At 43.4% G+C, this 144179-nt stretch overlaps 1 protein-coding gene across 8 annotated transcripts; it reads right to left on the reverse strand.

The window, feature by feature from the left end:
- Nucleotides 1-45739: 45739 nt before the first annotated feature.
- LOC125895410 (ephrin type-B receptor 3-like) lies at nucleotides 45740-107603 on the reverse strand. Of its 8 annotated transcripts, none has more exons than XM_049587201.1 (16): nucleotides 106807-107603; nucleotides 75571-75635; nucleotides 69833-70505; nucleotides 66214-66369; nucleotides 64895-65230; nucleotides 62436-62560; nucleotides 61596-61758; nucleotides 60927-61035; nucleotides 59284-59336; nucleotides 58900-59034; nucleotides 56462-56709; nucleotides 55687-55902; nucleotides 54109-54258; nucleotides 53482-53681; nucleotides 49763-49918; nucleotides 45740-47622 (listed from the first exon to the last, which is right to left on the reverse strand). In XM_049587201.1, the coding sequence occupies exons 1-16, from the start codon at nucleotides 106868-106870 to the stop codon at nucleotides 47514-47516; spliced, it is 2958 nt and encodes a 985-aa protein (XP_049443158.1). In that variant the 5' UTR covers nucleotides 106871-107603; the 3' UTR covers nucleotides 45740-47513. The 8 variants fall into 8 exon arrangements, with proteins under 8 accessions (XP_049443158.1, XP_049443155.1, XP_049443159.1 ...); XM_049587198.1 differs by having other exon boundaries at nucleotides 58816-59034; XM_049587202.1 differs by having other exon boundaries at nucleotides 58900-59022; nucleotides 62424-62560.
- Between the last annotated feature and the right edge of the window lie 36576 nt (nucleotides 107604-144179).

Below are 144179 nucleotides of genomic sequence, written 5' to 3' on the forward strand. Positions count from 1 at the left end.
GAAGAGGAATGCCTCTGTTGCAAGGAATGGGACCGGTTGCAGCCTTATTTTCAAGGTCTGGATGTGACCGAGGACGAGACACCTCCACCTGTAGTAGTATCCAGCTGGGCTTTATCTAGAGCTTGTGAGATTTCAGGCACGGTATGAGATCGCTGCTTGTTCTCGCGATATTTCGGTCGCGCTTTGGGAAGCAGAACTAAATGGTTTAAAGTGTGCCCTACACTGAGAATCGTTTCAGTGCTTTACCTTGCTATAAGACAGCCCTTTTCTTTGGCACTACATTTTCACAAGAATAAAACTTCCATATTCCTAGGCTTAAGCAGCCCATTCAGTCTCCGTCTGCAAAATATATTCTTATGTTTACTCTGGTTCATAAAGGTATCCTCTTGCCTCCGCAGACAGCTGCATTTCATCTCTGAATCTCAGAATCAGACATTTTTGTCTTCTTGCATTTGTCTCTTCTAATAAAGCTGCTGAAAGTCTGACCCAGACAGTTGATCTGTGGCACAATACAGTGTGCTTACAGTGCACAGTTGCACTTATGTGAAGGAATATGAAAGTTCTACGGTCGAGAAGATGTTGTGCCAAAGGAAAGGGCTGTCTGCAGCAAAATAAACCAGTCGAAAAATATGCTCAATACAGGCTGCTTATTTATGTTGCTAAAGTATATCTTGCTGCTGCCTCCGTCCACAGTAGTACATTACTTTGCTTTTGTGTTGGCGCTCTTGTCTGCTTCTCCGACTGCCATCTACTGTTGCTAACACACCGACTATGGATAAGTATCTCATAAAACCCCACTTCAAAGAATCCCAACCATCCCTTTAAGTGTACTGCCATAATCAAAGGCCTACGCTGGATATAAAATCCAGGGAGAAAGGTAAGCCATCTGAGTGTAGTGGCACACTCGAGTTGACTCCCTGAACTAGTTCACAGGCTTCATTTCTGCACATTCATAATTAAAAGCAGTTCGGAAACCTTCCTCTACTGGTCGCTGAATAACATTTCTACTGAAGCTTTTAAAGGAAATTAGCTTCACTCAAAAACCCTATGAACGAGGTTATCGAATGAAAGGAGAGCTCTTGATTTTACCATGTAACAGAAGAATTCAATATGGAGACTTCAGGTTACAATGACACTTGAGGCTACTGCCATTAATGTGTAACTCTGTAAAGGAAATAAACAAAACTAATCATTGAAATATTCGTTCTTTTTTATTGCATTGTCATTTTAAGTTTCCTCTCTCATTTCTAGAGAGACTTCAATTTACTACCAAATGTTGATAAAATGTCATTTTGAAGTTAAGCTTGCTGAACTGAAGTGAGAAGAGCTCAAAGGTGCACAATCAGGAGGAAAAGAGTTTGAGTAGGGGGATGGGAAGGATTTTATAGAGTTTGTTCTGGCAGTCAAAGAGACAGTTTAGATTAGAGTAAAACCTCAGGCGAGGATCCAGAAGCATATTCCAACATGAGGGTAGACCTGCTGTACGGCAGGTAATGACAGCCCAGCGTAGTTCTCCTTCTCACTAATGAGAGTTCATCTTAAATTTGGCCTCTCTGATCTGAGAGACAGCAGCTTGTTAAAGCTAACCCTGCACACTTCACCCCGCATGAGCTTTCCCTATACTTTTAAACTTTTAAAACTGTCTAGAAACAGGAAGTGCAATTACCATATTTTTGTTCAGGGGGCACAGGTCTGGTTTTAAACTTCAGGTGGGATAAGGAGTTGTGAGTAGGAGGGTTCAAGGTTGCCACTACATAGTTCCTGATATTAATGTACTGGAAAAGATGACATAACAATATCTTTGCTCCACACCCATGTGCCCCTTATGCAACAACAAAGATAAAGGAACCTATGTGCATACAATGTTGCATTGCCCAGAAGTGGTCTCAAGTGGCCTCTCCAATGGGATATACAATTGGAATCGACATACCCTGTGCTCCGACAATTTTACTCCTAAAGGATGCTTCTTCATCATCTCTTGAACTCAGAGAGGACTGTTGCTTTTAGGTTTGACAGCTGCAAAGAAAATGCTAATACAAAGGTGGAGGCCCCCACATACGAGTGGTGACTGAGCCTAACCCAGAAAAGGGGTAGCTAGGCAAAGGGTAGCTAGGCATCATGATTAACCACGTTCATGTTTCAGACTCTTTTTGTTTTAGATTTGCGGATTCTTGAAGTGAGTAGTTGTCGGTGATTTCTTGAAAATTGTGGTGTGATCAAATATCTTCATCTCAAAGGAATGTCACCATCTGAAATCCACCAAGATATACTCAGTACTTTACATGACAATGCCCCTTCATATGCCACAATCAAACACTGGGTACAAGAATTCAAGTGTGGCAGGGAGAGAGTTGAAGATGGGTCTTAGGGTCCCAACCTGAAGAGTTCTTTTCCATTGGGATAAAGGCGCCTCAGCACTGCTGGAGCAAGTGTGTTGCCCTTGAGGGGGATTATCGTGAAAATTAAAAGCACTGAAAAATCTGTATCTTTTTTTGTTTCCTTGAGGCTCAAAACTTTTCAGTCACCCCTTGTCCACTCCATATTACTCAGTTTTCTATCTATCTATCTATCTATCTATCTATCTATCTACCTAGCCAGCTGAGGTGGGGAGGGGAGGGAAGTGTTAGACATAGGTCCGTTTTTCTTGCTGGAGTTTCAACAACCGCAAAGTTCGTAAACATATGGACACATATGGATGAGATGCAGCCATGTATATATGATTTATTATTAATACTAATACTGCAAAGAAACTAAAGAAAAATGTAATCACAAAAAATCCAAATCTAATCCATCATTTATGACTACATTTGCATTCTCTCTTCTCTAACCTTAAAGTCTGAATATAACTTACACCAGAATCACAAATCATTACAAAGATAAATTAGATGTTGTCTCAATGTGTATCAACCAGATATTTCACTGTTTACACGATCATTGTTTCATTATCTCAGGACATCTGTTGGGTAAGAAATGGTTTCCCAGTCTTGACATAGACCAGTATTTAGTATTTCAACACACAGTGTAAGGACGAAAAAAATTAGACAGTAACACAAGGAGAAACAATGTGTTAATTACCTCCAAGTCAGTTAGAAATAATTGCCCATTACAACATACTTTTGTTGACCAATTAGCAGGGCAATGGTTTTGGCACCTGAATATTTCCACACAGGAAAACATAACATTTGACTGCTGTGTGGATTAAATATGCTGTGTTATGCTGGCCAAAGAGGTAGACAAGATAGAAGAAGATAGACAAGATAAGAACGATTCAATAAAGGGGATACATAAGCACCACTTTATAGTCTTGACGGCAGACAAGATCAAAACAAATATACCCTTTACATTTATTATATTTATATTGAAACACTAATGAATACAGACCGCCACACAGCTTAGACCAAAGCAGCAGTAGAAAAAAAAATCAATCAAAATCGATATGTACTGTGAAAGCCAAACAATGGTTGAGACTGAGAACTGAATTTAAAAAAATGTTTGTGCTCATACACAATATCAGAATTTAGATTTAGCTGCTGTAACTGCTGTATCATCCAATTCTGTCTTTATTCATGAAGGATATGAGGCGGTTGTTACTATCATAAGAACGCTTGAGTGTTTGCTTACAAACTCCATGTTCCTCTGGGTAAGAAGCAATGTTAACACATATTTTGACCCCTCAGATTGTCAGTACAGTTTGCTTCTAACAATCCCAGCTCTACCAAGCAGCTGCATGCCTTGGATTACATTCTTTTCTCCACTTTGCTGCATTGTCTAGTTTGGTACACTGTAGTGTTTGGCTGTGGGCTGCCACTGTCAGAACCAACTTGATTGTGTTTGTGTGTGTTTCAGGCTTCCTAGCAGACTGTACCTCCCAAGGTTGTGCCTATGGGGAAAACACTAGGAGAAGATGATCTCACTGAGACTGCTGTGAAGACAAACACTTGGCAGTGTTACAACTGTCTTGCTCCTCCGAACGTACTCTGGTAGTGAATGTGCAAGAGGAGAAAGATGCCAAAGGAACTGCAATCACGGTTCTTGATAGGAGCAACTTTTTAAGACTTTGCAACAAATGCAGAAGGAAAGAAATGATCTATAATAACAAGGACAGGTCGTGGCAATGAGCACAGATTGAAATCGAAGGAAAAACAAAGACAGGGAAGGTAGTAAATGGCCCTGAGGTTTTATGATCCCGGAGGGCCAAATTTGCTAAATGGAAGTTCTTGTAGCAGAACACGGTGTCTGTGAAATTGCTTCCCTTGAGACGTGATGCCTGTATATGTCACTGTCCTCACGGGGCTCACGTCTTCACATGGCACGAAGGACCTGCCTTTGGCTCGGGGTCAGGCCTCTGAGGAGATGACCTGTCTGTGTCCTGCCTCTGCTTGTTCATGCCTTCCCTCTGCGACTGTCTCTTGCTTTGTCCTCTTTCTGTATCTCATGTTCCTCTCCGTCTATAATACTCTGCCTCTTCCCCTCCTGCTTCTCTCTTGCTCACTCCTTCCTTTTATACTTACTTCTCACTCTGCCCTTCTTTGTCCTTGTTACCATGGCTACTGCCTTCTTCGAATGAGGTGGGAAGGCAAGAGGACTGATGGAAGATACAGGGGCCTATGATACTCTTGCCATTCATCATTGTCCTTCTCTCTCTCCTCTTAAATCTTTATCTCTTTCAAGTCTTCAATTAACCGCTGCCAGAGGAAAGTCATGCTGAACGAGTGCCAGATCCGTGCCTTTTTGCTGTCCTGTTTGTCCAGTAATTGTTTACCTCAGATCAAAGACTCAGAAAAAGTCAGTGGTGTTAAGTCGGTGGTGTTAATTTAGACAGGCTTTCAAAGAGCATATGAGGATTATTTTGAATTCTAATTTGGTTTCAAACCTTTGTTTGGAAGACATAATGAGCAAGAAAATACCAGATGATTTTGGTTGGCTAAAGTATGCAAGTGAGGATGTGTACATATGAGGAAACATAAGGAAGTAAGCAATGGAATAAACCCAGAGGATCTATGGTATATGCTCACAAGATGCATGGGAGAGGAAGACAGATGAGCAGCAACGGAGGAACAAGAAAGGGGAACGGGATGTGCAAGTCTGTGATGCAGATCAAAGTCTAGGTGATACCCAGGGAGGGAAGGAGGAAAGAAAGGAGGAGAAAACACACACACACACAGACAGTGTTTGTGTGTGTGTATAGCCACAGAAGGAGTGAGGCCTGTGAAAAGAAAGGGCAGTGATCAAAGAAGAGATGAAGCAATGGAGGAGGCAAGGGGAAGACACAGGGAAGAGTGGGAGGTACAGTCAGAGCCACAAGGCCTGTATGCACACAGCAACTTTATTGTTTCGTGCACTATCTTTATGGGAATGTTTTTCTTTCATGATCTCTTCCCTCTTTTTTGCTGGCAGATGCACACACACACACCCACCCACACACAAACAAACTGCCATCACCTTTTATACCAACTTTGCATCTGCCAGGCAGGGGGAAGCTCCGTGGCCATAAAAGATGTGGTCACACTGCGCATCACAGCTTCGCCTTGTTATCATGACCATAGAATGCCCACATTCAAAAAACTGGCAACTGATGTTGCAGATGTCACACCGCCTTCCCGCATGACCTCATTTGCCGGGCTTGCCTAACTAATGGACGGGCACCAGTGGAGGCCGAAACAAGGAAACAGCAGGAAAGTTTAAATACACGTGGCTGCCGCGCAGCAGCAAAGGAGGATATTTACATAATGCCTCCCTGATTACCCATCTCCCTGCCTGCTTGCACTTTTATGTGTTGGTCTCGTGGATGAGGTGAGAACGAAAGAAAAAAGTAACATGGGCTTGATTGGGATTTCCTGTGTAGTGGTGTGATGGCTAATGAGATATTAATTTGCAACCTTGACTTTCATGGCCTTGGTGTGCACAGATCAAAGGGAAAGGATTTGTTTTCTTGATGTGGGAGGTGTGGAAAGAGTCTTATTTCCCTCCATTTAAGGTTACACCAGGTTTTTTTTTAAAAATTCTGTTCTTTATATTGTACAAATGTCTATGCAGATCAGAGGTGCTGGGATGCGCGAGTCACGGCAGTAAAGAGTATAGCCCACACATTTTTGTTGACAATGCTACATTAAACAGTACGTGCACAGATCAGTACTGTTAGGACTGTACAGTTACAGTCATATTTGAGTTAAGCTGTTGACTTTGATATTAGAGCGCAGCTCGGGCTGCATTTTCCTGACTTAACCCGACCCGATTCCGAGACAGTTATAACCAAGCCCGGCCGAACCCCGACAGACTTAATGATTTTTAAGTCCGAAACCCGACCCAAGCTCAACACAGTTTGTTACCTGACTTAGTTATTGTTATCATGTTTACAGCCTACAGTCTGTTTACCGCGATCACACATGGACAGTGTGTAAATGACCATCAAAAGGCTGCTGTTACGCACAGTCAAACACGCCGCACACACAGCAATTGGAGCATTACCACCTGCATTGACGACTAAATCAAAATGCCTCCATACCGCCGATTTCCCTGCATGGTTTTTGTGATAGCGAGTTTTGTCTAGCGTCCTCCATTTTCATTATTTCAGTCTGAATATTTACCTCCTCCTGCCTGATATGTAACGTTTGGCCTGTGTTGCGTTCAGGCGTTGTCATGTAAATAACAAATTTCAGCACTTGAATAGGCCATAGGACAACACAGCAGCATGTCAAGTGGACCGAGCCTGAATCTAACTTGAGCTAAATTTCTGATTTGTTATCGGAACCCAGCCAACCCATCGGATTCTGACGGATCCCGTCGGGCTTGGGTCGGATATCAACACTCTATTTGATATCCTGCAATTTATTCTCAACAAACTTGTTATCAAAGTATACCGATCTACCTGTATCCTGTCAATAGACTAAAATAGTAAAAAAAACCACAAGATATTTCCTACCCAGTTTGACTACTTCTAATGCAGGGGAAATAACTGCTTATCCAAACAGAAACACACTTCTTACTGTCTTTGTACTTTTTCCCCCAACATCAAAATGTACAGCATCGCCCTGAGGAAAACATGGCTGTCAAAAAGCTTTGCTCTAAATAAAAATCATGTATTCCTTGCAACCAGGTTACAAGTGTACAGTAGACATTCATTTCATAAAATATTTTCTGAATTTGCTGCGCTAGCATCTCTCCAATGCTGGTGAGTGTGTGTCTTGTATCCAAATGTATGCACAATGCTGTGTGAGTCAGAGGTTGACCTGACAGCACACAGAAAGTTAAAGCAATGAATTATTTATATATTTTTTTTAAAGAGACAGACATTATATAAAAGTTCACAAAAAACAGCTGGTAGAAATAGCTTATTAGAATCTGCTCTCTGCCACTCAAAGCTGCAAAATAATTTCAGAAAAGCTCAGCAGAAATGTTATGACAGGGTTGCTCAAAACAATCCAGACTTTGTTGTGAGTAGTTTCATTTGTTTTCTGCCAAGGTGGCCTCACCAAATTGTGTTAGTGGTCATGGATGAGCAAATGTTTCTGACGACCGTGAATTGGATGTAAAAACACAAGTTTGTAGATGTTTGTGGGATTTTATTTACAGAAACTAAACAATGCTGCTGCAGTTGTTCACCAAGAACCACTGCATCATATCTTAACTGTACACACTGTTTACAATCATCTCCATGTTGACAGCAGCACAACTGTTATCCATAGCCGCTTTTTCCTTCTGCAAACTCGCGGGTGTTGTTTTATTGTATTCAGTTTGACATGACCCTTTAGTTGTGTTTCTAATGGTTAAACCATGGACCGCGTTGTAACCAAGTTATGACATTTACAGTACACACAACGCTCTTGGTTACTTGAGCAACTCAGTTAAGAAGGGAATTTTCTGCGGCTATAAATAGAGCAAGTGTTAAAATAGACAGTAATTCACATCATCTACGTCACATGAGACGATCCTCGAACCCCGCTCCAATCTGAGTCACTCCATACTCTTCTGCGGGTCAAACCCCGTTCACCCAGATGACAGTTTTACCCGGCAACTGAACACCTTGTTACGTCTGCAGACAGGCAGGAGAGAACATAACTCACAAAGGGCACTGGGGGGCCAGCCTTGGCCTGGAGGTTAGATGGCCCCAGAGCTGCTGAGCTTCTCTTTACACTCCTTATGAATGATGCATGGCTGGCTGGATTTTGGTGTGGTGTGGGGGGAAAGAGACGGAGTGAGAGACAGCAGCCGTAGAGGCAAATGAGCATTGATCAAGGGCGATACAATTACACTGACCTCAGCTAGTTCCTTCCAGTTGGTGCCCCCAGGAGCGGAGGAAATGGCCTTAGACAGATGAAAAGATCTTGCTGCGTGCGTGTGTGTGTGTTTGTCTTTTGTGGGAATCTTGTAACTGTAGTTATCTTGCTTGGACTATAAGTGCAGAACAAGATTCTTAAGTCTTGGACCCTTAAAACCTGAAACAAGGTGGAAAGGAAAGACCTACTTAATTCCTAAAAAACATTTAGCGCACTAACATTTTCTTGTCCAGCAGTGTATGGTAATGCCTTAAATGGGACTGTGAGTAGGTGACAGGGATGGAGTAGGATAAGAGGGGGTGAGGGGGTGCAGGGGGGGCTTGGTGTGAGAGAGAGCGAGGTGTGAGATAAAAGGGAAGGATGGGAGGAATGCAAGAGGGAAGAGGAAAGGTGATACGGTGGGCTGGGGAGTCGACAGATTGATGGATGGCTTCGCTGCAGATGGATACTGAGCAGAAACAGAGCTGCAAAAACACACTTTAGCACACACACCTAAATGCATCCAATACACACACTCGCACACACACATTAAGGCTACCATGATGAAAAAACTCACAAATTGGTGTGCGCCATACATACACATGTGAAAACAATCACACTGGCACTTAAGCAGTCAGGCATGCTAATCAGAAGGTGGCATTCAGGTGCAGACATTTAACCCATAACACTTCATCTCTCTCCTCCACTAACGCGCGCACACCCATTATTAATGTGTGTCATGCAGCACGGGGTAGTGCGCTGACTAATAACTGTAAACAAGTATCACCATGGGGCCTATCACGCAGCCCAGTAATGGTTATTACCATCATCACTCTTCCTATGATTATCTAAGCCCGTCGTTAGCTAGAACATCGTTCTCAGCCAAATGTACCACTGCTATTGCAGAAATATACGAACCCCCTCTCCATTTTGCTCATTTACATTATGAGCACATCTGCTCGCAAGGTGTCACCGCCGCTGCATTAAAGGTTTCAAGCTGATCTACTGTCAAAGACAACAAAAAAAAGAGAAAGAAAAATAATAACGCTTGGTTTGATGTATCGGCAACAAGCAACAACTTACTCGACAAGACTGGAATGCTCCCATCTGTTGATGTGTTGTAGCGCACGGTGGTGGCAAACTGTGCAAGCTGAGTGTACAATAACCACATGGGGAGCGAGGGCTTGTGGGTTGTAAATGCCAGAGAAGTCTTGTATACTAACAAAACAAAAAACAACTGTGAAACCCTGCGTGCAGCCTGATGTATCTTATTTTGGGATTGAACAAGAGCCGGAATGTATCTGAGATGAGGAGGCGCAGTCCGTGTCTGGGTGGTGTTTGTGTGTATATGGGTCTGGGCGCACATTTGGGATTAGATCTCCTTTTAAGTGTTGCATGTCTTTATCTGCCAATATGAAAACAGTCTTTTTTAGGTCTTCAAAGAATGTGTCAGCAGCTTTTCACTTTACAGTCCTTCAAATTTGGGAAGCTGCAGGTCAGAGGGAGGAGAAAAACATGATTTATCTTTTATATCCTCTCACTTCTCTTTTTCTAAATATGCCATCCTGGCAATCAGAGACCTTCTATCAGAGCTTCTTTTCAGTTTGTTTTGTCCTTGGACTTGGAGAGTCCGTTTTATTCCCTTTATTACTCAGCACAGTAATGTTCCTCCCCAACTTGGCCTGATCAATAACTATGCTGTTTGATGATGTGCTAAACAGGCTACTTGAGTGCACATGTATATTGGTGAGTGATCAGGATCCTTACCGTGAACGTTGTGCTATCAAACATGTTCATAATGTCTAAATTTATCTTTGAAACACACGTATAAAGCCACACTGTGAGGGTTGTGATGTACAGGACGTCCTGCAATTATATGAGACATTTATTACTTTCAAAATGCAATCAATGTGATTGATGGCCACCATTACACTGTTTACATGGGTGCTAACAAAAATAATCAGATAAGATGTCCACTTTAAATGTGCAATTATATTGGCACTTTTGTTGGACTACCACTGTGATTTTGTACTCGAGGCACAGTTTTATCAGCGTACTAATGGAGTTATTGACGCACTTTATATAGTTCATCAAGTTGCTCAAATTATTTATGTGAAATTACTCAAGGTGACTCCTGATATAATGACACTTGTGCCAGGCAGATCCCTGTTTATTTTTAGGAATTCAAAAGCTTTTTAATGCTTGTTGAAGGTCATTCTTGACAATATTGAGGTTTATTGTGTGTGACTGGGGTATATATGTTAAATATTGTGTCACCTTGGAATTGTAAGGTTCTATCCCTGACATAACCCTGACATTTCCGTCACAAGTGAGTTATTCATATATTCCTATTCTGTGACACTGATTAACATTATGCAAGATATTTCTTTCATTTATGTGCATTTTTTTGACTTTTTATTGAGAAAACAAAAAGGTTCTATCTCTAAAATCAAGCTCTAACTTGCTTCTTTAAGGTTCTCTTTGTGAGCCAATCAGCACTTTGAAAGCACACACGAGTACCAATGACATTATATTATAATTATCTAGCTTTCAGCTTTTGTAGAATGGCACGTTCCGCTTCTTTGTTGTTTGCTGTTGGGATGAAGTACTAATGCAATTGCAAATGAGCGGTGCCGCTGGCTAGATCCCACCTGACCCGGCTGGTCCACTTTGCAGAGGCTAACGTTAGCTAACCAGGTGAGAATGGAGGGATGGCAGTGGGCACTAAGTTAATGGCGCCAGCTGTCTGTCTGTCAGCAAGCCAACAGAAAATAAAATAGAAGGCAATATATTTACGGTTCTTCACAAAACATTCAAATTTCACCCCCTCTAAATGGATGGTGCTTTGAAATGCAGTTCTAAAGCTCACTGAGTCAGTGGGGTGCTGGACCAAAATAAAATGCTTCTTGTATTTAACATCATTTTGCATTTTGTGTTTGTGTATTTGTTTTTTTTTTGGTACGTTACTGGTAAATGGGTTCCAGGCTTCCAAAAGCAAAAGTAACCGAAGCAGACATCTCTAGTACAGAGAATATCTAGAATATCATTACACTGTACCTGTCCCACTATCCCCCCATTGTATTACAATATCTGCTTGCTGTCTAACTCTAAGAAAACATAAGAAAACTTAAATGAATGGCTCCACGAATAATGTGTTTAGAAATTAGTAAAAAAAAAAAAAAAAAAAAAAAAAATTGAGAGCATGAAAATTATTTTTTAAAAGAAGAAAGAGAGAAAAAGAAAGTTAAAAACAAACCAACAAGGAATGATTTTTTTGAAAATTATAATAATTATGTACCATTTTAAATATGTAATAATATAATAAAAATAGTTTTCCCCACAGTTTTTTTTTTAAATATTTTTCTCAATCTATTATTGCCTGCCTTTTTTCCTAATGTTTTTGAAAGAAATCAAGCCAATTTGCTCATGGTCAAAGGTGAAATACTTGTGAAAGGTGTATGAAAGCAGCACAAGAAAAGTTAAGTCCCTCCAAAGGGTTTAAAGGGTTAATAATTAACCATATTCCTACCTAAAACTGACCTGTACACTTGACAAAATATTTAGCACTGACCTTTACTTAACCTGCAATGCTTTTTCGAATAAGAAAAATAAGATTTGTCCAGGAACAAGAAATACATGTAGGAAAAATGCCTAAAGCCCCTTTTACACTGCCAGATTTTCCACGAATGTTGGGCCGTTTTGCCGGCAAGCCGCGGGCGTTTAGACACACAGAGCCAGATTGGTGAGCTGACCTCGTAGGGTAGTCATATTGGCAGAACCCTTTTAGTTTAAACAGACCGAGGCGGCCTTCTGCAACAGGAGGGGCTGCTGAAGACTTGTGGGAGGAGCTGTTGATGATGCTGTACGTGCGACCCACTGGCGGTGGATAAACAGGAAGCAGCTGATAGCAGGAATTAGCGAGCAGCTAGTAGCAAGAGGGAAACGCAAACCTGACAGACACTGTAAAGATGAGCAACTGGGGAGACAAGGAACTGCGTGCCCTCCTTGTCCTTGCAAACAAAGAGAGGCCATTAATCGTCAGATGACGGGGACGGTGAAGAACAGGTCGATTTACGAGAGAATCGCCGAAGGACTAACTAAATGTGGCTTCCCTCACATGTCACTGTTTACATCACACTCCAAGCTACACGTTTTGTTACTTGCTCACGCCCCCCATTGCCCCGAAAAAGGCTTAAACAAAAGTAGGTAGGTAGGTAGGTAGGTAGGTAATTCCTATCTAAAAAGGGCTTTAGATAGCACTTTGTCATACATGTAGACACTATGTTACAACACCGATTTTATGTTTTATAACAAACAATACTTAAACTGTTTGTATTCCATGAAAATCATTGCTTCATTTCATGTTTTGCAAGATAGAATCTCGTATATTATCAAGCAGAAAGTGAGTTCTTAGGATTAGAAGGTTTTATCTGCATCTGACCTGTTCCTGAACACCCCATTTACAAAACTGACAGGATTTTAATATTGTACATTTAGAATAACTTTAGAGTGTCTCTCATTTTCAAGTACAAAAGAGACTTGTTCCACATTTCAGATAACGCAGATAAAACCTTAAAATCACAAGGTGGCAATTGGTATTGCGCCAAGTCCAGAGTTCGTTTCTTCAAATTTCGGAAAAGTCACCTCATTGTTTGAGTATGTGAAACCGAAAGAAGCAGAAGCACTCAACAAGCTCTCTGTCGCTGGATAAATGCTTTAAAAGCTGTGTTTCAATAAAGTCTTCAGTTAAAAATAGAGCACACACAGTGGGCTTAAACAGGAGACCAAGTGAAAAGCCTCTTGTATCAGGGTACTTTGATATTGGGTGTTCATGGAGTAATAAAGACAACACAGTCTGCAGTCTACAATTTAAGGTCAGGTATAATGGAGTCACAAGTAGTCAGACACTTGTGATGTTTCCATGAACACTCAATATGAAGCCCAAAGCCGTCCTCATGGTTTGTCCTATGATGGGTGTAACCATCGCTGGGCCCCTTTTAAGCTTTGCTGAAACACGATCTTCTTTGTTGCAGCTTGGGACCATGTTTTTTTGCTTTAATCAGGAAATGAATGGCCCTTAGTCACAGAGGCCCAGATAATAAACTCATTCACTATAAATTAATTAACAAACACAACAGTAGATAGTTAGAGGGAATTATGGAAATTGCGGCATGCATACATAATGTCACGTATATAGTATGCTAATGCTGCATATTTTAGTGTGATATCTAATGTTATCCAGTGAGACAAACAAACCTTCAAAACAACACAAGGCCTTTATATGACCCATGTGCATTTGTTTTAGTACAAGTAGAATGTATTGATGCTCTCTGTTGATCTGAGGCGAACATTTTGCTTCTGCAGAGATGTCAGGGTCAGCCACAGAAAAGTTACCATGCTGGGAGAATTTCTTGCTCACGGACACTTCAGCAGAGCCAGTGCCTGGAAAAACTTTTGGCTTTCATGTGGTTCTTCATTTTCTGCTTCCTCCGAAGAAGTTAGTGGCAAGCAGCAGAAGACACGGTAGAGCCCATGGAAACACAACAACGGCTATAAGCTGGACTAGATCCCACAACAAACCCACGCTAATAACTCCTACTCACTGAGCCTTTCTCTGCCACAAAATTATTACCATTAAAATGCAAGTCATCCATATTTTCCTGGACACTGTCTTGTTCCCTCTGAGGTACCGTGGACAGAGAGCTGCATGCAAGTGATTATGCTTCAGAAATTTCCTCCCACAGAGTGATTATGATGGGCAAGGACATATTTAATATTCAATAATCATTGCTTTCAAAATTGTGGCAAGAGACACATTTTTGTACATGACATTCTCATTACTCAGTGCAGTGTCTATCTGTTTCCACATACTTGTACACACCTTTTTAAAGTGGCTTGCTAAGTTTGAAACACCTGATGAAATTCTACAAATGTACTGTACGTACACAGGCACTACGGCTTTCCCTTTCCTTCGCTTCTATCCTCTCTACAGTCATTGCAGGCTCACTTTGTAATGAATTGAAACAGCAAGTGGACCAGAAGCTACACTTCCTCAAGATGATGAATAACAATACTTTCTACTTGACATAAATACACTAGATAAAATTAATTGCTTATATGAACAAGCTCCCGAGAGGCAGAGAAACACCAAAAACCCATTACTGGACCACAGTGGCAACATGAAACACGTGGTTAGTTTGTGTCTGCTTAGTGTACCGAAAGACGTATACGCACACAGATGGATGTAATGTACAGGCACACGTAATTACTATGCAGAAGATGCATGCACTATGATGTGCAAACTGATACTTAGAGTTTGATTTTTTTAAGGTTGAGCTGATGATTTTTGTTATATTTACCTTTAACCAATGACCCACACTGTTTAGTAAACAATCAGCTGGAACTGAGCAGCAACGAGGATTCTGCTGAAACAGCTAATTCCCTGCACAACTCTCCAGTTGTGGATTGTAAGTACATTTAGTCAAGTATTGTACTTAAGTACAATTTTGAGGTACTTGTACTTAACTTGAGTATTTCCATTTTCATTTATTCATTCATTTTCCATAACCTTTTATCCTGTTGGAGGTGGGTACCCCCTAGTACCCCTTTCAGTACTGTTGACTAAAATCACATGTTCATTTATGCGAGAGTTGCAGTGGTGGGCAAAGTATTCTGATCTCACACTGTAGAAATACTCTGTTACAAGTCCTGCATTCAAAGCAAAGGTACAAAAATATTGGCATCAAAATATATTTAAACTACCAAAACTAAAAGTATTCATAATGCAGAATGCCCCATTTCAGAATAATATAAAACTCATTCATTTTCTGTAACCGCTTATCCTATTGGGGATAGCCTATCCCAGCTGTCATTGGGCGAGAGGCAGGGTACGCCCTGGACAGGTTACCAGACTATCACAGGGCTGACACATAGAGACAGACAACCATTCACACTCACATTCACACCAACAACCAATCTAAAGTCACCAATTAACCTGCATGTCTTTGGACTGTAGGAGGAAGACGGAGTACCCGTAAAAATCCCACACTGACACATGGAGAACATGCAAACTCCACACAGAGTTCGGAGGGCTTGAACCAGGATCCCTCTATGAGGCGACAATGATAACCACTGCACCACCGTGCCGTCCATTTTATCTTACTTTATACTTATACTTCACTACTTCGAAGGCAACTATTGTACTTTTTAAGACACTACATTAATTTGATAACTTTAGCTACTAATTACTTAGTTTATTTATATTGTGTATCAATAATATAATTTGCAAATAGGTTGTAATATATTATCACTGGTTAAGCCACCCAGCAGTATGTAGAGTAATCAAACTTAACTTCACCTTTGAGGGTGGCAGCATTAAAGTGATGACCACATTAATCCATCAGTATGTATGATCAAATAATATACATTATTGTTATCACTAATATAACAATAATATACATTATTGTTATATTAGTGATATTGTTAAATTATTTGTGGCATGGTGTTGCAGTGGATAGCCCTGTTGCCTCACAGCAAGGGGGTTCAAACCCCAGGGTGGAGGAGCCCCTCTGTATGGAGTTTGCATATTCTCCTCGTGTCAGCATGGGTTTTCTCAGGGTACTCCAGTTTCCTCCCACAGTCCAAAGACATGCAGGTTAATTGGTGACTCTAAATTGCCCATAGGTGTGAATGTGAGTGTGAATGGTTGTCTGTCTGTATGTGTCAGCCCTATGATAGTCTGACGACCTGTCCTGGGCGTACCCTGCCTCTTGCCCAGTGTCAGCTGGGATAGGCTCCAGCCCCCCCGTGACCCACAACAGGATAAGCGGTTACAGAAATTTAAGTTATATTATTCTGAAATGAGTCATTCAGCATAATGATTAGTTTAACTTTTGGTAGTTTAAGCATATTTCGATGCTAATACTTTTGCTATTTTACTTAAGTAGGACTTTGGATGCAGAATTTTTACTTGTAGCAGAGTATTTCTACAGTGTCAAGTTAAAGATGAGGATACTTTGCCCAACACTGCAACTCTCACATACATGACCATGTGATTTTAGTCATCAGTTCCAAACGCTACTAGCTGCTGGGGTAGTGGAGTTCAGGCATGAGGTTATTAGTAGGGTGCTAAAAACTCAAGGTCACAAAAGTCATCCTTTACACCTGTCAGCTGGTAGAAGGAACAGCCGTTTGAGCCACTGATGATGACGCACACATGAAACAGCCTGCGGCTGATGCAACGTCCCTGCTTTACCTGAACTTATACACTGCTCCATGTGTTTTCTATAAATAAAAATAGAAGTAATAAACACAGAAAGCTGTGATAAGAACCATCTGTGGGATTAGCAATCTTTCTGGATGCTAAATAAGAATCCCTATTCCATTAGGGAGGCTGACTGAAAATACACGTTCACTCTCCTCCTGCCAGCTCAGGTCGTAAAACCCAGACACACTCCAGACTCTTTCCTCACAAAAATCTCAATGCTCATTATGTTGAGAAATAATATCAAATATGCCAGATATGTCTTTAATAATGGGACCCGTCACTGTCGCGGTTTCTTCCAAACCCAAGTTCTCAACTATATTGACCTACCTGCTGTTAAAATAAGAGTGTGACAAGCCTGGAACCTCAATAGGCCAAAAAGTGCCTTCTTGGCAACCTCTACAAACCACCTCTCACTGCACACTGTTGTGTCTATCCATCATATTCTGTGAATGGGCCTTCGAAAGCTCTTTTTCAATAAATGGCAGGATTTCCACCTCTTTGGGCAGTAGAATCTATAAACAAGCGACGCACTGTCAGTCACGGCTTCAGTCACTGATCACACTGGTACAGAGCACGTGTGAATAATAAAACAAACAGAGGTTGTTCTGACTATTCTGTGAGTGAAAGTGTTTTATTGTCTTTGAATTACCTGGAACTGAAGACCAGAAGTGGTTCATTAATGCCTGGGAGAAGATCTCTGTTTGCTACATTACTTTATCTGTGATCAGACACGTATGATAAGTGACTCCTTGTTAGTAAAGCTAGCTTATCAAAACAGTTTGACAGGCAATACCTGTACTGGTCAAATTGCATTTTCAGACTTGTATGTAGCAGCTGTTGGACTCAGCTGCCTTTCACACCACCTGCAACCATTCAGAAAAGAGAAACACATGAAGCCTTTAGTCACGGCGCATACAGGCAGTAAAGAAGCACTCACTGCTTTTGTGAAAGTGTATATGTGAGTGTATTTGTGTATGTACATTCCATTGTCTTCAATACTGCAGTGTGAACAGATCTGTGTGTGTGTGTGTGTGTGTATGTGTGCACTTCTTTATCTGTTTGTTTGATTGATTATCCAGCCACCTCTCAGCACCGTTATACTTTCCTATCTATCACTCTCTTTACTCTTTACACCCATACACATATGTACACAAGCCATATAGGGGGTGAAGGAGACCCAGCTAACGGCATATTAGCCACCTGTGGGCAAGCCAAGTGCTGTGTAAATACCCAGGGGAGGGAGGGGATGAGCCGTGGCGCCCTGTCAGGCCTAATCTAGGAAGACACCTAATCTCCACAATCCCCTGCGGAGCCTTTTCCATCACTCCCAGATGTATAGGAATAGTTCCTAAAGGAACGCCCTGTGGAGTTTTCCAGAAAATAATGTGGGCCGCAACAGGCCACACTGGCCAGATCTGAAGATTAATTAAGAACTTCTATCAGTGTGTATTCTTAGACTGTGATGTCTCATCTTTTAGAGAGCAACATTAATAAGTAATGTTGAAGGTCTACACATTCGTCTGTAAAGAAAGTTCTTTTCTTGTTTCCTGAAAGGAGTAAATAATTTTCTCTGTGTAATTAACCAAATTAACCATTGTCATATTTTTATCTTTATCACACCGTGGTGACTAAGATCAAGCACTTCATACACTTAAGCAAATTACAATTTTCACCGGCTGCATTGAGGTGAGAAAAGATATTCTATTGTTATAATAGGATATTGCAGTATTTCCATTATAAGTGCTTTGTATGATTTGACAGCCAATTTACAGTGATACAGTTAATTCTCGGGCTTATGCTTTTTCATGGTAACCCTTGTGGGACAACTGTTATCATAGGTGTAATGGTATGAGATGATAGGGATACATGTCATCCCCATTAGTTTCATAGAATTCATTTGTCACTCTCAAGTGTCTTCAGCAATCTCAGCCTCAAATGTCTGAGTTGTCAGTGCCATATTTGAATTTGAAATAAAAGCACCTTTTCCAGCAAACACTTTAGGTATAGTACCTTTGGTAACCCTTCAGAAATGGCACCTAGCATTTCCACTGCAAATAGTCTTAAATGTGGGTTGTTGTCACTTACTGTTCCGTCCAGCACTTGCTGTATTTCCTCATTACTGGTGACACAGATGGAAGTCTGCACCTCGTTTATCGTCTACAGAATGAGGTTGCACGCCGACATTTTCAGAACAAAATAAAACAGGCTGCAGTGAGAGTCTCTCTCCATGGGATATTTAAAAACAGCAGGTTTGTGCATTTAGTCCTTATTAGGCAAGCTCAGGGGTTTAGTGTTGCTGTAGCCCACAGGAACAACGCTCCACAATGGGGTTTTTTTCCCTCCCAATGAGGATTGGAATATATGCTGTTCACATAATCCAGTCGAAATTAATATGTATATATTTAAATGCTTGAACATCCACTCATTAATAAAAGTGCATGTCATCAAAGAGAGACAATAAAAACTAATGAAATGGTCAAAGTTGTCAGATTGAAATTTAAGGTCTGCTGATGGATTCACATTGTCAACTCAATTTTTTCTGCAAGAGGCAGCAAAACGTCCTTTCATTTTATATTTATAGTTTACAAATATATCTAAGACTTGCCACAGTATGAATAGAGGTAACATGAGAGTGGCGCCTTGCTAATGACCAATCAACGGACTGCAGGGTTTCTAGCTCCAACTAAGATCTGTGCACTAGGTACCCCAACAGAGGGATGACCAAAAAATGGGGATGATACGGAATGGTTCCATGGGTACCATCCCCAACTTTTATCATTGGAAACAGAAAAAAAGCGTACCGAACTGAACTGTACCGTACCAGACTCCTTGGTGGAATTGGTCATTAGCTTAAAATAGAGTCTGGTCACTTGCTGGCATTGTTTATTGATGTATTTATTTTCATTAATGAAGCAAAACCCAATTGTACCAGGAATAGTGTTTGGAAAAGAAGTCTTTAGGAGTCTTTTCTGGTTTTAATGTTTTATGATCCATCAGATTTTCATATCTGACTTCCATGTCTGTGTGAGGGCTAATGCAGCTCGCCCAAAAAACCCATTTAGTTAAGAAGCAGGTTTTGCAACAGACACATTCTTGGGTCAAATCCTGTTTTCAAATATGTGTTTTTTTTTCTATCATACAAAAGTGTTTTTAATGCACCAAGAAACATGGAACTTGTATGTTCTCATGTGACCCTGGCAAGCAGCTTTGCAACCACTGGAAAGTATTCACTTTAATTTTATGGATTATTTTTATTTCCATTCATTTATTTTTAACAGCTGCTGTTCAAATCATGACTTTCATGCTATTTCTCACCACACTTTTCTGGTCAGGATGTCATTTTAGGTGCCAAAGAGTTCTACATATATATTTAAATGCTATATATAATACAGATGAGTAGTATCCCATTAAGAACACACTGCTGTCTTTGGTGAAGAGGCTTGAACAGCTTGCAGTCAATGTCTCCTCCAAAGATGGAAATGACGTCCTTGACTCTTATTCATGTATTTCAGCAAAGGTCTGGGTTGGAGAATGAGCAGGAGGTGGTGTTAGAGACAATGAATAATAAATTCCTCCAAATCTGAACCTTGTACAGTCACACCTCCAACACTTAGAATCAGATATGGTCTGCAAGGATGGACGTTTAATAATTCAATTAGCTGCTAGCGAAGGACATTTAAACACATGTGGTTTGAGCAATCCGTTGAAATGACTGGCCAGAGACAGGTAGCGGAGAACTCTGGTTTTTACTGGAACAAGCACTTTCCTGTGGAAGTGGGTCTAAGCTGAACCTCCACCCTAATCCAGTTACTCACACCCAAATGTTACTAATAGTGCAGCTGCACTTCAAATATCACTTGAAAGGTGATTGGGAGAGGGGAGAAAAAACAACAACCAATTTGCATTTTTCAAGCACCGCTCTGGCAGGTGGAGTGCTAATGAACAATTCTATGATCCATTAATCGGGATCTCGTTTGTACATGGCCGTCATCACAAAGTGGCACTTGAGTTTGCGTGGCTCCATCAGAAGGGTTAATGGAGACAATGGTACTAATCAGTCCAAAGCAAACAGCTCTCCTCCAGTTTAAATTCGCCAGACAGCCAATCATGGAGGTAATGGTCTGTTGGGGTGTCTAGATTAAATGTATCACTGTGCATCAGTGTCATAAAATTGGCCTCGTGTGAAATGCTAAGCATGCACAAGGGCATGAAAAGTGTGAGGTAGTCTGGTATATGCCTACAGGACAAATGCCACTAACCTATGTAAGCAATAAGATAGTGTATTACTAGAGCAGGCATTTAGGGAGCTTTGATGGCCTGTTATGAGGCTTAAAATCAGTGAATAAACTTGCATAATGCTGTGTGGTTATAGTTGTGATCGTTCCAAGGGATGACATCCAAACCACCTCAGGGAGAATTCTGCAATTAAATCCCACAAAGCCAAAAAAAAAAAAAGGCGTGCTTTTAAGATTAATTTTTTGGTCTTTACTTTATCAAAGCAAACCAGATCTTTCCAAAGCTTCGTGTTCACAGTGTCACCGTATACTGTCAAACCACAGTGCGTAGCTATTACCTCTGCTGTCCCCATCCATCATATGTAAACCAATGCCGCACATTACATTCCACCTATCTTACATAATCTACCAGTTCCTCGGCGCCCTCCCTCTCCTCTCTTCTACGGTGACAATTAGACCAAACAATGTCTATTCTCTGCCTGCTATGTAGGCCACCTTTTAACCGGTATTGAGGATTGAGGTGTCAGGGAGGATTACAAGGTGAGCTAACAATGGCACATACAAAGCAGGAGACACACACCTAGGTGTCTTGTTGCTAAGCATAAAAAGAGAGTGCGGAGACACGCTGGCCCAGCCTTGACCTTATAAGTTAACCGCCGATCAAGAGCCAGATGACAAGAGGGTGGAAAAGAAGGCGACTGTTGAAAAAGAGGTGGACTAGTGATGCGGAACAAAAGAAAGTGTTGGAAGTTCTTTGCTCTGTGCCAAATCAAATAAGTGGAAATGACATCTCAATCATAACAGTAATACCCTCCTGTGTAGCCTCCACATAATCTAAATTAAAGTGTCATGGGAGGAAGTTCCATCTGTGAAGAATATATATATACATAAGTGATATTTTAATGATTAATCCAGGGCTTGTAGGTACCTTGTAGGTCATAACACATCAGCTGCGTCATGACTTACTTCCATAAGAACACTATCACATATTCTGTGGCAACCATTTACAGCCCCAGACACTTGAAGTGACATCAAAAAGCTGGTGGTGATGTAGGTTGACTGTGTCACCTCATGTCGCCTGTGTCTCGGCAAAAAACTTGCTATTGAATAGACTGCATGCAGGAAAAGCACTCTATACCAGCAGATGGCTGTCGTTCGTATTCATCATTCAAAAATGGAAACCAGTAGATCGACAGGTCTGCTTTAAGATGCTAGTTAGCCGCTTAGCACATTTACAGCTCAACCCTATGCTGAAAGAACAAAGGATATTTACTGTGTATTAGTGACAATACAACAAACGATAACAAGCCCTTTCCAATGGTTAGAAAAATATTGATTCATTCATTTTCATTCATTTTCCCTAACCGCTTAACCCATTGGGGGTTGCAGGGGTTGCAGCTGACATTGGGCAAGAGGCGGGGTACACCCTGGACAGGCCGCAGGATTGAAACATAAGCCCCTTTTACACTGCCAGATTTTCCGCGAACGTTGGGCCGTTTTGCCGGCAAGCTGCGAGCGTTTAGACACAGAGAGCGGGATTGGCGAGTTGATCCGAGGTGCCCAATTTTCCGCCTCGTAGGGTAGACATATTGGTGGAACCTTTTTGGTTTAAAAAGAACGAGGCGCCCTTCTGCCACAGGAGGAGCTGTTGATGACTTGTGGGAGGAGCTGTTCATGACACTGCACGTGCGAGCCACTGGTGGTAGATAAACAGGAAACAGCTGATAGCAGGAATTGGGCGCCATCCTTGTCCTCGCAAATGAAGAGGCCATTAACCATCAAATGACGGGGACGGAGAAGGACAGGCCAACTTATGAGAGAATTGCTGAAGGACTGACCAGCCGCGGCTTTCCTTGGAGCAAGGTTGTTTACGTCACACGCTGAGCTACACGTTTTGTTACTTGCTCACGCCCCCCATTGCCCCGAAAAAGGCACATTCTGTATAAACAAAAGTAGGCAGGTGGCATTTTGCTGCACTCCCCGATTTTGTTTTTATACTGCCAATGCTGAAAGAAGACTGATTGGGCTTTCCTGCAAATTTGCACAATTCCTGTTTAAAAAGGGCTATAGACGGGCAACCATTCATAGTCACATTCACAATTCCAGTCAATTTAGAGTCACCAATTAACCTGACTTGTATGTCTTTGGATTGTCGCAGAAAGCTGGAGAACCCAGAGAAACCCCACACTGACACAGGGAGACCAAACTTCGCACGGAGCATCAGCGTTCAGCATGCTGAATTGTCCAAAAAAAAAAAGGTGACAAGCAAGACACACCACAAAAACTGGGACAACAGATAGCACCGACAGCCTGACATTGACTAGCCAACCGCTGGCTTGGTGTCAGACACATACGTGAAGCTACTCTCCACAATAAACACTGAATATGATCAAACACTGGAAACACCTGTTTCATTAGTAGTTGACCTTTGCTCTGTCATAAACAGCATCCAGGTTCATATGTTACTGGAATGAATATTGAAATAATTTGACATGGTTGTAGGACAAAACAGAGAAAAATCAATACAACTGCTGAAAAACCGAGAGGTGTTGATTATAACAGGATGACATAAAAAGCCATTCAGCTTTACAAATCATATCACTGCAATTGCACCACAGTCATTGTGCACCCCATGCATTTCCACCTCATACAGTGAACCATACATTTATGTCAGGGCCATAATATAAACACTTGACAGGGGGTGAGCCTTAATGAGTCAACATGGAGAGCTGTTAACTGTGCAGTCCTGAATGATTTATAACCATAGTGAAGGCTGTGGCCAGTTAAGTTGAAATATTACTCAAGACACATAGCAATTCATCTCAGTTCATCATTTTGTTGCTTTGTCCTATTATATCTTTTTGTCTCATCTGGTCAGCCTTTATTTCCTCTTTCCTCTCTGCATGTGTCCGTTCTCATCACTTGTACGTGCAGTACATTATCACAGAAAAATTATACACAGTTAAAGATCATCGCCAACAAATATATATTGATTATGACACTACAGAGAAGGTGCACAGACATGGCAGGCAACCGGTACTCGTCAAATTTACCCATTTGGGAATTAAAACAGCATCCATTGTGAAGAGACTAGATTTTCCGGTTCACCATCCCTCCTCTTTGCTCGGCTGTAAATACTTGAATGAGGTCCCAGTTTTCGTCATGTGTCCCCTCCAACCAGTGCGTAGTGATATGCAAAATGGCAACGATCTACTCTGGAGACAAAAAGGAAACAAAGCAAACGTCAAACTGTGTTCCCCTGAGCTGGGGCTGAGACTGTGGGTGCAGGGGTGGGGGCATGTTGGTGTCATGCGGAGGCTATGCTAAATTTGTGTGTGTGGGTCTGTGTGCGGGCAAGGGCTTAAGCGTGCAAGCAGATGTGCCCTAACGCATGTGTGCTTGTGCGCATGTGTGTTTGTGTATGCAATTATCAGCTTCATGAGACATTACCTTGTCACAACTATCTCCCCTTGTCACCCAACACACACACACACAAATCTCACAAAGCTTGATACTTAATGCATGGGGGAAGGAGGGTGTCTGGTGTTACTGTGGGGCCCTAAGCCGTTTAATGACGCCGGGCACCAGAAGCCCCACAGATGGCTAATCTAACCATTGTCTTCCCCACCCAGCCCCTTTGAGCAAACTCCCATCCCATTGGCCCCCCATGCAGCATGCTACTGTTTACCCCTATTCTAACCAATTCTAATCCTGTTTAGCAACATTCTCAGAACTCTGAATGGCCTTTCCCCTGAACCCTCTCCCCTCTCCTTTCTCTCCCCGCTCTCCCTTTTGTTTTTTCAGATGATAAAACGGGACGGCCGGGTGAAGAAGGGCCGCGGTTATCCTCACTTATGTAAAAGGAGCGATAGGGCCACTGGGGAAGGGGGGTGGGGGGTGGGGGGGGTAGAATGAAAGCATGAGGGAGGGTGGGAAGACCTTGGAATGTTCAGGGTTTCTTTCAAGGCGAGTTCATGCCCCAGCTAATTAACGATTATGCTTCATAGTTCTAGCATTCACTAATATGCGGAGATGATGGATATGGTGCTGACATCCTCAGCCCCCTGATGCTGCTCCCGGAGCCTCCGTCTCTCTTTTCTCGCATAGTCTGTCAGTCTAAGTCTGCTGCGTCGATCTGAGGCCCCTGTCTGGCTGACTGATATTCCCAGAATTCGTCTCCCTCTATCTGGAGGGAGGTGTCTGTGTGTGAGGATGGCATTGTATGTGGCACATAAAAAGGCCTCAGTTTTAAATCTCATTGCTCCTAAGCGCACATATGCATAACTAGACACTCACGTACACACACACACACACATACACACACTGGCTGTCTGTAACCTCTACCAAAGTGGGAATGTCACAAAGCAGCCTAGAGAGGATCAGTGGATTGGGCCTGTGTGTTCACGTTGCCCTCTCTGCTAGTCTTTTCACTTTTGTTTCCATACATATCAAAGCATTTTTCTGTTCTTTTGCTCAGCCTGCTAATATGACACATTGCCGTTTATACTGATTTGAATAAGTGGATAAGGGGCACAAAGGCCCACACAGAATAGGGAATGACTTGAAACTCTTTCATCGCCCGCTGAAAGGGACATTGTTACTGTCCGACCTCACCGCCGAGTTCCAGAGGCGTTTCAACAGCGCGGGGAGATTACAGGCGACGAAAGAATCCACTTAACACGTTTTGTTTTGTATTTCTATCTTTTCCTCTCCTCCTATTTGTTCAGCAGTGGACTTATGAAAAGGAGGAATTATACGCAAATGGGATTGCTGTCTATCTGTTGCGCCCAGGTATTGGCACACTATGACTTCAAAGGCCACTGGAGTGCTTTGAAGTGCGGCTTGAAGAGAGACACCTGTTTTTTTGTGTTGTAATAATTGTTCAACACACTGATACTTAACACCCCACTGAATGACAGGCTGGATTCTGTGAACATGACAATCGGTCTGGGTCACAAAATCCTCAGATCCAATGACGTGGCAGAAGAAAGAACACCAGGGACACTAAATGATACCTTACAGAGGCAACTCCCCAAGCACTGGTCAACAGATACTTACCAAGACATGTATTCAGCTACAAACTGCAATCTATTATTTCAGCTGATCTGATTCACTGGCACCTAGTTGTTCCATTTTTTTAATGTGCTGATGCAGCATCATCAGCCACCTTCTGCTACTGAGAGCTATCATTTTCCCTTTAAAAGCTTTATGAGAAGCAGCTCAGGTAATTAAGAAAACCCACTATCGGCCTACATGGCTGCTGTCTGTGCATGTATATTTTTTATCACTCTTAAATATTCAAGATGTCCTAAGGCAACCTTGTCGTTAAAGGGTTTTCCATGTCAAGATGACGGGGAAGGTCTTGACTATGGGGAGGACCCAGTAGAGCAGCAGGTTTGCCTCAGCTGATCTGTAGCCATGCCTGTGACTTCTCAGTCGCGCCTGTGAGGATGAAAATAAAAAAGGTATTATTTTCTGACCTCAAGCCAAGCAAATGTGCACACTCTCAAAGTATTTCTCACATTCTATCACCTTGCCTCATCTTCTTTTCATATGGCGTACGCTTTTATCCAAAGGACCTTACAGTACTAAGAGTGCATGCATTTTTAGTATGGGTGGCACGTGTTCAAATTGAAACCCCGCAGCAATAAAACCTCGTCTTCTCATCTTTCCATCTCTCTCTTTTTTCTTTTTTCTTTTTTTTTTTTACTAAACCCTACGACAACCCTAAATCCAAGAGACCCTGCCTCATAAAACGGGTAGGTTAGTGTTGGGCTTACTTACCTTAACCTTATGTCAGCATATTGTGGTAGAATATTTTATTATCAAGTAGTCATGGCAATTGCACCTGCAAACAGTTTTCTGTTTTCAAATCCAGCAGACACAAAGCAACATTAGCATTCAGTTGGTGTCATGGTCACCTGGTGCATTGAAGTCCAACATTCATTCTGCTGGGACTCAACCATACAGTTAATAAGCAGACACTTAGACAGAAACAGTGTGCTTGGGTGTTATCTGATGACTGAGTAATGCAAGTTCAGTCCTGACTAATTATTAAAATGTTATTTTAATGCATTGCAAAATCAGTATTTAAACAGGAAAAAATGCCTTCTGTTGTTGCTGCAGAACAAAAAATTCAGCTGCAGTGGCTCAATGAGATTCCATTATCATACTGTTTAATGCTGGCTCTGCACAACATTTCACATATGTGGTATAAAATGATTATAATACATTTTACGAGAGGAGGAGCAGTGCTCTATGCACGCATGCAGAATATAGAAGATGAGTGGGTGCCGGTAGATAAAACAAAGTCTGCTAATTGTTTTGTTATCAGGTTTTCTTCATCTCCTTGAGGCACTGACTTGGGGTCACATTCTGATGACACGAGATTAAATAATGATTTTATTAATGGCAAGATTTTGATCAACTCTGTGATGGAAAATGCGCTTTGCATATGCTTAAAGTAATGCAGTCAGAGTCAAGTATGAATGTACACAACCATCCTCCATCCTTACCTTTATACCTCAGTATCAGGGTATTCTCATTCTGCCTCACCTCCTACAGCAGGTTTTTTGTAATGCAGATGTAAAATGTATTTTTCTCATTTTTTCGAGCCCAGGGCACATTATTTACAATTTAAGACATTCTGCTCATTCTGAAATTTCATTTCAGACCAATTACACAGGTATCCCATCCGGAGACCTGTAAAAGAGAATGGCAGGCCAGCAGCATCAGCAGCATGAATCTACAATGTGGTTTCCAAGCTGAGCAATAGGAAGGGTCCAGCACAAAGAGAAGCTCTGTTCCCCCACTGATGAGCCAGCACAAACTGCCAGTCCCCTCACTGAATCATTCCCCTAGTAAATGTCCTTCACCATCGGCTTTTATGCAGCACAGCTCCCTCGCCCAGACTTCAGGCACTGTAAACGGCAAGCAGGGTCAGAGTAATTGAAATCATTAATCGTGTTTTATTCCACTTTGGGGCAAAGTAAGCTTGAATTGGAAAGAGGTAGGTAATGGCTTTGGATAATGTACCAGTCTTTGAGGGAAGCGAATGAAACAATATTGAGTTGTATAGACTATTGAGTTTCAAAGGTGGGATAGTTGTAGATCATGGACTATTATGCTGTCGTAATAAAATCGTTGATTTATCTTTTGGAATTAATCTCGTACTGTATTGATTTATCGCATTAAATTTGAGCCACAAAGACAAAAGAACACAGAAAACCTCTCACACACATCTTGGTATCTCATGTTTTCCTGTCAGTAAAAATGTAAAGCAAAACAATAGTTAAATTTATTAGGTAGGGTAGCGACAAGGGAAATATGTCAAAGCTTCATGTGTTTTCATTTTTTAGAACATAAAAACATCAATAGTTCCTTGACAGTGTTTCAAAAAGACTGAATTTTATACCCAAAAAAAGCCAAATTATAAAAACTGAATTAACACATTAATTAATAAAGACACTACAAATGTTTCTCTCTCATTAGGTAATCTAATCACATCAAACCTTGTGTCACTTCCAAGAGGCCAGGGTGGTAACTACTATCATATGTGTCCGGACCAGACGGGGCTTAAGGTGACTGTCTACTTGATTGCATGTCCATTACACAAAGCACCCTGGGGTGCAAGGGCACAACATGTCCTGTACCCCCATGGGAGCCGAACAGCAGGCTGACCTCTGGCGCCATGCTCTCAGCTTGGCTGTGACCTCGTGATGTTCCCCCCACTGGTTCAAATAGGCCAACAATGTCAGCTTGTGTCTGACCTGTCTCCACCTCACCCTGCTCGAGTTTCAACATCGATAGACACACTGGGTGAGGACGCTAAATATGGCGGCCCCTTTGTTCCCACGAAAGCTGCTCACTATGCACAAAAAAGTTTGCTCTGTCCCGGACTGTAGCACAGGCTCGTTATCATCTTTCTCTGCCCTTGCCTGGCCTTTCCACACATCACTTCACTTCACATATATATACTTAAATATTATATTGTTTTTATATATTGGTTTATAATAATAGTAAATAAGTATATAAAAAATCTAATAATTTATTATTTAATTATTCTTACATAGAAATATCAACAATATAAGTTGTTGAGGGTGCTTTAGAAGGACTGCTACCTGAAACAATGAAACCCCCCTCTGAACTCCAACCAACATGGCGCAGTCTGGGTTCACCCTGCTATAAAGCCCATTGGATGCTCTCACTTCCTGTTTGGCAGTTTGAACCCAGCAGGTAAGCTAATATGGATGAGAACTCATGCAAACAAACATTTTGCCACCTGAAACTGAACATAACGTTAATTTGGAGTGAATATATTAATGTTTGACAAATGTGTGTATTACAAATAAATGTGTAGTTATTTCATTGGCTATACGCATACTGAAATAACCAGAAATGACTGTTGTTAGCATGCTAGCTAAACTCCATGTGCTCACTATGCTAAACCTCATGCTTTAAGCTACATTATGCAAACAAGAGTGGTGCAATGATGGTTTGCAGTCCTACACCACTACAACTAAATCTCTGTGTTGCTGTTGGATTAAATAAAGTCTAGTATTGCTGGGACCAGTGTGTAGTTTGGCAGTGTGCAACCCACTCATAGAGGGCACGGGTTAGCACAGTGACAGCTCCCACTTCTGCTTCAGTTCTGGTTTGCTGCCCTCTTCACTGACCTGGAAGATTTCATCAGCCTTCTTTGCTGCAGCCAGGCAATCTGCTATACGGACTGGCTCATCCTCTTACTGGGCAGGTGTTGAAAGATTCTGAAATCAGGATTTCGAGGACTCAACAAAATGGTGGGCAATCCGAGTTACCAGAACTGAGCAGATTCTGCCACCTTACCACATGCTATGTGTGAAGAGCTGACTTATTGCCAGCTGTATTATATACTTGACCGGCCATCCTGGATCAGTTGCATGGTTGTGTGAAGTAAATAGATTGAACGATGAGCTGAGGTTCATTCCAGTGCAGATTGATGCTACTACTATTGCTTTCTTGTTTTCCTTTGAACTCCTGGTTTTCTAGATTACAGCAAGGCTGTGTCCAGCTCTTTTTTGTTGTACCTGAAATAAGCAGAGGACTGTTAAGCCCTCAGCACCAACTCAGGAGTCATTCAGATGACATATCTCTTTTATTTCAACTTGTTTTGTGTACTCTCACTTGTTCACTCGTTCCAGGGCAAAGCCTGTGTGAAATGTTGTTTAAGCAACCCCTCCTCTATGTGACTGTGCTGCTAAACAAGTCTGTGACTCCCTCGATGCTTGAGTAACCACAATCCGAAAACCACTGGGGTAATATTACAATACATCCTTTTTTGATATCCATACCTGCAGTGATTTAATCTTTGATTTAAGCTGAATAATTACATAATGCTTGTTACACTTATATTTAATAGGTCTGCGGTGAGGTTGGGTGTGTTTTGATTACTGGCTGGAGGCACAGAGAGGATGTGGCTGCATCCTCCTGTTCCAAAGCAGGTTGATCGCCTCGGGACAAGGCCAAGCATGCCTGCACACTGACACTGTGTGGCATGGCTGGGCAAGCTTTAAGTGCTAACTGGAGATGGAGTGGGACTGTTTTCCCTCCCGTCATGCCAGCTGGCACACCTGTCGTTATCAGGTTAACTGGCTTGGGATAGGTTAAATTGTGCTCATCTACTGATACACAGGGATGACTAAACGCGAAGGTGATAACGACAGTGACAGTTGACTCCGGAGTTTACTTTTTTGGTTTGTTTTGTGTGTTTGCCAGGTAGCCTTCTTCATCAGTAGCATGGGTATTTTGCAACATTTATCTATACTACATAATGACGAAAACTCTTGTCAGTGGGTGTATCTGTCTGTGTGTCTGTTCCATGTTTTTTTGCCTCACTGACTTGATCAATTCATGTGAAATTTGGCACAGTGGTAGAGGGTCATGGGAGGATGCGAATGAAGCAATACTACATCAGTTGGCCAAAGGGGTGCGCTATATCAACTGATTGAAATGGCAGACTTTGAATGGGTATATCTCATGCCTCGTATGTCGTAGAGACATGAAACTTTGCACAGAGATGCCTCTCCTCATGAGGAACAATTTTTCCTCAAGAACCCATAACTTGCGATTAAATTGATTTTCTGCCATTTTGAATTTTTTGAAAAACACTTCAAATCGATCTCTTCCTAGGAAGTTTGACCGATCTGCATGAAACTCGGTGAACATAATCTAGGGAGCAATATCTAAAGTTCCCTCTTGGCAAAAGATGGAAAACTGAGCTTCTATAAGGCAATGACTTTAACTATCTGCCTTTCAACGTGCTACCTCAACTACTAATGTACAGTTTTAGCCCACTAACTATCCCACTGTTGGCAATGGTACTACTGTACTTTCAATAAAGCAATCGGACTATCAAATTCACAATTACTCTGTCTGAATACATTGCTCTTCTTAATGGGTTCAGTTGACTATTTAATCTGCAATTTCATATGACCTGTATCTCAAACACACACCATGTGAAACTGTACGCGGGCAACTGTGCACTCAATGGGTATGGACTAGTTGACAGTTTAATAAGCAATCAAACTACTGCAAAACAATAGCAACCAAGACCAGGGAAACACAAAGCTCTCTTGTTTATCTAGTTTATGTTACACCCATTCTCAGGCTAGCATCCAAATCTTACACCCTTAGACAGCACTGGCAGGAGCGTGGGAGCTCAGCCTGTGCTAAGGTGCAGTGTCTCTTTTAGGTAGTTATTTCTGCAGCCTTGCTGTATTGCACTTGCTAGACATCCACAAGATCACTCATCAGTAATCTTTGTGGGTGGTATCAACATTTTGAATTTTCTGTCGATGGAGTTTGAGTTTGTGTTGTCCTTAGGCATTAAGGAGTGCAGTCATCTGATAATGAAAGCCTCATAAGATTGGCATTTCATGCTAAGTAAGCTAAACCAGCTGTGTCATTAAGAAAGATGATGCATCATATTGAAATGCATACTTTGCCAAATTGCTCACAATGTGCTGCTCACTGGTGTTTGTCTTTAATCCACAGTTTGCCGGTTAAAAGTGTAGCAATCATTAATAAAGGATAACAACTTTACCACAATGGTGTAATAAAATTAATGGAACTGTAATTTTATTTCTGCTTGATTAAATTCTTCAGATTGATGACACGCGTTCTTACCGCCAGGTCTCCAGTCTGCAAAGTACTTCCTAACCTCGACAACTTTCAAACTTGAAACAAATTAACTTTAACTTTCACTGATCTTAGGTGAATACAGATTATCTTAAAAATGTGTTTAAAAAGACATTTCATCTTTCACAAGGTTAAATGTTTTTTTTTTTTTTTTATGCTTACCACTGATGAACCCCGTCAGATGGTAATGAATTTCCTACAAAGTAATCCGAATAGCCTTTCTTCTCAATAGCAATTATATGACTAAACCCCTTCCAAGAGGTGTGTGAACCCATTTTGTGCCCTGATTGAAAGCTATTCATCACAGTTGGCAGTCTCCTCACTTCTTGCCCGTGCACGTACGCGCGCCACATCTTGGTCCTCCGCAAAAAATCTTCTTACTTTTCAGGAGAAAGCATAATAGTCAGTGCCTGTATTTACTGCTCAAGGCAAGTTAAAGGCCTTTTAACTTTCCTCTGGTAAACACTCAGCACTCAGGGAATAAATACAAACTACATTAAGTTATTGTGGATGTGTCAGCGGTGACACTGGAAACCTTCTTTTGTACCTCTCTGTTTGATCATACGTACTTGACTTTGAGTTGCAGTCTTCACTGTATGTATGCAATGTGGCGTGGTTGAAGAACATGTTAAAATCAAACACCTGGACGTTATTTTGTACTGTGTTCAACAAGCCAGCTAAATAGAAGTTGATATGCTTCACTGGTGGTAAGCACAAAAATACAGAGAATGTGCATATGAGATAGTTTATATGCATATATACATCACGCTTCACTAGGCAACAATATGACAGAAAATGTAGGCTGCATTCAGGTGAGCATGCTGTGTCACATTGAATTGAAATGTTGGATGGGAAGACAGTGGTAGGGATTTACAGCATGTGCAGTGTGTGTCCTATAGGCTACACTGGTAGCACGCACACTTAATTTCCTCAGTCATGCGTCTGTGTCCACACAGAGGACAACGGAGGAGAGAGTCAGTGGAGGAAGGCAAACATGGTCGAAGAAAGGGATGGCTTTATAATAAACCTACAGTGCGTCATGATTTCTCACCAGAGCTGAACTCTATTTTAGTAAACATGACCGCTTTTTGACCCTCGGAGCAGGGGGCAGATGGTGATGGGGATTAAACCGAAGGCAACGGGCGAGGGAGGGGGGCGAAGGCGTGGGGGAGGCAACAAAAGAGGAGAGTGTAGTGAGAAATTAGCGTCCCTTTAGAGCTCAGCTGTGTTTTTTCCCTTCTTTTCTATATGCCATAACAAAGACATATTACCATAATCACTGCTTCTCCACTATCATCAAATCGATTCAATTCCCCTCCACTGTTCTCAAAGTCCTCTGGGAGAAACATCAGTATCTTTGTGTTCAAGGTGAACCGTGTGCGCTCCTGTGTGCAGGAATGCATGTTTTGTGCCTGCCTGTACTGTGTATGTGTGTGTCTGTGTGAAGGCTGCACCTCTGAGAGCGCTGTTTGTGTGAGCATGTCGAGAACGTTCCCTGGCAGAGGCGATAAAATCTGGCAATAATCACCGGTCCAGTGAGAGGGTGTGTGTCCTAAGGAAAAAAAAAATCGGCTCAGCCGGTAACCACGGCCACATTATCTCAACTACACACAGCGGTGAGTTAACAGCGAGAGAACGGCGCTCGTGACCAGAGGGTCGGCAGTTCAAACCGATTTGGAATGTCTAAACAGGAAGGTGTATGAGATGTAGTGTTTGCCTCTCAAACTCACCCTGTCATTACTATTTTTCTGCCCTTGAGCAAGCAGACGTGACCCTCTAAGTGCTATAAGTGGAGCGATTTAGCAGCCAGTGGCACAAAAATAATGCACGTGGGTCAGCTTTTATGTGTGTATGGCATTCAGTGCTAATAGCAAACTCTCACCCAGTCACTCTTTGGAGCAATTAAAAACAAAAGACTGCAATTCTGGCATTCCTGAAGCTTGTTATGTGGTATTGTCCCTGCACTTAACTGCAATTAATGAATTGTTGGAAGACTTTTGTGTGTATTACACATACCTAATCGCAAATGTTCATGACATGAGGGCAGTGGCTGATCTTCCTACAGGCAACACAGGTCCTGCGCTGCCTGTCGACTGCACTCATTAGTCGGAATTTATACGTCTGCGTTGGATCGACGCCATAGCTGTCAGTGAATCTTGTGAGTTGTAAAGGAGCCACATTATGTAGCCCTACATTGACATTTTTTCATGATTTCTGACGACATGCTACATTATGACTTTTTCTCATAATTTTTGAAGACATGCTATACTATGACTTTTTTTCATGGTTTTGGACGACATGCTATACTGACTTTTTTTCATGTTTTCTGACAACATGCTATACTATGACTTTTTTTCATTATTTCTGATGACATGCTTAATACTATGACTTTTTTCATAATTATGGACGACATGCTATACTATGACTTTTTTTCAAGATTTTGGACGACATGCTATACTATGACTTTTTTTCAAGATTTTGGACGACATGCTATGCCATGACTTTTTCTCATAATTTTTGAAGACATACTATGGCCTACTGTTACCTTTGTTAAATATTGCTGTTGTCCCTGGTTTTATACAAGAGGAAAACATCGCCAGCTGCTAGGGTAATGTATACAATGTAAAATGCCTTATGCTTGTGCTAATAAGCATCTTATATTTGTTCAGAAAACTTGTTTAGTATGACAGCTGTTTTGTCAGTGAACCTTGTGAGTGGTTATGGAGCCAAATTATGTACTGTTTCCTTTGTTAAATGTTGCTGTTGTCCCTGGTTTTATATGAGAAGAGTAATACAATGTAAAATGCCATTGGCTTGTGCTTGCATTAGCATGTTGGAGCGGGTTTGAAGCTCACAGTAGGCGGTTCTGGTAATCACCATCTTGGCAGTGCCTGACTCGCCCAACTCCCGGCCAATCAAGAATGGGCAAAGAGACGGGCACGCCCACCTCGCTCGAAGCTGCTAAGTTAGCTAAGGCTAACAAGCTAGGTTAACAAGCTACACTGCTTTGGCTAGCCCCGTGGTGCTGGCTGCTCCTGCTCATGCTGCCACTTGGTGCCACCTCCCTCACGAAACAAAATATCCAAAAGGCACAAACACAGCTGAGAAGTCAGGTTCAATGACTTGCGATTAGCTCAGATGACGCCTAGCAGACAGCAACAGCTAGTTAGCCACCCATGACGGTGCCACTTGTCACTCAAAGTGACCACGCTCTTAGGCCTAATTATGCGCAACTTTAAGCCTTAATAAAATTTAAATGGATGAGATATAAAAAAAATTCACCCCCTGACAGTAAGGGATTGACTCGCTTCTGGAGCCTGTCTCAAGTGGCCATTCAACGAACTGCAGTTTTTGGCACTTCCATATTGGCTTCGTCATCCCTGGAGGTTGCCGCATAGTTTTGAATCAACTAAACATTACAGCACTTCACAGAAACCTCCGCCGCCAGCTAGTATTTTGGAGGTGTAACTGCAGTGTGACACAGACACACCACCACACAAGTATAAATGCTCACGATGAAATAGGCGACGTGCATAGGCTATGGCGTAGGCAGGGTCTGTGGCATGAGTATAAATCCTGCTTTACCTGAAGTTGCATGTTGAGGATAATTGGGTGCACCAATAAGGTGAAATTCATATAAATTAAACATAAACATCTTCAGTTGCTACATTAAAACACATTGTGAAAGCTCAAAGATGGATATTTCCTTTGATTGCCAAACAGCTACTTCAAAGGCAATTCCATAAATATTTTATATTCATATTCAGGAGATAGAACACTGCAGAAAATCAAATCAATGCCAAATATAAAATGTTACATGTTCTGACATACTGTCTGTGGAAGCAGAGTGAATTGAATCATACACCATATTAATTTATATTTGTGTAATTGAAACCTTTTTGTAAGGTGCAGGTGCTGCTTCTTTTCAACTCAGCAGTGCACGGTGTGCCGGGAGAAGTGATAGCTATTGGATTGAGCTGTGTCTGTGCATGTCTTCCAAACTGTCTGCCATGCCTCTCAGCCTATGTGATGGTTTTTATCACATCACACGGGACCACTGGAGCATGTGTGGTAGGAGGTGTGCTTGTATTGTTGTTGTCAAGCATGTCTAGATTTTTTTTTTCTTTTCTTTTTAAACCTACCGCTAATCCTTTTTTCTGCTCCCGTCAGGGTGGGATGGTGTTCATATGTCAACACAGCAAAACCGTCTCCTCTGAAGACACACACACATTTGCAGCTGGGTATGAAGACATGAGAGTAAACACGAACAGCCAGAGGTATGACCACACACAGTCTCACATACATACACACACACACACACACACACACACACACACACACACAATGGTTACCTGCAACCATCTGAAGGATGCAAAAATCACAACCTCTTGAGTTGAACAATTATACTGAAGTACTTGAGAGCCAATGATGTCAAAATTCTAAATAACTACAGTAAATAAAATGTAAATTTAGTTACTGCACTGGTTTCTGCGATCATGCCACATTGATTGTGTTTGTATTTAATGCTTCCCTTGTAATTGTACACCAATATACAGTAATCATTAAGTGTAGGATTAAGGGGAGAGGGATTAAGGGTAGACGAGAGCAGCAGAACAAACAGGACATCACTGGTGTTAAAATGCTCTTACAACCAATTTCCTTTAAAGTCTGACATTCTCTTCCTCTGCTATTAATACTTGCAACATAGTACTAGATAATACTGCCTCACAAATTAGCACATGCTATAATCTTATTATAGAAGCTGAGTTTATGGGCAGCCTTTGATGTGTGGAGCGTAGCTTTTATTTCACATTTTCCATGTGTTTAATATGACGGCCCTAACGATCTCGAATGTAATGAGAGGCAATTGCCTGCGCTAACTATGCCTCTATCGAAAGCCTTTATTGTTCTTCATTGGACACCATTTACACCCTGATAGCGCACTCTGCTAAATTAGGCTTGATGCAAATCTTTGTTAATGAGCGGTATGTGAGCACTGTGTGTTTAGGCTTGTCTCAATACAGCTATTAAACACAACGCTCACTGGTGTAGCATGAGGGCAACAACTATCCTTAAAGCGTGAATGTCTGATTAGTTTATTTAAATCAGTGTCTAGTTTAACAGAATGATGGCTTCTCTCTTTACCAGCTGTCCTACATTTCTGCCTTCACAACTGCACCTCCTCCTTCTCTGGAAAAAAAAGAGGACACATTTTACCCAAGATGCATCACGATCTGGCCTTTGCATGACCCCTGTGCGCCATGATGCGAGCGTCTGGCCGCGGGCGGGGTCACACATCGGGCACTTTTGTCCAATCGGATGCTCTGCTTTGGGTGAGCGGCTGCGATTGGTGCTGAGCTTGGTGATGCGATCGGAGTGGCGTCGCAGAGCGAATGCAACAAACATACCGGCGGAAAAAAAAAAAAAAAGTCAGACACACCACAGCTTAATCTGAGAAATCGGACAATGTCCCACTTCTCATGATTCATGTAATTTTATTGAACAGAAAGCGTTTTGGCTTTCCCGCTGCGTTCTCCTTACATTCAAGCTGCACTTCTTTCTTTTACCCTCCGCCTTTGTTTCGTGACAACTCGGGGCGACTCGCACTGTTTACAGGTCATTGGCGGTGCAAAGAGGTGAAGCCGAGTTCGTAATGAGTTGACACTTGGTTCCACATAAAAACACCTCACTGGCCTTCGAACCCACACAGCTGCGCAGCCCCACAAGAATGTTAGCACATTATCCAACACCCCCCATTGCCTCACCTTTGTCTGCCTGCCACCTGACATTATGCTGCTTCACTTTGGCCTTGTTAGAGGTCCTTAGTGGGGTCAAGGGGTAAGACTGGACACCTGATGGTAGATGTAAACGACTATAGTTTGTGTGTGAAGTGTGAACAAAAAATTTATTTGCCCCCTTGATCTGATTTTTATAGGGTCATTGTGTTCCAACATCCACCACTTTGTTAAAAATAAAACCACAGTACACATATGAAGCCATTGGAATCTGGTTGTCATGGTTTTAGTGGTTCCCTTTTCTTCTTTCCGTCCATCTTCCACTTCTTCATGGTCGAGTTTCTATTCTTCCCTTCATTTTGACACTGTTTTGTCTCCTTTGTTGATGCTATGGTTTGTATGGGCTGATTATTTTTCCCTCCCGTTGATTGTGTGATGACAGCATTTTCTGCTGCCTTAGGCTGCATGTTTGGGTGTTCTGTGATCAAAACGGTTCAATATTTTGCCTGGAAAAGGCACAGGAACGAATTGGTCACAAATTGGCGTCGACATATCTCCTTGGGTGGCCTGCAGGAAGAATCCTTTTGGTATTGCAGTAATTATCAAGGGCAAATTTCCCCTGGCATATTTAATTTGCAAGGGAGTTGAGGTTTTTTAGCATTTTTTAAAATCTATTATTGATATTATTATTTCTGTTTTTCTGTTTATGAGAGATTTCACCCTGCTGCACTTATTTTCTTACCCTTGTGTGACATAGTTCCAAGGTGATGAGATGTGTCAAAAATATTGAAATAACTACTGTCGTTTGTGATCTGTTTTCATTTAATGACGATAGCGGAACTGATGCTTATAATCATTTCAGAATTCACTCTCAAGTTAGCCATATGTTGATTTCACAGATGAAATAAATATGTGCTTTGATGGGGACAAGCGGTCATGGCAATAATCCCATATTCTTTCCAATCCGAGTGTAATCGAAAAATTCCTGTGGCACAGTAATGCGAAACATTTCTGAACAGTTTTCTAAACCCCCCCCTCGTTTGTTGTGGACACACAATAACACAACCCTTTACTGATTTTTCAAGAGAGACAACAAATAGTCTGTCTTTATTGCCAAGCTTGGGCGCTGATGTATTTTATCTTGTGCAGTACGGCTGCAATAAGGAGAGATAAGGCCAAAGCTGGGAATGCGCTCTTTTCAATTCCATCTTCTTTTTCCACGGCCCTCTCAAACTTCCTCAAACACGCCAGACTGTTTTTTTTTTCCCTCCGTAAATCAAGGACAGTGGGGAGGACGAGGTGTGATTGCTTTCACACCCAGGAAGTAATCACACCAGACCTGCCACAGCTCTGATTAAGACTGATAAATATCGACAAGCAGTTAATGAGATGTCAGGCAAGAACAAGGCCTTTCCCTTCATGCCTACCGATGACACCAATGGAGGGGAAAAATGACCTCGACTCCGCAATGTCATGACCGTCTTTCATGTGTGCAAAGCACAAAGCACAAGCTATTAATTATCTTTAGTTGGTGAGCAAGATTATCGATGGTGCAGCTGGATTATTCACATCAAAGAAATAGTGGCCAGCAGATGCTTGTTGGGATATTATTCTTCATAATTACGTCAGCTAAACTGAGAATGATTATTGTTAATTCTCGTTCGGTACGACCATTTTTTTTTTCCGGAACAGGTTCAGACAGATGTAGTAAACAAAGGGCTCCTGCAGGCAGGTCAATTAGCTGATTAAAAGATTATCTTTTATGTTTGTCTCCTATCGACTGCTCCGCACATACAAGTTGATGCCCATCCTCGAGCTTAGAGTCTAAAACCTATCAATAAAACTCAAGTAGGTACGGATTAATGTTTCCATATTGAGGTCATTTATGTTTTTGGTTAGCGTAATGACACCGTAGTGTTTTTTTTTTTCTGTAAAGTAAACATGCCTGAAGCCCTTTGCAAACATGGCAGTGCATAAAACTCCCCGAAAGACACACAAACACAAGCCTGCTAGACATCTGCTGAACCATGATGAGGACGTGAGCACAGCAGGGGGCTGGAAGAAAGTAGAATCATTATCTCACCAATCATCATGTATGCATTGCTGTATGTGTGAGCTCTAGTCCCCTGAGCAGCAGCCCCCCTCCGTCAGAGCGGTTTCATGCTAAGCCATGTGATTTATGCATCATGGTACTTGTATTGCGTTCTGTTTACAGTATATTAGGGCTCTATCTTGATAACTGCAGCCATGAGGACATCTTATCTTCCCACAGCGGCATTTTTCACATGCTTGTTCAATGGCCTCGTGGTACCTGAAGGCTGCCATACCTCTCACATGTGACAAATTCCCACCAACTGTCCAGCTTTGACCGTGAACTCCAGGTCACCCCACGGCTCCTGGGCGCAGTCCTGTCGAATATTGTTTCCCCTGGCAGACATACTCAACTCATCAGAAAGAAAGACCATGCAGCTGCACCCAAACACCCAACAATAGGATGCTTGTTCTGGGGCATTAAAAGGTCAGTTCCCCTTTTTTGGGGAAGGGGGCGATGTGAGCGGGTGGTCAAATATTTCAGGGGTTTCGCAATAGGATAATCTTTTGTGATGTTCCCATGAATGGAAGCAATCATCAGGAGCATTGGACAAAGTGAAAACCTCATTCTTCTACTATAAAAATATGTATTTATAAACTATTAAAGCTTGAGCATTCCTATGTTTTGCACAATACTCAAAATGCCTGATGGCAGTTACAGTATGTGGTGAAAATGCCAACTAAGAGCTACATTTAAATTAATTTATTTGTAGTCACGACTGGCTAAAAGGCCAAGATAAATAAACAGGGAAACATGCTGAAATCGGTGCAACATAATGAATGTATTGTTCGTGTAACAGGAATTAATCAAATGCCAAAAAACCCCGGGAAGTGATAATCACTTCAATCAGGTCTGCAAGTGAGTGCATGTGTTGGAAAGATGGTGTGGGGGTGTTGAGGAGCGGTATTAAAAAAAAAAAAGGAGAGAAATAAACAAAAGCATAGTGTGTGTGGAGGAACGTCTGGAAAGAGCTGAACTAATCAAACAGGACATTTAATTAGCATTGTCATGACGAACAACAAAACAGTACAGCAGAAACAAGGAATGTGACGTACCACACACAGATACTGACACTTGTGACCGCTGGAAATGAAATTTAAGGAAATTAATGATTTTGGGTTTTGCTGGCAAATCTCTCTGATGACTCATATCACGCATATTGCTTATTTTGTTGTTTGTTTCAGAGGACCCCTAACTGAGGGAAAGAAACAAAGGTGTGGACACACACACACACACACACACACACACACACACACACACACACACACACACACACACAGTTCTTTGTTGGAAGTATTTGCCAATTAGCAAGTTGCGGGGTTGGAGTGGTAATTAGGCTTTCCAGTCGGCTGGTGTCTGTGTACAGCTTAGCTGAGACAGGTCCGAAGCTAAATGCCTCACTATTTGTCCAGCAATTATGTCAGGTCCCCATGTCACAGTACAGACGTGACCAATTAGCTGTGCCAAGCTAAAGTAAAAGAGAGGGATTATGGCAGAAGAGATGGGAGAGGATGAAAAAGTAGACAGAGAACGGGCGTGGGGGGGGAGTGTTAGCGGGGAGCTCGTAAGAGGGGGAGAGTGAGGGATCGTCCGTGGGGAATAAGAGAGAATAAAGGGAGACGGAGTTTGGCTTTGGAAATGAGGGGAAGGAGTGGGTAAGGAGGGTTTAAGGGAGCGGATTTCTTTTTCTTTTCCCCCCTTTGCTGTGTGATCATGTTTTGCATTGATCCCCGTCCTGACCGACATGTGGCTAAGACATGCTAATGCATTGCGATATTTATGCTAATGCCGCCTCACTGACCGAGCAGGGATAAGAAATTGATCTTAATTGACGTCTCAATAATTCCCCCTCGCATTATATGGCATATTTTGATGAAAATGGCCTGCACACAATCAATATTCTCCAGCTTGGAGTAATGCGACACTATGTCAATAGTTGTAGGAAAGTATACAGTGCAGTAGTTCATCTTGGCATCGGGCCATATTTACCTCAGACTGACAGATTATACTATGTATCGAGCGCTGAAGGAGCAGCCGCTATCTGGGCCAGTCAAAACAACTCAAACTGATGATATGGCCCCCAGTTTGCCTCCGGATACATCAAATGTAGTAGTTAATTTTTGTTTCTGTACATGAGGCTTTTAAGTTTCCTCTGCCAAAGTGTTGCCAAGAAAATGCAGATTATTTGTGCGTGAAAAGCTGCTGGTCCATCATGTGACAACAACAGTGGGGAACGAGATGCTGTAGAAGTTGGGGAGATCTGAGATGAAATTTATTCTGCCTGCTTCAACACAAAAAGAAACCCACATAATCCTCTGTTGAAACTTCTCCGAGCGCATCTAGAGGGGGGAGCGTTTCAAAAATATCTGCTCTACCCAGACACCGAGACCACCCGTTCCAAGGCTCTGTATTTAATTGGACAGGGAAAGGGAGAAGAGGGGAGCCAGGGGACAAGGCGAGGGGCGGATGAGGTAGAATCTATGATCTGAGCATCTTTCCCTTTTTTTTTTTTTGTTGCTAGAAAACAAGACTGTTGGCTCAGAGCCTGCAGAGATGAGAGGAGCTCGTATAAATTAGTGGGCTTGAAAGACAATATGGGGAGCTCTAGTGTTGCATGGATCTATGGATCGCAAACTTTTTGATTTGATAGTGACATGCCTTGAAAACTCCAGTGTCCAAGAGAAAATTGACCCCCATTGAGTTTGTGAAATTTTATGAGATTTGGAGTTATCCCAGCACAATTCCATATACCTACAATTTAACTCCACCTTTTTCGCGGCTAAATTTGGCAAAGGATAGTGGTCTTTAACTGCAATAATGGCAAGGAGCTTAGCAACTAATGGAGCATTAGAAATAGATGAACTCTGGGTAACTTCTCCCAAGGATCAATATCCATTCATCAGGTGCCTGTAGCTATAAAGATGAAAGACAGCATTACAAAAAATATTTTTACAGACGGTGTTACTCTAAATGTCCTCAGGCTTTTCCAAGGCAAGCGGAAAAATGCAGTCTAAACCTGTCTGAAACACAAACATCAAATCAGAGAGCTTTGGAAAGATGAACAACTCCTGCTTACAGGTATACTGAGAACATTTATAGAAATATGCAGGTAAAGTCTGGGAGTGTGGTATATTTATCTGAACTGGGGCTTTTGTGCTTCTTTATCAACACGAAATGTTACTGCTGGAAAACTGCATGAAGTTCTGGTAATGATTATAAGAGCAGGAGACAGCCATAAATGATAAGCAGTGAGAGTGAATGTGTCATGGGCAATTACTCATCTGGAGAGCACATGGAGGAACAACATAAAGACTCAAGAGATCAGGTCACATTTCTTAAATAATTTAATTGCAAAAGGGTCTTTTAAAAATATTTCTACAAGAATGCATCATCATTTTTTTTTAGTAATTTGTTGTGTATGTCTGCACCATTAAATACATCTTAATGCTTTTTCAAAGAGGAATTAACAATTGCATTTCTCAGCGCTACACTCCCCTCGCAGTTCACTATACATGTACAGCACTCTCTGAAACATCTCTCACTTCCTCATATGAAGAGGGTGGTGGAGGGGAAGGGGGGGTTCAAAAGTGACCAAAAGACAGATGTGGAGTGAGCTTGTTAGAAGACAGAAGAAAAGACAGTACTGTGTATTTATTCAAAACAGACAACTGAATGAAAAGAAAGTTAGAAAGTTCTAAGTGAAAGGGTTTTCGGAGGAGGGCGCGTGTGTGTGTGTGTGTGTGTGTCCGACCATCTGTAAGGGATGTAACACGGGGAGAGAAAGGTGGAAGGAATGTTGGGAAAGTTTGAATCCTATTGGCACACAAAGAGATAACCACATCTGAAAAAGCCTAAACTCTGCTGATCAAAGTGTTTCTGTATAAAATGGCAATCCTTGTAGTTCACACACACACACGCACGCACGCACGCACGCACGCACGCACGCACGCACACACACACACACACACACACACACACACACACACACACAAACGTAACAGTCCATCTTAATTTCAGCAACGTGCAGTCAGAGGGAGTTTCTTCCCTCTCTGTGTATGTTAAATATTAAACACTCCCATGAATGTGTGAAACATCCACTTAAAGATTAATTGTTTGCAGTTGATGTGGTGGCAGTTTAATCATTTTAAGATGCGCAACAGTGCCAGTCGAGCTCATCACTCACGGCCGGTTGACTTTGGTGAATACAACTCCAGACCCCAGCGCGCCATGTGCACCTCATCAATAGTTGATGCGAGCTCCAAAGCGCTGCCATTTTTCACGAGTGGGCATGTCTGCCATCTGATTGTGTTTAGCCTCCATATGCCCCCCTTCCCTATTTTGATGCTCATCAACGGTGTCTTATTTTGGTGCCACATGTGACTTTCCAACAGTGGGGCTTAGCTGATTGAATGATTGAGCCGAGTGCAGGAGGAGGGAGTAATATTGTATGTTCCTGGGAGACTTTGGGTAAAAGTGAGCTTCTGATTGCATTAATTCTGCTTTTCTCTCGTTTCCTAAAGTAGGCTCTGTCACTCTGTTCCAATCAAAACGCTGCTTCGCTTTGGGGAGAAAACAAAATAATTCTGCAGAATGATATCAAGAAAGAAAAGAAACTGTTTGCTCATCTAACAGGCACTTTCGACACTTTCTTATCATGGTAACAAATCATGTTGACGATACCTGCGCTTCTGATTCTCAGCCATTGTATCAGAAATCTGCACTGACACTGATGAAAACAATTTAAGGATATGAGGCTTATTTCCTGTGTAGTTTGAGCACACAACAGTCAAATTACCACTGGATTGTGTACTACAACTGTTACAGGTTAGTAAGCCCTTTACAGAGTATACTAGCAGTAGTGAAAAAGTCTATGTGGAATAAGATGAAACAATATAAAACAGGGCTTTGCATAATATCCCCCATGGCTTTTGAAGGGACTTAAAAGAGGCTGACAAAAGTAATATGGAAAGACACTGCATGGCGGCTAACATCACGCTATCATTACACACCTAACTAATAATATTCACATATTGCATTGATCAGCTCCAACCCAAACAATATGGAGCCTGTCTGGAAGATCACACCAGTGGTGCAGCCCCATCCCTTAATCCGCTACCTTCAAACACCCCTCTGTGAGAAGTGCAAATAGTATGGTCTCCGTGATGCAGCTGCTATCATTTAGGATGAGGGGGTCTGCAGATTTTGGCTGTCTGCGTGCCAGGGCTGTTGATCCTGCACTGTACTAATCACGCAGCAGCCCGAGCTGAGACAGGATGATTGCAGGCCAGACAGGAAATGAAGAGAGATAATGATAGGTCAGCCCGCCGTATGTCTGCGCTCGCTGCGCGCTCGCATCCTCGCAATGCCAGATTGGCTGCTGCATTAATCGACCTGACAGACAAAGACCAATAGGTTTCTCCTGACAGCTCTGGATCCTCTGATGAGGATCCTGTTGTGGGGGGGGGGGGGCAAACTGCAGGTCTAGCGATGGCGCTCTGCTGCTGAGGTGATTGAAATGATTGGCAAGTAGGCTGCATCATCTCTGACCTTCCCCCTTAACAGTCCAACATTAGATGGGTGGGAGGATCCCGTTGTTGGAGGTGGTGGTAAAAAAGTAAAATTAGAACGTAGGTAAACCACAGGGATGCTGCTGAGTGGTTTAAAGTTGGAAAGAAAATGTGCCTAAAAGACGATTAGTAACAGCTCAGTGCTTCACAGATGCTCTTTGTGTTGAGAATGAAAATGGACTGGGGAAGCTTAATATCCAGTTCAGGTGGCACACACGCAGACTTGAACACACCTACACAGACACTCACACAACAATGGACGGAGAGCAAAAGGGCCACGTGTCACTACCAGCAGTCTAACCATGGGTGTTGTTCATGTCTTCCTCTCTACCTCCAGACTTTTCCCCCCATCGTCTCTCTTCTCGTTTTGCTTCCTGCTAATATCACTCTGAATCAAACATTTCACAACAACACTTCCATTTTTGTCAAAACACCATTTTTCTTTTGTTATTTATCGTATTTTTGTTACAAAACATGTACAGGCTGTTTAGAACAACAACAAAAATACAATATCCAATTTATATGCAATTTCTTTTGTTTAATATTCATCAATTCATTAGGTGAATCCACTTGGAGTTTCGCTTCCTTCTGATTGTTCCAAGTCCACTGTCCCAAATACAGTCCATCTGGGTGTTGGTGGGGGTGGGAGGGGGACGGGGGGACGGGGGGGGCAGGGGGACGGGGGGACGGGGTACAAATAAATACATAGGGCAGGATGTCAAGAAATTAAAACAAGAATTTTGATTATTTCTAAATCCAGATAATAGTAAGTAGAAAGTAAGGTGTCCATCGTGGTTTCTCTCAGTTTCTGCAGGGTGCATATATATATAATTTCATATATATATATATGTAAGTCCTAAGTTCATTTTTTTGGATTCAATAAAAAAAGGATGTTTAACAGTTGTCCACAGAATATAGCGTAATTGTTTCAGATATATTTGCTCCATGTCACGGTTCAGTTCATGCGTTAATTCTCCACGGTGGCAAATAGCGGAAGCTGTATTGTACAGTATACTTGTGTGCAACTTGACACACCCGCACATCCAAGCACACTTAATCACACATACACGCACACATGCGCACGCACACATACAAAAACGCACACAAAAGGCCAAGTGGTCTTTCTATAGTGTTGCCACAGTCCTTGTCTCCCCCTCAGTCACAGAAAGTGTCCAGCAGGGGGTACTCAGGTTTGACCGGCCATTTTGAAACCACAAATCTCCCAAAAAATGTGTAAGAAAGCCAAAAAAAAAAAGAAGGAAAAAAATGTGTGTGGACAAACAAAAATAAAACATTTTTTTCATGTGTAGAAACACACTTGATGAGCAGGTGATCCCAAGCTGTGGAGCTATCCTGAGTCACTTCAGGTCAGGGGCAAGAGGTCATCTGGTGACCTATTGAGGATTCAGCAGCCAAAACAAGTGTCCAAAAATGTGGCTGCCTTCCTTTTGACCTATTTGACCTCTGTCATCCTCTTGACCTTTGACCCCAGCCCATCATAAATCCTCTTCCACCACCTCACCCTTCTCCAGCAAGTGCCCTTTTAAGATAACACACCTTCAATATGAAGATGGAGAACGACACAAACGTGCACAGTAAAACAACTTCTATCAGGGGAAGAAGAGTCCTCTGTCTCCCGTGGGTCTGAAACACCTCCGTGTTTTTGTTTCGGGGTCTTTTTTTTTGCGTGAACGTTTGTCCACCTTTTTTACACCAGGGTGTTCATTCTTCACTATGTATAACGTCCATCAAAGCTGGGTCGAGAGGTCACGGGGAGGGGCTCTTGCGTGAGGATTAGAGTGTGATATTTCAGTTACAGGGCTAAGGCCAACCTCACTAAAACACACATGCATGCAAACGTCAACCCACACCAGAGCTGGTGAGGCACGCATGGGATATAAAGGGGGTTAACTTTTCTTCCTCTTTCAAAAAAACCACACAAATTCTGATTGGATGGAAAAAAGAAACAATGACGCATAACAAAAAAAGCAGGAACAGGAAATGGAAGTGGTAGTGAAATAAAGAAAAAAAAAATAGTCAGAGGCACTGCAAGCCAGTTTCATAGCGTCTAATTGGCAGAGATGGGTCAGGCAGCTAGGGTTTTCCAATGGCTCTCTCTGGCACAGTTCCTCCCCCCTTTTCCTGTCTGGCTGTCCTTCGACTGCATCGGTCTGTGTGTCCCATTCGCTCACACCTGGACAGGAAGTGTTTGGTTCATCTGTAGTCTCATGTCCTGAATGCTACCAAGAATCTTCTTCTGATGGCCGGCCAACGTTACCCCTATCCGCAGCAGGTCCCTGTGGAGTGAAAAGAAAGGAGAAGAAAATAAGAACAGGTGGCTCAGTCATAAAAAAAACCCCACAAACACAAGCAGACAAACATCACATGTCTGAAGTTGAAGCGCAGATTTCACTTTTCACCCGTAAGTAAACACACTCTCTACCAGGTGGGAACAGGGACAGGCGAGCACATTGGCAATCACCTGTAAAATGGCTTCCAGAGGGTATGTCAACAAAATGGGGACACTCATCCAGCTATAGTGAATGTTGGTTTTAATGCAGCATACTTCTGTTGCTCGGCAGGTGGGCGAGAAGAGGGGAGTCAGAGGGCCATAATGTGATAGTTAATGATTAAAGAGCATACTTAGCTACTGTTCAGCAGCTGGCAGACTTCACAGAGTCCACACCAGCCTGCCACTTAGCTACAGAAACGGGGAAGCAGAGGGTTTTTTTTGAAAGATACTAGACAGATTAGTCAGTTAGCAGCCTGTCATTCATGCTTAGAATGGGTCTATATGTCAGTAAATCAGCTTTTACTTGGCCGCTGTTGCACAACATTCCTCAGCGCTTAAAAATACTCGATACAGCAAATAAGACTGGAAAGTGTAAATGAGTCTTTTAGCCGAGGGCTCACAGCAGCTACGGTGTGATCTTCAGAGTAAGCAGAGAGCCTTAACCTCGGGTTGAGGGTGCAGTGGGAAAATGTGAAAATGTTGACATACAATTGACATTACTACACCCTTAAACAGGCCTGGGAGAGCGCACCTGCTTCGGCCGTCATTAGTCAGACGGCATAATCTAATCATCATGGCCATGTTGGTTTAACGCTGTACAATTATATCACGAGAACCTCTCTTTTCCGCTCGCTTGTTTGATTTCCCCAGTCGATAGCCGAGGAGAGAGCGGACGGCGTCTGGAGCCGCGATTAGCTGGCTGTTGGGGCTCTGCCACAGTCTACGTCCTCTCCGTTTACTCCAACGCACACACACACACAAATACTGGCTAATCTAATATAACACGCACCACACACTCTGCTTGTCTCAATGGCTTCGTGGCCCCATCCATTTTAGTGCAAACGCATGCACCTAAACTTACACATAAGCAAATGCAAACATGTGCACACACACAAACACAAATCCACACTGCACGGCAATCCACTCCGAAGCCAAATAAGGGTGCATCACCGCAATTTCACACAAATAAATAGTGTTTTTCTGTTTTTTTTTTTCATATTTCGCCATCCCCATCAGTGCAGCGATGGAGGATGAAATGATAATAAATGGGCACCATTAGAGGAATTACTGGCCATTAAGGGCAACAGAGAGCCACAGTACACCACACCTGTCAGCCCGGCCAAATTGAAACAAATTACCCCCACCTCCATTGCCTATTATGCAGCTAATGAGGATAATTTATTTATCATTATAATCCAAATTCATTTATTTGATCATCACTGGCCTCCAATTTCCATGACTTCCATTACATCATTTCCTGTTGGTAAACACGGCAGACGGTGGGCGAGTCGTCAAGGTCAACTGGAGATCGTCGTTAAGGAAGAAGCGACGGGTGCGTGCTGAAAAACGGTGCTACGCTACTGAATTGCTTATTTGTCGATTGTGTGTGTGAGTATTTGTTCGCTTATAAAGGAGGTGAGTTTTATTAGTCTCCTCCTGATTATCCTCCCCGACAGCAAACCTGTCCCGATTGGTCAATTACATACCAAATTACAGGGAACGCACGGAGGATCTCTTTTTCGTTTCGTACTCCTGCCCCCAGTGAACCTCATGTTTTCCTTCTTAAGCCTTTAGGAGCTACAGTATGTGCACATAAATACTGGAACTCACAAGAGGAAAACTAAAAGTCATCATAGCACGATTCATCTCCATAGCACAACAAATGTATTTCTGAAAAGTAAATACACACTGTATAAATAATGACATAGTAAAATGTGCTTTCCTTTGTTTGCTTTACGTCTGTTATTCCTTTGACGTCTGAGCCTATTCAAAACCGCCTTTCCACGTCTTATCATGTTTCACTTGGCCACCAGACTATTTTTATTCCCTCAAGGTCAATCTGTATAACATTAATTTGACTCTCAAACTCAGAGCAGTCAATCACGTTAGGCCTGATTAGCTGCCTCGTCTCCCTCTCCACTCACTCTGCTGTCATCTGGGCCACCAGGTCAAAGGAAGCAAATCCGGCGTTGACGAAGTTGTCACGGTAGCGGCTCATCTTGATGGCGTCCAGCCAGTCCCCCACAGTGGTGAAAGTGGTATAGTCTGGTACGCAGCGGTCAAGCAAGGGCTGGGATACCCTACATCGAGGAGAGGAGGGAGGAGGGAGAAAGAGAAACAGAGAGAGAGAGAGGGTTAAGGTCGTCACTCTACTGCCTCTACCGGCCAACCTCACCCCCAAACGCCCCCCGGCCGAGCGCCACCTCTCCATTTCTCCACCTCTCCTCCTCTTTTCTCCCCTCTCCTCTCCTCCTTGTGTAAGGAGTTGTGTGCAGGGGGGGTGGGTGGGTAGGTGGGTGGGTGAGGGGGGGTCATTTTTATGACTGTGGAGGGACTGGCTGGAGGCATGGGTGGTGGTGCTGCAGCTGGTGAGGCAAGGTGATGTGTGTTCACAGAGCAGATGCCGATCTCTGATCGTCAATGATGACTACACACATTGAAATTTACAAGGAACCAGATCAGTTCTGTGTTAAGAAACTATAATAAAATGCTCTAATTTCAACAACAGGTGTCACAGTGACCACAGCTTTGGTCAAGAAAACATTTACCTGGCAGGATCAGTGATGTAAGAACGCAGAACGTGTTTCCTATTTTAAACCCTGGACACATCTGGATAGCTATTTTCCTATTTGTTGGTTCTTCTATTTTTTTAAATGAGATGTCACTGTGCTGCATGGGGACTGACAAAACAGAAAAAAACTCCTCTTGAAATTGAATCTGAGTGGTTGTATGAGCTGCACTTTGAAACCACATACAAATGTGGTTTAAAACTGATCTGGGAAGATTGGATTCCATGTGGTTTTTCCCAGTCAGCTCAAATCAGATTTGGGCTCCCTGTATGAACATGAGCTTAACGAGTAGGTTGTAAGCCGCGTGCTTTCTAGTAAATTGTTGATGCATTTACAGTACATCTTCATCAGGTTGTGTTTGAACACATGCGCATATGTTCTGGAACATCATCAAGAGGATGTGTGCAACACAATCTCACAGAGATGGAAAGACATTTTGCTTTTGTTTCATGAGATATCTGATGCTTTTCCCATGTGTGTATGTGGTTGCATGATCGGACAGACTCATGAACCTGATGACTGTGCATCATGTGTGTGTGTCTGTGTTTGCATGTACCTCCACACCTGTTAACAGCCCAAAATGGCCTTTTTAAAAAAGTACCTCACCCCCCCCATGCTGATCAATGCTGTAGATAAAGAGGCCACCTTGGGAGTTTTAATAAAACTGTGCTACAACTCAGAAAGAAGTGGAGCGGATGAACAAGAGAGGAGGAGGAGGTGGAGGTGGGGGGGTGGGGGGACAGGGAGGTGCGGGGAGCTGAAAGGAGGAGAAACAGATGAGGGTAGCAGGCTAAAGAGAAAGAGCGCCACTGTCTCCCCTCCTCTCTGCTCTGTTGATCCCTGTCATCCTTTTTGATGGCATTAGATTCATTAACAATTAAAAGAGGAATGGAGAGAGAAAGAGGGAGAAAAGAGAAAAGGCATGGAGGGGGGAGTTAATAATAGTGATACAGAGGCTCCATTGAGTGGTGTAGATGGAGTGATTTTTAATAAGGCCTGCGCTTCGGAGCCCAAGGCCTCAGGCCGTCGTTAACGCCAGACTCTGGCTTCTCTTAATGGAGTATTGTTAGTCCTCCTCCTCTCTAAAGTTGGCTTCAAAAGCGTCCAGACTATAGCCGGCCACATGTGAGCCACAAGCAGAAACACAGCAGGAACGCTGGGTAATATTGTACGCGTGCTAGCGAGACAGTTACAGGCCAAGTGTAAATTCAAGGTCAGGTTGGGGCTGTCGAAGTTTCTCCAAAGGCTTATGCTGCATTCACAGGGAGTCAGGAATTTAGTAGATGGCAGATGGAGAAGTCTTTCTGGATGGCATGGGAAAAATGAACAGTCCGACAGAAGGACAGGATGGCAAAACAAAACACGCATGACCATATGTTGCTATGGTTATGACGAAGTGTTTACACAGAATGGAATTAAATAGAATGATTTGATGATTATTATTTTGTGTGATTATTTCAGTAATGTCCAGTAAATGTCCAAATGTTTTCTCTTTGTATGTGGCAGCTACATAACATTCATTCATTTTCCATGACCGCTTATCCTGTTAGGGGTAGCAGGGGGGCTGGAGCCTATCCCAGCTGACACTGGGTGAGAGGCGGGGTACACCCTGGATAAATCGCCAGACTATCCCAGGGCAGCTACGTAACATGCGGTTATGAAATCCTTTGCGCAGGACAGTAAAAAATTGAAGCATTTTAACATTGGACAGCAATGCCGTCTACTGTTCTCAGTATTCTCTGCCGGCTCCACCTAATGTTACCATCATGCTCTTGCACACTAAAATGATATCTGCTTTGCCATCTACTATCTGCCTGAATCCATGTGAGCACAGTATCAAAAAGTTTAGAGAGTATGAGTTCCTGCATTTACAACAGAGACCGAACAGTAGAAGGGTAAACACAGAAACGTCTCATTACACTGTTGCCGGAAGCATCACCAAACCTCAGCTGCTCCTTCCACTTTACATCTACAGTCATGTCAAATACGCAAAACACACACACACAAGCAAAGGCCTTTTATCCCAGACAGCGTTAGCTAACCTCCAGCCACCCTTCAATGCCGACCAGGACGGCGGTATCATCTCTCACTCCTCCCTTGTTAGGTTTGTCGGCAGGAGGCCACCTCTCCGCTGGCCCGTTTAAAATCTCGTTAGTGGCTAATTAAAAGGCGCTCCCATCTCTTTTTTGCATCGCCTTAATCGAGCTAATTAACCGCAAGCCTAATCTTCTAAGAACGTCACTCCGGTGGCCAACCGAGACCCTGGTTTCCCCCATGAGCCCAAACCAGGATTGTCTGCGGCCCTCCCTCAGGACAGAAAGACCCTGATGCAGGGACAGATAGGTAGGTCATCCCCCTCCCTGTCGCTCCAACTCCGCCACCTTCTATCCTCCAAATTCTTTCCAAGAAACAGGTTGCAAGGGGAAGGTAGTGCAGCTAAATGTAGATGTGACATCATTGATTGAGCTCCCAGTTGGCAGACGAGTTGCTTTAAGGGGCCGTATCGAGCGATGGTAATTTGGATTTGCATAATGGCCCGGGCTGCATTTGTGAGAGCTAAAGAGTTGCATGGGAAGAAATCTGCACTTTATAGGAGTTAAAAGATTGTTACAGCTGAGTCAGAGTGACTCACATGCACCGTATCTACTTGGATAAGGAATAATTGCACAGTGGAAATCGTTATCGCGGTTGCTCTGGCTCGGCTGCAAATGAAATGGCTCGGCCAGTACTCTCACAGCTGAAAAGTCAAGTGACTTAATTCAATAAACTAATAACCTATTACTGTAATATATCACCAGAGTCCAGCAGGTCTCCTCCAAATATGACCGAAGATTTTTAGAAAGCAATCAGCACTAATATCCATTATGCAATGACCATAGTGAGACATTATTGCCCTTTAGGAAGACCACTAATTCAACTAATAAAACTCAACAAGGAACTCCAGAGAAACCATATGAAACACTATCTCAGTTTATTTCTACAATCACCAGCTTCCAGCTTTGACAGAGCTTTCATACTGATTCTGAACTTCATACTGCCAACACACTTTTTAATGTCAGAATATTACAACTTACCCAGTGGACTGTGTGCTGTTGGTGACCACCTTGAGGCTGGCAGCATTGCGGATAAGCTTATCCAGCGTGGCCACAATCTGGGTGAATTTGGGTCGCAGGTTCCTCTCTTTCACCCAGCAGTCCAACATGAGCTGGTGCAGTGCTGTGGGGCAGTCCATGGGTGGGGGCAGTCGATAGTCCTGCTCCACGGCATTTATCACCTGAGGAAGGACGACAGAGAAATCACAATCACTTCTAATCACCGAGTCCGATGTAGAGGGAGGACGGAACACAAGGAGAGAGATGGGTCGATGAAAATAGCAAGTGAGGGAGGACAGAAGAGGATGAATGAGGGAAATGATGCGAGAGTCAGAGATAAACAGAAAAAAATGCTGTCGGGAATGCATAGAAATAAGGGCCAGAGAAAGATCAGCTTTCAGTGGTAGTTGTGGGCGGGTATATAGAGAGAGAATGGCTTTCGGACAGTAATAGCAGAAGTGGTTGAAAATGTTTTTTATATCTATATTCAAGTGCAAAATGCTGAATATTTCAACAGAATGACTTATCTTACAAATTATATACACAAATGTCACATTAAGTGTTTATATTTCACATTACAGAAAAAGAAAAATCCTCCTATCAACTTACATCTTGATTGCTCATGTCCCAGTACGGCCGCTCGCCGTACGACATCACTTCCCACATGACGATGCCGTAGCTCCACACATCGCTGGCTGAGGTGAACTTCCTGTAGGCAATCGCCTCGGGAGCTGTCCAGCGAATGGGGATCTTCCCCCCCTGTGGATATGCGAATGAGTAGGTGAGCATGAAATACTGGAGGGATGGAGCACAAACACAGAATCACACACATACAAGAGGGAGAGAGAGGGTGAGAAAAACACAGTCTAAGGGAAGTGTTGATGCACAACACATGGGTGCATGCTGTACAACCCCAAACACCACGTACACACACAAGGTTAGTAACAGAGTTACAGAGAAATGATGTACAAACACGTGAAGCTAGAAGAATATTTAATGTGCTACAAACTGTAGTTTTTAACATTGATACATCACCATCATAGATAGATAGATAGATAGATAGATAGATAGATATAGGTAGAAGTCTACACACCCAGAAACACTCAAACTAAACTTCTGTGTGCAGGCCAAACAAGGTTGCCTATCTTATACCAGATCTCATGCTAATTTTTGACAGTTAGACTCAGTCCAAAGAACCCTATCCTATGTGCGTTAAAGGAATACCTCACCCACAGAATGACCATTTGCAAATCAGTTACTCATGATGTGCAACCTTGAAGTCATGACGAATACTTTTAAGCTTAAGCTAAAACAAGACATCGTCTACAAACTGTCACACAACTTGTGCAGTTTAATCCAGGGCTCATTCATCCAGTCGTGTGCTCAGATAAGATAAGTTTCACTTTCAGTTCAGTTTTAAATAAGTTTTAGTAAAGAAGCATGTGTTTGGGAAGTACTGAGCATATGACTGGATACATGAAAGTTGGATTACACTGCATGAATTGTATGAAGGTTTGTAGATGCATGTGTTGATACTGTCTTGCTCTTGATAAACACAGACCCCATTAATCAATAAATCAAAATATTCACCGTTTTTAATGGAGGCATGGAAAACACCAAAGCTTTCTTCACAATTTCAAGGTAATAGGGCATGACTAATAGCTATACAAATGGTTATTTTGTGGGTGAAGTATTTCTTTACCCGCTTTGGCAGTTCTTAATGTTATTTCATACAAGACCAGGAGCCAGAGTCAACCTCTCAGGCATTACAGTAATTTGTTTCCAGAGGATCAGGCAAAGTTTCTGGAAATTTACTTCAGTCACATGTCCCACCTTTGTAGGGATGAACACTAATTTAGCTGCAATGTGTATTTGTTTAGTTAATTGTTTCAACTGTTCTAATTTCTTCCCTCCTGCACCTGCCATCCACAGTGAGAAGCAAAAAAAATAAAACTCCCATTCTACCCATGATGGTCATGCCATGTGGGAACAGACTTGACACAGATCTATTTTTTGAATACACCCATACTTGGCAATGCCGTGGATTCAATTGTAAAATAGACTAACTAATACAATGGTGATGCATCGATGTTAAAACGTTACATGTAGCACCTTTAAACATTGATTTTAAACATGAATACACTTACACAAACACATACACACACACACACTTATTCTCGGACTCACCAGGGAGCTGGTGTAGGTGGGGTCTGTAGGGTCGTCCTCGAGGAAGCGAGATAGGCCGAAGTCAGACACCTTACACACTAGATTACTGTTGACCAAGATGTTACGGGCAGCCAGGTCTCTGTGTACGTAGTTCATGTCTGACAGGTACTTCATGCCTGCTGCGATACCACGCAGCATGCCAACCAGCTGGATCACTGTGAACTGCCCGTCATTGAGCTGGCAAAGGGAGAGGGAGAGAACGACAAGGGTAGATTGTAGATCAAGGTTGCATGTTCAAAGGAGTATATGTTTATCTCCTTTTTTACCTGCATGTGTCCTACCTGTCTTTATTTTTCTGTGTGTCTTACAGTACTTTCTTTGCATTTGTTCTCTCACCTGCATCTTTCATCTCCTATCACTTTACAACGTCTCTCTCTCTTTTCTACCTATCCATCCTCCATTCCTCCCTTTGCCTTTCTCTGGCAGACAATGTACGATATGACTTTGAGGCAGTGATTCATTGGAGACTGAGCTCTTTGTAAATGTCACCAATCGCCCGAATGCAGCATTTGTCAGATAACCATTGTGGGCTTTGCAGCAGAGCTTAAGAGGACCTTTTATGTCTCCAAAGAAAGTGAGATAACTAAAAGCAAGATCAAGCAGATCTGGATTGGCTTATATGTTGGATAGTGTTGTATTATTGATGAAATCACAGATACAAGTGTTACAAGGAGTAGCTGATATTAGAGCTATTCTTGGGTGTAATGTCTTTGTGTGTGCCGGCTTTTTTTCTCACCCTTAGGAAAGAGTCCAGTGCTCCATTCTCCATGAACTCGGTCACAATCATCACTGGCCGACTCTTGGTGACCACGCCTTCCAGACGGATAATGTTGGGGTGGTCGAACTGGCCCATGATGGAAGCCTCAGACAGGAAGTCTCGCCTCTGGCGGTCAGTGTAGCCAACCTTGAGGGTCTTGATGGCTACGATGATCTCTCGGCGCCCGGGCAACTTGAGGCGACCGCGACACACCTCCCCAAACTCTCCTGCGAGAGCCCATGCGAGCCAGCCAGAGAAACAGCAAAAGAGGAATAGAAGGAGAGAGAGAGAGAGAGAGGGAGGGGAGAGAGGCATGACGGAAGAGTGAAGGAGAGTGGGGGAAAAGAGGGGAGAGGGGACAGTTAACTGGTTAGAACCAAGGAGCCAGGGAAGGGTAGCAGGAGGGGTGGGACAGGGGGGGACTGCAAGAGAAGCCAGGACTCTAGGCCATTGTCAAGGGATGGTGGTGATGGGGGAGCATACAATGACTGTGTGCTGTTAAGCTACTGATTAAATGAAACAGCGTGGTGAGTTTGAGGCATGATGACAAAATGTGAGAAGATGTAGAGTTAAAAAAAAAAAAATAACGCATGTTGAAGAGTGACACGGTGTGAGAAGCTGAGGGACAGAGGAGGACGAGGGGAAGGATCGGGGGCAGGGGGGTGGGGGTGCTAAGCTTCGGAGTGGCTGGAGAAACGGACACAGGAGGAGGAGATAGGTGGAGACAGAAGCTTGGGGGTTTTTGGGGTTGTGGACGCTTTACGTTTAGAGTCTACACCAAGCGTGTGCAAGAATGCAAGCGAAATTAGGCGATGAGAGCGATGTGTGTCAACATGGGTGCAAGGGTGACAGAGTCGAGGGAAGTCAGGGGGGAGAGGGCAGGGGATGGAGGAATGGAGGGATGGATTGAGGAAGGGGGTAGAGGAGAGGAGGGGGAAAGGGAAGACAGGGGTTGAGGGTTCGTCACTTTAAAGGTGAATGCTGGGAAGCGACGGGTTTCAAGTAGTAGCCTCAGAAGTAGAAGAGCTGTCGTAGTAGTAGTAGTAGCAGTAGTAATGGTAGTAGCAGAAGCAGTAGTAGGGACTCCCATCTCTGCCATCACAACGTCCTCCATTTTGGCTCAGATACAATGCTAAGAAAACTCAACCTCAATTGGCACAGTCCTGTAGCTTTTGAGCAGAGATATTACTATCAAATATGTCAGATACATAAAATATTTTACTATCTACAACATCAAATGTTAGGGAGGGTTTCTAAAGGAGGGGACACAACCACATAATGCCAGGCACAGGGGTTAATATAGTGATCCAGCAGAAGCACTCTTTCATAAAGAGGTTCTCAAGACACTAAAAAGTGGGCAGAGTCACAGATGGCCAATCCTGGACAAGAAATATGTTAATATTCTACGCCCCAGCCAGACGGGATTAATATTTCAGGGAGATGCAGGATATAAATATTAGCCATGCTCCATGGTAACAGGAATTGCTTTGTACAACCAGACACATTCCCCAGGCTACTACACATAAAACAGTTTAATTTAAAGATAGCCATAGCCCATTTGATAAGCCTGTAAGGTCAGATTCTCCATATGGGCTTTCAATAACAACTGTATGTGAGTAACCAAGTTATGGGGTTGTGTAAAATAGTTTCGTTACACCCTGCAGAACTCAGATGCAGGTGACTGCTCAACAATTTTAAAGGGAAGCAGGGATGTTAATGTACAAATACTTGGGAGTTTCATCTTAACAGGGAAAGTGTCTATCTGTATCAGAAAATGGGGAAAAAAGGGGGTCCAACAAGTGTGCCAGAAAACAATAGGGCTGTAATTAATACTGGAAGAGATAAGAGTGAAAACCACACACATGCGCTCGGACAGGATTAACATCTTCCCTCGGGAAATAAATCCTGTCTGTATGGGGCTTTAGTTTTGCATTGTCCAAAAATCTGCTTCCATTAGATTCAAGAATATTTTTCAATCAGTTAGAAATGACTGCTGCTCCATACTTATTTAAACTTAATGAATTTCCATACACAACGTCTCTCTCAATCCAGGATTGGGCTCCATTTTAAGGACACGGGTGAATTTGTGAAATGATAATCCACCATACAATAGGTATTACAGCTAATCTAAATGCACATGGCATGGTAAACAACGTAAGGGTGCTAGGACTGTGAGTGATGCTAACTAAGAGAGGACATAAAGCTAGTAATGCTTTAAACACAGAGTGCTGGAGACATCTGTAAGACTGTAAAAAAAAGGGGTTCCTAAGAGATGACGAGTGTGGGAGGGGAGGGAGCAAGGAGAGGGCTAGCGATGAATTGAGTGAAAGTACCGCTTGGTGTGAAGTCCTCTAACGGTATGGCCTGGAGGTGACTAGCAGTCTTCCCCCTGTAGCTCAGGAGCTTTGGTGGGTTACCTGCGCCGATGACCTCCTCGATCTTCACGCAGGAGACATCAATCTCCTTGGCAAACTCGCGCACGGCCTCATTGGGGTCCTCATAGGTGAAGGGGTCGATGTAGACTTTCATTCCCGGTGTTACTATGGGGGATTCAGTGGCAAGAACAGGAAAGTGAATCTATGACGTCAAACATAAGTTTAATAATAGATAACTCCATGTAAAGGTCTAAAAACGTATCCTTTATCAACCAATTATCGATCAAAGGAAGATCTGTAAGCTACCCTAAGTGTTTGGGGATGCTCAATCATTGCTAATAGTAATGACTGAGCAGAAGTGTAGGAATAATGCTGCTGGAGTGTAAATAATGCAAAAAGGAGGGGCATCTCAGCAAAGAGACTTACTGTACTGCTGCAGTTTCTCTGTGTACTCCGACTCTGAACCATTTCTCTGCTTTCTGTTGAGGAAGATGAAAACACAAACTGAGTCACGTGGACTTCACGCAGCAGGGTGCAAGTACCGGAAAGGAACAAAGACGGGAGGAGGAAAAAAGATCCCTAATAATGTCTGCAGAGATGTGGCCACGCTAGACGTGGCTTGGGGAAAATGTTTTGTCTTTTTTGCATCGGAAGCAAGAGGATACACTGCAGATAAAGATTGGATCAATGCCTGGTGGTACAATGATTCATACTTGGGGACTGTAACATGAGTCTAAACAAAAAGATATCATACCATTGTCTGAAGCAAGCAAGTGAAAGCCATTCACTCTCGGTACCCCCAAAATGAGCAACCGAGACAAAAGCGGACTCAAACAGCAAGCTCAGCTGTCTCGCCTTTTCTCGCCCTACAGACATCACACTGTTCGTTTCAATTCAATCTGCCGCTTATTTTCTCCTCATGGACTCTCTCTCTCTGCTGCTGTCATTCTCTCTTTCCCTTTTCACCATTTCTCTTCTCTCTTTTACCAATATCTCTCAGTTTCTATATCCTCATCTTCATGCACGTGTCCCTTCTGCACCAAGGCAGGGGTGGGGGGGGCACAAAGACGATGACAGAGCGAGGGGGCTGGGTTGTTGAAATTACATGTTAATGTGCTTCCTTTGTTGTCTAACCAGTAACCAGGGCAATAATACCCGATGGTGATTTGCATCTTATTTCAAATTCTAATTCGGTTCCGGAATATGCCGAAGCTCTGCGTTTTGTATTATAACTATTTTCTCCCTCTTCTTCTGTGGCAGTCGGAGCAGTGGCTAAGCCAAGACCCTGAGAGAGACACAATGTAGCGGTGTGAAAATAGAGGCGAGCGAAGAAGCGAGAGGGAGAGGTGGGGGAGCAAGGGAGATTATTATTCAGTCTAGCGTGACCGATGCCCACGCTTGTCAGCCGCTGCCTGAACTGGCTTGTGGAGGGAACCCAGTGGGCGCTAGTCAGCAGTGGGTGCCAACCTTTCACACCTATATACACACATGCACTGCATTTGCTGCCTGACAAATGAGTGGTATAAGGATAAACGAGTGTGGTTAAACCCAGCTGATGCAGTGTCAGACTTTTTGAAAGGTGTGAGCATGCCGCACGCATCTTCCCAGTCAATTGGGCCCAGCAGACAGGGGCGCATCTGGGTTCTTTGTGGTCGGGCAAACGCACAGTTGATTCTGAGTGCTGGGCCATGAGGACAGGCCTATCAGGCCCAACAGCTGCTCCACCATGCTGTGTCCAGTGAGCAAAGTAGCATTTTGGCCAAAGCTGTTTACTATTCACAGATTCAGAAGGCTAATCTGGCATTCAGCGGCCTCACAGGTGGCACAGCAATCCGCTGAGACTGTTCTGGGGTGGTTTGGAGGACATGCAAACAAAGTTGACATTTGAAGCTATCTCAATTTTTTTTTCCAACTTGAAGGAAAAATGTTTTCCATAAATGTTTCTGTATGTCCTTGCTGCTTTTGTTTACTACAGAGTAAATGACTCAGCGTAGATGCGCTTTTCCATCAGGCTCATCTTTCACATGTTCTGACTTTTTAAGAGGATGAGAGAGGATTTAGATTCTGACCTGAGGCAGACAATAGCAATGACCACAACGGCAATGATGAAGACCAATGTGGCGGTGGCTGATCCCACGATGAGTGGCAGCTGCTCCTGCCATGACTTTGGAGGGTCGGCTTTAGGTGTCAAAGAGAAAAAGTGGTCACTTAGAGAACTTGTCACAAACATACACCCACATTAGCTGCAATCCATCTGTATAGCTGAAGACTGTGCCAGTCTGTGCTCTGCTTGAAGTCTAACTATAGGCTTGTATGCCTCTCACGCCCACTTCATAATTGTATGCTTACACAGGTAACCATGCCCTTGTGTTCTTCAGGCTGTGTTAAGCAGAATGCAGAGCAACCCAGGACTGCATTTATGAAAACTGTGACATAGACTATTCAGTTCTTTTCTGTGTCTGATTACGGCTGAGTATGATGTAGAGCAAGACTGAGGCTGATACGTTGACTGATTGCTAGGAAATGGTAGATTTTCACTAAATCATAAGTCATTTTCTCTGTACGGATTTCAGTCTTTTTCCGTGAAAAATAGGCATAGTAGCTTCTGGCTCTATAAGCTTTTGAGCCTCCATTATGTTCATAAGCTTATGCACAGCACTATTATAGAGGTATTGCTGCTAAGCCACAAATATCCCAATATATCCCTGAGTAATGAAGTAGGTATGGTAGTAACATACTTTGCAGGTTGGTGCTGAAGTCGGCTGGGCTGCTGTAACGGCCGTAACCGGCTACTGTTCGGGCGCGGACTTGCACCACATATGGCGTACCAGCCTTGAGACCTTCAATGCGGGCGTTGCTCCGTTGGGCAGTCATTGTATGGGCAATGGCCTCACCCTGATCCTGCAGAGACAAAGACAGTCAGTGATGAAAACAATACCAAATAGCAACCCCTTGTGTTGTCCCATTCATCATCATCATCCCCTCTCTGATGCTCTACCCTCCCTTACATGGCAGACCAATCAAACCATGCAGGCGTGTGAAAAATATGGAGACAAGAGCAAGAGAGAGAGAGAGAGAGAGAGACAGAGAGAGATAGATTGTAGCCGGTGAGTTAATCCAATGGGAGGAGGACATGACAACAAACAGAGCTGATATACACTGAGTGTCTTTGTTCTCTCCCCGAGGCAGATCCAGTCACAAATGTCTGGGCCCCTGGAAAATACAGAAACTTTCTAACGCATGGATTGAGTAAGGACGGGGGATAAGAGGGAGGGCAAGAGGGAGAAATGGAATTAGGGGTACAGAAAAGGGCAAAGCATAATAGAAATATGGGAACGGATTGGGAGGAGAGAAAGAGAGAAAAAGGAAGGAGGGATCGAGGGATGGGAAGAGGGGAATAAGTAGGCGAGGATGATCACACAAGCTAAGATTGGAAATGGTGACTTGCCTCACTGCAACCATGTGTTTATCAGCGGAGGCATTGTTTTCCAAATTTACAGAAACACAGATGAAACAGAGACCATGCAAGTCAATGAAATTGGATTGAATTAGAGGCGTTGACTTACATTGCCGCTTACCTTCTCATGGTACTTAATCTCATAATCCAGAATGATTCCGTTGGGTTTCTCTGGAGGCAGCCAGGACAGGCTCATGGTGCTCGCTGTGGCCGCCATCAGGTGAACTGTGGGCACTGCAGATGGAGCTACACAGGGCAAAATAAATAAAGGAAAATCCGCTTTATTTATCGTTTTCTATGTTATGTCTCCTCAAGTTCTATGCCCTTTGTATGTCCACAGAAGCCCAAATACAAAGTCTTAGGCTGTGGGCTTTGTGAAAAGCTTTGGCCAATAGTTAGTATGCAGAACCATTCCCCACTAATGCTCAAATTCTCCCTCCCAGAGTCCTCCGGGAGGGAGAGGGGATGTCTAATTCTCCTGTGACAAGAGAATCAAACTGCAAAACTGATGGATAAGTCTCTGGTACATGCAGTTCCCTCTGCTATACACCAACTGTAGGCAAGCTAAGGGGCAAGCACACACATACAGATGTAGACTTTTCACTTTTCATTTAACTACATGCCTGCTGAACTACTGCCGCACTTGTGCTCCAAACTCTCAAGGAAGTGTTTGGGAACACTCATGTTTTGCTATGTGTCTAGCCTTCGAGATATGCATTATGTATTGCACATATATGCACATGTACATGCATGCACTGTTTTCGTGAAACATAAAACACACTTGCACTCCACCCACCTGAGCTTTTCATGCTTTGTTCACATGTGCCTATTAATGGCCAAGTGCTGTCTGCCTCCCTGTCTCTCTTTCCTCTTTTCTAAGTTCAGGCTTGTTCTGTTCCTCTGACTCACTCCCTCCTCTCAGTCTACTCCATCGCTTTTGTTTCATAACTTCAACTGTCAATCTCCAGTGGTACCTTCTCTTCAAACTTTAAGTTCCTCACTTTTTCCTACAAGCACACCAATCACCTTCTTTAATTTCCCCCGTCCTCCTCTCCACTTTTCATCTTCCCTTTCACCACTGCAGACCTCCATCTCCGCTCTGTCTCAGTCTGTCTCCCTTCCTTCAAGCTTTTTAATCCCCAGTTTTTAGTTCTTTCATCCTCCCCCTTGCATTTCCTTTCTCCTTCTGCTGCCTGTGTTTGTGGCCAGACATCCTTCTGTTTCTCTCTCACTGCTCCCCAAACCTTCCCTCCCCTGCCTCTTTCCCTCCCATGCCATCCGCCCAGGCCCACCACATCTCTCTTTCTCCTCCAGAAGACAATGCTTCCTAGGCAGATCCCCTGGTTACTCTAGCCAGGGGATTAGGGGCCCTCCTCTGGGAGAAGACGTTGAAGTAACCATGGTGGTGGCCCCTGGGGCTTATCACCGCCCTAGTATTTATTTTGGTTCTTAAAAGGTGAATGCACATGCAGGGATGGTCTTGGGACAACACCAGGGGATAATCTGATCACAGTTGATGCTCTCTTGGCCCCTCCTTTCCCTTCACCTCTTTTTTTTGCACCCAACTGACCCCGAGCACCCAAAGATGGACAGTGGTCCCTGTCAGTCCAGTGGTGAACCCCTTGTAAAACAATGAAACCCTCACGTGGGGCCCTGTAGGACCTTTGGGTCCTAGATGGGCAAACAGAAGGCATTCCTAAAGCATCTTTAAGGAGGTTAGAGGTGAGGAGGACAAGGCCATGGAGACAGAGGAGAAATGATGGGGGAAGGAGGAAGGAGATAATCCTTGGTGTTGTCTAAGCCTGCAGAAATAGTAAATTTAACATAGCGGCTAAACACACCCAAGGCACAGTTTAAGAGCCTGGGAGAACCTCAACAAAGAGACCGACCCAAGAGCTAAGGCAGCACTGAGGTTATTTGAGGTAAACCGAACCAACTAAAATTGCTAAATTTCCATAAGTAATTGCAAAAATGATCTACCTACCTACCCACTAACCAACCACATAGACCTGTCTACCTATTTTAATCCAAAATAATTAACCCTGCATTTGATATACGTTGTGTATCTCAGTGTTAAGAGGATCAAATGCAACAGCTTGTCATTACTACCTTGAATTGTCCTGTATACATCAGCTGGATTTCAGTCTTCTGTACACAAAAGCGTTTTTTATCTCAGCACTGATTGCTACATTGGCCTAGTTACTGTTGTTGCTGTGGGCTGGAGGAGTGGTGGGTTGGAAGCAGTGGGCAGCTAGAATACTGAGGGTTCAACACTTTGAATACACATTGCCTCGCTATTGCTATTTGCAGCAGTGTTAGTACAGAGCATGCTGTGGGCGTGTGAAAAAGGTCCCTTTCTAAGCTCATTCAGAAGAATGTCTTCCTTCTCAATCCCTGTTCAAAGGGGAAATATGTAACACACTCCTACATGCATACAAGAAATTGATCTCTACTTCTTAAGCGCAGAACGTATTCTCTGACATTCTTTTGTATCTTCTTCCAGCCTTTGAAAGTTGGCAATGCCTACAAGTTCAATATTGATCTCTGACAGGTAAGCCATGAGGCTGCAGCTGCACCTACCAGCCTGATTTGTGGTGATGTTCACCGCGGAGAACTGAGGCGAGTAGGGGCTCTTGTTAGAAACACCATTGACCGCCTGGATCTCGAAGCTGTACTGGGTGTGGGCTTGTAGGTTACGGACGGCAACGCGGCGCTGGGTCAGGCCCAGGTGGCGCGGTGAGATGTCCACGTTGTCGTCACACCGCGAGCACATTCCCCGCTCAGGCAGGCACTTCTTACAGATGACGTTGTAGAAGATGTCTTCCCGGCCACCCAAGTCACGAGGGTCACTCCATTCCAGTACAAGCGAGGTTTCGTTAACACTGGAGATGACACTGCGTGGTGCTGAGGGAACAGCTGCAAAAGAGAAGTAAAGTGTGGATGAGATGAGGCAAATAGGTTTGGAATGAGAGCAAATTTAATCTCCATGCACAATAGGTGTTAAGAAATTTGTCTTGGTGACAGTACAGAGACACGCTGACAATAGGCAGAGATTCATATTGCAAAACACAGTTTACATATCATTGTGCACACATACATTTATTATTCCATAGCTGCTATCAATGCAATTCATGATCCAAGAATTTTCCTTGTGCTGTGGTATTAGTACATTTTTCATGCATTAACTAGAACATTTTTTTTCTTCCACATAACAAGAGGCTGTTCCAGCAGTTCTTTAAAAAAAAAAAAAAAAAAAAAAAAGGACAGGAGTTCAAATTTGAATTGCATGCTCATTTCCACTCTGTGTGTCTGTGTGTGAAGTGCTGGGGGGGACGAGCGAGACAAACTATTGGCAGAGCCTTGGCAATTCTTATCCAATTACCGGAGCCTTATCTCTCACTGCACTGTGGGAGAATCAGCCCCCCACCCCAGCAACAGAAAAAAGGATCTTCTTCTCTCTTCACCAATGAATTAGCTCCTATGTGTGCGTGTTTGCTGTTAACGAAGGCACTGCTGCTAGAAAAATTCCTCCGCTCTCTGTCTGCAAAGGGATGGCTGCATCAAGTACAGATAGACTTCCCGGGAAGGCGGGCGGGGGAGGGGTTGGACGATAATGTTTCGTATAACGTTGGGAAAGCAAGCAGACTTGTTTGCCATCTGTGTGGCATGGTGGGAAGGTACTCCTGAGGGCTTTTATCAGCCACTGAGGACTAAAATTCAAAGAGGAAAGTTTGAAAGACTTTTACCACACAAGTCAAGAATTTTGTTTTATGGATAAAAATACATTCGATTACTGTCTGAATATGTGGTATGCATCTAATTCTGTCTGGGTTTCAATAACAGCGTGACTTTAAAACATGCTGATGCCATTCAGTCGGCTGAAAGCAGTCTTTACTTACTGGTACAGGGGGAATCAGGAGAATCCGTGTCTGAGCGGTAGTAACCATTTCGACAGGAGCAAATGCTGGATGCCCCTGAGCTGGCACGGCTGTTGGCTGGACAGGGCAGGCAGAAGCTGTCTCCCTGTTTAGACTTGAAGGTGCCAGGGCTGCAAGCTGATGGCAAAAGACAGAAAATGGAGAGAGAAAAGTGTGAATAATTAAGGTAAAACAATTTTTGCTACACTTCTATTACATTTGTGTGGGTCACATTTTCCAAATGGGCAGGAGGCCACTCTCATTCTGCGATAAAAATACTGAATTTTACTCTCACTTATCCTCAGCTTTAGTATGCAAGCCTTCACAACAGGATGTAATGTCTTCACTATAGTGGATAATTTAACAGCATTCCAACTCACTGGTAAAAGCAGCTTCTTTGATGTGTTTAGCATGTGTTTGTTTATATACATGTGTGCGCATGATTTGTTTTTGTCACCACATGTTCCCTTTTTCCTAACGGATGGGGCATCCTCGGCAAACTGTAGTGGGAAAAGAAGAGGGTTTTGAGCAGCATGTTGCTGTTTGCATAAACCCGTGCTCACACAATGAGACTGTCAACCCAAATTACATACACGACCCTCAGAGCCAAAACCCTGGCATGGCGCTTTCATCTGAATTCAGTTTTTTATGAAACACATATAAACATACACACAGAGAATCAGAGAGGCTCACACAGCACATGCTGAGGTGTACACAAACATGGGTCTTGGCACAACTGTGCAAAGATACATGTCGACACAAACACACACCATCCTGGCCACAAATCACTTCAATATACTCAGTGTTATGAGGCTTTTGTCTGCATTCTTCTGTCTGTAAGATCACTCCCAGTAGAGACCTACACAAAACTGCCTTCAACATTGTTTTTCCCAAACCGGTTCTCCATTGGCGGAAGCCTAGTTAATCAGACGAAAACACTGCTGGCCTTTGTAAATGCCCTTTCTCCATTTATAGCCACTGTTTGGAAGTTTATAACTCAGGTGATAAGTTGCAGACGTGCAGGGAAACACTGACAGCGGCACTGTGATCCAGAACACTTTGGCAGGCTCCATATCTTTGATAAACTGTCTCGTTAAAAGATGAATGAGTTTGCCGCAGCGCTTAATAAAAAAAGACGAGAGCAGGTAAGACAGGCAAAGTTTACAGGGGCCAGTTGATTAGCTGACCCACTAGTGCGTTAGCTCGTCAATGTCAAGGACACACTGCTACGTTTGTCCCTCTGAATGATAATCATCACCATAGCTCCCGCGTTTGTTTTTCGCTCCCTGTTGAAAACAACCAAGGGTGGAGGTCAAATCTACAGCGGATCACTTCCTGCTCCTGCTGTTTTTTTTTTTAAAGTTCAATATTAGCACAAAACCACCAGTTGACTGCACCATGTACATTAGCTCTGAGTGTATTTGTTCTTCCACCATTAATCACAGTCATCCACACCACTGGCTAACAGGAAGTGCTGTTTGATAAACAGATAAGAAATGACCTCGAGTTTTACCAGGTGGGAGAACAACTTCTCTGATTTGGTACCCTGACCTATTCAAGTTCATTTAAGTTCACACAAAGTAAACTACAAGCGATTTCTCAACTCCCGTGGGATGACAGTGTTAGTTCGTTTTTGAACACGGTTGGCCTTACGAAGGATGTTGATGGAGCATTCCCATTAAAAGGAGCTTTTTGTTTCAGGGTAGGGCTGAAAGCGCTGATCTATCACTTCCAGTGAGTAAAAGGGTCATCCTCTTCCTTTCATCAACTCTCCCCTTATAGGAACCACTGAAGAATGGGGAAGAAGGAGACACAAGGGGCTAGAGAAAAAGGGAGGGAGAGGTGGAAGAGGTGGAGGCATAGAAAATGCTAATCCTGCAGGCGCCCCCCTTTCCGCTCTCCCCTGTGTCTTATCCTAAGCTCTATGTTCATGCAGAACATAGAGCTTAAGGAACTGATTAGAATGTATGCTGAAATTGGAAAGTGTGGAGCATGAAGGGAAAAGTAAAGAATATTGGAGGTGAAAAATGGGCAGCAAACGAGTGGAAAGGCAACAAAAAAAAAGGCTCATCGATTAATATTAATGCAGGCATCCTTACTGTAACTTTGCTGGCATATTAATGTGCGCAGCGGCCTTCAGATTAGAAAGGAACGAGACACAGAGGTAAAGACTAATACAGCAGAAAGAGAACGATGGTGGAGCTGGAGGAGATGCTGCGTGTTGGAATGAGGACAGGAAAGCAGAGAAAGCGAGAGTCATAGTAAAAGGATGATGAGAAATGAGCATGGAGAGTGGACCTGAGGAGAGGTAAAGTGAGAAGAGAAGAAGAGAGGGGGATTTATCCCATGTGGTTCCCAGTGAAGCTTGATTAGAGAACGTTTTATCAGGACCCAGTCGCCAGGGCTTTAACCTTGAGCTGCCAGGAGCAAACAAATGAGTTTTTAACCACACACACCATCCTTTAGATTTACTATGCTCCCTCTCTCTCTCCCACACTCAAACACATACGCACACACTCTCCTTTTAAAGGTGAGCACACATATTTAGGGTCTGCCAGAAGCTGCCTGTTTAAAGTATCCACCCACTCTCTGCCTGATCACCAGTATGGGTACTGAACTTAAAGGTCTTCCCAGCCTCATCTTTCTCTGCTTTAAGGAGAAGAATGATCCCTCTGAACCAAGGCAGTCAAGCTTCACACACACTGTACACATGCACAGACACCTCGCATTCGATCAATAACCCTGCCAGGTCCCCTCGCGATCTCATTCTGCTGTCTCCATTTGACCTACGCACCCTGAGCCTAATTTTACGCCCCCATACCCCTCAACACACACGCAATTTCCATTTATCCCACTCTCTCCTCTTGCTGTCACCTGCACTCCATTTCATTTGAGACCTCGCTGTTTAAATTCACCTTGCTCTCAACCCCTGTGAACCCGTCGTGTTTTCCATCAGACCTGAAAGCATCATAAGGCCTCTCAGAAACAGACAGCCTCCTCTGCATTTCCATTTATTTAGCAACCAGCTGCCAGGCAAAGCTGAGGTCAGAGGAGTGAACAGCCTGCCTGCTGACACAGTCATAGCGTGTATTATTCTACCTTGTAGTCATTGGATTAATGTGTCGAAGGATACAAGGCAAATAAATGGCTCATAATAATGTGGCAGCTGGACAATCTAGTGATAGAGGCTGTAACCTGTAGCCAAAACAATAGCGGTTCAATCTCCCCAACATTCGGTTTGTGGACACAACAGGCATTTGCCTCGATGAAGCGTCCTTCAGCAAGACTTTGACCCTTTACCACGTACTCATTGTAATTCACCCTGCGTAGAACTATCAGATACTGTGTGCCTAAAATGCAAATGTAACTTTTCACAGCAGTAATAATGTGATACATTATTGATCGCCATAGGGAAATCCTCCCAACCCCACCACCATCTTCCAGTAGGGTAAGACTGTGGAATAAGCTACAAAATATCACACAGTTTTGTAAAGATTCATGGACTCTCTGGGTCAGTTCAGCCGCTATCATAGGCCTTGGTAGGTATTTGAGGTCAGTCAATCCTGGACTGACCTAAAATATCTGCTGTGAAAACACTCACCTTGACATTGGGTATCCTTCATGGCTGGTTCAAAACCAGCTGAGCAGGTGCAGGCTCCTACGGGAACCATCCACTCGCCATCTCCGTTGCAATAAAGCTTCAATGGCACGGACACCTCCAGGGCATTGGGGACGCAAGTTCCTGGCGCAATGACCAAAGAGGTTGCCTCAGCCCCAGTCGCTGTCTCCGGGAAAACGGCAAAGTTGGCGATGGTGGTGGAGCACTTCTTGTAAAAGACCCTCACTGAGATGAGCGACATGCAAGCACCAAGGTCCTGGAAGGCCAAGTAGAACCCGGCTTTGGACAATGGCCCGAAACTTCGGACTTTTGTGTTTACCCGCCCAGACTCAAGCATGGAAAAGCTCTCATCTGGGGCAATAGTGTCCACCTTCACATAAGGGTTCTCCATCCAGAAAGGGCTGGTGGCTGTGGCTGAGTCCGAGTCAGACTCATAGTAGAAGAGGTTGAAGGTCTCTTTGCAGGAACCTGGGATGTTGGGAATGCTGTTGCAATCGCGCACTGTGAATTTCATCTCCACATATACACGCAGCACGTCCTTTCGAGGGATGAAGTCACTGCGTAGCCAGTTATTCTGGTTGAGCTCACGTACATTGCAGACTTGGTACGTCCGGATGGGGTTCATGGCATCATCATAGCCACTCACCTCTTCCCACTGAAAAGAGAGCAGAGAAAAGACAAACAGGTTAGAGTCTGTAAATACATATTGATATCTTCAAATATATAAGTACTCAGACAGATACTCTGTACACTTTGTATTAAAACTCTAAGAGCTACATTCAGTCACACTGCATGATAAAGAAAGAATGGCAGAAACATGGCAGGGGTTAGGACCTAGAAAGAAAGAAGAAAAGGGTTCTCTTTTTGGGAGGGGGGGTATTTTCAATTACATTCCCTTTCCTTTGCCATGCTACGCTTTTCATCTCTGGTTAGTGTAGCGAAAAGCCAGGGACGAGGACTGCAAATTCATCTCAATTACAGCAACCTGTCACCTCCTCACCACAGAGCCACCACAGCATGTTTACCTCGTATCTGTTTGGAAGTAGCAGCCACATTGCTTCACAACCAATTACGCTTCAATTACAGAGCAATGATCGCAACGTCCTCTAATAAAGACGCCGGTTAACCTTCGTGATTTTCGGTTTTTACACTCCCTACATCTTTCAATGCTACTACAGTACCCAGGGGGTGAATTACTCAGGATAAAATGGGATTAAATTTTCTAAACTTTGATTACCAGCTTCATTAAATGAGCGCGAGCAAACTAGACTGTAAAATCTTTGCTGTGAGACACTGTAATCTAATGCATTTTTCAATCTCGAATGAGGACACCACGATTAAATCATTTTACTTCAAATAGCGATTCCTGTGTGTATAATATATCTTTGTGCGTGTGCATGTCCACGTGCATGTGTGCTGAGGGATCTGCTCCCCTTTCCCATCAGACAAACAGTGCATTTACTTTTTAGTTAAGCCAAGGCCTGGCATGTTTATTTGCATAGCACTCTTCATATACAAAGGCAAAGTGTTTTGCATAAGGCATGGCGATGCATTAAAGCGTTTAAAAGACAATGAGGAGGAACATTAAAAAGATCAATGTAAAGCTAGGGAGAGGAAGTAACGCTAGACTGAAGTTGTGCATGGCTGTCATTAGACCTGCTACCTAAATCCATGAGACTGAACCTGTGGCCGTCTGATTACAGGATGGTCTGTCACATCACTCAGCCCCCCTAAAAGACTAGAATACTTAAGTCTTTAATGCTAAGACACATCTATAACAAATTAAATGTCTATGGTTGTGCTCCTGGGACCAAAGTTTGCCTCGGAACATCTGACTGCGTCGAAGTTCTTGCATAAAGGCACCAATTTGTTCTCCAGAGTCAGTTGTTTTTGTCTGAGCTCTGTGTTTCTTAATTGAGGCTGTGATATGGATGTGGTGGAGACAAGGCTATTCATCTCAGACCCTGGAGGCCATGAGGGAGAGAGGGAGAATGGGCGTAGCTCAGCCGTGGCATTAAAACGATGGCCCAGCGAGAGCGAGAGAGAAGGAGGAAGCAACCAGAGGGAATCGATAATCACCGACCAGGTCAATGAGATGGCTAAAAGCATGAAGTGTCAATGGGTATTTAGTTCAGTGTAATAAATCACCCACTGCAATGCGTTCCTGGGTGTGTGTGTATAAGGTTGTGCATGTTTGTTTAAATGTTCTGGTGTGAGTCTGTCTGCTCGAGTGTGTATACCTGCTCTGTCTGTTTGTTTAGGAGTTTCTATGCGTAGGTGTGCGTCTGTTTGTGTATGTGCGTGTTTAGAGAGAGGTCCTCCCCCCCGAGACATGCACCAGTGGCCAAACACTCCGAGCGCCTGCTTACCAAGCCTGAATGAATTAAGTAGGTCATGTGAAAAAGGGTCAAGTTTCTTGGCATCGATTTCCAGCAAGATGAATCGTTATGCAAGATTTGCGATCCACTCCATTTTCTCTTTGTCCTTTCCAATCAAAGCTTTAAATTTTACTTGCAGATGACAATGAACAATGCTTCTGTGACGCAATATCACCCTCCTCGAAGGTCCAAAGGCCCACTGGAAAAATATTTTTCGCATGTACTTTGGCAAGACTCAAAATATGGATGTGAAGACGCAGGTTGTGCTGCCGGAGTTTGGGACATTTTTATGGATGTTTTGATTACTTTGGTCATTCATCAACCTTACATGAATTCAAAACGAACATTAGGTATTAGCAGCCGTTGCTACGACTGAGATAAACTAGTATTATTAGCTTTAACTGCATTAGCTGAAAAGCTGTAACCCCAACAAGCTTATGTGTGCTTTTATTTTTCTGTTTGTTGTTAGTACATATGAGCTCTCCGAGGTTAACTCTAAGGACGTGTTAGCTTGTTCATAACATGTTTTGGCTTGCTTTGGGTCTGTGAAGCATACAATGATACTCCTAACAATAGTTATTATCTCCACAAGGTAACTAACTTGGTATACTGTTATCAGCGGATAGTTCTGAAAACCCTGTGGCTGTTATTCCAGGTCTGAGGGGAGCCTTTCTTTAAAGTGGAATTCCCCTTTCATGATACATCTGTTTTGGAAGATAAATGATACGCTATATTTACAAACACACAACACAGGGAGACAGTGAAATTCTGAAATCTGAGCAACAGCACGAGTGCAGCCCGAGATAGGTGTCGACATGCACACACACTCATACTTTGACAGACACATGCATGATGCACAGATGCTACAGGCTATACAGACAGATGTAGACAGTGACACAACGAAATCATCATACCAGAGTACAGACACAGAGGGGAAAGAGTAAGAAGGAATACATGTACACACAGGCACACACATATCAATAATTGAATGCGCTCTTACAGACACACATTCAATGGCTTTCACACCTATCTATCTTTTACACCGAGAGTGGTGGCATTAATAGTAGCACTTATGTGCTGGTTGTCTCTGGATTCACTGTCACAAATACACACAGTTTATGTTTCCTCTGTGAAGCTTTATGTCTGATGCTTTATCTGTATGTGTTGTGCAACACTGAAAAAAACAGAGCGATGCTGTGACTCAGACTTGGCTGGACAGCATCCCCGGGATAGTGTGTGTAGTCTGCGAGTGGGTCTTTTACGAAGATTTTTTCTAAGAAATTGATTTTTTTTTTTTTTGTCTTACATGCTGTCTCCCTCTATCTGCATGGACATTTCTGTGGATTTTACCGAGTCTAAGTCTCACTGCTGTCTCCCTCCCTCCCAAGCTCTCTCAGTATGTTGTTGTGTTTGTCCTCCTAGCCACTCTATCAGTTTGTCTTAAACACTCGTCACCCCTAACAAAAACAGCCTGCGATGCTCCGGTTGCAAGACCTCAAAAGCATACAAATAAACACACGCACAATACATTGTGCTTAAAGACAAAAACATCAGGGAAAATAGATTATTTGTGTGCGAGAAAAATAAAAGGAGGGAAAACAGGGTAGAAAACTCGAGGACAGCCACCGTCTGTGGCACATTCTGCTACTAAACAAAAAAGGCAGGGGAGAGACTCATCTTGAGTCTTTCGATTGGTAATGTGGGAATTCTGGAGTGCAAAAGGCTCGCCACTGTATGTATATCTATTGAAAAGGAGCATCTGTTGTGGGTTTGCTCGGAAAACAAACGGGGAGGCGTTTTTTAGTTCCATTCTGCATGGGACCGGTGGGAGCATCGCTGCTGTATTGTAGCTTAATAAGGAAGAGGGGGGCAGATGGAGGCAAAGGAAGATGGACGGATAGGGAGACGGAAGGACGATGAGGAAGGAGGGCACGAAAGGCTGTGAGGGGGTTTGTCCCACTGATTGTTGCAGCTGAGGTGGCTAGTGTGTCTGGCTTCATTAGTGCTTAGTTACTTGGAAGTAAAGGAAGGGGAGAATAAGGAGGGTGGGCGACTCCGAACAGCTGGGGTGGAATGTCCCTGCAAGTGTGTTGGGGTAAAAACAAAAAATAAAAAATGGGGGCCCGCCTTTCAAAACACAAGGGCCAAGTCAGAGGGCCACACAAAAGCGAGGGGAGGAGTGCCGGGGGTCTTTGAAGTGTAGCTGAGGAGGGGTCAAGACTCTTTTTGCTCCTCTTTAGGCCATTGTGGAGACCACATGGGAAAGCAAGACGGGGCTGTCACTGGCACTTTGTGTGTGGTAGATTTGGATGCCGGGGCGTGCAATGGGTCAACGGCAAGAGATATTTTAGTGTTTAAAAGGTTAGTTCATGAAGAAACTGACAGTTTTCACATGTTTTAAGTGCTCTGAGGGGAGGGGAAGGGAGCATCTGTGACTGGGCGGGTCGGTGAAATTGGATTGCAGTGTATCTTTTTCTGCTCCCTAAAAAGTGCATCCTGTTGAATCCCAAAACATATCCTGTTGAGTGATTGACCGGTTGAAGGTGTACAGGACTTTTCAACTACCAAGAGAAATGCAGACGGAGCAGTGTGTACGATTGAGGGGGATTTAGTGACATCTAGTGGTGAGGACTGCAGATTGAAACCAGATGAAACTTCACCCGGTTAGGATTCCTTTACTTTTCTTTGTTCAGGAGGTTTTTAGTGGGTGCCAAATTATCTACAGAGGTCTCCTTCTCTTTAAAACAAATGTACCTGGTGAATTAAACTGGTAGAAACACTGAATAAAGCAGTTTACTGTTACAAATCAGTATTTCTCTGACGCTGTTTGGCATGTTGGAGAGAGGCTACAAATCTAGCACCTGCTAAATTGTGCTCACCTTTTTTCTCTGATAACTTGATAAACATGTTCAGGAACTTTTTACCGGGAGCAGAATTATCTGTAGTGGCCTCTTCCTCTCCAAAACAATTTGACCCACTTATTAAAGCCGGTAAAAAATCCAAATAAAGCAGTTTCACGTTAAAAAACGATTAATTTTTCTGGCATTATCGTTGCGGAGGGGCTTCTAACTTTGGTGGCTGACACCAAAACACAAAGTGCCATATCTAGTGCCAGTGCTTGATTTGTCCGTTGTGGGTTACTGTAGAAACATGGTGGTGCAACATGGCGCTCTCCATAGACAAGCACCCACTCCCTGTTCAGATATAAACGGCTTATTCTAAGGTAACGAAAACACGAATCTTATTTTGAGATGATTATACACAGAAGAAAAAGTACTAATTGTATTACTTCCAATATCTGCCAATATATCCATACATACAAACTGTACACTGTAAACTCACCCCGGTCTCAGGGTGTGCAGTCCAGGCTAATTCTGTCGTGGCCCACTTCGTGTCCATCAGCGTCTCTGTGAACAGAAACAGAAAAAAAAAAAAAAACAACCAGGTCAGACAAAGAGGAACAGTGTGACAGCGGAGATCAATAGAACTTTCAATAGTTTTACAACAATGTCATAAAACTTGTAAAATGAGCCGCGGAAGAGATAAGAGGCTTTGACCAACGTTGTTCTCAGATAACTGGGTGAATAACTGAATGACAGAAAGCGCGGGCTCAGAGCGATATTAGATTCAATTAGACAAAGAGGTAGTGTACGTCTGTGTGTGACAGGAAGGCCGAGAGACAGTGGGAGAGTGAGGCAGAGATCTAGGTGGGTGATCTGCGAGGTATTGTGTGACATTTTATTGCAGCGCCTTGTCTGGTTAATTAGTCTCAATTAGACGTTTGCTTTTATACAGGGGAAAGGAAACAACAGCGAGGTCTCACTGAGAGACAGTTCCGCTTCCCACAGGGCACCGCAACAGACGCACACACTCTGGATAATACCCACACACATACGAAGAGTAACAGGTTGTAAAACTGCACAAGATATATAACCCAGCAGAAGGCCTGAATGGAGAAGGGGGGTTATAAAGTTAGGTGTCACAAAAGAGGAGCTCTTGAGCGGAACAGAGGTCAATACACTTCAATTGGACTCACTTTCTGTCAATCCTTGAACACATATGCACTTCAAGTTTACCTTTTACGCCTGTCTCTTGGCACACACAGAGGACGCACAACCATCATGTACGCAATAGACACAAACACACAAAATGGTGGATCTCCCCTGCAAATCCCCTTTCTCCTCTCCACTTTCCGCACTCTTGTTTCTCCTGGCAAAGACGCCGGCTTTGTGAGAGCAGGGAAGGAACACTATAAATGTCGAGTCTTTTACTACCTGGCGCTCAAGGCACAGTATGCAGCCACCGTTATTATCTCAACCGCTGCGCTGTTGTACAAGATAGTAAAAGATGATGAAACGGCGCTGCCGGAGAGTGAGCTTGAACCGTCCCTGGTCATGGAAGGTGCTGCGAGATATGCCATTTTTCCTGACTCAGTTGCAGGGGACGAACCTGAAGGAGTCTCTCAGCCAACTTTGCTACTCCACCTCAATCTCTGAGCCTTTGTCTGACTCTGACTACCTCTTTCTTCTTTGATTTTTTTTCCCCTGTCTGGTAAGTTGACAGGAAATGGGACATGGGCGCAAAATAAAAGAGGATTTCCCCACCCCTTCTCCACATACCTGCTGCCACCAGTGCTGCGTTCAAGAGCAGTGGCGGTGACAAACGCAAATACCTCTCGAACTCAAAGACCCCTTGTGAATTATATCGAGCTCTGTAAGAGATGACATGCTCCGAGAGTTGGGAACTCCCATTGAATTCCATCCCCTCGTGCTTTGAGTGACAGTGTCTCTGACATGTGTATGCACCTATTACACCGGTGAGAAAACATGACTTCCAAGAGAGTTCCTGGCAAAGCAAGATCTCTTCCTGTGCAAAAAAACAAAACAAAAAAAAAAACACATACAATCAGATTTCAAATGTAGCTTTGGCTTGTTGCCCTCAGGCGAAATGGTCTGGAAGCTTCAGTGTGAGCCAGTTCACGCAGCGAGAGCAGTCTCTCTGGGAGTGGCTCTGGGAGCTCAAGTGAATATCATGTACTCCCAGCAGCACAGGGTCAAATCCAGCTCGCAACCTTTGTCACAAACAATCCTTTCCCTTTCTTTCCTGTCAGTTTCCATTCCCTCTCCGCGCTGATAGCGGAAATGCTTTCAAACAAATCATGAATTCAGTCTGCTTTTGCCGAGAGCTCTCTTTGTAACCAGGTGCAATGAGCCACGTTTGTCTCTTGAGCAAATAAGGGCCTACTAGTGTTTTCATCTCAGAAACTGTGTCAGTGCACATTAGCTGCGGGACTTCCCCTGACTCATACCATGACAGTGTGTGATTTGGGACCTGTTACCGACAGCTACGCAGGTAGGTAAGCTGCTGTGGTGGAAATTATACACCTCCGCTGCCTGGTGTTTATTATTATGACTGGAGCCGTGTGTACGTGTGCGCCGGCTTGTCATTAGAGCTGACCTTGCTGAAAATGACAACACGGTGAAACACAATGACATATGGGGAGAGCCAAAGAGAGGGGGGGGGGACAGAGATGAGAGAGAAAGAACCAGAGCTGGAGAGCAGAAAGAGAAATATGCAAAACACACACACACACACAGATGTGCCGTCTGACTCAGTGGTTTAGACAGTGGATCATTCGAGAGTGCGTGTGCAGCAGTAACCCTTCCCTTCTCGATGGATCTGCATTGTTTAACCTCATGCAGTCTGTGTGTGTGTGTGTGTATGAATGTGTGTATGCATGTCTATGTAGGAGTGTAATTGTGTGTGTGTGTTTGGTGCAAAGCTCTGTATTGTGCCCAAAGTGGAGCACCAATCCGGAGTCAATGGGCCAGAGCAAAAGCACGGAATGACCCCAACCTAACCCTGCCGCTCCCTGTGTGTGTGTGTGTGTGTGTGTGTGTGTGTGTGTGTGTGTGTGTGTGTGTGTGCGCGCGTGCGCATGTGTGTGGCAGTTGTGCACATTTGTCTCTGCGCACCATGTTTGTGTGTGTGAATAACACATCAGGCAATAGGGGCACACTGCAATATTCATGACCGTTCAGCAAATCCAGACACCTGCACAGTAACAGAAAATACACACACAAACACACACACACACACACACACACACAGAATAAAGACAACAAAACAAAGTGCTATATGCCCACACACAAAGCAACCGTTTCTGTCTGCCAAACCGACAAACTCGTGCTATACAGATGATAAAGGATGAGAGAGAGGCACAGTAAGACAGATTAAAGAGAGAAAGGTATTTTTTTTTAAGCAAAACAACCTCCGAAAGCTTCTAAGACCAGGCTGGCAGCTTGCCTAATGGGCCCGGTCGAGAGAGGAGAAAAAAGAAAAATAAACGGAGGGAAAACCAGAAGGACGAGTTGAGGGAGAAACAGCCATTGTGTGGCTATGAGATCCTCCCCTGCACACAGACAGTGTTCTCGTTTGCCTTTTAGCTCCATACGTTTCACTTCACTTTCTCAAATCCTGGAAGTGTAAAATGAGAAAGGGAAAGATTGTAGGTTGTAAAGAAGGGGGGGAGCCGAAAGAGTAAATCAGGCAAATGAACATGCAAATTTACTGCCGTAAAACACACACACACACACACACACACACACACACACAGAGTGAGAGTGAAGCATGCAGATGTGGGAGGTAGCGCAGGATCAGGATACACAGATGCACAAGGCTGTTTAATCCATCTTCCTCGCACGCACTCTTCACTTTCTTCTCATTTATTTTCAATCTCTTTCTCATCATCCCTGCGAAACGACGGGTCTAACTCCCCATCGTTTCACTTTCTCCGTCTCTTTCTCTTCACCTAACCCCCCTTTTATCACTCACTTTCTCCAACGACTTTCTTCCCTCCACTCGGAAGTGATAGCTTTGACCTCTTTTCATTAGTCGTTTTGCTCTTCCTCTACACCCTCCTCCTCCTCTTCTTCGCCGATCTCTATATCTGTGCTTGTGTTTTCACGCTGCGCTGTGATGGATGTGACGCGCGGTGTACGGGGGAATGTTTTTCAACCTCCCACCGCTTACGAAGACTATTCAATTAGAGAGTCGCTGTTTGAGTAACCTGAGGAATCCTTTAGTAAAGTGTTATTTATGAACGAGGTCAAATGCACCTGGGATTAGCATAACAAACATGGAGTGTGTGTGTGTGTGTGTGTGTGTGTGTGTGTGTGTGTGGGGGGGGGGTCGGTTTTGTTTTCTCTGCGAACTTTGATTGTGTGAGAAAAAGTGCAGAAATGCAAACAGGCTTGGGGAGATCATACACAGGCAAATACATGCGCACATGCACACACTCACACACACAAGCGTGCACGCGCAAAGCCAACCCCTACACTTTAATCCCGTAATGACAGGGCAGGCCTAATAACAGGGGAGGGCACTGAAGCATTCGTCCCTATGGCCTCATCCAACACACACACAATCACACGCACACACACACAGTTAGAAGCCTCTTAAAATATTTCTTTGTTCAAACAAGCAGACTTCTTAAAAGAAAGACTGAAAAAGGAAAGGGGAAGAAAGGCTATTGAGAGGGAGGAATGCGCAGTCGTTTTTGGGTTGAGTCCCCAGGTCACTATAGGAGCAGACAGGTGAGGGATTTAGCTTGGATCTCGCCGCAACTATGAGCTTTTTAGCATGCATGTCTTTGTTAGCGTGACCCCGCCGGATGACACCTGAAAGACAACCGAACCAAACACAGACGGCTCGAAGATTTACCCCGACAGCCCTGGAGATATTTCAGAGTCGCAGAGTTTGAGATGTAAATGAAAAGCCGCCTTAACGGCTTCCTGTTAGCTTGGCTTCCTTCTATAGGTGCGAAAGAAAATGGCGTCTTCTCATGCTAGCATTAATGAAACATGATGACAGCAGGATTTTGTTTTCAGCCAGAAAAAGTCATGCAAAAAAAAAGCAAAAACTTCAACCCTCCCCGACGACTCCTTCCTTCCCCCAGAATACTTCCCTTCAGGCTTCTCCACTAGTTAATTATCTGCTCCCTACCTCTTCTCTGAGTTGCTTTTGTTGTATTCTTCCGCAGTCAAACAGACTAAGCACATGGCAACCTGGCATGGGGTAGCCACTCCATTAAAATACTATGCCGCCTGGTTGCCAAACACTTGAGCCTCTGTTTAGCCACAGAAACAGTGAAATGTGTCAACATTGAGAGCGAGGACCCCACGCTCAACTTATTAGCGCTATTAGCCTGATTGCTTTCTGTGCTATCTTTGTTGGCTCCTCTTTTGTCATCCGACGTGAAGCGGAGGCAGAGAAAGAGGAAGAGAGAGACACGGGGGGGGGGGGAGAAAAAGGAGAGCAAGGAGGAGAGATGCTATTCAAATTCAAATTGTTCAAGCAGCCTTTTTGCCTTTGTGCGGGGCCAGAGTGCGATGATTAGGAGAAGTCCCCTCCATTTTATGGTGAGACCTCCCCTTCACCACACACACACACACACACACACACACACACACACACACACAGTCACGGTAATTGGTTGCTTCGACATGGACAGGCCAAGGAGGTGATTCCTCTGTGGAATTCCTGAACGGACTCGTCCCCCCGTGACAAAATCCCCCCTCCCCATCAGCACACACACACACACACACACACACACACTCACACATACTTCACCCCGCTACCACTCACTGTCAGTCATCCCACAATGGCTGTCACACAAGAGGTTTGTCCCGTGTGTGTGTGTGCGCGCTAACGGGGTTACGCCGCCGGTGCCTCGGAAATGAGCACCCTTCCACCTTTCTGACGCTCTCGTTCCCTCTCCTTGTCTCTCATTTTTATCTCCCCACACTCTTTCGCCTCTCACTCAGTCTCACTCTCGTATCATCTCTCCCAATGGCGGAGTCTAATGAACGCAAGTCTCTGCCCTCTGCATTTGTCGCTGGGCCCCTGCCCTCAATTATTTTCCCCTCGTCAAAAGATACCTTGGGGCTGAATACAATTTGGTTTGTAACAGCACGCCATTTTTTTTTTTTTTTTTTTGTCCGTGTGCTTGGCCTATCGTGTCTGCAGAGGCAATTTCTGCCAAGCAGCTCTTACCCGATGACTCTGGGACTTGTGATAAATAAACAAAAACAAACACAACGATGTTCTTTTCTGTCAGAGGCTTTGAGGGAGCAGAGCAGAGCAGTCGAAATGGAAAAAAAAAGAGCTTTGATCGCAGCAAGAAGGACACTGTGAGCGAGTGCAGCTGCTTTTTGAAATTACATGTGTGACTGTATGTGTGTGTACGTTTGGGTGTGTGTGTGTGCGTGTCTGTTGCAACCAAGGAGTGTATTGCCTTTTTCAAGGGCTCATGAAGTCTAGTCTAGTTCCTGTACTGCCGATGGACTGGGCCTCTTTGTCTTTACCCCCTCCTTTTTTCCTTTCTCTCATTGGTTCGCCGTCTTTCTCTCATCTCTCCTTCCCTCCCTGCCCCTCCCTATCCCCTTCTCTCACTAACTCTCCTAATTACAAAGCACAGAGGATCTGACGAACAGGTAGCCCTAAGGGCAGCTGTCTATAAAACCAGGTGTGCCTCAGCGTGTGTGTGTGAGTGTGACTGCATGTTAGTCAGCATGTGTGTGTTTGAAAGCTTGTGTGCATGTATGTGTGCATATTTGGAGGCAGACGTCATGCTATGATAAGTATGAGTAGTGATATGTGTGCCTGTTTGAGTCACTGTTTGTGTGATTGTCAGCAGTTGAAATGGGAGCTTCTGCTTTGTTTACTGTGTTGTCATTGTGGTTTTTAACCTTGTGCCTCTCAGGATTAGTCGCTCTAATGTCGGCCACTTAGGAGCTGAAGCTTTTTTCGCTGTTCCACTCACTATCCTCCCCTGAACTACATTCTCTCACTGACTTAAATGAAACTACAGCTTCCCCCATACTCCTTTTGTGTGTGCATATATGTGCACATTCTCTCCCTTCTATTCCCCAACTTCCTAGTTAACCACCCAACCCCTCGCCCTGCCCGAGACCCGGCATTCACAGCTGTCTGCATTGTCCCGTGGGTTCATTGAATGGCTCTGTGTTCTGTTGCTATTGAATAAGTCACAGCCCCTTCATCAACAGCACTGACAACATAACACATACACACACACAAACACTCACATTCTCGACTGGGGGGTGAGCCATTAGCACTAGTTTTATTGCCTACTTGCTCTCTGACAGAAGCACTTTAGATTTACCTTCAAAAATCCAATTCTGGAAAGGTTAAACGGGAATCCTCGATAGTGTGAGTGTCTGCATTTTGTCAGGAGTGCCATCTCTGCTCCTGTTAGCGTACCGCGATCTAATCAGCATTTTTTTTTTTTTTTTTTTTTTGTCGTTGTTTGCTTTAAAATGAAAGCTCTGGTGTTAAAACAGCGCAGCAGATTGCCAGAGACATGAAGTTTAACTCACAGCTGACTGACGTGGTGGTTCCAGCTCAACACTTGAGCTAGCTTTGAACCTGCAACCTTTCAGTTACCGCTTCATTTCCCATACTGTGAGAGCTGCACTTAACATTTTGCTCTCAGAGGGGAAATCTGAAAGCTTTTGTTCACCGTCCATAACATTCCACATTTATCTTCGTGTCTCTCGCTGCTCCTTTACGCAACATGTGCGCAGCTGTCCTCACGTGTGTGTGCTGCCTGCACGAAAAATGCTGATGCAGACTACGGTGACTTAATAACAGTTTTGGGCCGCTGTCTTAGAAGACCTCCCCACCTCGGTTTTGTTTTTTACAGCCATGCCTCCCTGCGTGACGTGAAGTTTACTGGGTTTCATTAACCACCAAAATATTCCTCTGAAGCAGTCATCCCAGACCCTGCTGGTTTACGACACTGAGATGTTTGGCCTTGTCATATGAAATCTAATTAGGGCTGCCAGTGCTTTAGCTCACCTCTAACTGGAAAACAAGCAAGGGGGGCCTCATGTTTGATGCTGACATCATGTGAAATTGAAATACAACTCCCACATTTACCGTAAATGAGGATAATGTCACTGCAAACTACCTCTTCGCTTTTGTATTTTTCCACAGTTTGAAAAAGTTCTAAAAGAAATCAGACTTTAGTAATAATTGATTCAAGTATTGCGTCATCGTGGCAATGATTTTATAAGGTTTGGTGTCACATTTACCACTTTCATTTCATTTTTGGAAAGGCATGTTCCTCATTTGCAAATGATTACGTTGAGGGCATCAGGTCTGCCTGTGTTTAACCACCAGCAGGAAACGGGCACAGAACCAGATTTCTGTAGGGACACGGGATGTTTACATCACCGAACACGGAAACTATTGCCTCAACCTTTTGCCATAAGTGAAGTGATTTTTCATTCACAACGCTTCCTGAAAATCCTCCACACCTCTCTCTCCCTGTTTTACAACATTTCATAATTCAGTCTGGGTTCAGATATTCCCCCCCCCCCCAATAAAATTCAACATCGAATGCTGACAGTAAACACTGTTTAAGCATAAGACTCCAGTCATGAATTACATTGTGACTTGTGCAGTGTGTGCCTCTGCGTGAGACGCCTAGATGCCATGATGTGATTTCCTGGCGAATGACTCAGCCAACTGCGTCTGAAAAATGCAAACAAGTGAGCGAGGAGCAGGTTCGTTTTTGCCCCAAGGATCTGCATATGGAAATGCAGATCTCCTAGTCAAGTTTTGTGGGTATTTGCGTGTGTGTGCATGTTTGTATTAGTCAGAGTGAGAAAGGAAGCGAGACAGAGTAATTTGGCTGTCTATTTGTATGTGCGCTCTTGTATGATGGAGCACGCGTGTGTGTCACTACAGCTGTTGATTTCATTCCGCCTCACCTCACGCTCCCTGGGGGGGGAAGCAATACCTGGAATACAATTCATATTTAAAACACAATATAGTGTAACTGCAACCTCAGCAAGCTCTGATTGATTTACTAGTCTGCCACGTAGATGAAAGGCAAGCAAATACATCACAGACATACACATGAGCACACGTAGGTGCACATTTCAAACTTCTATAAAAAGAATTCTTTGACACATACCGAGATAACAAGCAGGCAACACGCCTCCAAACATCAGCTGCACAATTATCTCGCTTTCAACCACACCTATTTATAACATATGCTGTAAAAACTGCACTCTCTGTCTTTTGCCTCCCTTTGTTAGTGGGGGCTCAGAGTCTTGCTCAAGGGCAGTGGAGGTGGAGGCTTCTTGATCCCCAGAGTTAGCTGCAGAGTGAGCTCTCCTTGCTATTTATGCTGCTCTTTGGTTTAGGCAGCTGCAGACCCAGACCCAGGGTGAGTCTGGTGAAACAGAGGAAGAGAGGCTTTGCCAGGTAAGGCTAAGAGATAGGGTTATCTTCTGTCAAGTTTACAGCTCACAGGAGTTTCAGGATGCTTTCAAACCTAGCGTTCACTTGCTTTGGTCCGAATCAGGGACTGTGTTTGTTACAAAGCTGTATAATTGCCTAGAGTTGGTTCGTGTTCTCATGGCAGCATTTACAAGCGGACCAGATCAAATGTCTTGCGCGAGGAAGCTGCTTTTGATTGGTCAGAATTTCCATGTGGGAAAAATCCAGGAAGTAAACAAAACGTTGAAGAAGAGTACACTTGCAAGATAATGTGACACTTTCTAATGTCACAATGGAGGGACAACTACGCAGGTTAATATAAGCGCTGGTCATCGTGGACTATATTGCTGTCATTGTTCATTTTAGTCAAACCATACAGTTTGAAAACGAGGCGTGGCTCCAACTAGAAAACAATGTTTTGATGCATTGGATGTGCTGAATGTGCATATTAAGGCAGTACAGGAGGAGGCGCACATTAATAATCCTCCAGGACTGTAACATGCTCATGATTACCCCAAACAATGTGTCATGTGACTGCAGTTGGTTCGGATCGAGGTTGGAACACGTTCTCACCAAAAACGAACCGCACCAGAGTTCATTTGTAACCGGACCGAGACCACCTCTTCAAGAAGGTCTCACTTTTGTTTGATACCTTGTGTTGGCAAAATAATTATTTCAGATCTGTTGCTACCGTAAATAGCACGCATTAGCTCTGAGGGCTAACTTGGCTTGTTTACTATGTTACATGAACATCACTGTCATTCTGAACATCCAGCCGAACCCTGTTCAAACTCTTAAACTCTGTAGAGGAAAAAAGGAAAGATAGTTGAATATTAAATAGCCAAATCTGGTTCGACTTTCTGAGTCAGGTGCAGCCCTTAAAAAAAAAAAAACCTTGAATTTCTAAAAGCATTCTTTACTTTATTGCAACCAGAGTTCATGAACTGCACAGCCAGCATGATGAAAAATATTCTGTCACATCTTCCAGAACAGATAGCCTACATGTCTCTTCATCTATCCATCTCATATTCCATGTAGTTTGGCATTTCCTTAAAGCTTGTTACTGATGTTCAACAATTGCCTCATTATATGTTCATCTACAAAGAGAGAGCGAGATAAAAGGGGGGCGGCGGAGTAATTTACTCAATGAGATAAAGCAGCGCCGATATTCTTTGATTTGCTGCTTTGTCTGGCCAAACCTGTGGACTGCTCCTCAGTGGATATGGCTAATGAACAAACGGCACACCGTAACTCGCAACCCTGATAAGAATCATGCGAGGTAGCACAGACGCTAATAAATATGAAGTGCCTCAAAGGTCAAACGAGAAGAGGGAAAGATAGATCATGATTTAATTAGTCTTGAAATAAGCTTAATTTTTTTTTACTCAACAGTCTCATTTCGGTGTTCGAAACCTTAACAAAAAAACCTAATTAAATTGAATCAAAGGGGGGCATGCAGGTATAAGACACACACCCATGCTTACACACATTAATTTGTTTAAACAACATCAAGCATCAGCTGCTCTCTGTGCATCTTTCTGTCATTATTCAAGGCAGGCAGTCTGAGCGCCTGTGTCTGTCTGTGAGCAGAAATTCACCTGGCGCCTCTGCCTCTCTAAGGGATTTTGGGTATTAGCGGTGCAGGCTAACATTGTGACAGGTGAGTGTCAGGACTCGCTAACCCCATCAAAGTCACATTTAGCATATCAAGTCTGCCAATGGGGTGTTGGCAGCCAACAATCTGCCCTTATACTTTACCTTCATCGACCCCCTCGTCACATTTCTACTGATTCTGTGTCCTTTTGTGAGAGCAGAGACTCCTTGGGAGAGTGGCCTTGTGGTTACAGAGACCACACTGGAGCTTAGGCATCACAGGTTTGATCACCAAGGTCAGCGCATGTCCATTAATAGACTGTTAAAATGTCCTTGAGAGAGAATGAACCTCTCTTTGTGATTATAAGTCACTCCGGAGTGGTGAAATTGAAATGCTGGAACATCCACGTCAGATGCAAAAAGCAATGAATGAGGAATGCATGTGAAAACAATAATAGGATGTGTGCCAACAGTCGCTTGCATTTTCAATGCATTACTCCTCAGCCTAATACAGCCGCAGCACAAAGGAAATAACTATTGAATATGGGTTTATTTGTCTAGATAAGCAAGGGAGAGGCAAGTGGAGAGAGAAAGAGAAAAGGAGAAAGAGATTCCCAGCTTTGGGTGTGGTTGCTTGTGATAAAAAAAAGTAATTCAGCGCACTCTCATTTATACAGCGTCGCTTGTAAGTCTCCCTAGATTTCAGCAAAAGCAGAAAGGGGAAGAGGGAAGAAGGGAAAGGCTAGGAGACGTGGAAAAACGGGGAACGAGGGGGGAGCGAGAGATGGAAGTGCAATAGAAAAGGAGTTATTCAAAGAGAGAAAGGGAGGGAGCGAAGCAGAGAAAGAGATGGGAATGAAAGGTAAGGGGGGGGGCAGTAAGGTAACAAAGAGGGGTTGAGGAGGGAGGATGGGACACAGAGGAGAGAGAAGGAGGGAGAGGAGAGGATGGAGAGCTGGTACGCGCTCTCTTGTATTCCCCACAGCCCCTGTGCTTCTTTCATTGCCACTGTGTTTTTGGCATGCTGACATGCAGCGGCCTTCAGAGACTGTGTGTCTGCGTGTGAATGTGTGTGCAGACGTCTACAATGCCCTGTGTATGTCTGTGTGTCTGCCTGAAGTGTCTGTGTTTAACATGCAGCCTGATGGGAACTGTTTTTGCTCATTGCTGTACTGCAGCGCAGGGAGCTTTCATCTACTTCACTGCTGTCCTTTTCTCTGCTCCTCTCCTCTCCAGTTCTTTACTTTCTCCTCTCTCCTCTCCTCTTCTTTCCTTCCCTGCTCCACTGCCCTTGTGCCAACTAGGGCGTCCATTCATAACAGCTCGATAGCTCTGGCAACAGACTGTGCAGAAGATAACAGCACAGATTCCCAGACCAAACATATGAAAACGTGATAGCAGCAACTCGTCCTTGGGGAGTAATGTGTGAATTTCAATGGAAACATTTCATTGGTGCTGGGAATGTTGTGTCTCTGTGTGTGTGTATGTGCGCATTCACACGCTCACCTGTGTGAATGAATGAGAATTTGCCTGTTTGGGTGGAAGCTGGTGATTATCTGAATGTCTCAGAGGCACTAGAAACATAAGCATGCACAAATTCACACACACACACACATGCACGCTTTTGTTCAATAGGAGGTGGGCTATTGTGCTGCCTGTGCAGCCGGATTGTGTGTGAGCAGTTACCTCACAGCTCTAATAGCAGGTTTTAAACAATTTCGTGTGTCAGCAATGGCTGACTCGACAAACAGAGCTCAATCACATGGGAACACAAGCCCATACTGTACACTTACATAATGCTAATGCATACACATTATGCATAATACATGATTTAAACAATAATAACACCAACACACATACAAATAGAAAATGAGACATGTTATTAAGGCTCATGCGCACACACACGTGCACACAGACACACACGGACACACACACAAATCCTGTTTGTTCACTGGGGGTGTAGCCTAGAAAGAGCTGGAACCGGGCATTGAATAAAAGCCGTGGCTTTTTGAATGGCTGAGCACCACAAGAAAAGGGCTTAGCACCCAGCTTTGCCATTCTGTTTCAATAGCCACTGAGTCTCTCTCACAAACACATGCCCTCTCTGTCTCTCACACACACACACTCTCTCACACTCTCCCTCTACCATTGTTTCTCTTAATACAGTCTCTCCTAATACAGTCATCTGCCAACATATCAGATCACCTTACAATGCACTTCCAGTGCAGCACGTAATGATCGTGTTGAATCTAATTAAAGATGGCTACTTCCTGTTACACCCGGAACAGCTGCCTGTGCGTCTGCAGCGAGGGGCAAAGCCCCAATGCGGTCCGCATTTTCCGCATGCCAGTGGCTTCCAATTACTTTAAAACAGTTTAAAAAATACTGCGGTGGTAGAGACCAAAGGTCTTTGAGGTTTGCTTTTTTCTTTTCTGCGTCTCTTCGGAAACTTGCACAGACAGGATAAACAAAAAACAGAACCAAAATAGGAGCTGGGGACTACCCCATTAGCGTGGACTCCAGCTAGACATACTAAAAGCCGTCTTTTGGCTCATCGAGCAACCACTTATGATTTATGAAGATGTTGCAGGGTAATTATCAAGTCAATTATCACCGCCAGTCATGTTAATTTCCCAGGTATGCCCTCATTTACCTGTGAGGAAGAAAAAAGAGGAGGGTGGGGAAAAAAAGAAAAGGAGGAAAAAAAGCAGATGGGGAATTTTAGTAGAAGAGTAATTATACTCTACCCCCACCACCATCACACATACACATCATCTCTCCCCCCACTCCCCTGTCCTCTCCTTTCAAAAGGAAGGATAAGGAGGACCAGGTGACGAGCAAAACCCTGCGGGCAGATTGGAGCTTCTCACATCAGCTCGTTAAGTAGACAGAGGGCTTGTTGCAGTTTACCTGCTCGGCCAGTCATTAGCCATTCAGGTCAAAGACGCCGAGAACAAAAGCGCGACTAGGGTAGTTTAAGTCAGGAATGCAACCTGTCAGGGCCCTGCAGGCCTTAGACGCTCACACGCCCTATCTGTTACAGCTATACAAATCCAGATACACAAAGATACACACATATACTCAGGAAAACACAAATATCTCTTACTCTGAATCCTCAAAGAAGTTAGGGAGTGGTGCTTTATGTAAAACAATTAAAATCAAAATGCACATCCAACGTTGCAACCACAAACAGGAAGGGGAACAATGGCACGCACACACTGACGCTGGGCAGGTTGTCTGGTTTTGTCCTTTCTCTTTCCCTCACTAATCCTTTCATCTTTCCTTTCATTCCTGCTTTATCTCTACCTTCACAGAATCTCCTCTTCACACGAATGGCTACCACTCCCATTTCGTCTCTGTCTTTTCCTCCTTCCTAGGTGTGTGTTTGCTGGCTATAGCTAACAAAGCAGCTTTGGAGCTTTTGCAGTGAAGTAGTTCAAGTTTCCACCCCGCAAAACCTTGGCAGCTGCATCACTCTCTTGCATGAGATAGCTGTATACAATGTCATTTCTGCCTTTTTTTTCTTCTTCCTTCGCAGTGTGAGCAACGGTTAATGGCCTATGATGACAAACAGCTGCGGATTGATTACTGAAAAGGGTTTGTGTATTTATTTCGGGGACCAGGCTTTTATTTCAATTCTCACGCGGGTGGAGGCTGATAAATGTGCTTATTTGTTATTGGGCATCATTAGCTTAAAGTAAGAGGTGCAGGGGCAAGATCATTATTATTTATGACTATTTTGTTTTTCGATGCCACATACCCGCAAATGGCTGAGTGAGATTAATCACGCTGATCTGTGTTGGAGTGGAAGCTCTCTCTTGTCCCTCTCTCATGCTCTCCCCTCCCCTCGCCGCCGAAATTCTCGTCGCACCCGCATTCTTAATCGCCACTGAGTTAATTAATCTCACACTTGGCTGCTGTAATAACTTGACTTGTTAGACCTCCTCTGTGCAAATGGACTTCGCCTCTTTAGCAGCTAAAAGCACCAGTAATGAAGCAGCCAGGAGACGGGCATTGAGAGAGAGCGTCAGGAGCGTCCATAAAAAAGCTTAAAATGCGGTCACGTCAATGCTAATATCTGCTCGACCTTACATGTACATTACATTTACATTTTAGCCATTGAAATTACATCCCTGCAAAGTGGCTTTGTGCGAGCATGGCACTGCGGAATAAACTCAAGTGCAAGATGATATGAGGAAATAAAAAAACATCCGCGACAGCATTCTGACAACAGATGCAACAAAACCTTAATGTGACTCTAGAGATATGATGCAATTTGATGGAAATAAATAAAAGCCGAGGCAAAAAGAGGAGAAGTTGTTGTGCTATTTGTTGTATCGCTTCAAAAAAAAAAAAATTATTACCATGTTTATTTAAGGCGTAAGTATAATTGCTGTGATTAACAAAGTCACTGCTGTGAAGATTGGCAGCCTCTAACCTCTAAAATACAAGTCATATTTTGTGCCACACAGATTCCAGGAGCCTGGCTGTGCAGCTTTATAGCGCACAGAGGGATTAACTTTACGACACAAAACAATAACTACATTTATATTGCAAACAATGCAAAACTTCATTTTACTTCCCCTATTCCAGAAACATGATCTCAGAACGATGTAGGGTTGTTTTTGGATTGTATTTGCTCCTAAGGGTGGAAGGGGAAACTAGCAGCACCTTATGGGAAATTTGGTAGCAGCTTTACCTTTATATAAAAAAGGAAGTGGATGAAAAATAGTTTAGATGTAAATAATGATAGTACAGGGAAAGTTAGAGCCAGACTACAGCACGCACACACTACCTGTTCTCAGCTCAGTTCTGCATTATCTGGTCAATACCATGGTCAGGGAGTGTTGAGGTCCCAAACCTTATTACTTATTAATGTATTTAACCTATGGAGAAGCCACTCGATAGATAGCCACGGCACAGAATCCGGGCTCTGGGCAATTAAAAGAAATTGATGGATGGACAGACAGACATACAAGGCTGCTGGGGTCCATATGGCAGGGGGTTTTCAGAGGCCCACTTCAATTACATAAAGACCTCTGTGCATTGGCATGACACACAGAGGGCCCCAGACAGCAACACCAGAGAAAGAGGGAATAAATCATACAGCGGTTAGTACCACGCACACATGGCCACACATATATGCACACACACCTGCACAGAAACAGACAGACTGGCAAGGACGCAAGTCCCAAAATGCCGAGGCTTCACACACACATGCACACACAGCACAGGCCGACACAGACGCAGACAAAATGAGCTTTCTATCTTTCTGTACCACACATACACAAACAGAAACTCACCCTGTCACGCTCGTAGCAAGATGGATGTCTAAATAATCGCGCCATGATTACAAAACCACTTGCATCGCCGATCCATGCTCAAGGACCCTCACACACTCCAGCAAGTCCACTAAAGCCACGCCAGCTGACTGGCCTAGAGTTTATGCTTCCACTCCTCTTTCATCTGAAGGTGTCCTGTTGTCCTTAAAGCACCTAAACAGCAGCATAAATCTAAGAGACGGAGGCTGGTCGTACATCAGTGCAAGGGAGGAGGAGAGGGACACTATCTAAACAGGAAGAGAGGTTGGTTGAAGTTTCATGGTTTGGCTGAATGATGTGGATGGCAAATGAGATTGGGTGGGGGGGAGCTCTAGGTTAAATATTTTTACATCTGAAGCTTGTTTTTTTTTTCCTATGGAAGATATACAGAGTAGATATTTCTCCTTTTGCCACCTGTCTGTCTCCCGATTCCTCTGTCTTTCTCCTGGGATATGTAGGAGAAATATAGGCTACCCTAGATAATGTATTATTCACCCTTCATTGATGTGTAACTAAAGCTGGCAGTTAGGAGGGAGCGGGGTGTCACCAGTACCCCACACCACCACAACCTACACACACACACACACACACACACAGTAGCTCTAGCCACAAGGCCGCCAGGCACCCATTGATTTATGTGCTGACACACGTTTGCGCACATATATACGCACACGCACACACACATTCTCCTGTATCTAAAACATGGATTTCCTTCTTGATTGGACATCTGTGTGTGTGTGAGTGTGTGCAAGGACACAGAAGGTCATCTGGGAATTTCAACAGGACCACAGAAGTATTATAGAGGTGCCACATTATCACCGGTAGGCACCAGCAGCTGTGTCTGTGTGTGTCTGTGTGTGCATGAGTATTGTGATGTGCCAGACACCCTAGAAAACCAAATGTGGTGTCTGGCGGCTCGGGAGGACAAGGAAAATAATATTTATATAACAGAGGAGGAAGGTGGTAAGTAGAACAAAAGGACAGGGATTTAGTTCATACATTTGTGGGGTCATTGGTTAAAAAGGTCAGGTTATAGGGACAGTCAATAGTCTATACATTGACCTTTGCTGCTTTGACAGCCTACTCTGTTCTGAAATAATGTTATGTGGTTAATTTGACTACCAGAGAGACTGATGGGATCATTTGTGCCACAGAGAAATGAAGGCAAGACAACAGTGTTTGGGGAGCTATAATCAGGAGAGTGGCAGGTTTTTTTTTAACATACATGCACAAGTATCCATCTGTGTGTGATTTCAAGTAAACAGAAATAAGAGGGTTCTTGTTTTGTCACCAGAGTTGGCCAAGAGAAGTAATAGTTAACTTTTTTATAACTTGCCCAGAAGTTTCCTCACCTACCCACCTGCCTTATTGTGATCCTTATAACACAGCCTCTGGCGAACTTCGCTAGTTAAAAAATAACAACCCCAATGTTTATGCCTAAGCTCACCCATTAGCACAAGTGTTCAGCTGGGTTCACTTCTGTTGTGGCCTGTGGCGATACAATCTGAAGGGAATGAACAACAACGAGGTGCAAGTTTGTTTTTCTCCCCAACAGGGGACACAGGAAATGAGATGCACCAGAAATATCAGAATGTTTCCATGCAGCTCATATGTGTTCCATCTACCTTCGACACACATGCAAATACACCAGCCAGACCTCTTGGTGGTCCAAGTGAGCTAGGTGGGGTTGGTGCTGCTCCGACCGCAGGGTGTGGATCAGCACTGACCTGATTAGTCATCGCCCTGACCCTGAACCAGCGGGTAGGAGTGGGTAGAATACAAATGAATCTCCAGGGCTGATGGCCAGTAAATCTGACTTGGGACCGGTGTTTATGGGATTCAAACCGCACCACACAAGGCCACAGCGGATGGGCTTACTGACCCTGAACAGTGACTTCATTGAAAGGAAGGGAAAAAGGCTTTCGGGCAGGGTGTTTGCAGGGACTGATTGGTAGTTACAGTAATTATAAGACTGGCATTGCAGTTATGATGTCATGCTACTGGCATACTTCATTCAGAAAGGTGATGTGAAGTCAGCAGTGTACATCTGTTGTTTTTCCTTGCAACAAGCCCTGGTTTAAAATAAGATACACATATCAATAAATCATGGCGGAGTTAAAACTGCAAAGCCCTCGCTGCTCTGGGAGAGTGTTAATATTTCACCAACATGAAGCCTCCCATTCTATTCCTTCAGGTTCTCTTCCATATCTAATGACTGTCGAGGCTCAACGCATCCGGGCTGCTCTATTCTTGGGTTAATGAACAGGTGAGAAATTACTTAGACAGACGGAGATGGAAATTGATTTTTTTTAAGTGTTGCCTCATTATCCCATGTGGGGCACTTTATCCAGTGCCTCAGAAACACAACACTAGACAACGTGGGGTTGTGTAACTTCAAGGTCATATGGGTGTTACGGTTCTGTGTGTGCACCAACAGAATGGGGGTCGGCGGTCTAGATTGAGACTGTATGGATTGTCTGGAAGCAGGGCCATTAGTGAGGGACTAATTAGGGGAGACCAAGTGGTCTCCAGTACCGGTCGAAGCCAAGATTCATAAATAAGTAAGTGCAGGGGCAGCTTGGTCGCTTAATTAACAAAGCGTGAAAAAAGGGCGTGAATCCCAAGAGGCACAAACCCAATCTGGTTGCAAGGGTGGGCAATCGGCAGCGATCCTGTCGATCTTGGTGGCATTGATTGATGGCAAGCCAAATTGAATCTCTAATCATCACCGCCGTTTTAGCTCCTGCACCCCTGGGGATTTATAGAGGCCAAAAGTGGCACAGGGGGTAATGCTTTTGTATCCCATTCCTGACACTAGTGGCATAAACACTGCAACCCCCCCACAACCTTTCTCCTCTCCTCACTTGACCATCCCCATCTGCCCAGGGGTTATCTGACCCCTGTGTGTGTTCTCGCTCACTCTTTCATGTCTCTGGCGATTGTTTTCACACTCTAAGCTGTTTGGCTGAGGTATTTAAAACCCAGACACCTCACACGACTCCCACTTAGACACCCTCTGCCACCTAAAGCAACATATTGCGTTACAGCCCACTGAGGCACTCTCGCTTCCCTTTCTGCTGTTCCCTTCGCGCTAATCTTTTTTATTGTCCAATCTGACAGGCAAGAAACATGTTTTTTTGGAAAAAGCCGAGGGCGACGTGTTGAGAGAAAAGTGCATGTCAGACCTGTCATGACAGGAAACAATTTTGGTCAGTGGAATGAGGGGAGATGATGTGCATTTGCAATGCCTTTCAACTGCAGACTTTCCTCTCTCCATGCACAATAGGGGAAGTCCTCTTGACAGTCGAGACCTTATCAAGTAGTAGGCAACAACAAAGGGTCGCTGAGCAGTAAATAGCATCTGTCTGCTAGCTGCTTACTGTCACTGTTGGGAGTTTGATATCGCAGGGACGTGAGATAACAGGGAAAAGGAAAATAATACCGCAATTAGGACCTACTGTAACTGTGATAAGCTGAAGTCACAGAGGAGGGAACCGAAGAGGGGCAGAAGGCAGAACGATGGACAAAAAGGATGGGATGAAAGAACAAAGAACGAGAATGACAGTTAAGAGAGGGGGCGGAGAGATCATAGACTGAGAGCAAGGCTGGGAAAGGGACGAGGCCTATGAGAGTGACAGGGAGGTGAAGAAAGGGAAGGTAAACAGCATATAAAGGGAGGCTTTGTCTGCAGAGGATTTTTGCTTAATGCCCACCTTTTTTGGTGGAAAGCCTTGAACCTTTCGGTTCTTCCTCTTTGGCAGGTCGGAGCGCCAAGCTGTCTGGCTGGCACAATGTATACAGGGACCTTGGAGTTGGTGGTACCTGATTAACCAGTGCTGCAGTTATAAAGCCTCACACTTCCTCTAATCAAATGGCAATAAAATATATTGGTCCATATAAATCAATGACCATGTGAACCACAGGTAAACACTGCCGCTCCATAAAAAGAAACCAAATGTTGAAAAGTGACACCATGCTTTGTTCCCACTGATAACCTAGTTTAACAAGGCTTTGAATTTCTCAGGCATTTAACCGTGAGCAGGTAATAAAACCACAATGCTCAGCTATTGGTGAGCTTGCAATAACTGCTTATATTAGATTTGTGTTTACTCACTCACTCCCTCTGCCTTTTGTTCAACTCTAATTATTTTGTTCCATCTGCCATTGACTCAACCATTCTGACACTATCGGAGATTGCATCTTGAAATCGTCGCACAATGTATTCATTGATCTGCACTGGCTTGCTTGTCAGATTCATTAAAAAAAAAAAAAAAAAAAAAAAAAGCTGGCAGATTCCTTCCAGACTGCATCAAAGCCAAGACCTTTCATCTGGGGACCAGTGTCAGTGTATATGTGAGCAAGATACAGAGACTGAAGGTAGTGAAAGGTACTGGTGGTGGCAATGGACGTCTCCTCACAGGCACATTCCTGTATCTGGGAGGAAGCTGCATGGTGTGAAAGTGGAAACCTGGCCGGTGGCTAACGTCCAAGTCAGGAGATTACAGTTTCTCTGCTCAGATGGATCTCGCAATCTCAGAACCTACTGCTGCTCAGTTCCTCTGCTCCTCACACTCCTTCGTCCTCTACTTCCACCTCCTACCTGTCCTCCACTCCTTCCCCCCCCTGACCTAAACATAATTGACCTTGGCTCCCTGCAACCTCTGGCCTGAGCGGCTGCTTCTCTCAACACCTTTTGAAATGAACCGGCTAGCCAATAAACAGAACTAAGTGGCTTTTGAAAATGAAAAACCCCGCTCTCGCCTCCCTCTCTCTCACTCTGCATGGCCTCACACACACACGGCTCCAACTTTGAGGGGCTTTAATAACTGATAACCTTTCTGACTTTGACTCAGCAGGCGGGGGAGCGGAGCATGGCGAGAGTTGGACCCACCATACACATCGCTCACCCAGCCAAGCTAGAGGCTCTAACGCCAGAGCAGGGCGGGGCGGTGCACACCTCACGGCCAAGAAGGGGCATCCCTGGAAGCGAACGAGCTTGCACCTGGCTGAAATCCGCCACCTGCTATCTCCAGCCTTCCCGTGATGCAGGAATCCACAGTACTTAGACGCTAGTCTCGCAAAGGTAAAAGGAAGGTCAGATGCCATGTATAAACTCTGGGAGAAGACGTCTTGCCTTCTTGATCTTTTTTTTAATCCCTCCTCTCTCTTTCATTTCACACACATACATACACACTGCTACACACCATCAAAACGCCATATTTTTGGGGAACCAAAGCGGATAAGAAATGAGGAGTCTTTGAACTGCCTGGATGTTTCAAGCCCCTTCTTCTCCTCTCGATCTCTGAGCTCCCCTGCTGCTCTGTTGGGACGGGGGAGAAAGGGGCTGATCGATGGGGTCTGACAGCGATGAAATGAATGGAACCAGCTGATTGATTCATTAGCAGAGGACCGAGTGGATGTGGATGTGGGCTCTGACCGGAAGAAGCGGGTGTGTGTGTGCGTGGGTGAAGATTTCGCAGCGGCTTGTGTGCATGTGTATTGGGCGGAGGTAATGCGTGCATGTGTGTGTACGGCTGCGAGATTAAGCAACTGTCACCCTTCATGTGTGTTAAGTGTGTGTGTGAGTTGGGAGGTCAGAAGGGATTTCCATAGGGTGTGAGAGGGGAAAGGGAAGCTGTTTATGGCTTGACTTGGCACAGAGGGAGGGGGTCAGTCCGTATTGTCCGGTGCTTTCTTCTGGCACATTGCAATTAGTCTTTCACAGCACTCGTTGTCAAATCCCTGTTAAAATCACAGCTAACAACCACTGTGTTACACACGCATGTGCACACTGAATATATATTTGCAACTGCATGGCATGTATGAATTATACTTTTTAATCCACAGTTAATTTTGCAGTTGAGTACAGTGTTTAAGGAAGACCAGATATTTGGGACATTATGAAAAATCCTGTGTAAAAAAAAAAGAACTTTGTTGTGTAATAAACTCAGTTGCAGTTGATTGCATCTTACCATCAAAAGGAAGAAAGTCTGAAGGAAAACCGACTGTCTTGTAACAGTGGAACAACATCTCTGTGAACTGACTGAAGCTGATGGCAAACCCACAGGGTGGCCTCCCTTCCCTTCCTCTGTCTGCTGCTGAGAGCATACTTTATGAGTGTATCTGTGTCACCCTCACACACGCACCACTTTATAGCCCTCTGCCATCTACCGCTCCACCAAATGGACAGGTGTTAGGGCCATTTGAGTAACAAAAGACCAAAAGCAACACCTCCACATTTGCTAGATTGCCCCCGTGAAATGCTCGCCTTAGTAACAGACAGTTTTTGACCTTCATTTCATTGCCCTCTAAATATCCCACTCACTCCGACGTAAAGTCACTGTGTCACTGAAACTCTGTTCCAACTTGAGCTGAGGTTAAATAAATGCTCCTCACAGCTGGCAGTGCCTTCAGGAGGCTGCAGCGTGGAACCATGGGGATTATGTAAATATCTTGACAGGAGGTCACGTGTGATTGGTGCTGCCGCCGCTGAAACGTGTTGGATTCGCCGTATGGGAGCTGCGCAGGAGAGAGTGGGTTTGAGATGTTCAGAGTGAATTTGGTGCACTGTTGATATGAGAGCAGGGGTCTGGTTAAACCTGCTGCTGTTCTCAAGAAGACAAAAAGGGAGAAGGGAGAAATATTTAATAGAAGTGGGGAGCCCTCCTCCTGCCTGTGGGCCTTTTGAAGTGTAGATGAAGTGCAGGTGGCGAGTGTTTTTGACACCAAGGATGAGAAGTGGGGCAGAATAAGGTGTAATAGCAGCCTGCTGCAACACTGCACACCAGCAGTCACAGTCACACTCCTTACCAAGTAAAATCCACACTGTTTGAATACGCTTGTTAACCATAGTGCATGTGCGAGAACACGTGCATTATGGTTAATAACACACATTTGACGTCATTCTTGAATTCAGCTTTTCCCTTGAAGCTTTCCCTATCATCACACTGTGCTGTTTGAAAATTAACAAAAGCTGTTTTCCCACTCTTGAAGGGAACAAGGCCTGAAGGTAAACGTCCCACTACCAACCATCCAGCTATGGTTAAACCCAACAAAGAAAAACTCTCTCCACATTTCCTTCATCTTCCTTTTTTTCGTCTTGTATTTAACAAGACCGGCACAGGCTGAAACCAGGTGATGTGGTCTTTCTCCCACCTCAAGGCACACTGTTTTACAGCGGCGTCCACTCACCAGACAGATGTAACCGGCTATTTTTTAAAGACGAATATCAAAGATCTCTTTCTGCTCCAGCGGCAAAATTTGTTACAAGAGACTGTAGCTCGTAAAGAAATGGTGGGAGGAGGCCCTGAAGTCTACTCCCCAAAACTCCACCCTGTGTTCCTTTGAATATCCCTGCTTCGTCTACGCTCGCTGAGTGACGAGCGGCGTAATGGCTGCCAAATATCCACGTAGGCCCCTAGTCATCTCTCCCAAGTGCCCCAGGTCCTACATGCAAAGAGCACAACTACCCTGATCTGTAAGCCGGCCACGCTGACAAAAAGAAGTCAAGCGCGCACCTCTGACCCAGTCTGACTGCGCTTTTGACCTGGTGTGTTTGTGTGAATGTTTATATGTGTCAACGAGCCGTGGAAAGTTGCACAGTCGGTCCCTCTAAATATACACACATCCTCTTTCAGTGTATTTTTATTCGCCACTGGAAAAGGATAACCCCTGGAGCTTGATTGTGTTAGAACAGCTATTGTTGCGAAGGAACAAGAGTAGCCTTGGGGAGCAAGCCCCCCTCCAAATTCATCCACACAAACCAACCCCCCCCCCCGACCTATGGATAGGGGTCACAGGACGTGGGCTGAGAGTGGGTGGAAAGCACAGCGGGTCCTAACTCACTTTATAATCTGGACATTTTGACACATGGTAATTTCAGCTGCACTTTATGGACATCCGGTGCAGACAGCGCCTATAAAACGCCAACTCTGATGGCCATTAATATTATGTCAAACATTTCACCAGTATTTTGAAAGCCATTAATATCGTTCAGTAAGGACCAAAGAGGGGGAACATCCCTGTCTTAGTCAGCTCAGCAATGTGAAACACCCCTCAGACATCCGCACATGCACACACACTATAAAACTTTCATATGCCGGGCTTTCCCATGACAAAAAATGAACAGGTTCTGAATAAGACATTGAGTTTAAATGGTTTAGGAAGGATTGAGATAAGGTTGGAAACCTTTACGCAAATGGTTTTAAATGAAGGTTTAAGCTGAACCTCTTAGTTAATGACAAGGACTCAGACAGAGGATGGTGTCGCCATCTCTATATGCTGCCTTTATTTCCATTTCAGTCCACATTAGCATAGCCTGACATACTTTATGCCAAGCAATGTGTACACAAACAATCTCCAACCCCAGTAACCTCCCGAACACACACACACACTCCTACCCCCTCGATGTACCACCCATCTTGCTCTCCCTGTTAGTGAAAATCTCTCTTTCACTCCCTGCGTCTGTGTATGTGTGTGTGTGTCTCTCCCTTGTTCTGCTCTGCTGACTCCAGACACCAGCAGTGTGTCTGTGCAGCGAGCAGGCCCAGACACATTCGCCCTCCCCTGCTTGCTCTCGACAGTGGGTGTCAAAGACCTGCCATCCCACAAGGCCCCTCTGTCGGATGCCAGGATGGACTGCACACACAAATAACATGCACAGAACAGCCATACACACGGGCTGCATGCGCACATACAGGTTGGGAAATTGCCCAAAAAATATCTTTAGCATATCCTTAGCTGACATAGGCTTGTTTCATGAACACAAATACTTAACTGTGAAGCAATTACAACTATAATTTCACCAAGGCGGGACTCATTTCAGCACTACACAGCTATATTAGTGTGGTTATGTTTGTGTTACTGCGGTAAACTACAGTATCTGTTGTGCTAATTGTGTCGGTTATAAACTACATTAGTGCCACTCAACAGTGTCATATGAATAACTGTATGAACTGTTTTGAGTACAAGCACTTGTGACCTAGAGCTGTTGCACATAAATATATAGCCATTGACATATGTCAGCTGAACAAGATTTATTGGCATGTAAAGGTCACGCTAAAGTAACACTAACAACCTACAAAGCATATTGTATTACTGTAAGAATAATATGTGTAGCCTCATGTTTCTCTAACAGTATAATTTTGCTGCTAGTTTCTGTTTTTGTCAATCCTGTTTTGCAGCCTGTTGTGAAGCCCTTAACAAATGCGGCACAAAGGACATGACTTGACGACATCCCCAGTGTCATATTTTGTCTCGTCTCCAATAAAGAATCCACAGTTCACTGCTAAACACTCAAATCCTGACTTCACCACATCCCTATTGTCACCCCCGCTGCCTTATTTTCACCATTCATCCTGTTTCGTCCACTTCCTGGTGTGTGAAGGCCCCAGCAGGCCTGACACGGCTGTTGCTTGCCTACATGTGAAATTCCAGCTCGGTGAATCTTTCCCCGCCGCCATATGAGCCGTGAACCATCAGTTGGTGCACATGAGCGCTCCCGCAGGCCCGTTGCATCTGTAAAGTCTGTCAACTCTGCTGCTCTCTGGGTCTCTGATCCAACTCTGCCCCATATATCCCAACCACCACCACCACCACCACCACCACCACCACCTCACAGCTTCTCCCCCTCTCCCTCCAGTACCATCCCACCCCAGCTCCCCAACATGTCGTCATCCGTGCACTCCCCCCTTCTTCCTGAGCGCCTTACGCCAATCTGAACCTAAGTCACTGTACATCTGTTCAACATGGCCGCTGCCTAGCATATGACCTACCGAGTGACTGTGTTCCCTGTCGAGGTCAATACACCAGGATACTGCTGAAGGTGATGCACAATGTCTACATGGTTTATTTTATTTATTTATTGTTTTCTGTGAATGTGGACATGGATCTGCACTGCTGGGCCAATTTGTTACCATAAAGCAAGTATTAAAAATTTTAATGCACCAAGATTGGGAATTACAGGTTGGAAATGCAAACAACATGATAAGACACTTTTTTTAAAATCATTGTCAGACTGAGTTCACTAATAACAATAAAAAAATAAAATAATAATTAATAATAATAATAATAATAATAATACAGTGGAGCACTTTTATTCATATCATATTTGTTTCAAGTTATTTATAATTCCCTGGGTAATAAAACAGCTTAATAGTTTGGGGCAATTTGTGTCTAATTATTATTTATTTTTGCAAGTTTAAATTCTGTCTTACAGGATATAATAATCATAATAATTATAATAATAGTGTGTATAATAATAACAATAATATTTTTTATTATCATCATCATCATTATTATTATTAGTAGTAGTAGTAGTAGTAGTAGTGTTTTTGTTTTTATTTTTATTTTTATTGTTCTTATTATTATTTGGGAACCATTTGTGGCCAATGTGCATTAGTTACTATTGCACGAGCAGCGAACTCATCCTTCACCCAGCCAATTGATTCAGGACGCATTGATAAATATCCCTTATGAATTGGTAATTGGTTTCTAGCAGGAAGACAGCGAGCCAGTCTCCCGCATCAAACCTGATTGTGCGGTTTTAAAAGGCTGAGCAGCGCTGATTCGCTCGATCAATAAAACCGCATCAATTGACACTTTGAACACTGTGTGTTGTGTATGTGTGTGTGTGTGTGTGTGTGTGTGTGTGTGTGTGTGTGTGTGTGTGTGTGTGTGTGTGTGTGTGTGTGTGTGTGTGTGTGTGCATGCTTTTGGTCGACTATTTGCATCTCTGTAGCTGCAGTATTTTCTTGTATTTCTCATGTGGCTCTGTTTGATAAGCCGAATATTTGTATATATATATTTCAAAGAAATTAATAGATAGATAGATAGATAGATAGATCGATAGATAGATGACCTCCACGTCGCCCTCGACAATGATTCATTAGTAAAATTGCCACAATGACTTTGCTTTTATTTTGCAAATTTACTTTCACGCCTCTTCAGCATGTTTCCACTCGGCCCTTTGAATACTGTGTGTGTGTGTGTGTGTGTGTGTGTGTGTGTGTGTGTGAGTGAGTGATAGCCACTAACACTTCTCTTTGTCACTTCAATTGTGACCCTAAATACATTTGTTCAGCAATTTGCCTGTGAATGTAACGTGGAGGAGCTCCTGGAGTATAAAGTTTAACATGGCAGCCTGCTCGCAGGCCACACATGACTGATGCCATAAATCCTGCAGCATGAAGGGCCTTCGGACAGCAAAGTGTGCCGGACAAAATGGCCCCATTACTCCCTTTACCGTTCACGCTAACTGAGTTTTAGCAAGAGGCTGCAGTTCCAAACTCCTTTAAAGGCCCAAACTTGAATTTGTACTTTTTATTAATATGAAAGGGGACAAAAATCAAACAATTTGGCACACTGATTATTTTTCTGGGAGTCAAAGGGGTGAAAAACACGTCAGTTTAATCACATTAGTGAAATAATGTAAAATCACTTCACTAAAGTTAAAGTTTACGCATGATTTTATTTGCTTAAATGTAGTTTACGCACGTTGTTCTCCTTTGGTGGAAACTCCCCTCTGCGCCCTGTAGTGAAATTCTCTATTTGTATGCCTACATTAACATATTGTAAGGTTATTTTTTTGCTTGATCTCTAACTTGAAATAATAATTTACAAACCTCCCTCGCTCACATTTTAGGATTTGCCTCACTGCCAGTGTCTGGTCATATTAAAAATGAAATCAGGATAATGGCGAGGGGACCTCCTCTGCTGAAGACAGAGCAGGGGAGAGAGTTAGATGAGAAAAGTGCCAACTGCAAACAGGCACAGGAAAGCTCCTGTGGAGGTGTGATCTCACCCACATAAAAACATAAACATGTGCGCTTCAAAGGTCCTGCTTGTGCGTAATCGCTCCACGAAATGCACCGCCGTAAATAGAATTTAAAAAAAAAAAAAGCCACGGAGGGAGAGAGAGGGGAACCCTGAGCTGCGGCCATAAAAGCCCATTTGTCTTCGTTTAGACAGAGAAGTATTCCAGGTGAGAGCTGTTCAACTGGAAATCACCGTAAGGGATTTGGGTTGTGGGATAAAGTGCAAGCAAAACGGGTTGGCGTTTTTTCCCTAACAAAATACGCACAAAACTTTTCCCTACTGAACACAAGCCTGCTCAGCTGTGGCACCGAAAAGTTTCTTCACCTGAAACTCCCTCTAATGCTCACACGCTGTTGACTCCAGAAAAGAAACAGTCATACATCTTCTGTCAGCATCATATAAACACCAGGAAGTCACACAACAGGGATGCGCAAAAACAATAAACACAGACAAACAGCATCGAAGTGGCTGCTGACCTGTATATCATTACGGTGCCTGTTTTCCTGCCCTTTTTTATGTTCTTCCTCCCTCCATCACAAGTAATTTACACCGAGGAGTAACCACAGCGCCTGTGCGCAACAGAGGACTGTCATCAACGCAATTTGTCTCCTTAGCACACTGATAGCAGCGGTTCAAAAGCCAAGGCCTTGCGTGCACCCACTGAGGCCCCTGACTAGTCTGACCCCGCAAGCAACACAACGATCTACTTCTTATGAGGGCAAAAGCATATTGAAGAAAATAACTAAAAGAGAACTTCAGATAATTAACTCATTTGAATATCCGAAGTGAAAAATGAATAAATAAACTACTCCATCAAATTAAATAAGACATGAGCTACATATTTAATTATTTTAGAACAGAGCCACAAAACAATCCTGATGACAGGAAAACCAAATCCTTCCGCTTATTCTTTTATGGGCCTCATTTGAGCCACATAAACACACCCAATCACTTATAAAAAAGACAAACTGTATGAACAGATTCAGATTATTGCTTCGTGTTTGCAGCCACTGGGAACTCGGACACGACCCTAACCCTGCGTGTTACAGGCCTATAATTAAATAATTAAAACCAAACTAAATTTACAAGACTGAAAGCGCTGGGTTTGACCCTTACATGTCAATTTGAGGGACGGATGTGGCCAAAGAAAGAACACAAAAAATGGAAAAAGGAGAGAGGGGGAAAAAAGGAAAAGAAAACACGAATTCATTAGGAGTATTTCCCCGGGGCTGTGTGACCCGGGGACCCGGAGAGACGCACGGTAGGTCCGGGGGAAACTTCCCCACCAGGCCGCTTGTTTCTCCCATAAACCCAGATATGCCAGAAAGAAGCCCCAGCAGCGGGCATAAATCACCAGGCTGTATTAAAAGCTTTTGTAAACCCCCAGCCAGGTCAGTGAGGCACAATTTATGGCATCACTTATGGAGAGTATAGATTGTTCTAACGAAATACACCAACTTCAAGCTCCGTGCGCAACCAGCTCGCTACTATTGTCAAGGAAAACACCTCTCTACATCTCTCTGTGTCTGTATCCACCTCTGGAGCCCCTTACTTATACACAACCCATCCATTCAAGCCATGTGTTTTAAGTCAGTGGGTCCCAAATGGGGTCCGGTGACCTACAGGGGTCACTGAGACGGGTCCAGGGGGTCCCAAGCAAAATAAAGAACTGCATTTTAAAGATAATTTTATTCAGGGGAAGTTGCTGTGAATGCAAGCCATCCATCCACAGAGTGGGGCTGTTATTAATACTTTATCCAACAACATCAAACTACATCTAAGTTTGAGTAGTAGTTCTGATGTTGGATATTTAAGCGGCAAGTCATTTCTGTTTTGTGACTCTTATCACAGCTCTACCTCGGTCGCCTCTGTTATTTAGAGACAGCAATAAAACAACAAACCTTATCAGATACACTATTTTCACCCATGGGTACTGGTGTAGTCTTTACGCCTGCTGGCAGGGGGGGAACAGTTGTGTGAAAAGCAATTTTAAGTCAGACGATTTCATGAAGAGTTCAAGAAGCAGCGTGTGAGCTTTTTTTTCTCAGCACCGACTGTAACAGGCCTACGGATGTTTCCCCCAAATTAGGGTCAAGACACTGGAAAGTGAGTTGAGAAATGGAGTTGAATCACAGTGCGCAAACATAAGCTACGTTTTAATTAAACCTGCTTTGTGGTTGGTGAAAAAGCAACACGACTTGGAGTGAAATTAATTAACGTTTCCATTCAGTGCTTTATACTGTCAGCCCATATGCACCTACTGCATCAAGGCAGCCTATTCATCGTATATACAGCAGATATTCCCGTTTACTGTCAAGTAGAAAATTGCCTAGCAAAGTAGAAGCCGCCTTGAAAAATATTCTACCCTTTATTTCACTTGTTTTACGCACAAAAAAGCCAAGAAACTCTTAAGACATTGTGCGGACAGGTCGAGAAACAAGCAGAGAGAGAAAGGCGTTCACTGAGCCAGTGGCCCACTGTCCTACTTTCCTACTGGTATCACAAGCCAACCGGGAGCCTTGCCTGGGCTCCAGCATTCACAGTTCAAGCTTTAGGCCCCTTTCAACCTTATTTCCACTGCTCCTTATTCGTATTTCCCCAGTCAGAGCAGAGTGAGAGACTTCATAATGTAGGGAAGGAATGATAGAGGAGTGGGACACTGCCTCGCTGGGGGGGAAAAGGAGACAGCTAGAATTTCCCATCGATTTTTACGCACGGCAAACATCAACACTCAGCTAAAACAAATAGCTTTGTTACTGGAGGCAGCTGTCATAAATATAACTGTAAATGATCAATCGATGGCACTTTGAGAAAAGCTATTAACTAAAGGAAAAATTAATATATAAATAGATGAGTGACAGTTAATTTGAATATTTGCTAAATGGCGTTTTGCGCTTCAAAGCGATTTTGGGATAAAAATAAATATATAAGAGCTTTTTTGTAATGAAATGAGCAACAATAGATTATTATCGTTTTTTTGAGTGTGCACTTTGCCCTCAAACTGATAGTCCGCATGTCAAAAGGCCACACACTCATGCAGCCCTTAAATACACGCAGCCGACCTGAGGGAAAGTGTCTGGCGGGGCTTGGAGCCGCGACTCCCCGATGAGATACAGTGTGGAGCTAATTTCCTTTAAGTGAAGGAGAAAGCGCCAGCAGCCGGCACTAGCTGGTGTCACACACACACACACACACAAGAAAAAGAATACACAACTACCATTCAAATGCATGAGCTTTCGTTGACGCGCATTACAATTGTGTATTGAAACCTGCACTTGCCACATGCGCTCGGCTGCGTAAAGCCAATAATGCCATCAGTGATCCCTTAAAACAAGCCAGATGGCTACCTTGAAATAAAAAAACGTTGGTTTCAATTCAGGGGTGGTAGAGAATGAAGAATTTTGGGGGGGATACAGGAGCCTCACCCGCTGCGGTGCCCAGCCTTTGAGAGAGGCATGGGTGCTGGCTCACTTGATATGGAGGAAAAATACGCTTTAGGCATCCTGCAACGCAACACCAACAGAAAGATGAAATTTCTTACCTTCAACGCTGGACACCACGGGCAGCAAGAGGCTGCATAAAAGCAGAAAGTAATCCATTGTCATAAAGCAGTCAGGTCGGACATGTAAATAGACCCACGAGAGAAAGAGAGGAGGGAACACAATCCTGGGTGATCCGACGCTCCACGCACCCAGTCCCGTCCCAGTCCCTGTCCCAGTCCCAGCTGTGTCAAGCCTCCAGGACCAGAGTTACCCCCATTCACCAAAACACGTCAGTGCGAGTGTTGGGAAGAAATAACACCCTTTGCGTAAAACGTGTGGAAATAGCAGCCCTTGACGATTTTCAGTGATCCCCCCAACGTGCCTTGTTAAACCAGAGAAAAGGCAGCGGGCGCAAGTCTTCCAGTCCTTTCCCCTCGCATTGGGCGAATCAGCTGAAAACAGGTAGTCCAGTCCGCGGTCACCATCCGGAGAATATTTCCAGCAATATCTCGTTGATAGTCAATGAAAAGAGAAAATTAAAAAAACAAAAAAACAGAAATAACAGCCTGCGCGAGGAGATCCAAAAGACTTTCTCTGCGGTCAGAGCAGCAGAGGCAGAGATAGTCGCACTTGTGTCAGAGCCATGGTGTTACAGTCCCAAGCCTGGCATGTGCACGCTCACATGCGTCCACGATCAAGTGGTATTCCTGTGAAGAAGAAACAGCCGCGCCGGTTTGTAGATATTTATTCCCTGAGCGAATTTATCAGCTTTGGTTGCTGTGTGTGTGTGCGCGTGTGTGTGTGTGGACCGTCCGCTTCGCTCGGCTTGTGCACTGGAATGAAGCACACACGGCTGTGGAGGAATAACGGCGGAGTGGGGAGGGAGAGAAAGACAGAGCGAGGGGGGCACCAGGAGGAGGAGGAGGAGGTGGGGTTAAGGCTGAAGCAGCTGCATTGAAAAAAATGTCTACCTTGACAATCATTTAGTCTCACATTTATTATCAAAATAAAATCCCTGTCTGCTTAAAACAAGGGTGCATTCAGAACATTTTTTTCTTCATCCCAGAGCGGTCTCCTTTGTGTCCACACAATTAAGACAAGCAAACCAGACTGTCTTCTCCTCCAGACACTTGATTTAAAACATTTCTGTGAGGGGAAATACAATAACTGGATATTTTGGCACACTTTGCGCATCATGTCTTCACTTGCATGTTTTCTTTTAAGGATATGCAAGCCTAAATTAAAGGCGTGATTGTCAAGTTTGTCGTTTTTTTAATCGTATCAGTTATTTTTTATGCATATATGCAGCGTGTCACTCTGCCTTTCCTTTCCTGGGACTCCCAGCCCTTGTGCAGACATGGACGCACAGCGCCTCCCTGCGGGTCGCTCCGTCTCGATGCAAAGCAGAGAGGAAGTTTCTGCTGAGTTTTTTTGTGCCTTTTTTAATTAAAATATTTTCTCTTCAACCGCCTGACATCAAGATATTAACGCATTTCGAAACAAAGACCATCAGTGGACACTCTGGACACCCCAAATTTAACGCGCACCTCGCCTGTTGTGGAGCTTTCTGTGAGTATGACAGTGACATCATCACATCCAGTGCGCTCACACTGCAGAGTTCGTTTCCAGAAATTATATAAGTGAATAATATATGCAATGTAAGACTAAAGCTGCTAAAATGTGCTCATGAGAAGCATTAAAGTTTCCCGTGGCTGCGGAGTTTGCTGTTCAATTTACAACAAAGCTGGAAAAAAAAACTTTCCTGGACGCGCCGCGGAACATTTAACTGCTCACTTATTTAAATCGATCGTTTGTATTTATAATACAGTGAGACATTTAACTTAACTGCTAGGACCAAAAGGGAGCAAAGGCAGTGTTTTCTCTTTTTTTCCTGCAGGATTAAAGACCTACAATTTACTTTTCCTCCTCCTTGGGTAAGAAGAAAGGGGGTATCGGTCACGACCAGGGGTTTTACAGCCTTTCTCCTCAATCTCTCTGCCTTTACACTCCTTTTATTGTACCAGTAAGTTCGGCGTGCTCTCAAAACAGCTGTAAACACAGTTGAAGAATTTACATAAGTCACTTTTTATTTACAGAAAAATATACTGTTGCTTCGTGCGCATTTGTAAAGTTTAAGGGGTCATGATGGGGCTTTAACGCACGGACACACACTCAAATAAAACCCAGTGCTCAGTGGGGCTGTCAGCACACAGGTTACAGGCACAACTTGGCTCATAGTAAATATTTCAATACTATTGACACTTACTTTTATGCTGAGTAATAGGTCGCCAAATTTGTTTAATTTTAATAACCAGCTGATACATTTAATGAAGTCAGACACACAGTATATAACAGAGCCAGGGCTGACAGCAGTGCTAAGAGGCTGAACTTGGCACAGTCAGTATTAACACTAAATAGCCGGAGTCAGCTACATTATTAATCATGTTAAATATTAATGCTGCTGTATTTGAAGATAAGAAAGAAGCAGAGAGCCGAGCATCACTCCTCACGTACACTTATTAGTATTAAAGTTAATGTAAGGACTACCATCAAGCTGCTCCAACTTTATTCTGCATGCGTAGAATAACAATTATGTTGATACAGTGGAATTTATCGCCTGCTCTGCACACACACATATAAAGAAATGTGTGAGGTGTGTTATGAGGAAGCGAGACCTGTGAAATGTCAGAGTGAAGCCAAATGACTGGTCTGTTAGTGTAAAGTTGAAAGGTGATTGGATGCCATTTCCTGAGAGGTGCAAGCAGACAGATGGGACCATGTGCTCTGTGGTGTGTCTTTAGGTTTTATGGCTGTGTTTTGCCACCGTGGCAGAGATGGCTGCTGATAAATAGTTTAAAAAGATAATCTTGTGCCATTTGGCTAATTTGTGTCATTTTACTTTTAGGATTACAGTGATCAGAAAAGTTGTTGTCATCAGCAAACAACTCCCACTTTATCTCTTTAATTACATCTTTCAGAATAATTCTAAAACTTTTTTCTTTTTAAGATAGTTTATATGTGAAAGTGCAGACGCTTTCATTAGGAGGAAATATTTTTAGCACTTTGATTTCACTGATCAAAAACAGACTGTCATTTTCTAAAGTGAGAATGCAACCCCCGTATGGATTTTAATTGTCAGAATATCGCAGGGTAATTAAAACAGAAATTTTAAAGAGCTGTTGATGTGCTGTAATTCTGCTTTCAGTGTGAGGATACACTTGGCTGAAATGTTCCAGCACTTGTAGAGGAGCTCTAAATCTTTTTTTTTTTTTTTTTTTTTTTTTTTTTTGGTTTGTTTGTTCAGGACTGGATTTGGAGACCAGAGAGGAACATTTCAAAGAAAAGGCTGGACTCGAGATGTGAATGAGAAACAAAGTTTTTTTTTTTTTTTTTCCAGCTGAGTGTTACAAGCCAACTTGTCAAAGGGATGTTTTCACTTTGTGTTCCCTCTTGTGTGAAAAACTTCTTTTATGTTAACATAATGTAATATTTATCTTTTAAAATAACTATAAAGATTATTGTATTGTATATATTGTGACTAGAGATCAGCTAAGAGGCTGAAATCAACCAAAGCAGTGCTTGAAAAGAAAGAAAATGAAACAATAACCTGCGCTGGTAGCATGGATGTCTCATCTGCGACATGTCCTGTCAACAACTGTTGGTGAGCTGGCATTAGTATTCCTGTTGCTTGATGACATAGCAGCCCGGCATGTAGGATAACACACTGCTAGAGACTGTACTCTGTCATTTTATCTGTAATATTATCAACAGTTATTTGATGTTGGTGTAGACTTTACAATTTACTGTACTGTACCTGATATTTACTGTAATTGTGACAACAGTGCTGGGTGTGCTGTTGGTCGTGTATACAGGCTGTTACTGCAAATGTATTGGTAATTATAAAAACATCATATTCAGGAGATGTTACAGTTTTAGTTTAAGTGTAAAAAGAAATCTATGCAAACACAATACTGTTTCTAGTTTGGTTTCATTGGATTGTCTTATGATGAAAAAAATGTAACTTCGTTTTAACTTAAATTTTGGTCTCCGATGTGCTTATTTACTCATAAAGATTAAAGACGCCCTTAGATTTAGTCAAGGTATTTTAAGGGGTACGTCCCGCCGACCCGAAATCAGTCAGATTCCCACACGAATTCCTGGATAACTCACAACGACATAGTCCGTTTGAAAGGAAAATCATTTTATAAGTGAGGCGACGTGGGTAAGAGGATCTGTGGCAGCTTCAAAGAAAGACTGTCTCGTTTGTTGCCAAAACCACCGAAGCCCCGGCTCTCCTGCCTGGTCGCCATTAAAGGGCAACCAGAAGCACAGAGAGTTCACGACAGCCACCTCTGTTACTTCTATTCGCTTATGGCTGCTCTTAAAAGGCAATGAGGTAGAAAAACTGGAGAGCAACTTTGCTAAGAAAAGAAAACATAGATTTTTTTTTTTTAACAGAATTTTGTTGGAAGTCTGTTTCACCTTTGGAGGTTTCTTCCACAAGATTAGAAAGCAAAAAATATTACCGGCTTATGATAAACAAAAGATTACCAGGGGTAAGACTTAGAGAATTGCTGAACCCCCAACTGTTTGCCAATGTGTAAAATAAGTGTGTCAAACCATAAATATGGGCTCGGTATAAACCAACACACTGAGGGGGGGAGCTTTTTTCCAGTGACTGGAACGTCTACATTAATAAATCAACAGTTTGGAGCTTAGTTATGGTTAGGTTTTTGCTAAACTTTTGGAGCAGGTTTATTTTTCTACGTTTTATAGTGTGTGTCATTTGGGTCAGATTTGATGTCTGAGAATTTTTTCGTCTATGAATGGCAGCAGTAAAATTGTATATAGAGCCGCAGCATTTTATACTAGCTGTAGTGGATCAGGATCAGGGTTGAAAACACCCACTGACACACACAGATAGCCTATTTCTGATATTGTTTTTCCTGGAGACTTACCGGAACCATTACCCCTAACCAAAATACGCCTGACCCTAACCATTGCTCTTACCTTTACCCTATAATCTCCCCAACGAGGACAAGAGCACAGTTTAGCTGTTCCTGAATGCAGCTGCTTTGAAACCAAATTGTAGACACCCGTTCTGTCCTGAAGCAGATCTGGTTCGGAGTCCGCAATTTGTTCCAAATGTGACTTAAAACAAACACGTATACACACGTACAGTACACAGACAAAGAGAAATGGCCCACTAAGTGTTCGTGAGAAGCACCTGGCACACATTAGAAACTCAATAAGTAAAGTGGCAGACATTTTACTGCCATATGGAAATTTCTCAAGCTTACACCTACTGCGCCCTCGCCAGACCCTCGCTAACCTCATCCATCCTTCCTCCCACTCATCTCATGCCAGGATATCAGTGTCTCTACTTTCTCTCTTAAAACGCAACACATAGACACACACACACATACACACACACAGACCCGAGACCTTTTCTGACACACAGTTAACTTCTCTTTCCTTCCTCCCTCACAAATCACATGCCCGGACGCAAACACAAACACACACAGTCCCCCCCTCTAGCATGCATAAAACTTTGGCAGACACACACGCACACAACACACACACACACCCCGTAGCCCTTATGTCTGGGTATGGTCTAATAGCAGCACTAATGTGATGTGAGTGTGAGGGGATCGCTTTACTCTGGCGATATTAGGGGAATGGTGAGCCGTTGGTTATGTTAGAGTGTCTTTTGACATGTGTGTGCGCTCGAGTGTGTGTCTGTGTGAGTGTGTGAGCGAACAGGCAGAGTACTGGTAGTACTGGTGGAGGAGGAGTTGGTGGTGGGAGGCTCTGGAGAATCTCAAGGGCTCAAAGCTGGAATCCAGGCAGAGAGGAGGTGCGTGTGTGTGTGTGTGTGTGTGTGTGTGTGAGTGTGTGAGTGCGAGTAGAGGAGGGCTGTTTACAAGAGTTTTCGGGGTGGGGAGGGGTGGGGGGGTCTAATCCTAAAGGCCTTCACCACTGACCGAGCACTTAACACAGGATCACAAACGCAGCCTCAAGTGAACCCCCTCAAGACCACCATCATCCACCCCCTGCTACACACACACACACACACACACACACCCAACACCAAATCCACTGTCTCGCCTCCAGCTGTAAATCAGCACCTCCTTGGCGCCCCCCCCCCCCCCCCCCCCCCTTCCACAACTCTCCTCTTCCCTTACCACCAGCAACACCCCAACTTCTGCCACAACCAGCTACTGTCTGTCTCTGGTGAGTATCTATCACCTTTCAGCACCTTCTTTACCGAACAGAAAAGATATACTTCACTGTCTCAGGTGACTGTAGATTTATGACTCAACCCCCCCCATCACCCCGACCCCGCTGTCTTTGTGCCGACAGACAGACAGACAGGCAGGCATTTAGGCCGACAGGCAGTCATAGATAGACGCAGTCATACAAATATGAGGATCATGATGTCATGCAGGCACACGCATGCTGACAAACAGCCTGAACATGCAAATTACACGCTGTGCGGGCAAAAAGTGAGAGAAGTAACCTCTCGGCGCTATGACAGGATTACGTAGAGAGCGTGGACACAAACAGACGGTAGTGTGACAGGACGGGCACCTGGTGGGAAATTCAGGTATGGGGGTTGAGCCGGTGGATAAGTAATTAAATTTGCCTCCAACTCTGGCAACAGAGGCTCAGCTTCTGACTTCAGAGGAAGCTTGTCACTGTAAATGAAGATTTTAAGCCATTACAAAAGCCTCATCCTAATCTCAACTAATGTTTCAGCTGCACAAAAAAGTGTGAAAGTCAATTCTCTAATTGCTATGTGACTTGAAATTTGAACGTCCATTTTGTCACATATCCCTGGCACATTTGTGTCCACATTCAGAATCAGAATCAGCTATGTACTATGTTATTTATACAAGAAATTTGGACACGCACACTCTCTCATGCTCTCAAACACGAACAACAATGACATTTGTAGACAGTAAAAACTAGCTTGTTTGCAATCATGTGATTATTTTGAGGTGGATAATTCAAATGTAGGGCATGCAGTAATAAATCCACATACTGTGTGAACTGGAAATGGAGGAAGATGTCCACATAAAAGAGCTGGATAAATCTGCAGGCAGCAGGTATCATCAGAAACTTTAAAATCATGTTGGATGTGATCCATACAAAATAAGGAAAAGTGATTTTTCCAACAACTTGACCAGTTTGCCCAATGTGAGCATGGTCGTTTTTACAAATCGTCTTCCTGACCTCCTAATGTTACTAACATTACATGGTGAGCCAATGAAAGTGCACAAGAGTCAAGTGGACTGGAGTGTTTTGTGTGTGGTTTAGTTTACAACTGAAACAACTGTCTTTTATATAACTTACAACTCTGTAATGTTACACGGATGCACTTCTGTCAGGCTAACGTTACTCGCTAATGTTAAGTAACTTACGCTTGACCATTCCCAGACTGTTCTGCTGAAACGCTCTTAAAAATCTGTGTTGTAGCAAAAAGCACGGAGAGTCTGGCATCCAACTCGAGGCTGGTTTAACACAACACTTTAAAGTTAACATCATCAGCATATGATGAATTACTGTGATTTTATTAAGAGCGAACAATGCCTGTGGCACATTGAAGCGTCTGTTGAGCGGACCTGAAGAAGCCAAGGGTGAAACGCATTGTTCGCTCCTAATAAAATCAAAGTAATTCAGTTCAGTGTGTGGTGGTTTATGTTGATGATTTTATCTGAGATGTTCCTACAGCTGACCAGCCCCCGATCCTTGGGACTGGCTGTGCAGAGGGACTTCTGTTCACTTTGACATTAACGTTCGGCATTAGTTGACTTTGCTTCCAGACTGCAGATGAAGGTTTTTGATCCACATCTACCACAATTTCTTTGTGAGGTTTTCGTTTGTCTTTTCAGGACTTAAAATTTTCCCAATGTTATTGATAAGAACGGCCATCAACAGCACAAGTCCTAGGCATTTCTCTAGTGCTAGTAGTGTTTGCCTAAAGTTGCCTGCGCTCCATGTGGACAGCACACAATGTCATATTCACAGAGCTTTCATGCAACGGTGCAGAGTGCAAAGGGTGCTGGAAAAAATACGGGATAAATCTGTCATCTGTCCAGTCTGTGCATATTAAAAAACAGCTGTTGGTTGACACATCCTCATCAAAAACCTCTTACCAAACAAAAAGTATCATCACTTTGTCATGACGTAATCTCCTCTTCCAAAATGCTTCCTGTTGCTGTTAAACATCACTTGTCTTTAAGATATTTTTTCTTGCAAGTACAAAGGCTGACCTGGGTACATGATGTATTATAATTGTAACCTGGAAAAGAAGACGCCTTCTGTTGTTGCCTTGCTCATATGTTTGACTTTGAAAGGGGCTGAAGCAGTAGATTTTTTAACTCAGCATTTGAACCTTTTTGTGTAAAAAACTATATAAAACACTAACTCTTATTCCAAGCAGCATATTTCTTTGGTCTGAAAACATGTCTGGAGGGCATCTTTAATCATCATATTAACTTGTTTCCAAAATGGATATGGTCTTTCTTTAAAAGCACTTGCTAAAAGTCAAATACAAAAGCAAACACGCACCAGTCCGTACACCTCTCAGCTTCTCAAAGGTGTTTTTCCCTGCCTGCTCTTTTGCCACTCTGACTCTGTTCTTTGTACTACAGTATTTTGTCTGGCCTGAGAGGCAGAGTACGTGGGGGAAGGTCAAGGCAGGCGCACTGGCCAGCAGAAACACTTCTGTACGCTTCAGAGCTTTTCCCATTAACACAATGGAAAAATCCCATGTGTTGCTACTATCATTGCCATTGTAAATGCATGGCCTTCCAAATGTGCGACCTGCTCCCGCTCTGCTCCCGAGGTACGCCTGCCTGTACATTCCAGATTTATATGCTGTCTCCTCACAGCCGTGGCTGAGCTTGAAATATCTCGAGTTAAACCCGTGCCAACAAAATCGCTTTAGATTCATAAATATTCTGGACGTTTCCATCGTGGCAGTGGATTACTTTCACGTTGGACCGAGTAAAGAACACTCAATTGACTTAAATAACACAATGTTTTGAGGAAAATACAGCCATGACAAATTCCCAAGGACAAAGTCCAGACACGGAGGGAAGAAGGAGCCTCATTTGACATCAGCTGATACAAAGGCCCAGGATGAATAATCACTGGTGCTGGTCCAATAACAGAATGATTGATTAGCCCAGAGCCCCACACTGTCTGAGATAACATTGTTCAAAGTGTCCAAACACAATGTCAACACAGTGTCTCCCTCGTGGGCCACGTTCTTCCTCCATACCCAGAAACCCACTGTTGACCCCTTGACCTTTCAGCATGCCCAGCTGCAAAATGCAATCTTCCATGCAGTCTGTGACCCTGAAGGTTGCCAGCGGTGGCAAATGGTGGCAGATGCTTTCTACTGTAGGTTACTGGAGGTCACTTTAAACATCTCTCCAAAACAAGTCAGGAAATTAACTTATTAAACAGGCCTGGAGGCATTTTCTGTCATATGAAAGGACATCAAAATCTGTGATAGTGTAGTTACTGCTGGACTCATATCTCATACAGAGGACTTGCTTGAGGCCACTGACTGAAGCAGAGGTCAATAGCTTTGGTGTCTACTTTTTATGGGCATCAAATCACAACAAATCGTCCCTGTCTAGTTACTGTCAGTCCGGTGAAAAGGGATTTTCTTCCCCCCTCAGTGTCCAGCTTCACTCCGGCTCTCCCAGAGGTAGTTAGTCATGACAAAGTTTCTAACCACAAAAGCACATGGTTTCAGTTTAGCCCTCGCTACCATTCAACATGGCTCCCATCCGGCCGCTCTCCCTCTCTCCTTGCATGATCACACCACTTGTATACGACATACCATGAACCAAAAGCTGCGTAATGCGAAACAGATAGCCCGAACCACCACCGCTACCCTCAAATCTGGACGCCCAATAAGAAATGTCATCCACATATTTGGGGAAACTCTTGAATACTTGTAATGACTCTGCCTTTATGAGTAAGAGGGCTCTGCTGCTGAATCTTCTCAAACCCAACTGATTGCATCTTAATGAGAACAAATTGTTTTCCAGAGGTGGTAATGGTGCAGGGAGTCAGCTGGTCAATTAGTCAGTTGGTCTTTTAGTCCGCCTGCTGGCTACTGGGCATGTTGTGAGAGAGCACAGACACCTGGCAAGATGGTGCAAGACTAAAGTCATTCAGTGTGTACGTCTGTGAGTGTGTTTATGTGTAAGCCAAGCCCTTATTACCTCAATGTGGCTGAGCGTGAGGTAGTCTGTGTATGCTTGTGTGTGTGTGCGTGCTATATCCCTATTACCTTAGTGTATGCGTAATGTTACCAAGGTACTTATTACCCTGGCATGACATTGCGTGTGTGTTTATGTGTGTGTGCCCCTTTTAGCTTCTTCCTTCATACCAGATGATAGTCCCTGAGTTCTAGTTAGCATTTAAAGCAACAAAACACATTGGGACAATCAGGACATTTAGAAATGTACCCTGTCGCAGGCTAGTAACAGTCATGGTGCTGAAACGGACACAAGTGATTGAATTTTTTTTATCTTTTATTAGTTCAATAAAACTAAAAAAATCAGGTTTTTGCTCCCTAGTTTCAGATGCCTAAGCAACGACGTTACATCACACACACATTTTTCTAGAAATCATCCCACTGAAGGTCATGTTATGCTGTAAAAGAAGTTTGCAAAGTGTTTGTATTCATTTCAGCCATGGTGTTGCACTCGGTTGTTCGCATGAAAGGTGGCAGAAATAGTTGTGTCAAGGATGAAAGAAGATAGCGTGAAAGAGAAGTTTAAACCTTGACTCCTTTTTCACCTCTGCACAGCTGGCCAGTCATGGCATAAAGTGGGTTTGAATTTCTGATTGACGGTTTTTAAAAGTTACTGATATTGTCTGACACAGCCCCACCTGATCTGGCATTACAAAGTCGCGGGGGTTTCCAAAGCTTTTTGACCATCCGACAAGCGGTTCTGATGAAGAATACTGGCAGCTTTAGATTTTACTGTGAACAGTTTTCATTGGTAGGATACTGCTTTCTGCAGAGGAAATAGTCCCTGAAAAAAAACAGCAACAGGAAAATGGTTGAAATATTATTCTGTGGATTATCCAGAGTAATCAGGACATTGGTTTATGGGGAAAAATGCTTAACAATTTTTAACAACTAACAATTTTTTACATATGGCTAGACACCACTAGAGGTACGAAGGGGACTGCTCATTATTCATTTGGGGGGAGGGCAAAATAGGGGAGAGATGTCTTAGGTCTTTTGTTTTAGCTTAGAGGAGGGGCATATAACTTTAAATGTCACTTTAGACTTTAAATGAACTTTAACTTTAACTTTTAAAATTAACTTTTAAAGTTTATATGCATTCTGTATTTATGTTAAATAGCCCCTGAACCCCACCACCTGCCATCAGGTTTCAAAAGCATGCAACATTGCTAAAACTACACTATTTGTCATACTGTAAAAACATAAATTATCGCTGGATTTTCACATTTCCAGTGGTCCTTGAACACATCATCAGCAATGAAAGCATCCATCAGGGAAAAAAACAATCAAAACTAAGCTTAAAATCGTGATATTTCATCTAAATCATTTTATATGTCTCATTTAAAACTTCACCAAAAATAAAATGTTACTGAGTTACTGATATTTCTCTGGCCGGCCACTGCTGTGTACAGTATATATGGAAAAAACATCATTATATACATGTTGCTAATGTCGGCTGTGTGTGCATGGTGTGTGCGAGCAATGTGTAGGCTTATTAATGTTTGTTAGTTTTGTGTGGGAGGGCCAGGATGGGTATCTCTCATGCACCCATATTCTGCTAAAGTGCACACACAGCTTGTGTGACGATGTGGTTTGTAAAGAGGATTTGCATTTTGCTGAAGAAATTAGCTGTTTGTTATGGCGATAACTCCCACTCCCTTTGTGCTGTTTGCTCTGTGCATTGGCCCCGACTTTAGGTGTGACTATAAAGAATATATATTTCTACCTTCTACCTAGTTTTCTACCTCTGGTGTTCAGAAGATGCAATATAAGGCAGTGCTAAAGCATGTATGCAGCGGTGAAACAATGTAAATAGTAAGTAGTTGGCAGGATTGACTGAAAACTGAACATGAATCCTTTGTTATGTCCTGCTGTTACAACTCCATCTTTCATGTCTGCACAAATGCATCACATGCTCACATGACTGTACTGCCATTTTCCTGCTTCTGCGTAAATATCACCTATGAGTACCCACCAAATAAAAGTCTAGCTGTAGATGAAACAAACCCTCACTATCGCCCTGCAGTTTCACAATAGTCTGGGCCTCCTCCAGACTCGAAGCAGACAAACAAAGCAGAGCAACATTATTGTTTTGCCTCGGGGCTCTGACTTGTCCATACACTTACATATGATTACATCACCGATATCCAAGGCAACAAGTGAAGCTTATGCTGCTAGGCTGCACCTCATAATATTTCATCAACTTATGAGTCACAACAAGTTACGCTGCCATAGGTACAGGTGGACTGTTTCACACATAATTGCTATCATATGCTGTCTGGTATCGCAGGAAGCAGCCACTATAACCAATAATCATGGACGGACTGTAGATGACTTTCAGCAACTTTTGGTTGTTACTAATGCTGACTCAACTTTTATTCGACTTTCATTTACATTGGGACTAATAAAAATGTGGACTCTTCTCAAACCTCTCAACAGTCTAAGCATATTTACCTATTGTTTAGACAGTGTAATTGTGTACGCTTTTAAAATTACTTTTGTTTTTGTCATAACTTGACTGTCAAACGTCCTTTCCCATGCCACCCCGTCTAAATGCTACACAAAATCAAAGCTAAAAGCTGAATGACGTCTGCAGCTGGCCATGCGGCTTTAAATATGAGGTTTGCTATAGCACATCGCGCTCTCACATTCTCTACTCATGCATGCTGTGACAACCGACTGGCAGCGCGAGAGAAAAGCAAGATCCCTGGCAGAGACGGTTATTTGGTATGTAATTCAAGAATATGCTCCCATGCACAGACAAGTCTGCACAGTATGCACATGGCAGCGGGGATGAATGCATGCAGTTGTGCAGGCGCACACAAACACATGACTGTACCCAACAAGCATTTGACAGACAGCGACACGCAGGAGGTGGCCAAGTTAAACCACTTTCTAATTCGTAATGACATTTACATGACACACAGGTTGACTCTCGAAGAAAAACATGAAAGTAGCTTTGGGAGGCGTCTGGAGCTGATATCATGATGGTGTTTAGTTTCTCATTTTATGAAGCAATGCACGCAGCACAGATTGGAAAAATACTATAATAACTGTAGTGCTATATTTACATGGGTGCAGTCCCTCATATAAAGATATATTCAACATTAAAATGTCCACTAAGTATACATGCTTGCATACACACACACACACACACACACACAGAAGTTATGAATGTGCAGACTTTTTTCCCTTTTCCTAAGCGGCTCCACCCATCTTTATGGCACAGATATACACAGGAAACAGTCGCGCTGCCAGCACCTACCCACACACCAACCCCTAACCACCAGTCTGCTGCCTTATGCCTGCCGCTGATACAAACAGACAACACAAAACGCTCTGCCAAGAAGCAATCAGTCAGAAAGAGTACCTCGGTGATTTGTTATGAGCAGGTGCTGTGAAGAAAATTGACAGGCAATGTTTTATCAAGACAGAGTGAATTTACTGTTGGTAAATTGATAGTAGACATAATGAAACAATAAAAATGTCTGCAGCACCAGTCGGGACAAGGTGCTCTGTGGTTGTGGCATATATGTGTGTGTACATGCATGTGTGTGTGTGTGATCCGTCGCCATGCAATTCACCAAACTAGCACATTAGATACTCTTATTCATGCCTCATTGTTTTCTTAACTGATAAGGAAGTACTTGAGCTGTTTGCAAACAGTCTGTCAACAATGGGAGAGGACAATGGAGCTATTCACACGCCAGGGAGAAGGAGAACGGGGTAATAATAAGAGGGAAAAAGAAACAGAGGGATGAGGATGTGTGTGTGTGTGTGTGTGTGTGTGTGTGTGTGTGTGTATGTTTGTGTGTGAGTGTGTTGGTGAGGTGTGTGCGGTTTGTGGGGACGGAGAATGGGTGGCATTCAAACAAACAAACTTCACCAAAGTGGCTAATTTTCAGCATTGTTGCATTATATCATGTCTCCCTGCTGCAAGTCATCACAGGGTGTTTAGTGACTTTGCCCAGTGCTCTCTATATACCTCTACCCCTCCCACAACCCAAACACCCCCACACACACACAGGTCTGTCACCCATGGCGATGTGAGTGATCTCTGTATGGACGCTGCTGAGCAGCTAAAGGGGGCATCTGGTCTTTTTCCCTTCTCAGTCGCTGAAATGTAAACACCCCAGTTGCCTGGATTTGCCAAATGAGCACCTGGTATTTCAAAGTGGCCTCCTGGCTGTGTGACTTTTTTTTTTTTTCAAGTTAGGGTGGGAGGCAGGGCTGTTCTGCATTATAGAGACATACACACAAGCATGCTTGCACGCACACTCGCTGTTGTTCACCACAAATGTATAGCGGGAGTGGAGACACGGGGTGAGACAGGCCAGCAGGCCCACACACACGCACATGTACACATTTGACACAACTACTTTAACTTTAAAAACAGCATGCGTAGGGTACAAGCACACCACGCACTCTCACACACACATACTCCACACACTCCGTCATTCCCTCACCTGGCCTTGTGTTTAGTCTATACAAAGTGTAATGGTATACGGCAGGATTACTGCGACCCTCTGAGGTGCTGCAGTGCAGCGGTGTGGTGTGTGTCAAGACTGTCTGTCCTTGTCCCTGTGGGCTGCTGCGACTTGTCATCGGAACAGTTAGCCGCACGGAGCTAAGCCAGATCCCGAACCTTCATACTGTTAATCTGAGGGGGAAAAAATTGGGGTCATCACACATAATATCCACTGCAAAAATACAAATGTTTCCTGAGGTTGAAAGCAGATCACTGCTCGGCTTAGTGGAGGGTGAAGTATCCAAAGATGCAGAAATATAAAGTGGGAAAGACCACACTGACTCTTACAGCACAAAATCAAACTAAATTAGTCAGGAAAAAAAAAACACATTTTGGCACACAGGGCTTCATCAGGCGTAGCCATGGATACCAGAGCTACAGTGGACTAAATTTAAAGTTGAAATTACAGCTAATTAGCTGGTCATCTTGAGTGGATTCATATGATAAATATGCCATATAACAACACAATGCACAGTAATACTAATAAGGAAAAAAAAAAGAAGTTTGGGAATGAAATTATGTGCCAACATTATTTTTAAAAGTTATCAGCCCAATATGTCCGTTATTTCATTATTGATGACGGACTAGCATCTTAACCGTACAGTTATGTCCACCCCTGCTGTGTTGTGTGCTAACAAGCCCACTGTATCTCTTCTGCTCCATCTGCTGCCTTTTTACACTTTATTTTTTAAATTGGTAAAAGGAGGACAGAACAAATAAAATATGCGCAGTTGCTTTATAATTCTTGGGACTCAGTTCCCTGCACCATGAAGGAGGATGCGGCCCTCTGTGATGTAATTGCTCACAAAACTCGCCAAGCGACTCTTGGCCAGATTTTATTTTGAAACAAATAACATGTCTGAGAAAATATTATTCTTGTTCTTTTTTTGGCCAAAACCAACAAAAAAAGACAAATGAGAGCGACTATAATGGCTATATCGTAGCACAAGAAAACAAATAAAAAGCTATCATATCATTTTGCACACCCACAATGCCTCACACAATGTAATCATTCTTATGACAAAACTGCAGCCTGCCACAGACATATGGCGTTACAGACAACATCTCCATTTGGCCCGGGGAGCCTTTTACTCATCCCCCTTAACCTCTTCCTAAAATGGAAAATGTTGTCCTGTTGCTGTCGCTGATGTGATTTGTGGTCTGTTGCTTTTGGGGCTGATTCACATTCATGTGATAACTGACTGTGTCATGCCACCGCATGCCTCGACATTGACAGTGTAGGGCTAACGCTTGGCTGTCTGTCATCGGCGCACTCTGACACATCCTGGCCCACATCCAATCAGACCTGAGTGATGCATCGTGGGTTTGAAAATAAGGTGTCTCCTTTTGGACTCCCAAACACATTCCATAGCAGTTAATCACTTGGATCCTCAGTTTGGGATGTGAGTGAGAGTCTGAGCTGTGTTTATTATGTATGTGTGTATGCATATGTGGTGACAGCGGTTTGTGTTCACTTGACTGGATGAATGAGTACAAAATTTGGGCTTGAGTGGGTGTGTGTAACAATCTGTTTTGTGGGACAAATGTTTGGTGTGTGAGATCACAGATCAAAGTGTGTTTTTAGGTCTCTGCGTGTGTGTGTGTGTGTGTGTGTGTGTGTGTGTGTGTGTGTGTGTGTGGATCTGGATGTATGTGAGTGTTCTTTCACGACTCAGCGAACAAATCAGGCGCACTTTTCCTCTCATGCTTTCAGGAAACTTTTCACGAGGGACTGCGATACCCTCCTCTACCCACTCCTGCACAAAAGTGGTGCTCTGCCTTTGTAGCAAATCTCTGTTTTCTCAACTGGCTGCATCCACTGGGGGAAACAGAACACATTCTACAGACAAGCCTGAGAAACACCCTGACAAAACAGACTACAAACAGCGAGCACGGGTACAGAAATGCTGATAATGTCAGTCTTCTTTTTTTCATCTCTTTTCCCCCGTCTCCATCCAGCACTACTGTATCTGTCATTGTTTGCAATTTTGTCTCGGCCATTTTCTGCTGCTCTGTGTGTTTCCCATGGGTGTTGATGGGAAAAAAAGAGATCCTGGCAACACTTCATGTAGACTCCCCAAGGTTGCGGGACCTTGAATCTTTCTCCCTTCCAAACAATGGCCCACCTTTGCCTTTCGCTACCTCTTTTTGTCTTCCTCTCCTTCTCCTCTTTGCCCTTCCTTTCACTCTTTTTATCAAAAACTTCTGCAAATCGGGAGCTCTGTGGTCTCCTCCTATGCGCTGGGGGCAAAGGTGCTCTAGATTAAAAAGAACCTCGCAAATTGAATTCACACTTGATGAAACAAACAGATTTGCATGTGTCTATCCGCCTGAGACGGGGTGGCCAGCTCCAGGCAAAGAACTGTCCCACCTCTGAACAGTGTAATGTGCTCAACTAATTAATGGGCTGTTATTGGAGAAATGTGTCACAGAGTTTGAGGTGAGGCGATGTAGAGCGCCGCGACCCCAGTCCAATAAAGGTCGAGGTCCTTGCTAATAAGATGGAAACGGGTCATTTCTTAACCTAGTGAAAGTTTCCAGCGTTGAGTCTGTACTTCTCCGTGTTAACTTTTGTATCCATCTACTTCGCTCGCGTCTCGGAAAGCAAAGACAGATTCCGACTCTGTTGGTCTCTCTTGTCAAAAGGCTTACAATTTCATTTCTTTGTGTTATGGTGGCAATATGTAAAGTATTCAGGCTGCTTTGAAGCCATATTGCAGTGACAGCTGTGCATTTCAGTTGACAGCTGAGTCTATTATCCCCTTCCTTTTTTCATCAAAGAATGTGTTTCCTCACATTACATCAACTTAGAAATTACAGTGATATGCTGAGGCAATAAGTGTGTTAGAATTCCATGAGCTCCTGGGTTCATTTATGTGATGCACTTTCTTCGTTTGTTGCCTTTGGTCCCAGCGGGTGGTGTTATTTTATGATAGCTATTTCTGTAACAGCTCAGGCCACACACCGCTACAACAAGGCCTCTTCACCTAGTGTTTTTTTGGCCTTCATGGCAGCCTCACTGCTGGTTGCCAACAGAGGTCAGTGGGGAGATCGGTTGGGCATCGGCGACCACAGATAAACCCTCCTCTCTGTCCATGGGCATGATGGGAAGGCTCACGGGACCAGTGCGGGCAGACAGGCTGACGCGTTTCCTCCCCCTCTCTGTCCCTTCAGCTATTTACCAGACGGAGGTCCCATCCAAGCAGGAATTTCACACCCTATTGACAATGTGGCTTCTGTCAGCTGCCGCTCCAGCACCCATTACCAGGAGCTCATCCTTCCTTCCGTCTCTTCCTTGTTTCCGTTTCTGTCTCTCTGCCTTTTTTTAATCCCTCAAGGGGGTTCTGCCCTGTAGGCTGTTAAAAGAAAAGGCAGGATCCGGACTTTGGAATCAAGGATCAGTGGCTGGTCAGGGATGTGTGGCTAGGGTGTGGCTTTGTCTCTAAGGTGCTCTATTGGTTTAGCTGGGGGAGGAGGTGTTGACAGTCAGAGTGTTGAAAACAGACAAAATGATAAGTCACATGACCCTGTGGAAAGGAAATATGTTGACTAATGTCAGGGAAAACATTTGGACAGCTTGCGACTCCCTGTGAAAGGGTGTTCATTTTTAGCACTGACTTTCCAAACCAGGATCATGCTGTAATTTACTCAGTCAGGTTATTGACAGCATTCTCATGAAAATGTGAACCACTAGATTCACCTTACTCCTTACCCCGGTGTTTCAGCGTCTAAAATTGCCTTTAATGTTCCAACAAACGAACAATTGAGCAATTTTCTAGAAGAGGTTGATGATGTCAAAGAGTAACTTAACACCAGACTGAATAGCAGTGGTTTGCTGCCCTCTCTTTTTAAAATTTGCACTGAACCACACCCAGCAGTGATGTCACAAGATTTACCTGCACATCACTTCTAGCCAGGAGAAAAGTTAAACCACTGTAAGTCAGCTAAGATAAGATTTTCTGGGAGGTTAAGTTACTCTCTAAACATTTCATTAGATCAGACAGATTTTCCAGGGAGCTTCTGGACCGAAGTTTCAAAGTGGCCAACCACTACGTCAGATCCACTCAAGCTCAAGTGTAATACGTATGGAAAATAGTAGAAAGCAATGGAGAAGCAAAGCAGCTGTGTACAGCGGGGGGTGCAATCGGAGGTGCATGTGAAGAATCACAATTGCAGAGATGAAAATTTTAAAAATGAAAAGGTAATAGGTTTATGATAAGTGCCACTGCCAGTATAATAAACTCAATCATTCCAATATCTCCTAAATAATGAGTCCAATATTAGTGTTTCAAATCATTTCATCTCATGAAAAGGTCTGGTGAGGTGAAGCAGATGGGTGGGTGGGGCAAATTGGAGGATGAAGACAGAAGGCCCATGCCGTGTGAGAAGGAGGATCGGCTCACAGTTGGAAGTAACACAATTCAGGAACCCAAGGAGCTGGGTTATACTTGATCAGAGCTATTTTGCATGACTTAATGTCCAACCATGTCAGACATCAAGTGTTTAAAGTCGCTGTACTCAAATGAGGAGTGTAAAGGTAGTTATTAAAGAGAAGAGGGAGAAGTGAGAAGTGTTTTAAAATGGAGATAGGAACACAAATTGTTAGACAGTCAGTCCTGGCAGACACTCACAGTGTTGCACTTAGTTGTTCACATGAAAAGTGACAGAAACAGTCAAGAAGAAAAAAAGAGCTTGAGAGAGAAGTCCAAACCCTGGCTGCTTTAGCTCCAACACAACTGGCCAATCACAGCAGGAGTGGGTATGAATGTTGGACTCAGCACCCTCCAATCCAACACTGGAAAGGTATAATGGGAGGGGGTTTATGAAGCTGTTGGACCATGCCAAAAACAGCTCTGCATTAAAACAACGCTAGTGGCTGTGGTGGTGAGAGAGTGTACTGATGAGACAATAAAAACATAATCCAGGAAGTATGGTTTGAGTAATAGATCCATGACCCTTGAGCCTTATTTGAAATGAAAATACATTTGACAAACAGCTTTGCCTTGCAAATTTCAGCCATTTTACTATGAGTTCACGGCTCACCCTAAAACAAAACGGTGTTGTGTAGCAAACAGTATCAGCTCAAATGTCCACTCACTATCTTTTTTGGAGCTCTTACCTGCATCTATATCTGCAAATGGAGCTGGCTCAGGTGTCCAAAGACAGAGCCGTGTTCTTATGGTTGGATGCTTTGCAAGAGCAGTGTGTAGGAGCAACCAACTGAAACTTATCCCACATGCCAAGAGTGAAGCCCCAGTTAAGATTTCTTCAGTGTTCTTTCGCCAGGTTGTTCTTGTTTTTACCAAGAGCCGAATCATCCACAGAGGTTACAAATCAGTGTTTCTCCTATGGTGTTCAGCTTGTCACGTCGTGCTGCTAGCCCGACGAATGTGCGCTCATCTTTTTTCTTTGATAACTTAAGATCCAGATGATCAGGAGGTTTTATCGTGAGCCGAATAATATGCAGAGGTTTCTTCCTCTCCAAAAGAAACAGATCTGGTGATTTAAACCGCTACAAAATGTATAATAAAGCAGTTTCACGTTAAAAATCTGTGTTTTTCCAATGTTGTTTGGCTAGTCGCAGAGGGGCTGATGACTACAGTGGCAGACATGAAAACGCAAATGTCCCTATCTAGAGCCAGTGTCTGATTTGTCCGTTATGGGTTACTGTAGAAACATAGCAGTGCAAAATGGTACTTAGGGCCTGTCCCAATATCCCCCCCTTAGCCCTTGGCCCTACCCCTACATTGCGCGTTCCCGCGAGGGGTAGTGGTGTCCCAATTCCTTTTTGCGTGTAGGGGTAGGGGGCCTAACGAGGGGTAGTGGGTATGAAATTAGCCCTTCGGAGCGAGGGATTTCAGATGCTGACTTGCCAGCGAGGGGTAGACGTCGCCATGGCTACCACCGAGCAAGAGACGGGGAAAGAAGTTCGTAACATTGCTAACGTTACGGTCGTCAGGTTGCTTGTTAGCTAGCTAGCTAGCTCGCACTATCTGGCATCTGTCATCTGTCCTGTTCTGCAAAATTGTTGGACACTTCACATTATGATAACACACCAGCTAGTATTATTATTAGTATGCTGCCAAGTCCCCTTTCGTTCATCAAACGAAGCATGATGAATGCGGCAAACGCGATCGGTAGGATGGATGAGACTCCATTGTAGATGCCCATTGGAAATGTAGATGGCTTGCAGCTTCCTGTTTAAAATAGTTACGTATGCGTGAATGTAACCATTGAGGTGACATAGTGAGTGGTGTCCCAATTCCTAGGGAAAGATTTCAACCCTTACCACTCCTTGCTTCATTTTGAGGGCCAAGGGGTAGTGGGCAAGGGCTAGGGGTAGGGCCAAGGGGGGGGGGTATTGGGATTGGGCCTTAGTGGATGAGGAATCGCACCCTATGTAGATATAAATGTCTCATTGTACAGTAACAAAAACATGACAATTCTTATTTTCAGGTTATTATACACTAAAGAAGACATGCTTACTACATTATATTCCATTTCTGCCAATATGTCCCCCGAAATTCTTTACAATGGACCTTTCATTTGCAGTTAGAGGTGCATTTCAGCCTCAAACATTTCAACATTTCAAAATGAAATCGGGCATGTTTTCAAAGGTCTATGAATATGCTGTTCAGTGCAAATACCAATACATTTGATGTGAAAGAAGGTTATTCATTCCACACGAGAATATGGAGTTTGCAGGTCATGGAGAGGTGACACTCACAATAATCCTGAAGGTGAGATCCAGACAAAGACAACACGGATTGTGGCTGCAGTTAAAGTAAAGTTACAGCTAATAACTCAGGAGGACGAAGACTATTTAGAGGTGGGATTACTAATATTTGGATAAGAGTGCCAATTAAATATAACAAATGTAAATGTTCAGTAGTCTTGCTTCCTTCAAGACACATACCTTTTTTTGCAGAGGGCATTAACAGGAAGCTGGCTGTATCTGCTTGTGAAGGCAATGTAAAACATGCCATACCTAAATAATCCTACTCTTGTCATTGTTATTCTAAAGGAGGGCAACTTGGATTCCCTTGACTAAGACTGTCATAAAATGTCTCTCATCACATATAAGTGTTCCTTCCTGAAAGGGAAAGGTCACATCCTCCCTCTGCAATGAGACGTGTGCTGCGGGAAGGGGGAGTGTTGCTTTCTCTTCCCTGTGTGTTTATGTGTTGGTGTAAACAGCAAGCCTGGGAAGATTAAAGGTAGACCGCACGTGTTTATTTTACATTTCACCTAGCAATCCGTGGCATGTGGCGTGATCGATAGACATGTCAAGGTAAGCTTAATTCAAGGTGTGGTTTTTCGGTTTGTGATGGAAATATTACAGAGTTTCCAACAGCAAAGCAGATGTGAATAAATGATGTGGCTTGTATAAAACACACAGAGACCTTTTCAGGGCTGCACTATTTTTATACTGTCTCCACACTTGGCCCGTGACAGATATATAGCTGCATTTCTATGACCTCTTCTGATACAGATATTAACATCTGATAGTGGAAATAGGATACAGTATGAAATAAACTCTTTACCTTTGGTTATAGCCATTTGAATTTGCACTGTACACATTCAGAAATTGAGTTAATGGAAAGGATGAGTCACAAATGTTTCCTTTTTCAGAGTACCATTTGTTTCGTTCTTTATTGTAGCCTACTTTCATTTTGGGATAAAAGGTTTGAATCAACTTTTCATCTATAGTAACACTTGCAGGAGGGCATTCCTGGGGAAAACAGCAAACATCCTCAAATAACAGCTACTATAAATTAAGTAAAAAATAAAAACTGAAAAGATCTCACATTAGAATATGTTCAGCCAGTCTGCTGGCTCCCTTGCTTGAGAAAAAGTAAAATCTAAAACACTCATATGGTATGCTACTTGAAGCTTGACTAAGACCATATTGCCATGGAAACAGAATATTTTTTGTCTCATAGAGGCAGTTTTTTTTTTTCCTTTTCAGGGAGACAGTTTGAACGAACATACTCATAATGGCAAGCTCATCTCTGTTGCTCACCGCTTACATGATGCCCGAGAGCAAGGGTTCTGGTAGAGGTGCATTAAGTTTACCTTAAACGTGATTAAAGAAGGGGTCTGGGATGGCAGAAGCGACTAAATGAGATGGAATGGAATTGGTGAAGGGGGAAAGAGTTAATTAGCTTAATAAGATTGGGGAGACGGGGAGTGGTCGGAGCAAAGAAGGTGAGGAGCGGGGGTTGAGCTGGTGTTTTGGAGGGGGGTTGCCATGCCGTTACGTGTCTGTGGAACATGCCAGAGGTACAATAGGAGTGCTAATCTGGCAAATTGAAAGGTGCTCGCAGGGATGGGTGTGGGTGCGGGAGTGGCACTTGGGCTCCCATCCCTGGAATGAGAAAAACAAATTAAATTTTTGTAGCCTCAGAATAGTCCCCCCTTCCACCCTACGCTCGTTTCCTTGATTGAATTTGTGCCTTGCGCACAAGCCTGGGTGTAATTTTATGAGGGAGAGGGGGGCTGTAAAGGTAAAACTGTGTTCGACATTTTGTAAGATGTGTTTACACCCCAGCCTTTGTTGTTTTATTTGAATAATGCTGTGGTCTACATTTATCCCTGCTGAACAAACATAAAATTAGGGTATGTAAAAATAAGTGTTACGATGGAATGACTTGGAACTTAGCCTTGCAAGACCATTTACTGGACTGCGTTTTGTTTCTTCTTCAGGGAGTGAGAAATATCTGTTCCTACATAAAGTTCATTCATCCATTTTCCATAACACAGCTAACACTGGGCGAGAGGTTGGGTAGACCTTGGACAGACTGCCAGACTATCGCCGACTATTGTCTTTCTCTAACACATAGAGACCGATAACCATTCACAGGCACCTATGGGCAACATATTCACCAATTAATCTATTCTGCATGTCTTTGGACTGTGGGAGGAAGCCGCAGAACCCGAGAAAACCCACGCTGACATGGGGAGGACACATGCAAACTCCGCACAGAAGGGCTCCCCTGCCCTGGACCTGACCTGCAGGTTGTTGCGCTGCTTGGCCCTGACACACCAAGCCAACTGATGACCGTTGGTCAACGATGGCCGTCAGTGATTGTCTACTGCCCTAGTTTCTGTGATGTGTCCCATACCATTGGCACTAGTTGGCCCTTGTCATCTTATTTTGGCTGATCAGTGAGTGAAATCCCTCTGATTCAGCGCTGCACACAAGAAGAGAAATGAATTGAGGAAAGCAAACAAATGTCTAAAGCCAAGGGGGCGTGAGACTGAAACAAACGTGTTCTAGGAAGTGAAAGTATTTCTCAAGCCATTGAGCTCTTTAGCAGAAATAGTTTGTCACTGTTTGTGTTATTGTTCGTTAGCACACAGTTAATATCCTTTCTCCTTCCAACATCAGGTTGTGTTGCTAACGTGCTAAGTGGCTAACTACAGCCTTGAATCCGTCTTGTGGGTCTTCCAGTTTCCCATTTTGAATGACAAATATGGACTCCTGCCGCCTGCTGGTGTGGAGAGTTATTTCCTCTCATGCAGGCAGTCAACATATGCTGTTGGCTGTATTATTTGCTGTGCATTCATGTTCAACACAGGCAACATGCGGCGATGGAACAGTCAGACTTTGTCACCACTAGTTTTTCGATGTTGGTTTAGTGTGTCTCGGCCTTAAGTGGACACAAGGGAGAACATACAAAAAGAAAGGACCTGATACTGAAATTCAGGATCACCTTGGTATAAGGCAAGGGTGCAAGCCAGTTATTCTGCAGAAAGTCTGTATAATTTATAGCCATTTCTACCCTGAAAATTCAGTTTGTAAAGTTTGCTTTTCAGATGACAATTACTTAAAAAAACTATGATGAAAAACAACTGAGATGAGAACACTTTATTTAATGGTGAAATAAGTAAAAAAAATAAATAAATAAAACAGAACTATCAACCATTATCCTTTGCAATTAAGCCAGAGCATTTACAACAGCCCTTTTTGTTGTCCCTGTGGCTTTGATACAGAAAATGCAGTTCATTCAAGGAGTGCTCCCACAGCCATAAAAGACCAATCTGCAACTTTGAGAATCCCCACTCTGCCTTTTAGCATTAATCAATACTTATCAAACTGCCCAAACCCTCATCTGTTAAGATGGCTTGTCATTTGTTGTTTAAAGGCCACATCAGCTCTTTTATGAAGCACCTGTTTGATAAAATCACTATTCCCCCGGAGAGGTGTCTACTCTGCCAAACCTGACAGCTTAAAAAAAATCAGAGGCAGCCTTTGCCTGTGGCCAGTAGCAAATTAGTTACGATTATCCTCTTGTTGTCAGAGTTAGACATATTTTTGTCCTCCACCTCATTGGCAATAAAATGAAGGGGGTGAATGACAAATTGAATCCACAGGCTTAATTGTGGGGTCCTTGATGGATGAGGGTCCATTCAAATAGGTAGATAATGAATGAGAAAGGAGATAGGGGAGCTGTTGCTGAGCGGTGAGGAGGACAGATTACCTCTGTGCCCCAAAGAAAGCTTTGATTGCTGGGATCTGTTTGTCAGTTTGACTGCCAGGCGGAGATGAGGTTTTTTTTTCGGCTGCGTACATGCATGCTGTGAGATGTATGTACTGTTGGCAGTGATGTTTCGTCTGAACTTAACTGATCTTGAACTCCCAGAGAAATGTCCAAACAGCATGATCAAGCCTCACAGAACACAAAGACGTCACAGGGTTTTGCAACGTGGTTTGCTGCTGTCAACTTTACATATTTTTGGCTCTTTGTCGGATATGATACAGGGTGTCTTGTGTTCGGCATTGTTTCAGCAAGATTCATGACTGAACAGGATGTTATACCATATTTTTCTCCTGAAACTGCAAATATATTGGACAACCTTCTATAGATAGACTTGGGGACATTAAGGCAACATGTAGGGGAGGCAAATTGTTCTGCTGTCTCGTGCAGAAAAATGTCCTTCCTGTGTTATTGAAAGGACATTGACAAAGAATCAGTGTACATCAAATGACATGTGACACTAGTTACAGTTTTAAGGGCCCAGAACCTGAAGGTGTTGCTCCATCCAGCACTCCTGCATAGTCATTCAAGTAATACAAAAACTAAGTCACAGCAAAAACCCATCTACTAAACCTCACACGATTAAATAGGCCGAAATATTGCATTGTTTGAAAGAGGTTTCAGGTCAGAGAGAGGTCTGATGAGAATGTGGTGCATGTCTAACTGGATTACGATGTCATCTATCTTTTACAAAACCACGATGTGGAGTTGCCAGTGGCTACCCTAACAAACAAGGAGAGCGGATCTCCTGCCAAAACCTTATGGCAGACGTCAGCAATTCCTTCATGATCCCAGTCCCTTCTGAACTCATTCATATTAGCTTCGCTCCATCTTTTCTGTCTCTCGTTCTCTCTCCTCCTCTCCTTCCAGTGACTCTACAATATGTCGCCCTAGAAAAATGCAAATAAATAATGCATCGCATGATTAAATTACAATTTCCATTGTAAATGCACTGATGTAAATGCGAAAAGTAACTTGCTGGCATGGTATTAAAAAAGAGGCTTCATTTCATTATGTAAAGAAGTGCTCTCAGGAGTCAAGAAAAAAAGAAGTTGGCACTAATATTGGAAGGGTGGACCTGGCTCATTATGCTGTGCGTGTCAGCGAGCCTAAACTCACAACATGTTGATGGAGCCATTTTCAAAAAGCTGTATGACATACAAGATGGGTTCTCCTCCATATTCCCTTTACACATTAGTCAGACATTACAACACACATGTTATCGCTGGGTTTGATCTGTCGCTAATATGTTTTTATTGTAACCATCCTTTGGGCCAAGTCACTATTTCACTCGTACCCTCTCATCAGCAGCAGCAGCTTCTTTGTCCTCTATAATGTGGGCTGGTCTGCATCCCAGCAAAACATATGATCCGGGGTTTCCGCTGGCACTGGAATTTTTTTAACTGCCATATTATGATGAAAATAAACAGCGTTCGCTCCCATTATGTGGTTGTCAGTAAAATGCACATCCACCCCATTAAATAGACCACAGACAATAAGAGTGGGTGTCAATCAGATGGGGAGTAAGATGCCAACAGGGTGGGGGAGATGAAGGAACCTGAATTGAAAATTCTCCAATTGAAATGCCAACTTTGGATTTAAATGTCTGAGTGGAGGCTCAGTGTGGATTTGTCATTGAAATGCAAACCGTTTTGCTTGCAGTGCTGTATACTAAGAGATGAAAATTAACATAAATTTTGATTTTCAACACATAAAACTGGTGCTTTTTCAGCCAACATGCCAGGATTGGAAATGCATTTATTCAGCATGCAGTCATTCATTATTCATGTTTATATGTGTGCACCTCATAATTGCTTTATTCAGAGTCAGGTCTTGTTTCGGGATGGGGCCTTTTGATGGCTTACAGATTAACCCCTTGAAATGTGGCCGCTTTAGATGTAATGAGTGTCTAATGGACACCTGCACTCAGTCTGCTGGGAAAACCAGTCATCCAAAAACAGCTTGGCCACCGTTCTCTCGAAAATGAGTCACACAGGACATCCTGGTGGCCAAGTGGCTCACACCTCCTGCCTCATCTATCACCTCACATTTTAGGGCCTACTCTCTATTCCACCAGACTGGTTCACAGCACAGAACTGGCTTGTATTGTAAAACCTCTAACCCCCGACCATTTGTGCCAATTTGTCACCACAAGGCCAGACATACCAGACACATTCTGTGTGGTTAGAATCTTCGCAAGTGACAAAAGCGGAGACGTTTCGTCACATGGCCGCTGCCATCCTGTCTTCAACCACAATGTCAAAAGTGACCTGGTTCACATGTAATTAAAGAGAAAAATTGGCCCAAGCCTGAGTGGGGTAGAGGATTATTCCACCCGATCCCCCTGTGTTCTTTTATTCATTCTTTTTTTTCTGGATGACTACATTCCTTTAATATGATGAATGGGAATGCAACAGCCCAGTAATTTCATTCTCCAGCTATGACCATTTTATTATTTCTTGGGGCTTAAAGAAATGCTGCTGAAATTTTTTGGAACAAAACCACTTCAAAGTCACACCAGACCTCAGGGCTATCAAGACTTAGAACAAACAGTCTCCAGAATTGAGTTGATACATGGCAAGCGATGAATTTAATCCTTGACAAAATTCAGACCAACATTCACATGGAGAAGAGGAAAAAAAAAAAAGAAGGTTATTACCTACCATTTATGTTCACTTTGCATTTCAAAGGCATGGGCTCTCCTACTTGTCACACACTAGTTAACAGTTTAATCCTGACACGGATGAAGGACACAGCCCTCCTTTGTGAGTTGTCTGCTAAATGTCCAATGGCTGGATGGCAGGGAAGTGATGAAATCAGCAGGACGGGATGGGGAAGGAAGGCAGCGAGGGGGAGATGATCCGAGGGGCTACTTTATCTGCCAGAAGTCACACTGAATGATTGCCATCAATGAGGCAAGGAGATTAGCGAGTGGGTGTTTGGGTGGGTGGACGGGGGGGGGGGTTAAAGTAAAGCATCAGAGACTGCTGGAAGCCAGGAGGTGAGAGAAGAGTGTGTGTGAGCATGTGTGTGTGCCGGTCTGTCTACAGTGAAAGGTGGCAGTTACAACCAATGTGTCTGATCCCACTATACTTAACCTCGATGCATTTTTCATAAACTAACCTCATTATTATCAATCCATCACTCCCAACCCACGGGATTCCAAAAGTGAGAGCTTTCCTTTTATCTAAAGCAAGATAAATGTTAACCACTGATAAAGTATGAGATGCGCCAGTAATAAGTCATTTGTAAGATAGTGCCTGCGCTGTACCTCCAACAATAATCTAAACAAGTGGATGTCATCATCTCGTCTGACTGCAAAGATGTTACTTCGTATCCCCGTGGACAAGATACATCTTAAAGTACCTCTGAGGTATGGAAATGTATCTCTTGTTGAGTTTCTTATAGCTTCCTGGTGATGGTTAAAAGCAGATATAATGGCTGCCACTTTCACAAGGTTGTGGGAATCTGTATGATGTAAATTTTATCATCTACCCATGTCTACAAAGTTACCAGACTTTGTGCCCATTGTAAATTTAAACAAATGGAGTCATTATCATGAGGACAGTATTTAAAGCCCCTGAACAAAGGGTTTCAAGCAGGGCTGCCCCAGACTGAGAATTTTCCTAGTCGACCAATAGTCGTCATTTAGGGCCATTAGTCGACTAGTCACCCACATGTTTACGATATTGATTTAATTGTTGAACTATATATTTTGGGCGGGGCAACACAATGGTTTGAGTTGAAGGTGTGAGAAAGAATAGTATCAGTAACATTTTTAACACTGTGCTACATTACAGAGAAATACAAAACCGTACTAATGAACCTTCATTAATATAGGTCTATATTTTATCTACAAGTGCACGTCACACACTGAGCGAGCCGCCTGTTAATGACGCTGTCGGCAAAGCAGTAATGATTGTGCTAAGTGGCTAATGGGCATGTAGCTACTTACATGTTTCAGATGATGTGTCATGTTTGTAGTCGACCAATGAAGATGAGTTTACATATCACCTTGGGTTCGTCCTTCACCTTCTCAAAATGATCCCACACTTTGGATTTCCTGCCCAACATGTTATTAACTAGCCTGTGTAATAACCGCAGGTACCAGCCCTGGAAATCAGGGACCGTACACATGCCACATCTTTAACCGCCTGGAAAACGCAAAGTTGGATGCTGGGTGCTACTTTTGTGCCTGCTTACAAGCACGGTGGTGGGTTGTTGACAAGGTACAGCAGCTCCTAATAGAGTTTCATGTTTGTTTGGTTTTTTTTGTTTTTTTTTTCCTGCAACAAAGTGACCAATGAAATCTTGTGGACTAATGACCTTTTTGGTCGACTAACATTTGGTTGACTATAAGGGGGGCAGCCCTAGTTTCAAGTCTCGACTAAGTAAGCAACAATCAAAGTTGAAGCCTGGGGGGGAAAAAACTCATCTTAGGTTTTATTCTTCAGTCAAAACAATGGTACTGGATGTGGTTTGAGCAGGTTTGATTGACAGTTGCATGGTAAAATACAGTATGCTAAAAGACTAGGGGTGTTTCATTCATACACCGTCAGTGATGTGGACAAATGGAGCCACAAACCTTCTGATTAAAGCACAACCTGCTCTATATCCTGAGAGCCAACACAAGTAAACATCTGTTCAAATCAGATGCAAAATCAGACACCCAGCACACCCATATGCCGAATGGAAGAATCCTATGTTTCATAACCACTGCCATGACTCAACTGTGAGATTGGCAGTTGAATCAGGCTTCTTTGATCGAATCGTCAAATCGTCTACTATTCTGGGTTACCCTTAAAAAAGACACCCCCGAACTGTCAACACAGTGATATGAAATTCTGATTGATGCATCAAAATGCATGAAATCACCTTTTCCAAACCGAGGCCCACCCACTTCAAACCAGTGAGAAAAGTAAAGATTAAAAAATTTAATAAAAAAGAAAAGTCTTGTGACAGAACCAAAACTGTTTTGGCAGAAAATAGTGTGTTCATGTAGGACCCCTTTGCTCATCGAAGATTGGGAAAATAGGGTCTTCAAAGTATAGTATAGTGTAGTATAGTATGGCATGGAATTGATACACAACTAAAGGGTATAGCTGCTGGTACTTCTCAATGCTAACCATATGTTAACCTCCATACCAAAGAGGTCAAATCATCAATAAATTGCCTTCTCCTTCTGAATTACTCATCTGTTATCAATGGTCTATTCTCCCGGACCTCAGCACCCAAGCCCTACCACGCATGCGATGCAAGGCACTAATCAAAATATGATGATACATAAGTGTTTATATAAAATAAAGAACTTTCTCATTACCTTGACTTGCATAACATGTCCTCAGGAGATGGAAAAGTGTCCCTTCTGGCCACTGAGATATCAAATTACTTTATTTGTCAGCTGCACTGTAAACATATTCGATGTTTCCCTGTCGAACCCCAAACCCAGCTATGATGACAGAGCATCTAGGATTACCATTGTAATAAAGGAACACGTTTATATACAAATGAGGGCACATCTGAATGGATCAAATGACTGCCGATGGAAAGTACGTGGTTTACTTTGTCCTTTTTCGTTCTGATAGCAAAACCTGAGCCTTTGTTGGTCACAGGATACAGTATTGCACAGGTGTAATCAAGCCATGATATTTGAATCTTCATCAGACATGCAAACTTCAAATCCATCAGCTCATATGCTCTTGAATATCTGCAAAGCGCCTGTGAAGGCTGGATAAATGAGCAGGAAAGATATTATTATTTCAAAAGGAGACAATGGGAAATCAAACCATGTGGCAGGTTGTGAAAGTGAAGGAGGAAGTGAAAGTGACTGTGTATGTACGTATATGTGTGTGTGTGTGTGTGTGTGTCTTTTGTATGTGTAGCCATATATATCTGCATGTGACTGTGACTGTGAATGAGTATGTATGTATGTATGCAGGTGTGCGTGTCCTTGTGTGTGTGCGTGACTACATGAGACAGGGGAAGGAAAGAGTTGCCATACAAAAACAGGAGATTGAGAAGTTGATCAAAGAAGATACGGGAAAGAAATTCATGTATGCATTATTGACACACTCGCAAGAGTCCTTGTGTGATTTTGTGTGTGTGTGTGTGCCAGTGATTGTCTTTGAAGTCAGAAGAAAAGAGACTTGTATTTCCGCACCCATGCTTTATTCAGCAGGACACACACATCCACGGGCCTAAACATATCCATAATACACTATGACTACGCTCTTCTGGGCAGAGGGAGGGAGGATTTTAATTTATTCATTTATTTTACAGAGCACATGCACAGTAAAGCACGAACCAACATCCATTGTTTGTTTGAGCAACATAAACAGCTTGACCATTACTGGCATAACCTTGTGACTGCATGCACCCTGCTGGTGCCCTGAAACTGTGGCCTCCCTGGAAGTGGACTTGATCTTTTAACCTCTCCCCTGCGACCTCTCCCAGTCACATGGTTAGCTAAGCTGTGACCCTCCACGACCTCGTTGGCTAAAGGGGAGGCAGCTGTGTTGGGGAGGTCAGGAGGAGCTACTGCTAATAACACTTTACACACCTTTAACACTTGGAGCTGCTGGGTGAAGCAAAGCATGCTTAATCACTCCTGATGTGGATAGACTCTCCAGAAATTAGTTTAAGCTCATGAAGAAATATGCATGCTTAAAAAAGCAGCCTCAGGGAGTGATCTTTTGTGCAATTTCTTCAAAATCATGCAAACTCTGAGGACTCATTTTATTAAAAACACAATTAATAGATTTCATCTTGTTTCATTTTATGTGTTAATCACTTAGATTTTAATATAACTTGTGTGGGCACACTCCAGCCATGACACATGAAGGAAAATGTCTGCAAATAAATGTACAACATAGAATAAAATTTCCTTATATGTACCAATTTTCCCCTAAAATAGCAATGGATATGCAGTGGACAATAGGCTTTCATTCAAAGCATGAAAACCAATTGTCCACTGCATGTATGTGACAGATACAATCACATCATATCTCATTTCCTTTCTAGTTCATGTGTGGTCTTGGCATTGACTGGGTCTGCATTCCCTACTGAGCTTTCTATGACTTTACTGTAGCAGGTGGTCTTGACTTACACTTGATTTTTCCAGTGTTTTAAATTCCCATTTGTTCTATGGACCAAACAGTGATGTTGTGCTAACAACAGTCATCACTTGTGGGTAGACAATGGACAAGTGATTGCAATTGTGGATCTGAAATCAGCAGACTTGTGTATTTCTGTTTTCATTTTCAGCCATAACTGTAACATTTAAAGATGTATAATTAAACATGGTATTCCGATCTGTCGTCTGCTGTGGTTATTTTTTGCACAGTGTTGCTTTGATAATGTCTTAGATAGAACAAGCAATGTACTGTGTTGGACTGGGGCCATAGCAAAACATATTTTAGCCACTGTTAGGGACCAAGCAGTGAGGCTACAAGGGCGCAGGAATTGTTGACAAAACTGTGTTGTTGCCCCCCCCAAAAAAAAGCAAAAAAATACAAACCAGGAACTGAACAACAAGGCCTATAAAAGAGGTCAACATAACATAACTATCTTGATATATAATGACAAAAGCTCTGTCTGTGGGTGTATCTGTCTGTGTGTCTGTTCCATGTTTTTCTCCTCACTGACTTGGTCAGTCCATGTGAAATTTGGCACAGTGGTAGAGGGTCATGGGAGGATGCCAATGAAGCAATGTTACATCAGTTGGCCAAAGGGGGGTGCTATAGCAACCAATTTAAATTGCAAACTTTGAATGGGCATATCTCATGCCCCGTATGTCGTAGAGACATGAAACTTTGCACAGAGATGCCTCTCCTCATGAGGAACAAATTTGCCTCAAGAACCCATAACTTCCAATTATATGGATTTTCCGCCATTTTGAATTTTTTGAAAAACACTTCAAATCGATCTCTTCCTAGGAAGTTTGACCGATCTGCATGAAACTCGGTGAACATAATCTAGGGACCAATATCTAAAGTTCCCTCTTGGCAAAAGTTGGAAAACTTACTAAAACTGAGCTTCTGTAAGGCAATGAATATTGCAGAGGGCGTGGCTCATCACATAAAGGTGTATAACATCTCAAGGGTTTCACCGATCACCACGCAACTTTGTAGGCATATGACCACACATAATCTGAGGGGACCCCTCCATTATTGACCCCATCAAACAAAATGGGGGTGCTAGAGAGCTAATTTCTTATCTAGACCTAACCGCCATATCGATTTTTACTAAACTTGGTAGATATGTAGAACAGGATGCCTCAAGGTGACTGGAGAAATTTAACTCTAACTGGCAACTGGGTGGCACTAACACAACAGAAAAATGCTTAAAAATGGCTAAAATGCGACCGATCGCTGTGGCTCCCCCTGTGGCCGAATGTTTTGTTGGGTTTTTTTTTTCTAATTTTTGGTATGACTAAGTCATGATATGGTATGCTGTACATAATCATGGAAACTGTCAGTGTGTCATTCTGTCAGTCAGTAATTCTACCAATGGCCCCACTTTTAAGTCAATACAACATAAACACTTAACTGTCTGCCTTTCAACGTGCTATCCCACTATTGGCAATGGTACTACTGTACTTTCAATAAAACAATCAGACTATCAAATTCACAAAAACTCTGTCTGAATACATTGCTCTTCTTAAAGGGTTCAGTTGACTATTTAATCTGCAATTTCCTATGACCTGTACCCCAAACACACACCATGTGAAACTGTGCACTCAATGATTATGGACTAGCACTCAGTATAATAACTAATAAAGGTGTTAACTGAACAAACTGACCTGTCAAAATGACACATGCCAGTCCAAAACAAATAATACACAAGGGGGTAACCAAAATGGATGGCAACTATGACTAAATACAAAACAAAACTAACTTAACCCAAATCTCCCCCATGGCATGGCAGCACATGATTTGGTCCAATGAACTGGCTACAGGATTAAAGGCTAAATCCAAATGTCCACCCTCTTAGACTTCACTTGTACGTAGTGTGATATATTTATTGTCATCACATAAAGTCTGCAAAGGTAGAGACTGCAAGCAGCTGATAGACAACCTTCGAGACTGTTTTACTTGTTGCCATGGAAATGTTCAACTATCAGAAAGGCACATTTGGACATTTGGATTCAGCCTAAGAGTCCTCAGCCCTCAGCCACACTTATTGCTCAACCAGGAAGGGACATTGCAAAACAACCACAGCAACTCAAAGACAGATAATTAAAGTTAAATGATTTGCCTGTGTGGTCCTGCAATGCTAGGATGTGTACACATAAATTAGACAGTGTAAGGTTAAAAACAAATGAACAGATTTTAAATCAAACCAACTGTGTGATGTTAATTCTTTAGGTATGGCTAAAATGACACCATTTTCAAATGGTTGAAAGTGATGTCTGACAGCAAGATCAAGTGGTGCAAATATTCAAAATAAAGTGTACACTTACACTGATTGTTTTTTAGTTGAGCCCTTTTTCAAGTGGCTAAAAATGAACCAAGTGAGGCAGCATTTGCTTGGTGCTGTTTTGTTTTATTTTATGGACTTCTTTTCTTCCTGGAAGTTACTATAAACAAACATTGTCACTCGGTTTATAGCACATTATCTACCATTGTGTCTTCTCGTAAATACACAGCAAAAGACTTGTCTAAAAGATTTGACAACCAGTAAGCTGATTGTGCTGCTTTAAATGCACCACTTAAACAAGGATGAGCATGATACTGTAAGAGATATGTAGGCTTGTCTCCCACACTGCTGTGAAATTGTTGGAATGCCTTTGTTTAATGTCTGTCTTGAGCTTATGACCTTATCATGGACATCCTAGTCGTACCATTATAAACTAAACATGTCTCTCTGTTTTCGTGTCAGCCGGTTTGTAGTGTGAGCAGCCTAACACACCAGTATGTCACTGTGGCCAATGTCAAGAAAGAGCTTACAGTGGGGACCTGACCTAATGTGGTCTTGGCTGCAGTGATGGACCACACAGTTCACAGTGTGAACAAGCAGTCCATGTGAACACATACACTGTCCATGTTTATACACACACGTAGCGCCTGCAGTCATTATTTGTGGATTGGTTTCATCTATACTCGCACACGGATATTTTCAGACACACACAAACGTATTACTGCACTTGAAGGTCTGCAAATTTTTTAACTCCGCGTTGAGGAGCGAACCCAAACAAAAAAATCCAGCGCACGGAGTGTTTCAAGACGCGAACCTGACATTTATTGAATCAAACTGAAATAAAAATAGCGAAATACGAGCCAAACCTCTGTAACCTTCTCTTGGCCTTCTCACAAAGGTTTGAGCTGTTAGAGTTCAGTTTTCCACAGACATCTCCCCACTGCCACACACACACACACTAAAACTGATGCTCCACCACAATGTGCTGCTCTGTACAAATTGTTACATATTGCTGCAGTTACAAGATACAGCAGAAAAGGATTTCACAGAGCACTTATAGAAAATCCTTACTTATTCCCCATAATCCATGATAGACCTGATGTTAAAGGGTCTTCGTAGTATTTTCCCTCAGGGCAAGTTCACTTTACACACAGATTAGGTTCAGGCTAGGACTTGAGACTGCTTTATATGGAGGGTTTTGTCTTAAGAGCTGAACCGACCTAGTTTCACCTGTGACCAATTTTAAGGACAGTCAATTCTTTAAAGAGTAAAGAACTGTTTGTTTCAACTTATTAGTTTGCCTTGGCCGAACTTAATAAACAGCAGGAACCTGTGATGCAGACAAGCCCTTGTGGCACAAACTCAGCACCATGGCGCTGGTTTCTTTGAGAAGAATAATACAGTGTGATATTGGGGTCAGTGCCACCGGCTGTCTGCTTCAGCCCTACGTTCAGAAAAACAATTTCGTTTCTCTGTGTACGTTTTCTGAGCTATGTAATTACCCCTGTCATCTCTATCGCACAGCCACTGCAGCCGAGCCAACACAAATGTCCACCAGTAACCTGGATTTGGGTAAAAAAAGACATATCTTGGCTCATAAAATCCTGCGAGGAGGAGTTTCAGGCTGCTTTCTTTGTTCAAAGTGTACGCTGCAGAAAAACTGTGGATTGCCCCAAGGGTTTAATTCTGTCTGTGTGCTGTCAGTGGAAGGGATGGGTGGGTGGCCCGGGGAATGCCGCACAAATAACATGCTTGTTTACGCTGCTTGGATGCAAATGATAGACTGAGGTCACAAACTTGGAGAGTTTGTGAGACAAAAGGCGTCTTGCATGCAGCCATGCTTTGTGGATGAGATTGGTGGTTTCGCTCCGAGGTTCATCATTACTCCCTAAAGGGTGTGTTTGATCTGGCCCCTCCTCGCCTTGGTGTGATGTGCGGTGCTCTGTTATGGCTGCATCTTCTTTGCTTTGCTGCGTATCGTTACAAATTCTGATTCTGAAAGTTCAAACAAGCAGTCCCCGAGGAGGACGGCTGATTCTACAGCAGAGCAGAGTGAGAGAGAGGGCGCCCCGCTGAGACTTCCCCTGCTTTTCTGAAAACTGGGGAAGGCGAGGGTGGAAGGGGAGTTGTGGGGGGGGTAGAGAGAGAGAGGCAAGAGAGGAATGTTTGAGTAGTTGATCATCCTCCCATCTCCTCAGCAGCTGTGCAGCAAGACAGGCCGCAGCTCAGAAGTGCATGAACAAGTGTACATCTGTGTTGTTCATCTCATGTCAAACACATGGAGAATATATAGTAGTCGGGAAAAATGTGAATTAATCTTAAAGCAATTGCATACACGGTTGCTCACTTACTAGCAAATAAGATTCCACTACTCTGTACCATTCATTCAACCGCTTATCCTGTTGGGGGTCGCAGGGGGGCTGGAGCCTATTCCAACTGACATTGGGAATGACAGGTCGCCAGACTATCGCAGGGCTGACACATAGAGACAGACAACCATTCATGCTCACATTCACACCTACAGGCAATTTAGAGTCACCAATTAACCTGCATGTCTTTGGACTATGGGAGGAAACCAGAGCACCCGGAGAAAACCCACCCTGACATGCACAGAAGGGCTCCCCACCACCCTGCGTTTGAACCCCCCACCCAGGAAGCAAAGAT

The sequence above is a fragment of the Epinephelus fuscoguttatus genome, linkage group LG10 (genome assembly GCF_011397635.1).
Source record: "Epinephelus fuscoguttatus linkage group LG10, E.fuscoguttatus.final_Chr_v1".
Classification (NCBI taxonomy): domain Eukaryota; kingdom Metazoa; phylum Chordata; class Actinopteri; order Perciformes; family Serranidae; genus Epinephelus; species Epinephelus fuscoguttatus.

What these genes read in the sequence shown, in the direction of transcription:
- LOC125895410 (XM_049587197.1), bottom strand. Translation starts at nt 106,870, where the DNA reads ATGACAATGGATTACTTTCTGCTTTTATGCAGCCTCTTGCTGCCCGTG. An exon ending in GGGACATGAGCAATCAAGAT is followed by an intron (nt 53,682 to 54,108) that starts GTAAGTTGATAG and finishes GTCCTTCCTCAG; the next exon opens with GTGATAAATGCCGTGGAGCA. An exon ending in AACAGCACACAGTCCACTGG is followed by an intron (nt 49,919 to 53,481) that starts GTAAGTTGTAAT and finishes TCCTCGATGTAG; the next exon opens with GGTATCCCAGCCCTTGCTTG.